We start from the raw sequence: 133,728 nt of genomic DNA, 5'->3' as shown, positions 1-133,728 counted from the left end.
TAAAAGTGCCGGTGGCGGCTCCTCTTACGCTGCTGATCCTCCTGAAGAGCAGCCTGCGATGGTGGCCGGCTTTAGCAAACCTCGCAGGCCGCTCTCCAGCTTCGGTAGCACGTTCCCTCTGACGCACGGGATCGCGTCAGAGGGAACGTGCTACCGAGGCTGGAGAGCGGCCTGCGAGGTTCGCTAAAGGCAGCCACCATCGCAGGCTGCTCTTCAGGAGGATAAGCAGCAGTAGCGGCGGCGGCGAATGAGGGCCGAGGTGTGTTCCTTGCCGAGGACGCGGCAGGAAGAGAGCTTGCCTCGCTTCCAGCGTGAGTGAGGGCGGGAGGAGGGTAGTGGTCAGAGTGATCATTGGCCGGGTTCTAAAATGGAACACGGCCACGGATCACACACCACGGCGGCAGTAATCACGCTTTTTTAAAAGCGCATGCGCCGCTAACCTTTTATTATATAGGATGGTATTACTGCAGTTATCTGAGCATGATAGAAAATTTGAATATTACAGCACAAGAATAAACATAGAAAGCCAAATGGCCCATCCAGTCTGCCCGTCCGCAATTATCTCTTCCTCTCTCTAAGAGATCCCACGTGTCTATCCCACGCTTTTTTGAAATCAGACATAGTCTCTGTCTCCACCACCTCTTCTGGGAGACTGTTCCAGGCATTTACCACCCTTTCCGTAAAAAAGTACTTCCTTAGATTACTCCTGAGCCTATCACCTCTTAACTTCATCCTATGTCTTCTCATCGCAGAGTTTCCTTTCAAATGAAAGAGACTCGACTCGCGTAGGTATTTAAATGTCTCTCAAGAACAATAATAATAACAAAATATAAGTAAAAAAATAGAAAAATGTTATTAGCCAAGTGGAGGAAGGAAAGTATGGACAATGACATGAACAGCCACCTGTGAGACGGTTGGTGTGGTGTATGCAATAGTGTGTCTGTGTGACCTTTGTTTTATAGGTTACACTGCACAGAGTCTGAAAACTCGGTTGTTTGAGCACCACTCTAATATCACTCATAAAAGATGTACTCACTCACCATTGTGCAGAGGAACAACATTCTTTTGAGGAGTTCCGATGTTTTGTATTGGATCACATACCATTGACACCACGGAGGGGAGATGTGAAGACTGTGTTATACCAGAGCGAGCAGAGATCCATTTTCTTTTTGGACACTCTCTGGCCCAAAGGACTCAACCAGAAAATTGAGTGGTGCGCATTTTATTAGTTTTAGTTTTTGTACTTTGAGTATTTTGTTTTTTTGAGCATTTTGGTTCCGGTGGAAGTGACGTCTTGAGATATGGAGCTTGAACCTGGGCGCCATTTTGAAGCCAAGCCGTGGACGGAGTTGGAGAGAACGGGTGTTTGTCTTAGAAGTTTCCCTGACGCAGCCACTTGTTGGCGAAACAAGAGTCTTGTTGGAAATTAGATCTCCTTATCTTCACCCCAATGCTGTGTTTGCTATAGCAGGAATAGCAACGCTTTGGACTGAGCAATATGTTCTGAAATGATGACATCTGTGACGTTAAGTGCAATTTTGTGTCTTGTTCTTTTTCCCTGTGCACAGTGGTGGGATGATTTCCCATTTTGAAAATTACATTTTTTAATATGTGTGGAGTTTTTTTGCCTATGATACAGAATTGGAACGGCTAAAAAAACTCATTGCGTTGCTGTCTGTATATTATATAAGGTTGAGGCTTTTTCTCCACTTTAAGTAAATGGTTTTCAGTGGGTACTTCCACCACTTGGCTATTTTTTGATTTAAATGTCTCTATCATATCTCCCCTCTCCCGCCTTTCCTCCAAAGTATACAGATTGAGGTCTTTAAGTCTGTCCCCATACGCCTTATGATGAAGAAAACACACCATTTTAGTAGCCTTCCTCTGGACCGACTCCATCCTTTTCATATCTTTTTGAAGGTGCGACTTCCAGAATTGTACACAATATTCTAAATGAGGTCTCACCAGAGCCTTATACAGGGACGTCAATATATTTCCCCCTCCGTATTCAGGGTGGTTAGGGGCAGAGCCTTCCTATGAATATTTAAAAAACGTGAATAATATGCTGGCCGGTTCTGCCCCTAGCCCCCGCTTCCCCCGGCTATTTTAAGCTCTGAAAGGCCCCTTTAAGCCTTACCTGGTGGTCTAGCGGGTTTTCAGCCAGGAGCGATCTTCCCACGCTCCTGCCCCGTGCAGATCACTTACAGGAAATGGCTGCCTTGAGCTCCCGTAGTCTCTCGAGCCATTTCCTGTGAGCGATCTGCACGGGGCAGGAGCGTGGGAAGATTGCTTCTGCCCCAAAAACCCGCTAGACCACCAGGTAAGGCTTAAGGGGGGGCTTACAGGGCTTAAAATAGCCCGAAAAAGGAATTCTAGGTTTAAAATAGCGAATAAGTGAATCTGTAGGTATGGAAACCGCGAATACAGAGGGGGAAGTGTACTTCTTTTTTCCTACTGGCCATACCTCTCCCTATGCAAACTAGCATCCTTCTAGCTTTCACCATCACCTTTTCAATCTGTTTGGCCATCTTAAGATGATCACATTCAGATTACATAAGAAATCAACATTCAAGGGTATTTTCCAGGATAGCAGGATGTTTTAAGCAGCAAACTTAAAGACGTTTAGCAACCTGATTTTCAAAACAACCTGTTTTCCTGGACGTCTTTTTGATAATGGACTTTATTTTTGGGATGTCCAGCTCTGGACATCCTGAGTCAGACTTAGACATCCTATCGAAAATGCCCCTCCAAATCTCTGCAACTGAAATTGGTCACTCAGTTTAGGTAGAAACCAAACCTAAAAATGAAACTGCCCCCACTCCAGACCAGGCCCTAGATCCACACCTAGTGCAGCTTCACGTTCCTGAGGCCTCCCTGGTGGCAGCTCCCCCTCCTGAGGCCCCCTCCATGACAGCCCCCTCCCTCAAGACTCCCCATAGCCCCCTCCTGGGCCTTCCTTTTCACTGGTGGAGCAGGAGGGTGTCCACACTTGATCCTGCATACCTTGCTCAGAAAATGGCTTCCAGGACTTCCAGCAGCTGTCTCTTGAGACTGCTGTGTGAGGGCCCAACATTCATCTCGAGATTGGAATCAGCACGGGCAAAAGCGAGGGTATTCCTAAAAGGGCTGCTGGGATTTCCTACTGCTTGCAAGACTGCCGCTGGAAGTCCCGGAAGCCATTGTCGGAGTCGGATGTGCGCAGGAGCAAGAGTGAGTTGTGGATGCTCCTGTGCTTGCTATCCACCAATAAAAATGTAGGTCCAAACAGGGGTAGCTTCTGGGGGTGGGGGCAGGCTCAAGAGGGGGGGAGCTGCCACCGGTGGGAGCCATTTTCGGCTGAAACCGATCCTGAATTTGCGCTGGTTTGGTGCCAAATCTGAAATAGAACCCAAAATTCGGTCAGCCTCTAGTCTCCTTCCAGTGGCTGAACACAAAAACGTCTCATGTCATTACGGTGAGATGCCATGCCCCCTTGCAATTACACGCGAAAGCATAAGCAACATAGAATATTTATTTATTCAGTTTTCTATACTGTTCTCCCAGGGGAGCTTAGAACAGTTTACATGAATTTATTCAGGTACTCAAGTATTTTTCCCTGTCTGTCCAGGTGGGCCCACAACCCATCTAATGTGCCTAGGGCAATGGGGGGAGGGGAGGGATTAAATGACTTGCCCAGGCTCTCAAGGAGCAGTGTGGATTTGAACCCACAACCTCAGGGTGCTGAGGCTGTAGCTATAACCAGTGTGCCACACTCTCAGCTTGTTTGGGCTGAGAACTTTTCAGTGGCTCCTCCTATTGTGATCCTCGAATGCACAACTTATATCCTTTCAGGGAGCTATGATTCACAAACACTTCTCACCTGATAGTGTAACTTTCTATCAGCTTTGTTGCATCCCTTAGTCTATTGATATTTTATGGGATCCTCAGCGCCACCACTCAGAGCTCAAATAGATTTCATAGCTCTAAGCTTTATGTGCCAGCTCCTCATTGGTTCCCTTTATTTAATATCAATCTCATATGATTATATATTTGCTTTTGTAATATTTTGTTTTTTATATATATTTTTATAATAAATTATTTTAAGTACTTAGCTTTAACTTGTGGTCTCTGGCTAGGGGAAACATCATACCGACATGTTTCGCTCCTTGAGCTTTATCAAGGCTTTACCCCTAGAAATAAAACAAAAGCTATCAACTACTATTTGGAAAAATAGAGACAGAACTTAGAGCAGTACATTTCTTTCTAAGCTGTCCTACCTATTTGCTTACCTATAGTTTTCACCGCCAAACCTGCGACCACTCTGTCCTACAGATATGGCGGCGGCGTTTCTGCTAAGATTTTAAAGAGACCGGGACCCTCCTTGAACGTGACTGCGTCATTACGTTGCTAACGCGTCATCCGGGTCTACCGATACTAAACTATTCAAATTTATAAGTTAAAGAAGAAAAGCCTAAGTTTCGGCTACCTCCTCACTTTGATGTTTACTAATTCATAAGAATGTTACAGCAAAGAACCCCACTCTAGTTCGGCATTTAAGCCATGTGGGGTCACTGTATTTAGGGTATGGATCCAACGCTGTTCTTTGTAATTCAAAAATTCTTCAATATTGCCTCCCTCCCGTCCCCATTCTACCTTTTCAATTATACGCCATTGTATTTGCTCTATATTGTGTTGATGTTGTAAAAAATGTTCTACCATTGGAGCTTGTATATTTTTTGTTTTTATACGTGATTTGTGTTCATTCAGTCTTATATGTATGGGTCTAGAAGTACGACCCACATATACAAGACTGCACGGACATACTATGATATATACAACGTGAGTTGACTGACAAGTTGTATTAGTATTTGCTGTAATTACTTTCCCCGTTTGAGGGTCTTTCCATGTGGTGCCCATGATGGTCATGGAACACCATTGGCAGTGCCCACAACTCGTGTGATATCCTGTCTGATTTATTCTATAGTTTCCTAATTTCTGTTGGATTAGAACTTGCCCAATAGTTTTTCCTCTCTTAAAGGCAAACATAGGAATTTCTCTAAATATTTCATGCGTTTGCAGAACATGCCAGTATTTTCTTATATTAGCAATGAGCTCTTTTGCCGCCTCAGAATATGGCAGCACACAGATTAATCTTTCATTTTGTTCTTCAGGCTCCTTTTCAGATATCAAAAGTTCTCTATTTGCATATTTGGCTCTTGTGAACGCTTGTTTGATAGATTTTGCAGGATATCCTCTAGTTTTAAACCGGAGTTTCAACTCTTCCGCCGATTCCATGAAATCATATAAATCTGATGATACTCTTCGGAGCCTTAAAAATTGACTCACCGGTAAATTAAATTTTAAATGGTATGGATGGTGACTGGAGAAGTGCAATAACGTGTTCTTCGCCACTGATTTTCTGAAAAGTTTTGTTTTCAGCCGAGATTCTTCTTTTATTATAAGTAAGTCAAGAAACTCTACCCTATCTAAACTATAAGAAGGGGTAAATTGAAGATGGGAATTTCTAGTGTTGATCCAGTTTAAGAAATCAACCAAGAGACTTTCAGAACCCTCCCACAAGAAAAAAATATCGTCCAGAAACCTCTTCCATAATGTTATATTTTGAAAATAGTTTGAGGTGTAGATGTGAGTATCTTCAAACTGTCCCACATACAGCGTAGCTACTGATGGGGCCAACGTGGCCCCCATCGCCACTCCTTGTATCTGTTTATAAAATACCCCTTCAAACTCAAAATAATTTTCTTCTATCACCCATCGGGCTAGCTGTATCAAAAATTCAGTGGTGATACGTTGAGTACCTTCTCTTTTCTGAAGGGTGTCTTGAATGATAGCTATAGCGCCACTTTGGGGGATGTTAGTATATAAGGACACTACATCCAGTGTCACTAGAAAGGTTCCAGAACTGACAGAAATTTCCTGAGAGAGAATCCGAAGTAGATGAGAGGAATCTTTCAAATATGAAGTTGTTTTTATTGCTTCTTTAGCTAGGAAAACGTCTATAAACTTGGATAGGGGTTCCAGTAAAGACTGTCTTGTATTTGAGTTTGAAGGGGTATTTTATAAACAGATACAAGGAGTGGCGATGGGGGCCACGTTGGCCCCATCAGTAGCTACGCTGTATGTGGGACAGTTTGAAGATACTCACATCTACACCTCAAACTATTTTCAAAATATAACATTATGGAAGAGGTTTCTGGACGATATTTTTTTCTTGTGGGAGGGTTCTGAAAGTCTCTTGGTTGATTTCTTAAACTGGATCAACACTAGAAATCCCCATCTTCAATTTACCCCTTCTTATAGTTTAGATAGGGTAGAGTTTCTTGACTTACTTATAATAAAAGAAGAATCTCGGCTGAAAACAAAACTTTTCAGAAAATCAGTGGCGAAGAACACGTTATTGCACTTCTCCAGTCACCATCCATACCATTTAAAATTTAATTTACCGGTGAGTCAATTTTTAAGGCTCCGAAGAGTATCATCAGATTTATATGATTTCATGGAATCGGCGGAAGAGTTGAAACTCCGGTTTAAAACTAGAGGATATCCTGCAAAATCTATCAAACAAGCGTTCACAAGAGCCAAATATGCAAATAGAGAACTTTTGATATCTGAAAAGGAGCCTGAAGAACAAAATGAAAGATTAATCTGTGTGCTGCCATATTCTGAGGCGGCAAAAGAGCTCATTGCTAATATAAGAAAATACTGGCATGTTCTGCAAACGCATGAAATATTTAGAGAAATTCCTATGTTTGCCTTTAAGAGAGGAAAAACTATTGGGCAAGTTCTAATCCAACAGAAATTAGGAAACTATAGAATAAATCAGACAGGATATCACACGAGTTGTGGGCACTGCCAATGGTGTTCCATGACCATCATGGGCACCACATGGAAAGACCCTCAAACGGGGAAAGTAATTACAGCAAATACTAATACAACTTGTCAGTCAACTCACGTTGTATATATCATAGTATGTCCGTGCAGTCTTGTATATGTGGGTCGTACTTCTAGACCCATACATATAAGACTGAATGAACACAAATCACGTATAAAAACAAAAAATATACAAGCTCCAATGGTAGAACATTTTTTACAACATCAACACAATATAGAGCAAATACAATGGCGTATAATTGAAAAGGTAGAATGGGGACGGGAGGGAGGCAATATTGAAGAATTTTTGAATTACAAAGAACAGCGTTGGATCCATACCCTAAATACAGTGACCCCACATGGCTTAAATGCCGAACTAGAGTGGGGTTCTTTGCTGTAACATTCTTATGAATTAGTAAACATCAAAGTGAGGAGGTAGCCGAAACTTAGGCTTTTCTTCTTTAACTTATAAATTTGAATAGTTTAGTATCGGTAGACCCGGATGACGCGTTAGCAACGTAATGACGCAGTCACGTTCAAGGAGGGTCCCGGTCTCTTTAAAATCTTAGCAGAAATGCCGCCGCCATATCTGTAGGACAGAGTGGTCGCAGGTTTGGCGGTGAAAACTATAGGTAAGCAAATAGGTAGGACAGCTTAGAAAGAAATGTACTGCTCTAAGTTCTGTCTCTATTTTTCCAAATAGTAGTTGATAGCTTTTGTTTTATTTCTAGGGGTAAAGCCTTGATAAAGCTCAAGGAGCGAAACATGTCGGTATGATGTTTCCCCTAGCCAGAGACCACAAGTTAAAGCTAAGTACTTAAAATAATTTATTATAAAAATATATATATAAAAAACAAAATATTACAAAAGCAAATATATAATCATATGAGATTGATATTAAATAAAGGGAACCAATGAGGAGCTGGCACATAAAGCTTAGAGCTATGAAATCTATTTGAGCTCTGAGTGGTGGCGCTGAGGATCCCATAAAATATCAATAGACTAAGGGATGCAACAAAGCTGATAGAAAGTTACACTATCAGGTGAGAAGTGTTTGTCCTCCTATTGTGATGTCATAATGTCTCATTCCACCAATGCCTAAGAGCCAGCCTCATCGCTGATGTCACAATGGCTTGGTACTCAAGCATTTTTCCCTGTCTGTCCTGGTGGGCAATGGGGGGATTAAGTGACTTGCCCAGGGTCACAAGGAGCATCAAGGGTTTGAACCCACAACCCCTGGGTGCTGAGGCTGTAGCTTTAACCACTGCGCCACTGCCTAAGTGTAGTTATGTGTCTAACTACTGTTTCACCCCATTCTGGCCCTTCCCATTTTAGCACCAAAAAGGAAGGGGGGGGGGGTTCCTTTCCCTCTTTTCTCTCTCCCATGCTTCTTTCCTCTCTGTCTCTGCTGTTTTCTCCTGTCACTTCTTGCCCCCCTTTCAGTCTCCACCTCGTCCGCCTTTACAACCTCCCTGCGCTCCACTGAGTCCTGAAAGCATAGGAAGCTTTGGTGACCTTTTCTTGCCCTCCCCAGGCAAGAGGTGGCGCAGAGAAAGGAGAGGAGCGATTGGATAACAAAGCAGAAGGCTGTTTCTCCATCGAGATTCATGACACACCTTTTGTACTCACGAAGTGTCAGGGAAACACAAGGTTTAGGAGCAAAATCTTGGCAAGGAGCCGAAATCTCATCTTGCACAAACAGTTCCTGCCCGCTGAGACCATGTGCAGAGAATAGAAGGGGGAAGGCTGAAGAGAGCTGTAGTATTCCAGCTCCTCTTGGCATGTCATTTCACAAGATTTGATACGGTGAAAAGGGTGTTGGTACTGGCAGTAAGAACGCCTTACTAGGATTTAGTACCCGATCCTGTTTGCCTGGTTTAAACACCGCTCATGATAAGGAAGTAGCAAGCACAGGATGAGGCGGTTCTCTTAGCAACTGCTTTGAATTTCAATGAGAAATTGCACGTTATGTAGTCATCATACTTCTGAATTACAGGCAGTCTCCAGATTACGAAGGGACGACTTACGTCGGACTCGTAGTTATGAATGGGGGGGGGGGGGGTCCCATCTTTTCCCTTCTGTGTCCCAATGCACCTCTCTCCCTCCATTCTGTTTTCCTCCTCCTCTTTCTAGCCGCACTTGTTTCTCTTCACAAAGCCGCTGGCAGCAGCTCCTACATCTGGCCCACGGCTGACCCGGAAGCCTTCCCTCTAACGTCGGAGGAGAAGGGAGCCAGCCAGAACAGGTAAACACCCATGGGAGGGAGGCATGAACTTGGGACACAGAAGGGAGGGAGGGAGGGAGGGAGAGGGACACTATGGGACATGAGGGAGAGGAGGCACTTAGGGACACAAAAGGAATGGAGGGAGCAGAAACTTCGGACAAAGGATGGAAGGAAGGAGGGAGGGAGCATGAACTTGAAACACAGAATGGAGGGAGGGGAGCCTGAATTTGGGACATAGGATGGAAGAATGGAGGGAGTGGGAAAAAGCTGGTGAGGGAGGGTATAGAAAGGAAGAATTATTTGGCATGGGTGTCTGAGCGAAAGGGGAAGAGAGGTGAACATAAGGAAATGAAGAAAGAGGAGAATTGTTGGGCCTAGGGAGGGAGAGAGAATTGTTGGACATGGTGCTGGGAGAAGAGTGCGGTACAGATGCATGGGAAAGAGAGAGACGAGAGGGAGAAATGTTGGAGGTGATGGTGAAGAGGAAACAGTGGAACGGATGGAATGGGATGCAAGTGAGTCCTCAAGAAGGTGGGAAGAATGCTAGGATCAGACTTTAAGAGAGAAAAAGAAAGTTTTCCACTACTCTATGCTCAGAGGGAAGGCTTCTTGGTTAGCCGTGTAGGAAACGCTGCCCACGGCTTTGTGAAGAGAAACAAGATCCAAGTTACCAACAAATTCAACTTAAAAACGGAACTCATTCTTAACCCAGGGACTGCCTGTACTGTTAAAAAAAACATCCCCCTGATATCCAGACTATGGTTCATAGACAACCCCGCGAAAGACAAAGGCGTGCGCCGAAGAAAATTACAGTTTTTAGGGGATCCGACGGGGGGTTTTGTTGGGGAGCCCCCCCCAGTTTACTTAATAGAGATCGCACCGGCGTTAGGGGGGGTTTGGGGGGTTGTAACCGTCCACATTTTACTGTAAACTTAACTTTTTCCCTAAAAACAGGGAAAAAGTGAAGTTTTCAGTAAAATGTGGGGGGTTACAAACCCCCAACGCCCCCACAACGCGGCGCGAATTGCCAGAGGACCCAGAAATTAAATGCCAGTGAATTTCCAGTCTAATTTTGGCCAGCCGAGACGGAGCCCTTTTAAGCGGCTCTATCTGGCTGGTGAACTAAGACCATGATGATAAGCTACTGAATTCTTTCTCTCTTTCTTTCCTTCATTACTTTTCTCACCTACCCTACCCTTATGTATAAACCTTAATTGTTAAAAAAATTTTATTTTATTTTTTAAAATTGTAATTCCATTTTTTCTTTACCCACTTGTTTCAGTTTGTATTAATAATACATAATGATTAGTTTGTATAATTTTGTCTTATTTGTATTTGTATTTGTCACCCTAGTTTTTTTTATTGTACATTTCAATTATGTAATACGCATTGAAATATTTGATATTGCGTAAAATCAAAATTTAATAAACTTGAAACTTGAACTTGAAACTTGAATATTGACGGTGACCAGCCATTTTGCTAAGCGGGAGATAGTCAGCACTGAACATCGGTCTCCTTGTAATTATCTTAAGCTACGTAGATGTCACTGACATTATAGTGTTACTACCTAGTGATTTATGCGGGTTAAAAATATGTGTTAAAAAACCGTGCGTCCTGATTGTCTGGCCAGAGATGGCGGGAGGACGCCTACCGCCGCCTACAATCGGGACTCGCGTTTGTAGAATCAGCCTCATAAGGCCTCACATGGCCATGTTTCACCCACTTCAAGCTAAGACACAGTAAAATAACTTTATTCAAATGATATCAGTACGAATGAGTCAATATTTGGCAGTTGCACGGACACATTTCTTCACAGTGCTCAGCGTCCAGATCTTGAAATGATAACGCAACCACTGTTGCCTTTGCTCAGGAGGCTTGTTCACAGAGGGACTCGTTCTATAAACAGCACCAAATTTGTAGGTGTCACTAGGTGCGGTTTTCAATTAACTGGAGGTAGGTGCCAGTATATTAGTAGCAACATTCCATACAGAATCTCAAAGAATAGCAAGATTCCGGAATCCCTGAGAGTAACAAGATTCTAAAACCCCAAAGAGTAGCAACATTCCATACAGAATCTCAAAAAATAGCAAGATTCCGGAATCTCAGAGAGTAACAAAGTTCTAGAACCCCAAAGAGTAGCAACATTCCATACAGAATCTCAAAGAATAGCAAGATTCCGGAATCCCAGAGAGTAACAAAGTTCTAGAATCCCAAAGAGTAGCAACATTCCATACAGAATCTCAAAGAATAGCAAGATTCCGGAATCCCAGAGAGTAACAAGATTCTAGAACCCCAAAGAGTAGCAACATTCCATACAGAATCTCAAAGAATAGCAAGATTCCGGAATCGCAGAGAGTAACAAAGTTCTAGAATCCCAAAGAGTAGCAACATTCCATACAGAATCTCAAAGAATAGCAAGATTCTGGAATCCCAGAGAGTAACAAGATTCTAGAACCCCAAAGAGTAGCAACATTCCACACAGAATCTCAAAGAATAGCAAGATTCCGGAATCCCAGAGAGTAACAAGATTCTAGAACCCCAAAGAGTAGCAACATTCCATACAGAATCTCAAAGAATAGCAAGATTCCGGAATCCCTGAGAGTAACAAGATTCTAGAACCCCAAAGAGTATCAACATTCCATACAGAATCTCAAAGAATAGCAAGATTCCGGAATCCCAGAGAGTAACAAAGTTCTAGAATCCCAAAGAGTAGCAACATTCCATACAGAATCTCAAAGAATAGCAAGATTCTGGAATCGCAGAGAGTAACAAGATTCTAGAACCCCAAAGAGTAGCAACATTCCATACAGAATCTCAAAGAATAGCAAGATTCCGGAATCGCAGAGAGTAACAAAGTTCTAGAATCCCAAAGAGTAGCAACATTCCATGCTACCGATCCAGGGCAAGCTATGTTAACCGCTCATACAAATTATTGTTTACAAAAGTCTATGTCACTGACATTGTTTAGAGCACTGTTTTTCAACCGCCGGTCCACAGGGCTAGCACGTGCATCAGGCTCAAAATAGCGTTCTTCAACCACCGGTCCACGGTGCGATCGATGCGGCGTTATCTTCGTGCCAGCTCCCTCTTCCTCACTGATTCAGTGCACAAAGCCATGGGCAGTGGCTCCTACGCGCGTCCTGCGCCTGAACCGGAAGCCTTCTCTCTGGTGTTGCAGCATCAGAGGGAAGGCTTCCAGATGAGGTACGGGGCATGCAAGGAGCTGCTGCCCGTGGCTTTGTGCACTGAATCAGTGAGGAAGAGAGAGCCGGCCTGAAGATAACACCGGGGGTGGCATAAAATGGCCAGGCGGGAGCAGGCCAGAAGTTAAGGCATAGCATGGAGGGAGGGAGACAACAAAGGTAGGGGGAATGATTTTATTTTTGAATTTAGTGATTGGATTATGTCAACTTTGAGAATTTACAGCTGCTGTCAGTGTGCTTTGTGTAGTTTAATTTTGTGGTTAACCATTGTGTTATTAATAAGATTGTATTGTGTATCTGTGAAAAATGAATGGAAAAAATAGTGTTACAATTAGTACTATTATGGGGGCGGGGTCTGGGGTGGAGATTGGGTAAAGATGGGTGGGGTCTGGCCCACGACTTAGCCCAGTGTTATTCAACCGCCGGTCCACAAAATAATTCTTTTATTTCTGTTGGTCCATAGGTGTAAAAAGGTTGAAAATCACCGATTTAGAGTAAGCTGGGGTTAAAAAAAAAAAAACCAACAACTTTCAAATAACAGTAGTTTTACAACACAAGCATTTTTGAATAGATATCTTTATCTCTGATGTGATGTAACTTTTATTCCCATCTCTATATGGGCCACTTGTTTCTAAATCGCCTTGAACCTGTTTTGGATAAGAGCGATACAGAAATCCTGTCTGTAACCTCATTGTGTTTAAAGATAATCTCATTCTACTTGGCAAATAAAGTTAGATAGTAACAACAAACAAAGCTGTAACATTTCACCTTGAAATTCCAAGTGGTTGCTGAGAAAACGGCAAAAAAATCGCTAGAAGATTACCTTTTTTTTTTGTATATAAGAACATAAGAACATAAGCAGTGCCTCTGCCGGGTCAGACCACAGGTCCATCCTGCCCAGCAGTCCGCTCCCGCGGCGGCCCAAACAGGTCAAGACCTGTCTGAATCATCAGAAGGGGCTCCCTTGCCACCTTGGTTTCCCATTTAAGTCCTGCCTTCCTATCGAAGTCCTAGCCCTCCGGTCTTGCACATGCACGACCTGGTTGGTTTATACTCATTACCTGGTTAACTTCCTATACTTGTGTTACATCCCAGCTCCTCCCTCAGTATCCCACGATCCCTTTATCCCTCAGGAATCCATCCAATCCCTGTTTGAATCCCTGTACCGTACTCTGCCTGATCACTTCCTCCAGTAGCGCATTCCAAGTGTCCACGACCCTTTGGGTGAAAAACAACTTCCTTGCATTTGTTTTGAACCTATCTCCCTTCAGTTTCTCCGAATGCCCCCTCGTACCTGTTGTCCCCTTCAGCCTGAAGAATCTGTCCCTATCCACCCTCTCTATGCCCCTCATGATCTTGAAGGTCTCTATCATATCTCCCCTGAGCCTCCTTTTCTCCAGAGAGAAGAGCCCCAGCCTATCCAGCCTCTCGGCGTATGAGCAGTGTTCCAGCCCTCTTACCATTTTCGTTGCTCTCCTTTGGACTCTCTCAAGTACCGCCATGTCCTTCTTGAGGTGCGGCGACCAATACTGAACGCAGTATTCTAGATGTGGATGCACCATCGCTCAATACAATGGCATGATGACTTCCCGTGTTCTGGTTGCTATGCCCTTCTTTATGATTCCCAGCATCCTGTAGGCTTTTTTCGAGGCTGCTGCGCACTATGCAGATGGCTTCAGTGATGCATCCACCAGCACACCCAAGTCTCTCTCGAGTCTGCTGTCTCCCAACAATACCCCCCCCCCCAATTTGTAGCTGAACAACGGGTTCTTTTTCCCTATATGCATGACCTTGCATTTGTCCACGTTGAAGCGCATTTGCCATTTGTTTGCCCAGTCTTCCAGCTTGTCCAGGTCCCTTTGCATGTCCTCACACTCCTCCCTGGTCCTAACTCTGCCGCACAGTTTGGTATCGTCTGCAAATTTTATAACCTCACATTTTGCCTCCTTTTCCAGGTCATTGATGAATATGTTAAAGAGTAAAGGCCCCAGCACCGATCCCTGTAGCACACCGCTCGTGACTCCCCGCCATTCAGAATATTGACCCTTTACTCCAACCCTCTACAGTCTACCCGACAACCAGTGCTTGATCCATCTGTGCACATCCCCTCCCACCCCGTGGTTCCACAGCTTCTTAAGTAGCCTTTCATGTGACACCTTGTCGAAAGCCTTTTGAAAGTCGAGGTAAATGATGTCTATGGGTTCCCCATTGTCCACCCGACTGCTTATTCCCTCAAAGAAGTACAGAAGGTTCGTTAGGCACGACCTTCCCTTACAGAATCCGTGCTGGCTTGTTCTCAGTAGGCCATTCCTCTCGATGTGCTCGCAAATGCCGTCCTTGATCATAGCTTCCACCATCTTCCCTATAATTGAAGTCAGGCTCACCGGCCTGTAGTTCCCGGGGTCACCCCTCGATCCCTTCTTGAAGATGGGTGTGACATTCGCCAATTTCCAGTCCTCTGGTACCTCACCAGTTTTCAAGGATAGGTTGCAAACATGTTGGATTGTGCCCGCTATTTCCTGTCTTAGTTCCTTCAGAACCCTTGGGTGGATCCCGTCCGGGCCTGGTGATTTGCCGCATTTTAACCTGTCTATCTGTTTGAGGACATCCTCCCTACTTACCTCTATGTGCTTAGCATGATTATAAAATGAAATAATTCAGTTGTCAGAAATGTTTACAGCTTGGCTTATCGTGAGCTTTCCCCATAGTCACAAAGCATGCGGAAACTTCAGCCAATCTTTATATTTGCCAAGATACAATGAGTGAGTGAATGAGGTCAATGAATCTGGCTTATAAGAACATAAGAATAGCCTTACTGGCTCAGACCAATGGTCCATCAAGCTCTGTAGCCTGTTCTCACAGTGGCCAATCCAGGTCCCTTGTATCTGGCCAAAACCCAAAGAGTAGCAACATTTCATTCAGAATCCTAAAGAGTAATAAAAGATTCCGGAACCCCAAAGAGTAGCAAAATTCCATTCAGAATCCTAAAGAGTTACAAAAGATTCCGGAACCCCAAAGAGTAGCAACATTCCATTCAGAATCCTAAAGAGTAACAAAAGATTCCGGAACACCAAAGAGTAGCAACATTTCATTCAGAATCCTAAAGAGTAATAAAAGATTCCGGAACCCCAAAGAGTAGCAACATTCCATTCAGAATCCTAAAGAGTTACAAAAGATTCCGGAACCCCAAAGAGTAGCAACATTCCATTCAGAATCCTAAAGAGTTACAAAAGATTCCGGAACCCCAAAGAGTAGCAACATTCCATTCAGAATCCTAAAGAGTTACAAAAGATTCCGGAACCCCAAAGAGTAGCAACATTCCATTCAGAATCCTAAAGAGTTACAAAAGATTCCGGAACCCCAAAGAGTAGAAACATTCCATTCAGAATCCTAAAGAGTTACAAAAGATTCCGGAACCCCAAAGAGTAGCAACATCCATTCAGAATCCTAAAGGGTTAGAAAAGATTACGGAACCCCAATAGTAGCAACATTCCATTCAGAATCCTAAAGAGTTACAAAAGATTCTGGAACCCCACAGAGTAGCAACATTCCATTCAGAATCCTAAAGAGTTACAAAAGATTCCGGAACCCCACAGAGTAGCAACATTCCATTCAGATCCTAAAGAGTTACAAAAGATTCCGGAACCCCACAGAGTAGCAACATTCCATTCAGAATCCTAAAGAGTAATAAAAGATTCCGGAACCCCAAAGAGTAGCAACATTCCATTCAGAATCCTAAAGAGTAATAAAAGATTCCAGAACCCCAATAGTAGCAACATTCCATGCTACTGATCCAGGGCAAGCAGTGGCTTCCCCCATGTCTTTCTCAATAACAGACTATGGACTTTTCCTCCAGGAACTTGTCCAAACCTTTCTTAAAACCAGCTATGCTATCCGCTTTTACCACAACCTCTGGCAACGCGTTCCAGAGCTTAACTAGGCTCTGAGTGGAAAACTATTTCCTCCTATTAGTTTTCAAAGTATTTCCCTGCAACTTCATCGAGTGTCCCCTAGTCTTTGTAATTTTTGACAGAGCGAAAAATTGATCCACTTGTACCCGTTCTACTCCACTCAGGATTTTGTAGACTTCCATCATATCTCCCCTCAGCCATCTCTTTTCCAAGCTGAAGAGCCCTAACCTTTTAACAGTGGCGTACCTAGGGTATGTGGCACCCGGGGCCCATCATTTTTTGACACCCCTCCCATCTATATGAAAAATATATCCACATATCGCACAACAAGAGTGTACCTAGGAAAAGGCAGCATCTTAAACACTGCAGTGAGCACTAGAACACCAACACATACATTGTAAAACTAAACAAGCCAGATCCTGCACAGTCAATTGATCCTGTAGTCAATGCCAACTGAAAACTATGTTCTTTTCATACACACAGAACAGAGATACACCCTCACCCAATATGGAATAATCACAAACTAAAAATAGAAATATGTAAACAAAAGTTAAACTGAACCTTCAAGAAACCAGACCCTGGATACAATGCAACACCACAAAAACAGTAACACATGTCCTCTAATACAGTGCAAAATATAAAGACAGTAGATGTAAATTTGAAAAAAACTGATACATAACAATCACCACTTTACAAATTAACAAATAAAAATAAAACAAATAATGAGAAATAAAAAAATACCATTTTATTGGACTAATCCCCGTAAGCTCGGTCCCCATCCCCGCAAACCACCTGATTCCATCCACACAAACCTTGAATTGTTTATATTAAAGTATAAAAAGAAACAATATTCTGTACAATTGTCAATTTATAAATCAGCATCTTCTCCCCACTCTCTCTTCCCCATTTCCCTTCAGCATCCTCAGCCCACTCTCCACTTTCCTTCAGCGCACGCACATAATAACAAGCAAGTAATTTATATCATTTTCATTCTATTCATTCATAGAAATTAAAGTCTAAATAATGCCAGTCACATAACAAAACATGATTTTACAAAAATAATTCCCTGCACAGTCAAGCCTGCAAGGATTACTAGATGTCTTTCAGCAGCTCCCCTCCCTCCCTCCCTTTGTGGCCAAGTCAAAATGATCTACCAACAATAAAAATTTAAAAGCACACTGTACGCAGAGAAAATGTTAATTATCATTTATATTCCGTGGGTTTTCAAAGAGGTCAAGACAGATGACTTTATGCAATGTCACCTCAGTAACAACTATACAAAAATAGACAAATATTCCCCCTCCCTTTTTACTAAAACGCGATAGCGGTTTTTAGCGCAGGGAGCTGCGCTGAATGCCCCACACTGCTCTCAACGCTCATAGGCTCCCTGCGCTAAAAAATGCTATTGCGGCTTAATAAAAGGGGGCCATAGTGCAAAATATAGACAGCATATATAAATTCTCAAAGCAGACACATTTTGATCACTAAATTGAAAATAAAATCATTTTTCCTACCTTTGGTAATTTCATCAGTCTCTGGTTGCACTTTATTCTTTTGACTGTGCATCTAATATTTCTTCCCTTCTTTCAGCCTCCTGTATGCTTCCTCTCCTCCAGACCTCATTCCCTCCCCAAACTTTTTCTTTGTTTCACCCTGCCCCTTCTTTCTTTTTCTCTCTCTCCATACCCTCTTTCGTTCTGTATGTCTGTCTTTCTCTCTCTCTCCGTGCCCCATTTTTCTTTGTTTCACCCTGCCCCCTTTCTTTCTTTCTGGCTCCCTGTCCCCCCCTTTCTTTCTTTCTCCCTGCCCACCCCTATGCCACCACCATTGGGAAAATGCTTCCAGCGCCACTGGGGAATAGGCTGGCGCCGAGTTCGCCCTGCTTCTCTTCCCCACGGGGCCGACAAACTCTCGCCACCTGACGTCAATTCTAACGTCGGAGAGGACGTTCTAGGCCAGCCAAGCAGCGATTGGCTTGCCCAGAACGTCCTCTCCAACGTCAGAATTGACGCGGGTGGCGAGAGTTGGTCGGCCCCACAGGTAAAAACAGGGAGAACTTGGCGCCGGCCTGTTCCCGATGGCGGCGGTGGCACTCAAGTGGCTAAAGAGCCGCAGTTTGCCGGCCTATGGAGAACACTGGAGGGTGGCCAGCTGTGCACCCCCTTGGGATGTAAACCTGGGGCGGATCGCCCCCCCCCTCCCCACCTTGGTATGCCACTATCTGTACCTCATTCCCTCCCTATGACCAAAAATTCTCCTTTCTTCTATTCCCCGTGTACAAAACCATCTCTTTCCCTCCCTTCCTCTCTCCCAAGTCCATGCCTTCTGTGTCCAAAAACCATAAGCCATTATTAAGATATTCTTGGGAAAATCCACTGCTTTTTTCTAGGATAGCTGGATAAGAAGCCTAAAATCTGTTTTGCTCTTTTGGGATCTTGCCAGGGATTGGCCATTGCTGGAAACAGGATGTTTGGCTGCTAGGGTTACCAGATTTTCCAGCTGGAAAATCTAAACCCCCTAGACCTGCCTACCAGTCCCACCCATCTTCACCCCATCGCACTCCGGTTCTGCCCCATCCCGCTCCTAATCAAACCCCAGCCCTGCTTCCAATCTCGCCCTCCACTGCCTGTTCTCGGGCTGCATATGCGCAGATGCCCTCCTGCCCGAAGGAAAGCTTTTCAAAACCCAGACAAAGTCTGGTAACCCTCTGTTTGGCTTGATAGACCATCGGTCTGTTGCAGTATGGCAATGCTTATGATCTTAACTAGTCTAGAACTGGAGCCCATGAGTACTTCAAAATCCACAAGACAGAATGACATGGGAACAGAATTTGTCCCCGTCCCCACTGTTAACTGCGGAAAACTATTCATGTGTTCTTTAAGGAGAGAGGGAAGAATCAGAGTCTGAATGGGCCCAGCCACCGACCCTCAAGCTTTGCATTGAAGAATGCTGGTGTAGAAGGACTGAGGTTGAGACAGATACTAAAGAATGACAGATATTGTGATGTCATAATGCCTCATTCCACCAATAAGAGCCAGCCTTATCAGTGATGTCACAATGGCTTGATTGTCCTAGACTTGGTTCACATAAGAATCAGAGTCTGAATGGGCTCAGCCACTGACCCTCAAGCCATGCATTGAAGAATGCTGGTGTAGAAGGACTGAGGTTGAGACAGGCACTAAAGAATGATGGTCTCTGGTATCCAGAGCAGATACTGTGATGTCATAATGCTCTTTGTTCTATTTGGTTTTCTTCCATTCGTCTGGCTACAGACTGACGGGAAATATTGCTTCCTTTAATTTTCACTTTTGGTTTAACCTTTCCACCACTATATTATAAAAGCAGATTGATAGAAGATACCCATCAACAAGAAACAGCAGGACACAGAAGATTGTCCATCACCAAGAGCATTCATTCACCACATAAATAAAACATTGAGGGCCAGATTCTCTAAATAACGCCAGTCTCATTGGCCACCTAAGAATTGGACACTGATCCCTTATCAGTCACGCATCAGCGCCCCTTAGAGAACTGCATCCTTTTTTCTAACAAATGCCTTAAATGTAGGCCAGTATTTTGCAGGCCTACAATTAAAGCATCAGTCTCGGGCCTATGGCAATGCATAGGGATGCTTATGGATGTCCAAGGCTACTTCTGGTGGAGACCAGGCCCACACCATACCTTGGGCATCCGTAAGCATTTCTACACATCTCTGTAGGTGCACAACATATGCCTACAATATAGGCATCCTGCCCCGCCTGCATCTTAAAAAAAAAAAAAAATGTGCATCCTGATTGGCTGTGAGATGGCGATAGGACACCTACTGCTGCCTACAATCGGGACTCGCATATGTGTTGAATCAGTTTCATATAGCCTGACACGACCATGTTTCACCCACTTCTGGACTGCATCAGGGGCTCTTTAATAACAGTTAATAGGTACATATAAAATTCCCTAATTAAAGCTGAGCCTGCTTCTTAGAAGAGACTCAAAATCTCTTCTGGGAGTGCTGCCCTTTTACTGTTGCCCTGAGATCCAGGTGATTCTTCAGGATCCACCCCAATAAGGCTTTGGATTGCATGGGCAGAAGGCAAACAGAAAAGACCCTTTCTCACAAAACTGAGGCATTCAATAATCTAAGAAACCCACCTAACTCTTCCTTTGGGCACATCACAGCTGGGTACCCAGCTTAGGATGACTATACATCCTCTCTTACGAGATGGGCAGACTGGATGGGCCATTTGGCCTTTATCTGCCATCATGATTCTGTGTTTCAGATATGTCCTCCAGGGTTTTTTTAATTTTTAGGAAAATATCCTCTTTTACGTGACCAACACACCTGCCCACACAATGAAGAGAAACCATCTCTGGCCTATTATTCAGTCTGGACACATGGGGGTGCTAAAGAGAAAGAAAGGAATGACTGATCTCTCTGTGTCCCTAATGGTTGACTGTATCATAAGAACATAAGATTTGCCGCTGCTGGGTCAGACCAGTGGTCCATTGTACCCAGCAGTCCGCTCACGCAGCAGCCCATAGGTCAAAGACCAGTGCCCTAACTGAGACTAGCCTTACCTGTGTTCGTTCTGGTCCAGCAGGAACTTGTCTAACTTAGTCTTGAATCCCTGGAGGGTGTTTTCCCCTATAACAGCCTCCGGAAGAGCATTCCAGTTTTCTACCACTCTCTGGGTGAAGAACTTCCTTACGTTTGTACGGAATCTATCTCCTTTTAACTTTAGAGAGTGCCCTCTCGTTCTCCCTACCTTGGAGAAGGTGAACAATCTCTCTTTCTAATGCAGCACAATTTTAACCAGACGTCTGGGAAAACACAGGATAGCCTCTTTTTAGAAGACATGTTCAGATGCCCGGATGGAGTTTCCAAACCCAGCAGTTTGTCTGGGTTTTGGAAAGCCCTACCGCGTCTAGAGGGCCTCTGAGCATGTGTAGATGATGTCACATGCATCCGCATATGCTCGGAGGCCCTCCAGAGCCAGCAGGAAAGAAGAGATGAGGTTGTGTGGGGGGTGGGTCTGATGTGCGGAGCGGGGCGGGGTTTGAGGCAGGGCTTTGCGTCTGGGATTTTACCATTTCAAATATGGGTGCCTTAAGCATGCAACATGCAAAGACTTTCATGCATCTAAGAAACCAGCCAAAGCTGTTGAGGGGGTGGCCACTCTTCTGATACGTGTGCTTGGGCTCAGACTTTGTCAAACTGAAATTCAGAAGTCAGTCGCTGTTTGATGTGTTCATTAACTAAAGCTATGAGTAAATCTTCCTTTAGCAAAGGTAGGAACCATTTTTACTTTTTATCTTCACAAACATCCTGTGGGTTTATTCCCCTATGCTGCTTCCAGGGCAGTTACTCTCCCGCAAGGCCATGAAAAGTGAATTGTCAACTTTAGCTGTAAAAAAAACAGGCCAAATATGAAAATTCACCCTTTCACATATGCCCCCCCTTTTTATTTCAAATAGTTTGATCCTGTTCTTTTCTTTTATTTTTTTAATCTGTATTCATTTTTAAAACTTCCAATAAGTGTAACATAAGAAACAATAATTTTATACTTTAACATCACTTAATATACCATCAAATTCTAACTCACAACAAATATCCCCCCACCACATCAAATAGTTTGATCCAGTTCTGGTTTCATCATAAATATTTAGTAAATTAATAGAGTCCAGAGAACTCCATATCCCTGTAGAATGTAGGGTAAAAACCAGGACTGGATCAGCTCTCACTACTACACTCTAGACCAGGGGTCTCCAAAGTCCCTCCTTGAGGGCCGAATCCAGTCGGGTTTTCAGGATTTCTCCAATGAATATCCACTGAAAGCAGTGCATGCACATAGATCTCATGCATATTCACTGGGGAAATCCTGAAAACCCGACTGGATTCGGCCCTCAAGGAGGGACCTTGGAGACCCCTGCTCTAGACCTGATATGGACACAGCTTAAAATCGCGTGGAGGACAGGACAGGACATGTATGCACATAGCATATCTTTCCAGAAAGGTTTAAGATATGATGAATTTAGTAAATGGAAGTATAATAAATTTTCGAACACAGACTACAAAACCTTCAAAAAAGAAACAAAAACCCTACTAGGATTTAAAAGCAAACTAGACGCATCTCCTTATGAGAGGCATAGAGGGATATGGGTGACCAAAATTACGCCAGGTGTACACCTGGCTGGTCCTCCGCGTGTGCGGATCGCTGGACTTGATGGACCGAGGGTCTGTTCCGGAGATGGAGGTTCTTATGTTCACATAAAACCTATATAACAAAAACAGATCCTCCCAAACATCACCTACTTCTTAGCAAATAAAAAATGTTCAAAGCACTCCTTATGTATCTCCTAATATCTTGACAATTCTCATGGAATCCACTTCATGTATTCTGTATCATCTTGACAATCGTATGTAATCCGCCTTGAACCGCAAGGTAATGGCGGAATAGAAATCACTAATGTAATGTGATATAACTAGAATTATCAAGGATGAAAGCAAATAGGATGAATGTACTGTAATACACTTTGCTAGAGCTATTTAGGATGCATGGAAATACAGATTACTTAGTTGTAATGGTTAACCTATTTAGGAGGGTGTAAATATAACATACTTAGAATGATTAACTGTAATCTTGTGTAAACACAGCATACATATCTAATAGTGTAATAATGCAAATACAAACATGATACCTTAGCCAAGCAGCTAAGAAGCTGACAATAATCACAGCCTCCGGAATTTGGTTTTAAAATTCATTACAAAAACCGCTCTGAATTGATTCCACAGTCATTAATAGCAGTATAGAAGCTTCCACTAAAGATAAAGTTAAAGATATTATACAGTAGACACCCCCCCTATAATGCAAATTTATTAACATTTAAATGCTGTTTGTGCACATACAAGAAAAGAAATGAAGCCCTTGTACTTAGAGAAAGACATGAAGACAAATTTTTCCCCATCCCTGTGGGAACTCATTTTCCCGTCCCGGTGAGTTTGTTTCCTGTCCCTGCCCCATTCCTGCAAACTCCGTCCTCATCTGCACAAGCCTCAAACCCTTTCAAATCCTAAGTAGCAACATTCTAGAGCTGAGATTGTGATGTCATAATGCCTCATTCCACCAATGCCTAAGCTCCGTTCTCATCCGCACAAGCCTCAAACACTTTGAAATCCTAAGTAGCAACATTCTAGAGCTCAGATTGTGATGTCATAATGCCTCATTCCACCAATGCCTAAGCTCCTTCCTCAGCTGCACAAGCCTCAAACAATTTAAAATCATATGTGTTCGAGGCTTAAATGGTTAAGGCAGAGCTAACAGGAATGGGGCAGGGACAGTGACAAAACTCATGGGGATGAGATGGGGAAATTGTCCCCGTGTCATTCTCTACTTTTACATGCATAAATGGCAGCAAAGCAGCTAAAGAGAATTCTGCAGAGACATGTTAAGCGGCTCAGTGTGAACGTGCATGGGAGCATCCACATGACTGGAGTACAGGCAGTGCTGCCATTTTCAGAGCTTTGTAAGTGATGCTCATCCTACCTTTTGGCATCTAAAGTTATGTCAGAGTCCTGGGATAGGAGACAATGTTCAGTTGTGGATTAGAAATTGGTTATTGGACAGAAAACAGAAGGTAGGGTCAAATGACCATTTTTCTTGATGGAGAAGGGTAAGTAGTGGAGTGCCACAGGGATCTTTCTGTACTGGGATTGGTGCTATGTAACATACAGTAAAACCTTGGATTGCAAGGAACTTGTTATCCAAGTGTTTTGCAAGACAAGCAAAACATTTTATTACATTTTAACTTGATATACAAGCAGTCTTGCAATACGAGTACATATAATATTTTGTATTAAAGTTTTTGCACTGTTCTTATCTGTTCCTGAAGTACTTAGGTAGCTGATTTGTACAATCTTTCCCACAATAACTGATCTCTAGAGCTGTTGGTCACTAGTTTTCAACTTTGTTAGTTCTACTCAATTTGTAGCATTTTAATCATTGTAAACCGCATAGAACTTCACGGTCCTACGGTATATAAACTGTTATTATTATTATTATTGGGAAATTCGCTTTAATATACGAGTGTTTTGGATCGGTGTTCGTCAACCTTTTTACACCTATGGACCGGCGGAAATAAAAGAATTATTTTGTGGACTGGTCCGCGCACTGGGCTAAGTCGTGGGCCGGACCCCGCCCATCTCCACCCCAGACCCCGCCCCCATAATAGTACTAATTGTAATACCATTTTTTCCATTCATTTTTCATATATACACACAATATAATCTTATTAACAATACATAATGGTTAACCACAAAATTAAACTATGCTTCTCAACATTCATTCCTACCAGAACACAGATAACCCCTATGTAAATATGGGACCACAAACTAAAAGTACTAATATATATACAAAAAAAAACCCCTAAGATGCAAGACTCTACATGCAGTACACCCCCAGAGAAAAAGAAACAAATGCATTTCTTCCTGAACAGTGCAAAATATAGACCGCAGATGAAAATTCTCAAAATTGACACAATTCAATCACTAAATTGAAAATAAAATCATTCCCCCTACCTTTGTTGTCTCCCTCCCTCCGTGCTGTGCCTCAATTAGATGCCTCCCTGTGCACTCTGACCTCCTTGTCAACGTGCCATCCCTTCATCACGGCAGTCAGGAGAGACTGGGTGTCCTCTCTTGTTTATAAACAACACCGTGAGAAAGCCAGCTGTCTCCCCCTCTGCAATAAACATACCAGCGCTCTCACCTGGCTGTTTTATGCTGCCCGTAGCCAGCTCCCTCTTCCTCACTGCCTGCAGCCAGCTCCCTCTTCCACACTTCCCCTCTTCCTCACTGCCGCAGTTTGCACAAAGCCACATGCGATGACTCCTTGCGCGTCCCATGCAACATCCGAAAGCCTTCCCTCTGACATTGCGATGTCATAGAGAAAGCTGCCAGTTCAGGCGCAGGACACGCGTAGGAGCTGCCACCCGTGGCTTTGTGCACTGATCTCAAGCCCGAGGCACGTGCTGGCTGCGGACCGACAGGAAATTTCTGCGGACCGGCACCGGTCCACAGACCAGCGGTTGAAGAACACTGTTTTGGATTACAAGCATGTTTTCAGAACAAATTATGCTCACAAACCAAGGTTTTAGTGTATTTATAAATGATGTGGAAATTGGAACGACGAGTGAGATAATTAAACCTAAGGATGGCACTAAACTATTCAAAGTTGTTAAAACGCATGCGAACTGTGAAAAATTGCAGGCGGACCTTAGGAAATTGGAAGACCGGGCGTCAAGTGGCAGATGAAATTTAATGTGGACAAATGCAGGTCTGGACAGGTACCTGGAGGACAAAGGGATTGAGGGGTACAGATAAGAGTAGAGGTAAGGTTATAGGGATAGGATTAGAGGTAATTTATAAAATTAGTCAGAGACCACTGTTCAGGCAGTGGGCCTGATGGGCCGCCGTGGGAGCGGACCGCTGGGCGAGATGGACCTCTGGTCTTCCTCAGCGGAGGCAACTTCTTATGTTCTTATGATGCACATTGGGAAGAATAACCCAAATCATAGTTACCAGATGTTAGGGTCCACCTTGGGGGTCAGTTCCCAAGAAAAAGATCTGGGTGTCATCGTAGACAATACGATGAAACCTTCCGCCCAATGTGTGGTGGTGGTCAAAAAAGCAACAGACGGGAAACAAGGAAAAACCGCAGATAAAACATACAAGATGCAGGCTATGTTTATTCTATCTATTATTAAATGCGGTTAATGTTACCACCTTTTAATTAACCAAGGGACCCGATACAGTCCATGTTTCGGTTAACACGCCTTCTTCAGGGGTCCAAGGTTGATAAGGTTTAACATAAGAACATAAGAACTGCCATCTCCGGATCAGATCTTCGGTCCATCAAGTCCGGCGATCCGCACACGCGGAGGCCCTGCCAGGTGTACACCTGGCGTAATTTATAGTCCACCATATCCTTATATGCCTCTCTTAAGGAGATATGCATCTAGTTTGCTCTTGAAGCCTAGGACGGTCGATTCCGTCATAATCTCCTCTGGGAGGGCATTCCAGGTGTCAACCACTCTCTGAGTGAAGCAGAACTTCCTGACATTAGTCCTGAACCTGTCCCCCCTTAGCTTCATTACATGTCCTCTAGTCCGTGTCAAATTGGACAATGTAAATAATCTTCTCTGCTCTATTTTGTCGATTCCTTTCAGTATTTTGAAGGTCTCGATCATATCCCCACGCAGTCTCCTTTTCTCAAGGGAGAACAATCCTAGTGTTATAAGTCTGTCCTCGTATTCCAGTTTCTCCATACCCTTCACCAGTTTTGTTGCTCGTCTCTGCACCCTCTCCAGCAGTTTTATATCCTTCTTTAGGTAGGGAGACCAATGTTGGACGCAGTATTCCAAGTGTGGTCTGACCATTGCCCTATAAAGCGGCATTATAACTTTCTCCGATCTACTCGAGATTCCTTTCTTTATCATGCCCAACATTCTATTTGCCTTCTTTGCCGCTGCCGCGCATTGTGCCGACGGCTTCAGGCTCCTATCTATCAGTACACCCAGGTCCTTTTCTTGTTCACTCTTCCCCAGAGTTGCACCTGACATTGTGTACTCGTATTCCTTATTCTTATTGCCTAAATGCATTACCTTGCATTTCTCCACATTGAACTTCATCTGCCATTTCTCCGCCCATGTTTCTAACCGACACAAGTCGCTCTGGAGTTCCTCTCTATCCTCCTGCGATCTGATTGCCCGGCATAGTTTTGTATCGTCTGCAAACTTGATGATCTCACTGGATGTTCCTTCCTCCAGGTCATTGATATAAATATTAAAAAGGATCGGCCCAAGTACCGAGCCCTGGGGTACACCACTAGTCACTTTCTCCCAGTCGGAGAACTTCCCATTTATGCCCACTCTCTGCTTTCGGTTTTCCAGCCATTTGCCTATCCATCTTTGTATATCTCCCTCAAATTAAAAAAACACGAGCCTGCGTAAATCAAGGATAAATCGCTGACCGACGGTCTCAGTGTAAACTTGCAATGAAGCAAAAAAAGCAAACAGGATGCTAGGAATTATTAGAAAAGGGATGATAACAAGACTGTTATAATGCCTCTATATCGCTCCATGGTGCGACCTCACCTTGAGTACTGTGTTCAATTTTGGTCACCTTACTTCAAAAAAGATATAGTGGAACTAGAAAAGGTTCAAAGAAGAGCAACCGAGATGATAAAGGGGATGGAACTCCTCTCGTATGAGGGGAGATTAAAAAGGTTAGGGCTCTTCAGCTTGGAAAAGAGATGGCTGACAGGAGATATGACTGAAGTCTACAAAATCCTGAGTGGATGAATTTTTTTACTCCATCAAAAATTACAAAGAAAAAAAAGGGAGGAAAAAGAAAAAGGGAAAAAATATGAAAAAAAAAAATTACAAAGACTAGGGGGACATTGGATGAAGTTACAGGATAAATACTTTTAAAACCAATAGGAGGAAATATTTTTTTCACTCAGAGAATAGTTAAACTCTAGAACACATTACCAAAGGATATGGTAAAATTGGTTAACATAGCTGATTTTAAAAAAAAGTTTGGACAAATTCCTGGAGGAAAAGTCCACAGTCTACTATTGAGACAGACATGGGGGAAGCCACTGCTTGCCCTGGATCGGTAGCATGCAATGTTGCTGCTGTTCTCACACGAGTCACTTTAATCATTCGCTGGGGTGAGTGTTTTATGCTTGCTCCCCTATTCCACTGTCCCCCCCAAGACCATTCAAAAATGAATCTAGGATGCCTGTTGCAGTTCTTTGGACAACTAAAATATTGGTTTCATCTGCACTTAGCAGAGATCTAGTTTCAGTTGCTCTTGCTGGTAACTTTGGAAGTTACAAAAACTGCCACTGAGCTAGGCTGTTAGTCAAATTGTCCAGATAAAAGGCTTTTTAGTTCATGCAGGGAATCCAAAATTGTGACTGTGATGGCCATGGGAATGCTGGCAGTCAGTCAAGAAGGACTGGCGCGTCTGACTGCTTGCTCCTCCTCTGCCCTCTTTTGACAGCAGAACTTGAGAAAGAGTGTATTGTCACCAGAGTCGGAGCTGCGAGACCATGGCGTCGGTGCTAGAGAGGGTTCTAAGCCCCTCCTGGTTCTCTCTGGACGCTTGCCAGATTCTGCAGTGTGCTGTTGGCCTGGGGTTTGCTGCTGCTTTGGGAAAACTGATCACGCTTTACTTCAGAAGACGAGAGTGGAACAAAATTCTTGCCTGTTTCCCTGGGCCCCCTCGCCACTGGCTGTTTGGCAGTGCCCACGAGGTAAGGAAAAGGTTGGCTTTATAGGCATTCATCGATGAAACAAATCGAAAGTCCTTGACAAATCCTGCAGTGTTACTCAATTTGCAGAGACTAAGTGAACCATGGGCAGGATTCACTAAAGTCCAAAAATCTATCCTATTCGTGTCCCATCCGTTTCCGAGTCATTGTAGCCGATCGATTCAGCAAAGCTTGTCCATGCAAATGATCCAATCGTAAACACGCCGCTATCAGCACTGAAACATCGATCGACGCGCGTGACCACGGTATCCTTGTTGGTTTTGAAGCTCATAATGCATGCGCTAGCTCTTTCGGACTTCACCGCGTAGAAAAGGGGCATGGTTTAATCGCGGACGTCATTAGCTATATCTGCCATGAAGCACGAAACAGCAACGAGTGACACACATGCACGCGACAATCTAGCTGGGGGAGGGATAGCTGGTCCTTAAAAGTTATATTTGATTTAGGATTTTTTTTTTTTTTCTTATTTGGCATTGATATTTGAAATGCACAATGCGCAAGGAGAGCACGGGGTTAATCCGCGATTTTCTCGCCATGCGCATTAAAAAGCTGCGATTCACTCCCGCGCGCGCTATGCGCATTTCAAAAAATTACAAAAATATTTCTAACGCTTATCTACATGAAAGTTTACATATATTTAAAAGTTTAGATATATTTTGGATTTTTGGAGGGGTGGATATATATTTTTAATGGTGTTCTTAACACGCACGCGTCATTTGCTGGGCAGAAATAGCCGGCGAGGATGTAAACGACTGGTCCTCAGCAGTCGTAACTTTTGGGAACGGAAAGGCCAGTCGGTTTGGACGAGATGGTTTCATGAATCGACGCGTTAAGAAATTGACATGCCTTTTTACTCATTTGCATGCGCAGATCGGATGGGGTCTGGAGGAAGGTTAGTGAATCGAGCCGGAGTTGGAAAGTGAGCGCAAAACGAGCGGTACGCGATCGGTTTGCTTAGTGAATCGAGCCCCCATGTACTGTGCTCTTTTCAAGCATCAGAGAAGTTTACCTATATTATATTGAAGGCCAGGGTTAATAGTTGTGTGTGTGTGTGGGGGTTCATAGACAACCCCGCGAAAGACAAAGGCGCGCGCCAACAAATGAGCGCAAGACGGAGGCGCGCGCCGAAGAAAATTACAGTTTTTAGGGGCTCCAACGGGGGGTTTTGTTGGGGAGCCCCCCCAGTTTACTTAATAGAGATCGCGCCGGCGTTGTGGGGGGTTTGGGGGGTTGTAACCCTCCAAATTTTACTGTAAACTTAACTTTTTCCCTAAAAACAGGGAAAAAATGAAGTTTTCAGTAAAATGTGGGGGGTTACAACCCCCCAAACCCCCCACAACGCCCTCACAACGCGGCACGATCTCTATTAAGTAAAGTGGGGGGATTCCCCCCCACGCCTCCCCCGTCGGAACCCTAAAAACAGTAATTTTCTGTGGCGCGCACCTCCGCACTGCACTCAATTGTCTGCGCGCGCCTTTGTCCCGGCGCGCTTTTGACTTGACACCGTGTGTGTGGGTTGTTCTGCTTAATCAGTATTTGAAGGCTGTGTGTAAGGAGAATTTGGTATTTGGTTTTTATTCTACTTTTTTTGATACTTTTTTTTTTTTTAGCTTATACAACCAGAACGATTGGGTACAGAGTCCTATCAGATTATAATCCAGTTCAAAAGTCACATATCAAAGTACATGTTAAAATGCATAGAGATCACAAGGCGTTTTAACAACCCATTTATAGAACTGCTCCATTATGCGCAGAGCACGCATTCCCTGCTCCACCCAAAGACAACAGGAGACTTCAGCAAATTTTTAGGACATTGAGCCTCTTTCAAGTTTCTTCTCCCCCTATTCCCATCAATCCATCAACTGTATTTCTTCCATCTCTCTTCCCTGGTGTCAGGTCAAAAGCGCGCCGGGACAAAGGCACAAGCAGACAATTGAGCGCAGCGCGGAGGAAGAAAATTACTGTTTTTTGGGCTCCGACGGGGGGGGCGTGGGGGGGAACACCCCACTTTACTTAATAGAGATCGCGCCGCGTTGGGGGGGCATTGGGGGGGGTTTGGGGGGTTGTACACTCGACACAGTGCTGTGTTTCGGCGTCTGAGGAACATCTGCATCAGGGGTCACTGTGGTGTAGATGTTCACAGATGTCAGGTTTGGGGTAAAACAAAGCTCAGTCCAACTAACATGCCAGAGTAACCGAAATCACTGAAAAGCTATGGAAGCTGGATAGGCCACATGGTCTTTATCTGCCTTCGTTTTCTACCATGTTCCCCCGAAAATAAGACCTACCCCGACAATAAGCCCTAGCATGATTATCAGGGTAGGTCTTCGGTCTTAATTTAAGCCCTACCCCAAAAATAAGCCCCAGTCCCTGGATTTGCCGGCAGCAGCGCTTCCCCTGCCTCCACCCCCGCCACGCAGCCGATCCCCCGCTGACCCTCCTATCTTTCCATCTCTCCCTCCCATCCGAACCCCACCGATCTTCTGACCCCATCTCTCCCTCCCCCCCCCCCCCACATACACAAGCACACACTTTTCGAAAGCTGCGCAACAAAGACCCCGAAGCCCTTTAAATCCCTATAGGCTTCGGGACAGTTACCACAGCAGCTCGCGCTAAACGGTTGCAAAACAGAGGCTCTAAATTTGCAGGTGCTTCCTGGTACTTTGATTAGAGTTCATGTGGAAGTGCCTCATAAAAACATACCGTGTTTCCCCAAAAATAAGACAGTGTCTTATATTAATTTGTGGCCCAAAAAATGCACTAGGTCTTATTTTTGGGGAAAGTCTTATTTTTTTCTTGTACAATGATCAACTCTCCCTTCCTCTCTTGCACCCCAATTCTTCCTCTTTCCTTTCTCTCCCCCACATGTGTAGCATCTTTCCTCCCCTCACACCCATCCCCTTGTGCCTTCCCTCTGCATCATCTTTCTATCCCTCCCTCCCATCCCCCTGGGCAGCAGAACCCTTGCACAGCTTCTATCCCTCCCTTCCATACAGCATCTTTCTATCCATCCATCCCTCCCTCCCACCGATCCCTCATGCAGCAGAACCCTTGCCCAGCTTCTATCCCTCCCTTCCGTGCAGCAGAACACTTGAACAGCCCCCCCCCCCCCCGCCACACAGCCAAACCCCCGCTGACCCTCCCATCCTTCCATTTCTTCCTCCCATCTGAATCCCACCAACTGCGAGACCTACATACCTCCCTCCAAAGAGCAGCGTCGTAAGCACTCTAAACAGGCTGCTTTGCAGCCTTCTCCCACTGGGGCCTTCCATGTGTTGCGTTAGTACCTGCAAATTTTACCATGGTTTAGTATAAAGGGCCCCCAAGTGGAAAAGTGAAGGAACACAGAATATATTTAAATCTATTCCTTCATTCACTGTGAGGGGAGGGAAAGCGGGAATGAGAAAAAGGAAGTATAAAGCCTCCTGTAAAAGAAAGAGAGAAAAAGATTCTACAAAAATGTATATGTTATAATAATAATAATAGTAATAACTTTATTCTTGTATACCGCTATACCCAGGGAGTTCTAGGCGGTTCACAGCAATTTATCAAAGTTATAAACATATCAGAGATTACAAATAGTGCACAAACAATAATGAACAATTGACAAAGAATGATGTCGTTAAGGTTAGCTGGAGGAGGGACATATAGGTTATTGAGGGTAGTGGGAAGGGATATTATTGTGAATGTTGTTCATATTACTTTAAAAAGCACTTGACTTTCTGCCAAATTTTACTTCCCCTCCCCCCAAGCAGGAAAACAAGTGTTCCTGAAACAAAATGAAAACAAAATGGTTTTCCTAGACTGTGTATTTCATGTTTCTTTTAACTTATTGTTAGCTAAAACTTAAACTAATTAACATTCAACCTCTATACAAATTCTTCCCACCTGAATGTGTGCATATATTATCATTTCAATCTCCGCCTCTTCTCCCCAGTCTTTGTCTAGACCAGGGGTAGGCAATTCCGGTCCTCGAGAGCCGGAGCCAGGTCAGGTTTTCAGGATATCCACAATAAATATGCACGAGAGAGATTTGCATCTCAAGGAGGCAGTGCATGCGAATCCATCTCGTACATATTCATGGTGGAGATCCTGAAAACCTGACCTGGCTCCAGCTCTCGAGGACCGGAAATGCCTCCCCCTGGTCTAGGTAGATGAGCCCATTTCATTAAAATTACAATATCAAGAGGTGAGATGGCTGGGAAGAGGGGTCCCTATTTAATGCAGCATCTTGATGTCAACATAGAATTACTTTCCTATCATCCTTGCAGTAAGATTGGTATAACCCCCTCCCACGCAGCCATTCAAATAAATGAGGAAGAGCCACAGTCTCCCACCCCTCAATAAGCATGAGGTGCTAACACCACAGACCATCTGGAGAGCACGTACCACAAAAGCGACCGAGGGGTGTGGCCATGATAAAAGGAGCTAGTTCTTAATAAAGCACCCCCCCAAAAAAAAACCCCAAAAACCCAAAACAACCCTTAACGACAAAAAAATGACTACCAAGATAAAGACCTTGGAATGAATTAACAGAATTGAATAGGCAATTAGCATTGTGAAACAACCAGAGTGCTCTTTGGTAACACACCTGGCAATTAAAATGAACAAAATCTCAGATTGTAAGCCACCCAGAGGTTCCCAGAGATTTTTTTAAATCTTTGGTGAGGGATAGTAAGACATGAATAAACTTGGAGAGACAGATGCCAGACCAGAGAACAGAAGGGAAGGAGGGGAGAGAGATATGCCAGACTGCGGGAAGGAGAGGAAAAAGTTACCAGAGCGCAGGAAGGGGGTAAGAGGAGAGAGTTGTTAGGCCAAGGGAAGAGGGAGAGAAGGCGAGAGAGATGCTAGACTGTGGGAGAGGAAAGAGATGCCAGGCTGTGAGAATGAGAGGAGAAAGATGCTAGACCAGGGGTGCCCAACGCGTCGATCGCGATCGACCAGTAGCTCAGGAAGGCAACGCGAGTCGATCGCGGAGCCTATCCCGGGCTCTGTGATAGACTCGTGTTGCCGTCCTGATCTACGGGCCGATCAGCCTTCCTCTCCAGTTTTCTTTCTCCCTAGGGCCTTTTAGCTGGGCGATCCGCCCAGCTGTCATCTGCCGCTGCTGAACAAAAAACCGGGTCCTGCCTTCGCGGAAACAGAAAGTAGGCAGGACCCGGCAGGAAGAAGAACAAATGCTTGTCTCCCGCATTAGCCCGTAGCGAACGCTTGCTTCAGGGCTCTCAACATGTGCGTGCCGGCTTCTCTTCTCTTCCCTCCGAAACCGGAAGTTATGTCCGGGGGGGGGAGGGGAGAAGGGAAGCCGGCGCGCACATGTTGAGAGCCCTGAAGCAAGCGTTCGCTACGGGCTAATGCGGGAGACAAGCATTTGTTCTTCTTCCTGCCGGGTCCTGCTTACTTTCTGTTTCCGCGAAGGCAGGACCCGGCAGCATTTCCCCTAATAGGTCGATCGCGATCTTGGGCTGATCAGCCTTCCTCTTCCCGATGGCAGAATTGACGTCAGGGAGAGGAATGCTGGTTGGCCGAAGCAGGGAGAGCTTGGGGCCTGTTATTGGTGGCGTTTGGGTCCTGGTCCCCGATGGCAATGGCAGTGGCAGTGGCTTGGGGGAGGGCAGGGAGAAAGAAAGAAAAAGGGCAGGCAGGGAGACAGAAGGAAAGAAGAGAAACAGAAAAAAATGAAAGGGAGGCAGAGAGAAAGAAAGGGCAGGGAAGAGGAAGGAAAAGTTGGGGGGGAAGAAATGAGGTCTGGAGGAGAAGAAGCATACAGGCTAAAAGAAGGGAAGAAAGATTGTATGCACAGTCAGAAGAAGAAAGTGCAACCAGAGACTCATGAAATCACCAGACAAGGTAGGGAAAATGATTTTATTTTAAATTTTGTGATCAAAATGTGTCTGAATTTATATCTGCTGTCTATATTTTACACTATGGTCCCCTTTTACTAAATCACAATAGAGGTTTTTAGCGCAGGGAGCCTAGGAGTGTTGAGAGCAGCGGGCATTCAGCGCAGCTCCCTGCACTAAAAACTGCTAACGTGGTTTAGTAAAAAGGGAGGGGGTGGGTATTTGTCTACTTTTGTATGGTTGTTACTGAGGTGACAGTGCATAGAGTCATCTGCTTTGACCTCTTTGAAAACCCTGGAATAGGAATGATGATTAACATTTTCTATGCGTACAGTGTGCGTTGTGTTTTTTTAAAATTTTATTGTTGGTAGATCATTGTGACTTGGTCATTTAAAAAGTAGCTCGCAAGCCCAAAAAGTGTGGGCACCCCTGTGCTAGACCATAGGGGATATCTGTGTTCTGCATGAGTGACCAAGGCCAGGTGTTCTGGTAGGAATGCATGTTGAGAAGCTTAAAGTGTGCTTTCTGTATTCATTTTGTGGTTAACCATTATGTGTTAAGATTATATTGTGTATATATGAAAAATGAATGGAAAAAATGGTGTTACAATTAGTACTATTATGGGGCGGGGTCTGGAGCAGAGCTTTTGCCTCCCCCCAAACAAAAAAGCGTTCCGCTTCCTATGTAATTATGTAAAACCAGGTCTGGATATTCCTGTTCCCTGCACAGTTGCCTTAAAGCATCTGAACAAACAGATCCCGCCTAGGACAGCAACTTATGATCTTACACTCTCTTCTCCCTTCAATTTTCACTTTAGCTTCGTGCGGATGGGACCGATTTAGACATTTTTGTGTCCTGGGCAAATAAATACCCCTATGGTTTCCCCATCTGGTTTGGAAGTTTTCTTCCCATGTTCTTCGTCACGCACCCTGAATACGCTAAGTCTGTGTTTGGCAGAGCAGGTAAGAACAAAAAGAACTCAAGGTCAAAAAAGACTCAAAATAAAATTGTTGTGTTACCCAAAAAAAAAAATGAAAAAATTTTTGGTTAGTGTTGTGAATCGTCAGTGTGAGGTAAAAAGCAAGGACCTGAAACTGGAAAAAGCTCCAACGCTTAACCCAGCCACGGTTTTATCACGCGGGAACTTCTCTCACGAATTAGGCCGCACGCCATCATAGGATGTCACAAGTGTGCAATCAAAATCATAATATAAAGGGAATAACAGTGAAAAATTCTAAACACATATGGTGCAAAAGTGCTTTCCTAGAGAGAATTCCCCTAGATATCAACCACAAAAAAACAACAATCGTTAATGGTTCCTGAAGAAGGGGCTTGCCCCTGAAACCAAGCTGGGTAGAACCCAAAACACAGCGTTGTGATTTTTCAAAGGAGGTGACAAAGTCTGCCGAATGGCATTCCCCCTCATGGAAGCCTTGACATTTCTCAGGATAAGTTCTACCTTCTCTGTTGATGATCGCTGTATTGGCGGCTGATATCTGCGGGAATTCTCTCTAGGAAAGTAATTTTGCACTATTTGGGTTCAGAATTTTTCACTGTTATTCCCCTTATGTTATGATTTGATTTTGATTGCACATTTGTGACATCCTATGATGGCTTGCGGCCTAATTCATGAGAGAGGTTCCCGCGTGATAAAACCGTGGCTGGGTTAAGCGTGGGAGCTTGTTCCTGTATCAGGTCCTTGCTCTTTAGAGCTTTTTTCCTCACACTGACGATTCACAGCATTAACTAAACTTTTATTTATTTTTTAGGTAACACAGCAATTTTATTTAATGAGAGAAAACCCCCCTAGATATATATCCATGTTTATTGAACTGGATCTGTCAGACCAGGTATGGAACCATCACAGAGAGACTGGATTCCGCTGAGCAGTAATTCTTTGCTGAAATGAATGCTGGGTACATTCTACCAGCAAATAAATTTGAATGCTATGTGAGGTGGAGCCGACTACACGGCATCGGAAGTCTGAATCCTGAAAAGCAAGTCCATGATTTGCCTATACCAGGGGTAGGCAATTCCGGTTCTCGAGAGCCGGAGCCAGGTCAGGTTTTCAGGATATCCACAATGAATATGCATGAGATAGATTTGCGTCTCAAGGAGGCAGTACATGCAAATCCATCTCATACATATTCATTGTGGATATCCTGAAAACCTGGCCTGGCTCCGGCTCTCGAGGACCGGAATTGCCTACTCCTGGCCTATACAAAGCAGTTTATGCATAACAATTTTTATTGAAAGAATCAAATAATCAGTACAATAGGATAATACAAAAATACATTCAATACAATAAGAATTAAAATAAATTTCACACAAATTTAAATCATTCTTTCAAATTTAATTTCCATATGAATTAATTCAATCTTATCTACACCCCCCAGAGGAGAGATTACCTGGGAGCATCCACACTTCCATGCAAAGCATCAGCCTCTGTGACCCAGTGATTCCATAGCTCAGAGCTCCTTTTGTTGACCGCTGGCAGCAGGGCTTAAATTCTGCTGCTAGTTTTATGCAGTAAAGAAATCTTGATCTTTAGGGGTTTGTGATGCTGAACGGTTACTTGTGTTTAGGGCAGGGGTCTCCAAAGTCTCTCCTTGAGGGCCGCAATCCAGTCGGGTTTTCAGGATTTCCCCAATGAATATGCATTGAAAGCAGTGCATGCATATAGATCTCATGCATATTCATTGGGGAAATCCTGAAAACCCAACTGGATTGCGGCCCTCAAGGACTGGAGTTGCCCACCCCCTACGTCTAGTCCAGGGATCTCAAAGTTCCTCCTCGAGGGCCGCAATCCAGTCGGGTTTTCAGGATTTCCCCAATGAATATGCATTGAAAGCAGTGCATGCACATAGATCTCATGTATATTCATTGGGGAAATCCTGAAAACCCAACTGGAATACAGCTCTTGAGGACCGGAGTTCCCTACTCCTGCTCTAGGGTATACATCAGGGGTAGGGAACTCCGGTCCTCGAGAGCCGTATTCCAGTCGGGTTTTCAGGATTTCCCCAATGAATATATATTGAAAGCAGTGCATGCAAATAGATCTCATGCATATTCATTGAGGAATTTCTGAAAACCCGACTGGATTGCGGCCCTCAAGGAGGGACTTTGAGAACCCTGGCATAGAGGAAGTCTGCACCTGCGTGGCCGTCACACGATAGCGTCTTCGCGTGACGGCCACGCAGGCGCGGACTTCCTCCCTGCATGAGACAGCTTTTCAAAACCAAAGCCATCTGGACCCCTGGACACGTCCTCAAAAGGAGGATTTATCCGGGGAAATCTGAACATCTGATAACCCTAAACCAGGGGTCTCCAAAGTCCCTCCTCGAGGGCCAAATCCAGTCGGGTTTTCAGGATATCCCCAATGAATATGCATGAGATCTATTTGCATGCACTGCTTTCAATGCATATTCAAGGAGGGACTTTGAGACCCCTGCTCTATGCCCAACAAGAGCAGGAGTGCGTGGTTAGGGTGGGCTTGGGGGCGGAGATGGGCAGAACTAGGCAGGCCTGGGGGCGGGGCTTGGGGGGGTCCAGATTTTCTAAAAAGAATATCTGACAACCCTATTTGTGTTACAATTCATGGATGTGCTGAACATGGTTACAATGTATTGTGTTGGACCTTGCAGATCCCAAGGCTTGGACCTACAGCTTTTTTGAAGCATGGATTGGTAAGCATGAACTCTGATCTCTCTTCTTGAGCAAGAATGATCATAAAGGGCAGGAAATGCGATATTTATAGCAGCCTGGATATGTAAGGACAGGGCATTATCCAAGCAATATGGCCCATTAAAAACCCATACTTCTGCTCCTTGTGTCTGTAAACCAAGGGGGAAATTCTGTAATTGGGTGCCACCTTTTAAGCACCTAGATCAAGGGTGTCAAAGTCTCTCCTCGAGGGCTGCAATCCAGTTGGGTTTTCAGGATTTCCCCAATCAATATGCATGAGATCTATTAGCATACAATGAAAGAAGTGCATGCAAATAGATCTCATGCATGTTCATTGCGGAAATCCTGAAAACCCGACTGGATTGCGGCCCTCGAGGAAGGACTTTGACACTCCTGACCTAGATTCAGCGTGCTGAACACTAATTCCGTGATGGCATCCGGGTGTCAAAATTCCATTATTACAAATTATCATCAAAGCGCTTAGATTTAGGCATACCCATGCCGATAGAAGACGGCTGAGGGGAGATATGATTGAAGTCTACAAAATCCTGAGTGGAGTAGAACGGGTACGAGTGGATCGATTTTTCGCTCCATCAAAAATTACAAAGACTAGGGACACTCGATGACGTTACAGGGAATAGTTAAGCTCTGGAATGCGTTGCCAGAGGATGTGGTAAGAGCGGATAGCGTCGCTGGTTTTAAGAAAGATTTGGACAAGTTCCTGGAGGAAAAGTCCACAGTCTGTTATTGAGAAAGACATGGGGGAAACCACTGCTTGCCCTGGATCGGTAGCATGGAATATTGCTACAGTCTGGGTTTTGGCCAGGTACTAGTGACCTGGATTAGCCACCGTGAGAAGGGGCTACTGGGCTTGATAGACCATTGGTCTGACCCAGTATGACTATTCTGATGTTTTTAAATGAGGGCCCTCAAAGTGACACTTTAGTGCATATCTACTGTAAGTTACATTTTTCATACAATCACATGTAAATACTTTAAAATACCAATGCTCTCCCCTCCTGTATACATCCTCCTAGCGTTTACAAGCTAACCCCCCCCCCCCCCTTTTATTTAGCTGCGATGGAAGTTTCTACCGCAGCCCCCAGCGCTAAATGCTCCGACGCTGCTCTGATACTCATAGAATTCCTGAGTGTCTGAGCATTTAGCGCCCCGGGCCATGGTAGTAACCTCTGCGGCCGCTTAGTAAAAGAGTGCGGTGCAGTGGTTAAAGCTACAGCCTCGGCACTCTGAAAGTGTGGCTTCAAACCCATGCTGCCCCTTGTGACCTTGTGCCCCAGGACAGACAGGGGAAAACGTCATGTAAACTATTCTGAGCTCCCTTGTGAGAGCAGTACAGAAAATTGGATAAATAAATAGTGTGACAAGTTTCAGCCTCTGGTAACCAGAGCTTGTATTGTGACATCACAATGCCTCATTCCACCAATAATAGCCAACCTCTTCAGTGATGTCACAATGGCTTGATTGTCCTTTACTTGGCTCACTTTTACTTCATTTTGATTTCTAGAGTGGATCAGTGGTTAAAGCTACAGCCTCAGCATCCTGGGGTTGTGGGTTCAATCCCACACTGCTCCTTGTGACCTTGGGCAAGTCACTTAATCCCCCCATTGTTCCAGGTACATTAGATAGATTGGGAGGGAAAAATGCTTGAGTACCTGAATAAATTCATGTAAACCATTCTGGGCTCCCCTGGGAGAACAGTATAGAAAATTGAATGAATAAATAAGTTGCACATGTCCTTTATAGATCCGACTGCGCAATTACCTAGCACTTAAATGCACATGCGAACAGTATTCTCGTAAGTGCTAGTATTTTATAAAATTGAACACACAAATGGTTCCCGATTCTATAAGCGGCTGCCGATCGCACGTCAATCACATGATGGCACCCTATAGTGAATTGAGCCTCCGGGAAAGACAGGCGCCAGAAATGCAGGCCAGGGTTTGGCAGTCCTACATTTCTAGCGCCTATCTTTGTCGTGTATTGAGCCTCCTTAGGCGATTAAGGCCGCCTAATGCCAGCAGGTGCCTTGAAACGCAGTTAAATATGTTGTTGGAATGGCGTTTTTTGGGGGTTTTTTTTTTTACTGAGCTTGGGCCCCTGAAAAATCGGCAACGGTTAAAGAACCCGGGCCTTTGTGGTTTTTATCATTTGCCGATAACAGTGCGCAGTCTTTCAAACGCGCGCGCACGCATTATTTGCTAAAAGCAAGCAGTCTTTCAGAAGAAGTTGGCGCTCTGTGCTTAAGTGAGCCCATTCGAACCTTTGCAAGCGCACAAACTGTCACGCCATCTTTCTGAAAGAGTGCACACACTCGATGATATGCTCCCGTGATGACCAAAAGCTCAAACAAAGATAAATAAAACCAACATTGCTAGAAATGACACAGTAAACGACATACGACACACATTTTTGGCTGCCCATCCTTAGTATCATGATCTAATAATCTACCCATATTAAGAAAAACTGCACTGCTAAGTCACATGAATGGTGGCTCCGTACCTGGATTTGGAGCCCGCCTTAGATTTTTTTTTAATGCCTGACCATCTCCTGTTTGGCCTTCTAGCTTAATCTAATCTAATCTTCCATTAGTGAGTCACACATACCTAGGCAAGGCTCTAGGCGAAGGGAGGGGACAGTAGAGAGCAAGAAAGGAGAGGCCTGAGAAGGGGGAGGGGAAAAGGGGAGATGCTAATAGTATCAGTTGTCAAAAAGAAGAGTTTTCCACCCCTTCCGGAATAAGGTGTAGCCGGTTTCCGTTCTGATTGCTTGATCAGAACTGGACTTTCTTGGGGTTTGCTATCATGAGCCTTCATTCACAGCTATGCTGGCTTTAAGCCAGTTTTTATGCAATTCCCTCTTTTTTTTCATTTATGCCAGTTATTGGGGAGGCATTCCTTGGCTAGAAGCCATAGACCATGGTTTTCCGAAATCCAAGCTGTATTATGTACCCCGAGTCAATTCAAGATTTTACAATAGCTCAGAAGCTGTGAACGTTAACTCTGTAGCATCCTCCGCCCTGTCTAGATCCCCAAATTGAATCCAGGTCTCGATTTCATAAAGCGATGTGACCAGATTGTTACTGGTGTCCCCAACAGGGCAGGGATTGCTGCTCCTCTCTGGCCCAAAGTGGCTCCAGCACCGAAAGCTCCTGACTCCAGCCTTCCACTACGACATCCTGAAACCTTATGTGAAGCTGATGTCCGACTCCACCAAGATCATGCTGGTGAGGAATCTTTTGTCACTTACTATGGATTTTTAAAAACCCTTCCTGGTCTACTCATTGGCATTCTGCATTGACAAGGGTTAGAACAGAACGATAAGAGGGTGATCATTATTGGTTCTTGAACAAGCAAAACCCTCCAAGTGTCATACGCAACAGAGGCCTTCCAGAAGAGGGCAGGTCACCAGTACCTCACATGCTGAGTGACATCAGGTCATGGGTCCAGCACTGATGGATATTTATAGTTCATCATCAAGCATTCACGAATGAGCAAGGTCATGGCTTTCTGACTCTTGAGTTATGTATTAGAGAATGACACAGTGACAAAATTCATCACCGTTCCCGTCCCCGCGGATAACTGCGGGAAACCATCTTCATGTCATTCTTTAAGGTGAGAGGGAAGAATCAGAGTATGAATGGCCACAACCACTGACGTGCAAGCTTTACGTTGAAGAATGCTGAGATTGAGCAGCAACATTCCAGAGCTGAGATTGTGATGTCATAATGCCTCATTCCACCAGTGCCTAAGAGCCAACCTCATCAGTGATGTCACAATGGCTTCATTATCCTATACTTGGCTCAAATAAGAATCAGAGTATGAATGGCCACAACCACTGACCCGCAAGCTTTGCTTTGAAGAATGCTGATGTAGAAGGACCGAGGTTGAAATAGACACTAGAAAATGACATGGGATTATTTCCTGCAGTTATCTGTGGGGACGGGAACGGTGATGAATTTTGTCACCGTGTCATTCTCTATTATGTATCTCCCCTAAAGCTGCAGTGGAGAGAGAGAGAGAGAGAGAGGAGTTTTCAAATCTTTCTCCTGTTCTCTTCAGGACAAATGGGAAAAGTTTGCCAACAAGGACAAGTCGGTGGAACTCTTCCAATACGTCAGCCTGATGACCCTGGACAGCATCTTGAAATGCGCCTTCAGCTGCAACAGCAACTGCCAGAACGAGAGGTCAGTATCCTGAGCTGGGGCAAGGGTGGTGGACACCCTTGGCAAACTTTGACCTTTACGCTTCTTCCAAGTTTCAAGTTTATGTATATTTCGATATACCGCCTATCAGGCCATCTAGGCGGTTTACATATATATTTAAAAGCAAAACCATGGGTGTTCAAGGGGCTCATAAATGCAAACATTAGACAAAGACTTGGTACAAGAGGTGGGGGGGGGAGAGATACTAGTTACATTGGAGGCCTAATAAACCAACACAAACAACAAAATGAATGAATGAACAGCCTGCAAGCTCCTCCCCAATAGAAACATAGAAACATGATGGCAGATAAAGGCCAAATGGCCCATCCAGTCTGTCCATCCGAAGCATCCACTATCTACTCCTCTCCCTATTGGTTAAGGCTCTTAACATTTGCATCTCCTCTTCCTATTGGTTAAGGCTCTTTACACCTGTATTGTGAGGTCATAGAGCTTTATAGTTATAGAAACATAGTAACATGACGGCAGATAAAGGCCAAATGGCCCATCCAGTCTGCCCATCCGCAGCATCCTCTATCTACTCCTCTCCCTATTGGTTAAGGCTCTTAACATTTGCATCTCCTCTTCCTATTGGTTAAGGCTCTTTACACCTGTATTGTGAGGTCATAGAGCTTTATAGTTATAGAAACATAGTAACATGACGGCAGATAAAGGCCAAATGGCCCATCCAGTCTGCCCATCCGCAGCATCCCCTAGCTCCTACTCTGTCTCCAGGTACGGTCTCTAGAATTGCACACAATATTCTAAATGAGGACTCACCAGAGTCTTATACAGTCACATCGATACTTCCTTTCTCCTACTGACCATACCTCTCCCTATGCCCCTAGCATCCTTCTAGCTTGCTATCCCCTTTCAACCTGTTTGGCCACCTTTTATTTATTTATTTATTTGGATTTTTATCCCGTCCTCCCAGTAGCTCAGAACGGTTTACAAATGAACATACACAGTGGGGAGTAACTAGACATATAAGTAGTACAACAGGTTTAGTGATTGGATTTATAGATTTTGGAGAGAATTAAATACAGGGAGAGTATAGCAGAAAGAGAGAAGGGGGAAATACAGTAGTTTAGTTTAAGGAAAGTTATATGCGTTTAGGTACAATTTGTTAGTGGAGAGAGTAAGAGAGGGTTATACTGGAGTTGGGAAGGTGATAGGAGAGTGGAGGGGTGGGGCGTAAGGGGGGGAGGAGACAGAGGAGATCTTTAGTTGAAGAGGAGGGTCTTTACCGATTTACGGAATGTTAATAGTGAGTTCTGTTGTCTAAGTTGGGGGGGGGTAGTTGGTTCCAGAGGTGTGGAATAAAGTGGCTGTAGGATCGTTTGTGGGCAGTTTCTGTGAGCAGGGATCTTCCGGGGGGGGGGGGGGGGTGCTTAGGCGTATCTCTGACTTTGAGCGGAGGGTGCGAGTGGGGTTGTAGATGGGAAGCTTGGATTTTATGTAGGAGGGGGTGGTGGAATAGATCGTTACATACTATCACACTCAAGTCCCGCTCTTCTGTCGGACACAAAAGTTCTTCACCCCCCTGAACTCTTTGCAGCCCAAATGCCTGACCTTGAATTGCTTAGCATTTAATCTTAGCTGAGTTAGTGCAGGAACCCCAGAAGCTAACTGCTTACCAGCCGATACTGGTGGCACGGTTGGCTAGGTGGATAACGTTAGGACAGCGTATTAGCTGCTCACTTAACTGGTTAGTGGACTGAAAGTCACTACTAAGTGATTAAAGGATCGTAGGCTTGACATACTGCCTTTCTGCGGGTACCATCAAATTGGTTGACGTACACTATTGCAGGTATGTTTTTTTAAGTCCCTGGTGGGCTCATGATCTAAAGTAAGTTCTCCACCTGGGATAATGGATGGTTAAGTAACTTGCCCAGGGTCACAAGGAGCTGTAACGGGCATTGAACCTAGCTCCCCAGGTTCTCAGTCCACCGCATTAGCCATTAGGCTACTCCTACACCCCAGTCCACGCCAAACCTAGCTAGTTGGGGAGAGCATGGCCATCAGTGTATTGTTAAGCTGAGGAACTCTGTCAGTGCAAGTGGTAAAAACAGTTAATGTACTATCCACCCCTTTCTGATAGTGGTCAATTCAGGTCACAAGTACCTGGCAGAATCCTCAAAGTAGCAAGATTCCATATTACACAGTGGAGTAGTAAGGGGGGGGTCCAACCCGGGTGCTATCTTGGTAGTGGGCGTGGCACCCTTCCTCTTCTTCACCCCCCTCCTCCCCCCCCCCGTACCTCTGTAATGTTCCTAGCGTAAGCATCAACCCCCATCCTGCTGTCATACCTGCATGGGCTCTCCCTCTGATATCACTTCCTGGGTGCGGGTCCAGGAAGTGATGTCAGAAGAAGAGCTGATATGCAGGCGTGAAGGCAGGTTGCTGCTCACGACAGGAAAGTTACAGAGGTACGGGGAAAGGAACGCAGCGCGTGCATGCAGCAGTGGGGGGGGGAGGGGGCTGGGAATGAGGGAGGGAGAGTGGAGGAAGGGTGCCACGCTCCTACCAAGACAGAGCCCAGGTTGGACCCCCCCCCCCTTACTATGCCACTGGAATCTTGCTACTTTGGGGATTCTGCCAAGTACTTGTGACCTGAATTGACCACTATTAGATGCAGGATACTGGTCAAGATGGACCATCGTTCTGACCCAATAATGGCTATTCTTATGTTCTAAAGCAGGGGTCTCAAAGTCCCTCCTTGAGGGCCGCAATTCCAGTCGGGTTTTCAGGATTTCCCCAATGAATATACATGAGATCTATGTGCATGCGCTGTTTTCAATGCATATTCATTAGGGAAATCCTGAAAACCTGACTGGATTGCGGCCCTCAAGGAGGGACTTTGAGATCCCTGTTCTAAAGCAACCAAGGAGTGGGGCAAGGATGATGGGCTTACGACAGCAGCAAAAGAAGAGCCACCTAATGGTTTATCTAATTTTATTAGACAACTCAGGAAGACACTTTGGGCTAGATTCACTAAGGGCACGGATCGGATCGGATCCGTGAGGGATCCGATCCGATCCGTGTCCGGGGGGGGGCTGTTTCACGAATCACCCTCATGCAAATGAGCGCCCAGATCGCTCTGTAGCAATCACGACGCATCTGTAGATGGTCTGCGCATGTATCGAAGAGCAGTGACTTTAAAAAAAACAACTTTAGTCCAGTGGGTTAAAACCATGGGCTCGCACTGCAGGGGAAGGCCAGATCAGCGCTTGGGGCAGAGAGCAGGAGAGTCGGAGGGCAGTGCAGTCCGGCAGGAGCAAATTGGCAGAGAGTCGGGGCAGAGCAGGCCGGCAGGAGAAAATCGCGGCAGAGAGCTGGAAAGTCGGGGGAGACAGCAGACAGAGAGTAGGCGATGACAGTCGAAAAGCAGTGAACGACTGGGTCCCAGCAGTCGCTTGTTTGTGATCAGCCAGCCCAGTCGGAGTTGCAGGGTTTTTGTTAGTGAATCGCTGCCTGCCTACATTTCAATGCCGTTCCCCCTCATTTGCATGCGCGGATCGAAGGATGATCGGGTCGCAAACCGATCGGTACACAATCGGTTTGTTTAGTGAATCTAGCCCTTTGTTCTCTTAATAAATTTGGACAAACCATTAGGTGGCTCTCCTGTTGCTTCTGTTGTAAGCCCGTTCTCCTTGCCCCACTCCTTGGTTGCTGTGATTTTCGTCGTGCTGGTACCCCACCTGCCTTTTTGTTCTTACAACATTTAGCATTCCTTCTTCTTCTCCTGCAGTGGTAGCTCCTATATAAAAGCCATTTTCGACCTCTGCTCCTTGTTGGACCAAAGATTTCGCTGCTTTGTGTTGCACAGTGACCTCATGTTCTACTTAAGCCCCCAGGGATTCCGCTTCCGGAAGGCCTGCAGACGGGCTCATCAGCACACAGGTATTTTCCTCACTTTGCCTAAACTCTGCTGCTCGCTGCAAAATGTAAATTTATGGCAAGAAGGAAGATGAGGCTTTAAATCATTTCCCCCCTATCTGATAGGTTTTTTTGTGTGTGTGTTTAAGCAGATGGGGCATCTGAAATAAAACCAGATCAAACTACTGAAGTGGGAAGGCTCTGCTAAATCCAGCTGCTCTGGGAGTTTCTCGTTTTTAGATTGGATTTAAGTAGTCTCAAGATAAGTTACAATTGAAGCGGCTCTACTTCAGAAAGAGCTTTCCAACCTAAATTGATGTCTGTGGCAAAAGAGGACAAAATCGATTCCCCGAGGTCACAAGGAGCAACAGGGGGGAAAGTGGCAGTGAACCCTGGTTTTCTTGGATCAGAACCCAGAAACCTCTTGGCCACTTCTTTACAATTACAATTAGTGGCTTGAAATCTGCTAAGTTCTACAAGCAGAGGAGTAAATTTGACCAATGACTATTGTTTCTACAAATCCTCCACAATTCGGGTAAATACATATTTATCTGAGACGCAGGCGGTATATTCTCACGTGTGGGTGATGTCATCCATGGAGCCCCGGTACGGACAGTCAACAAGTGCTAATAGTATCAGTTGTCAAAAAGAAGAGTTTTCCACTGTCACTGTCACTTTAAAAAACATGAAGACCGCCTGCACCACGCATGTGCGAGTGCCTTCCCGCCCAACAGCAGCTTGCGGGACCACCAGTTCTTTGTTTTCTGTGGAGCTGAGAGAACATCTTTCTCTTGGCATGTCAATAGATGGTTTTTCTTTTAAATCTCTTTTTCCAACATCTATTTTGTGTGTACATTTTAGATGTCTCTTTTGTGCCTTCCCCCCCCCCCCTAAAAAAAAAAAGTTCCCTGTTTACCGAAAGTTTTAGCTCAGGCCTCAGCCAGTTTTCAGACAGAGAGTGTTGAGTTCTCAAAATAACTCAACTCCCCCAGACCATTTGGTGCTTTGATTTCACGTCAGTGGTTTTTATTTTGATGACCAAGGCTCTTAGTGGTGTTACGCAGTGCGCCTGGTGTCACAGGGCCATTTCAAGTACTGATCCACATAGTTTGTGCATCCAGAGCCTTGGTCCTGAACACCGTGTCTATTCCAAACTGCAGAAAAGATTGCTTACATTACAATAAACTTTTTGGGTGCTCCTCACTGAAAATGTTGGGGAGTCATCGATCCACATGTTCCAGCATTGCATCCGGTACTGACGACTTCAATAGCTATAACGTTGTCTACATTAACGTCTATGTCATTGGCTCAGCCTACATCATGGGAACCATGTAAAAAAAGCTAAGAAGCATAGGCATACTTCCCCTTCCAATGCTGCTTCAGCATCATCTCAGGCATCTTCACCTAAACGTTAATGCACTGATGATAGATCGCCGTCTTTACAGTTGGTGTCACCTCTGACGTGTGCCTCGATACCGGAGTCACCAGTGCTTTGACACCTGTACAAGTACAGGTTATGGCACCATCTCTGCAAGAACAGATTACCATGCTTTTGCAGAAGTACTACTGCAGAAGTACTTGATGCCACATCCTGCTTCCATTTTGCTAGCTTCAACTCAGCCTGAGCATCAGCCTTCATCTTCATCAGGACATCAAGCTCAGACACATGGATGTCAAACACCTGCATCAGCACATACATCCACGTCAAGAGAACACAATTCATCTCATTCTTGACACACACATCAATGCTCTTCTCGACATCGATCTCCTTGACATTCTGCTCAACGTCAATCTTCTTGATGCTCTCCATGATGTTGATCTCCTCAAAGCTCCTCTGCACGTCGATCTCATCAATGCTCCTCTAGACATTGCCGTCCATCTCCTCAACATCCAACTGAGGAGAGAGAGCATGCCATCGAGGACTATGACTGACCTAATCTAATCCTGAGTTTATATACCGGGTCATCTCCTGAAGGAGCTTGACTCGGTTTACAGTTGATTAAATTAGAGTAACATAAGAGCAAGCCTATAAAGAGGAGGTCTAAGAATAGAGAACATGGAAATTAAACTTGAAATGTAACTCTGCACACTTCTAATGGCTATCCAGAGTTGTCAGCAAAGGAGACTTGTGGTGTTTCTTCAGACCCATCTCCTCCTCTTCATAAGGAATTGCCCCAGTCAGATGGGGCAAGCCCTGTCAATTAAAATGCAGTCAGAATCTTAATCTCAGACAGAGCTCATGGATGCACTGGACTATAAAAACTACCTAAAGAATGTATTAAAGTTCCTCTCCATGCTGCCTCTGACTGGTAACCTTTCCTTCGGTTTTCGGTAAATGGCGGGCTAGGGGCTTTGAGTTCCTTTTTCAGGTGATGTGGGATGATGGGGAGCTCAAGTCCTGTGAGGATTTGCAGCACTGTGGTCTTTCTTCCCTTGGTCTGGCTTACGCTCACTGTCAGTTGTGGCACTATGTAAGCTCTCTCCCTAGGGATTTCCTTTCTTTAACCTTTGGGCTTCAGTTCTGAGCCTTCTTGGAGGGGGGGAGGATCCAGAGCCTCGGATCTCGGTCTCTTATTTTCAGCGGTATATACATTTTTTAATAAATAAATAATCTAATGAATGATATGGAGACCAGGAAATATATGGTACGAATATGTTCTACCTTTGGTGCATTTGATATCATCTCTCATACCTCTACGGTCTTAATAGCAATGCGCAGGCAAACTTGGCTGAGAATCTCAGATCTAGATTCCAATGTTCAAGACCGTCTCTCTAACATACCTCATTTAGGAGATGATTTATTTGGAGATTGTGTAAAGGAGGCCTCACAAGAAATCAAGAGATACGCAGATTGCATGACTACTTTGTCTTCTTCATAATCTCGCCAGTCTCAACCACCAAGATGATCTAACTGCTACTCAAGACAGAAGTATCATCATAACATAACTTTATTCTTCTATACCGCCATAACCAAACGATTTCTAGGTGGTTTACACAGAAGAATGCTGGACAATCAGCGAAATCCAAATGGTTAAAAATACAACAAGTTTCTTAGATATACTCAGTATAGAGTTTTACTAACAATAGTACCCACATTTAGGAAATGAATTTGTCAAACATTGCTGACTTAATTCCTTTTCGAAATGCACCATAAGACAACATAGCTTCACCAATGCATTTACCCAGCCAGGACTGCTGTTTACCTGCTTGAAATGCGAGAGTCTTATCCAAAAAAGTCTTGTATCTGCAACCAATAATTTTCTGCACCTGCTTGATCAGTGACCCAGAAGCACCCTAGACAACAGAGACCTCCTAAATAGCAACAGTCCTTTTAACTTACTTCTAGAGAATATTTCCTCTACCCCAAACTCTACCTATAGGAGGTTGACTTCTCCATTACCATCAATGCTGGACACTGATATGACTGTGTCCCATTAAGCATCAGTTTTGTAGCTTTTGAAGAAATTTTTGCTTATATTGGGGTAACTTTTGTTGGATTCCGATATCAGACCGTTGGGTCCTAGAGGTCATCAAACAGAGATATGTCCAGGGCCCAAGAAGTGTCAATGGGATTTGAACCCAGGCTCCTCTGGTTATGTTATGTTAAGCAATGCTTATACTCCAATAAGCCCACTGCTCTGTTAGGGTGGGGTTTAATTGGGAAAACAACTGTGGCATCAGGAAATGCCAGTCCATAGTTCAGTATCTCTGAAACTGTGTGCCCCAGAGAGATTCCAGAATTTTACTTTATTTTAAAAAATTCCCTTCATAATAATAATAATAATAATAACTTTATTTTTGTATACCGCCATACCCAAGGAGTTCTAGGCGGTTTACATTAGATTAACAAAAAATTACAAGTGGTTTAAAAACAATTGAACAATATTAGAGGCAAGCAATAAATAATAAGTGGTTCGAAAACAATTGAACAATATTTGGAGCAAGGAGGTAGAATGAAGTTAGGAGAAGAGAGGGGGGTAGGTTAGGGGGGGGAGGGGGTGGGTAGGTTGGGAAAGGAGGTGGAAGGGGGGAGGAGGAGATTGTTGTTCATTGGAGAGGGGTGTTAGGTGTCTTGTCCATGGAATAGGTGAGTTTTGAGAGATTTTCATAGGCTTACACTAGAATAGATGACATGGAGAGCGGGGATAGATTGGAACCTAGGCACCTCCGGCTGCAATAGGGAGACCAAGTTCCTGGATGCTGTAGGCAATTGCTTCCTGGAACAACTTGTCAAGGAAAATACGAGAGGAAATGTAATTCTGGACTTAATTCTAAATGGACTATGAGGACCAGCGCAAGGTGCAGAAGTAGAAGGGATGCTGGAAAGCAGTGATCACAATATGATCCACTTCAACCTGGACATGGGGCAAAACATTGATCCAGTACGACAGCCACGGCACTTCCGAAAAGGGAATTAAGAAGGGATGAGAATTATGGTGGGGAAGAAGATTAAGAAGGGGATAAGCACTGTACAAACGCTAGAGCAAGCATGGTCCCTCTTTAAGGACACAGTCACCGAGGCGCAGAATCTATATATACCACATTATCAACAAGGGATCCAAGAGGAAAAAGAACAAGGAACCGGCATGGCTCACTGTAGCGGTGAAAGAAGCAATCAGAGACAAGAAGATTTCTTTTAAAGAATGGAAAAGGTCAAAAATGGACAAAAACTGGAAAAAGCACAAGCAACATCAACACAGGTGCCATAAGGCAGTAAGAGGGGCCAAAAGAGACTACGAGGAAAACTAGCCAAGGAGGCAAAAAACTTCAAGCCGTTCTTTCGATATATTAAGGAGAAACGACCCGCGAAGGAAGCGGTGGAGCCGTTGGATGACCATGGAATAAAGGGAGTACTAAAGGAGGACAAAGCCATTGCCGACAAACTGAACACATTTTTTGCATCTGTATATACCGAAGAGGATATATACAATATACCAGAAGCTGACAGGCTATACGCAGGAAATAAAGACGGGAAACTGACAGGGTTGACGGTCAGTCTAGAAGAGGTATGCAGGCAGATTAATAGGCTTAAAAACGATAAATCCCCGGGACCGGACGGCATCCATCTGAGGGTAATCAAGGAACTGAAAGGGGTTATAGCTGACCTGCTTCAACTAATAGCCAATCTGTCGATCAAATCAGGAAGGATTCCGGAAGACTGGAAAGTGGCGAATGTTACGCCGATGTTCAAGAAAGATTTGAGGCGAGATCCGGGAATCTGTAGACCGGTGATCTGACCTCGGTACCAGGAAAGATGATAGAGGCGCTGATAAAGGACCGCATCATTGATCACCTTGACGCAGTGGCGTACCAAGGGGGGACGGGAGGGGCGGTCTGCCCCGGGTGCCAGCCCTGAGGGGGTGCTCCCGGCCTTGCCGTTCAATCCCCCCCCCCACCCCCGAAGGACCGCTCGCCCCCCCTGGCCTCCCCGCACCACCTATGAAGCAGCCGCAGCAGGATCGCGATGTCAGCGATCCCTGAGCTGCTTGGGCGCTGCTTCCTGCGCCGTGGTTCCGCCCCTCCTCTGACATCAGAGGAGGGGCGGGACCGCGGCGCAGGAAGCAGCGCCTAAGCAGCGCAGGGATCGCTGACGTCGCGATCCTGCTGCGGCTGCTTCATAGGTGGTGCGGGGAGGCCAGGGGGGGCGAGCGGTCCTTCGGGGTGGGTTGGGGCATCAGGCCTTCAGGGTGGGGCGGGCAGGCGGGCAGGCAGGCTTTCAAGGGGGAGGGGGATGACAGGCAGGCAGGCAGACCTTCAAGGGGGGACAGGCCTTCAAGGGGGGGGACAGGCAGACCTTCAAGGGGGGAGGCAGACCTTCAAGGGGGGGACAGGCCTTCGGGGGGTGTGCAGACCTTCAAGGGGTGCAGGCCTTCAAGGGGGAGGGACAGGCCTTTAAGGGGGGGGGCAGGCAGGCCTTCGGGGGGGGCAGGCCTACAAGGGGGTGGGACAGGCCTTCAAGGGGGGGACAGGCCTTCGGCGGGGTGCAGGCCTTCGGGGGGTGCAGACCTTCAAGGGTGTACAGGCCTTCAAAGGGAGGGGACAGGCCTACAAGTGGGTGGGACAGGCCTTCGGGGGGGTGCAGGCCTTTGGGGGGGTGCAGACCTTCAAGGGGGTGCAGGCCTTTAAGGGGGGACAGGCAGGCAGGCCTTCAAGGGGGGGACAGGCCTACAAGGGGGGGTCAGGCCTTCAAAGGGGGTACAGGCCTACAAGGGGGTGGGACAGGCCTTCAAGGGGGGTGCAGGCCTTCAAGGGGGACAGGCAGACCTTTAAGGGGGGACAGGCCTTTGGGGGGGACCCTGGTTTAGAAGTACATGGAGGGAAGGGGGTGTTCAAAGAGACGTGCATATGCCAAACTTTGGGGGGGAAGAAATAATGGGTCTGAAAATAGAGGAGAGGGAGAGAGATGATGGACCATGGGATTTAGGGAGGGAAGGAACAGAAAGGGAGAGAAATTGGACACAAGGGATGGTGTGGAGGAGGGATAGAGATACTGGATAGGAGGGTAATTGGGAAAAGAAAGGGAGATATGGTGGACCCTGGGGTGGTGGGGAAGGAGGGAGAGATGCCGGATGAAAGAGTAGTTAAGAAAAGGTGGATCTGTGGAGGGAGATGAAAAAAAGGAAAGATACCAGACTTCCTGGGGAGGGAAGGGAAATGGAAAGGGAGGACAGAGTTGGCAGATGGATGGTTAGCATGCAGAAAGAAGAAAGAAGGAGACCCTGGCAAGCAAGTTATCAGAAGAAAACCAGAGCCTTGGACCAACAAGATTTGAAATATAACAAGACAACAAAAGGTAGAAAAATTAATTTTATTTTCTGTTTTGTGATTACAATATGTCAGATTTGAAATGTGTATCTTGCCAGAGCTGGTGTTGGACTGCAAACGTGAGCTAGGATTTAACAGAGAGAGGAAAAGTCCTTTTTGTTTCTTTATTTTATTTACACCACAGCGCCAGTGTGATTAGGAGAAGCCAAAGGGGGTGAAAAAGCTATAAAACCCACCAGGAGTTTTGAAAAAAATCACCCAACTGGGCAGGAAAATCGAATTGAAAAACCAATTCAATAGGCTGAATCGAATCGAAATTTTTTTTCCTGAATCTGGCAGCATTAGTTTGCGCTACTGTCTTAGACTTTAGGACCTGGGATTGGGGAGAGATGGCATCCTCAGTACTTTATAATGCAAGTGAAACGAGGATTTGGTCAGACTTTTGAAGGGTCTGCAGAAAAAAAATATTGTATAGGCCGGGGACATGAGACAGCAGGAAATGGGAACTTTTCTTCCTTCTATTTTTGTGAATGGAACGGCTGAGGATGTCAGAGAGTTCAGTTAAAATATGTGCTTTATAAGAAAATATAATAATGTGTTTTATAAAGTTTATAGCATAGCTGGCCTACCCAGTGAGGTGTTCCTAGTGGTGGTGGTGGCAGCGTGTCAATGTGTTGAGAGGAAGAGGTGGTCTGGGAAATTCTGCTGAGCAAACTCCGGGCCCATTTCCACCCCCCAGTTAGTCCACTCCACTCAACTGGTTCACACACTGAGTGGGTCTTTGGGTGTTGTTTTGGAATCTCTTCCAGTGGTTTATCAGTATCTCCTTCTGGTCCAAGGAAGGAAACTTTGTTATCCTTAGCATTGACCTACAGAATATGTTTGTAACAGCGCTGCTTGTGTGGCATTAGGCTATGTAGTGATCGAAAGAAAAAAACAGACCTTTGCACATTTTTGCACTATATGGTGGGTGTATGAGGAGATTCACATTTCCTGCACAGCTAAGTCCATGTGAAGTTACCTTGTGCTGTATTTGACATCTAGCAAGGTCTCTGTTTGAAAGGAAAGATCTAAACTTAAAAATGAAGTGGCCAGAAGTTATGGTAAAAGCAGATAGTGTAGCTGGTTTTAAGAAAGATTTGGACAAATTCCTGGAGGAAAAGTCCATAATCTGTTATTAAGACATGGGGGAAGTATCTGCTTGCCCTGGATCAGTAGCATGGAATGTTGCTACTCTTTGGGTTTTGACCAGGTATTAGTGTCCTGGATTGGCTACCATGAGAATGGGCTACTGGGCATGATGGACCATTGGTCTGACCCAGTTAGGCTATTCTTATGTTATGTTCTCATCTGTAGGGGCCTTTGTTTTCACTTCTTATTTTAATGTATTTTTTTTCTGGGAACTTATCAGTGTTTTTTATAATGGGAACAAAAATGGAAGAGAATTAATGTGTGTGGGATGAGGGGGTAACTAATTTCTTCAGCTAAATAATTCAATCCACTTCAAACAGACATAGGAGAACTTGTGCACCATTCACACACCCTCCAACCAAAAACGTCAAAAGAAAAAAACTATTCGACAACCTCCTAGCCATTCGAGCTGCAACACTCAACCCCCAACTCTACAACCAATTGACATCGACCACAGACTGCAAAACCTTCAAAAATAAATAAAAACCCTTCTATTCAAAAAACACATAAAACCGAACTAACACAATCAGAACTGTCCCAAGCATCACCTGCAACTACTCCATATGTACTTCTGATGTCATGACAATTCAGACATAATTTATGTTATGTTATGTTTGGAATATAAGAAAATTTTCACTGCCTGTTTCTATTCTGACCATTTATTCCGTTTCATGGTCATTACAAAAAATATTTTTTTACATGGGGGGGGGGGGGTATCAAAAAATGATGGGCCCCGGGTGCCACATACCCTAGGTACGCCACTGCCTTGACGGACACAATCTGATGAGGACCAGCCAGCACGGCTTCAGCAAAGGAAGATCTTGCTTGATGAACTTGCTGCACTTCTTCGAGGGAGTAAACAGGAAGATAGACAAGGGTAACCCGGTCGACATTGTATATCTGGATTTTCAGAAGGCGTTCAGCAAGGTCCCGCATGAACAACTACTTCGAAAAATTGTGAGCCATGGAATCGAGGGTGATATACTCACGTGGATTAAAAACTGGTTGGCGGATAGGAAACAGAGAGTGGGGGTAAATGGACAATACTCTGACTGGAGTGCCGCAGAGTTCAGTGCTTGGACCCGTGCTCTTCAACATATTTATAAGCGACCTAGAAATTGGTACGACGAGCGAGGTGATTACATTTGCAGGTGATACAAATTTATTCAGAGTAGTGAAAACACAGAAGGATTGCGAAGACCTGCAACGTGACATAAACATGCTCGAGGAATGGGCCACGACATGGCAAATGAGGTTTAACGTGGATAAATGTAAGGTGATGCATGTTGGCAACAAAAATCTTATACACGAATACATGATGTCCGGGGCGGTACTTGGAGAGACCCCCCAAGGAAAGAGATTTGGGAGTATTGGTAGACAAGTCAATGAAGCCATCCGCGCAATGCGCGGAGGCAGCAAAAAGGGCGAACGGAATGCTAGGAATGATTAAGAAGGGGATCACAAACAGATCGGAGAAGGTTATCATGCCGTTGTACTGGGCCATGGTATGCCCCCACCTGGAATACTGCATCCAGCATTGGTTGCCGTACATGAAGAAGGACATTGTACTACTTGAAAGGGTCCAGAGAAGAGCAACTAAAATGGTTAAGGGGCTGGAGGAGTTGCCGTACAGTGAGAGATTAGAGAAACTGGGCCTCTTCTCCCTTGAAAAGAGGAGACTGAGAGGGGACGTGATCGAAACATTCAAGATAATGAAGGGAATAGACTTAGCAGATAAAGACAGGTTGTTCACCCTCTCCAAGGTAGAGAGAACGAGATGACACTCTCTAAAATTAAAAGGGGATAGATTCCGTACAAACGTAAGGAAGTTCTTCTTCACCCAGAGAGTAGTAGAAAACTGGAACACTCTTCCGGAGGTTATTATAGGGAAAAACACCCTCCAGGGATTCAAGATAAAGTTAGACAAGTTCCTGCTGAACCAGAACGTACGCAGGTAGAGCTAGTCTCAGTTAGGGCATTGGTCTTTGACCTAAGGGCCACCGCAGGAGCGAACTGATGGGCACGATGGACCACTGGTCTGACCCAGCAGCGGCAATTCTTATGTTCTTATGGCATGGGGAGGGGGTGCCCAGTATTGACCACACACATTTTTCCTGTTTCTCATTTTCTTGCACAGATGAAGTGATAAGGCAGAGGAAAGCTGCCCTTGCGAATGAAAATGAACTGGAAAAGATTCAGCAGAAGAGACATTTGGATTTTCTGGACATTCTTCTCTTTGCCAAGGTACTGATCGGAAGCCCTCGGAACTTTACCCTCTGCTCCAGGCCAGATTTGTGGCTTTGCTGTGATTTGTGTTTATTTAAGTACATTGGCTTTGTTAGCACTGGGATTTTATTGCTTAGTTTTATGAGATTATTATTGTGTATTTTGATGCACTGTAATCAATATTTTGTCATTGGAAAAGCAACATATAGATTCTCAATTAAATGCTGGGCTGTTAAGTAGTACATAAGTAGTCGCCTCCGCCGGGGCAGACCAGAGGTCCATCCCGCCCAGCGGTCCGCTCACGCGGCGGCCCATCAGGCATATTGCCTGAGCATTGGTCCCTGACTAATTTTATACCTACCTCTACACTTATCTCTAAACCTTCCACTGCTCTTATCTGTACCCCTCAATCCCTTTGTCCTCCAAGAACCTATCCAGGTCTTCCTTGAAACCCTGTACTGTGTTATTTCCTATCACGGCCTCCGGAAGGGTGTTCCATGTGTCCACCACCCTCTGTGTGAAAAAGAACTTCCTTGCGTTTGTTCTAAACCTGTCCCCCTTCAATTTCATCGAGTGACCCCTTGTTCTTGTGGTTTCTTTCAAATTGAAAAATCTGTCCTTGTCAACCTTTTCGATGCCCCTCAGGATCTTGAAGGTCTCTATCATATCTCCTCTGAGTCTCTGCTTTTCCAGGGAGAACAGCCCCAGCTTCTTCAGTCTGTCAGTGTATGTAAGGTTTTCCATACCCTTAATCAGTTTAGTTGCTCTTCTCTGGACTCCCTCAAGCATTGCCATGTCCTTTTTGACGTACGGTGACCAGTACTGTACACAGTATTCCAGATGCGGGCACACCATAGCCCGGTACAGTGGCAGGATGACTTCCTTTGTTCTGGTCGAGATACCCTTCTTAATGATACCTAACAATCTTGAATGACCTCCTTCTCCTCTCTTAGGATTTTGCCGGTGTGCACTGATTCCCCATTCCACTATACTAAAGACAGCAACTGTGTTAGTTCTGGGTGTTTCCCTTTGAATTCTTGCTCTGGGGCAATTGCCTCTGTGTTGCCAACCTTTGACAGGCATTGCAGAAGGGATCTCCCTGAGGAGGAAGGTTGAGATGGGAGATTTAAGACAATTTAGGATGGCATGGCTTGGGTTTATGTGGTGTGGCGGGGCTACTGCAGGCCCTTCTTCCTGATTCTCATAAGACACACCTTTATAGTCTATGATCCAGAAATATCAAAGAAAAGCCACGTTACTTTAATCATGTATTTTTTTAATGGGTATAATTAATGGGCAGTCTGGATGGACAACAGCAGGCAGCGGTGGGAGGGGGGCTGGGGGTTGCTAGGGTGGGGTTGGGGCATTACAGAGCTGGGATGGTTGGAACTGGGCAGGCCTGGGGGTGGGGGGGGTCTGAATTTTCTGATTGGAAAATCTGGCAACCCTACCTATGCTTCTACTAATGTCCAGAAACCTTTCAACTGCTCTGTAGAGCTCTTCTCCTATCTGGAAGCTTCTGGTGCCATGCTGGTGTCTTCCACAGGAAATACAGTAAGAGACCACAGTGAGAGTGGGCCTCAGGGATAGTGATCCAGCAAAATGCAGGCAGCTTCCACCTATTGGCTGGCTGGCAGTGCAAACACTGACACAGAAATGAATTAGGGAAAGGTACTAAGAATTCGGATAGTCTTAACCTGCTGGATTTCTCAAGATATTACAGATACCTAGCCTGATATAATGTCTTCCCCCTCACAGATCTCCTACTAAATGGAAACTTAGCTGGCAATGATGTATTTAAATTTATTTCATTTTAACAGGGTAAATCAGGTGCTGGCACCGCCTGTAACCTGTATTTTCTCTAAACAAAGGTGCCCTCCCTTGATCCTTTAATTGTGAGAAACGCAAAGAGGTTAGGTTTGCTACTCTTTGGGGTTCTGGAAACTTGTTTCTTTTTGGGATCCTGACAGATACTTGTGACCTGGATGGGCCACTGTTGCAAACAGGATTCTAGGCTAGATTAGAGTTACCAGGTTTTACTATTGCAAAATCTAGACACATAGTCCCGCCCCCAGGCCCTCCCATTTCTATCCAGCTCCGCCCCCCCTCAACCTCAGGACAGGATTAATTCGTCGAGGGCCCCTAGGCACACAAGTACACTGGGCCCCCTGCCCTGCCCCGCTCCACCCCACCATGCGCCCAGGCGGAAACAGGAAGCTGCGTCAGAGGGAAGCTTTGGGCAAGCAGCACCGCTTGCACAATTACAGTTCCCGTTGCCTTTCTTACCCGCGTTGCTTTCTTATCTTACTTTCCATCGATGGGGGGGGGGGCCCGCGTTGCCGATCAATGCTGGAGGGGCTCCTTCATCGGGCCCCCCCTGACCATTTCAGGCCCTAGGCACGTGCCTACTTGGCCTATTGGTTAATCCTGCCCTGCTCAACCTGTTCTGGTGCTCAGAGCCCCATTGGGAGGGTATCTGCGCGTGCACAGGTGTGACGTGATGATGTATGACATCACCGCATTGCATCTGCGTGGTCCCGAAGTGGAAGCTTTTCAAAAACCCAAAGTGCTGGGTTTTGAAAAGCCGTCCAAACACCTGGACATGTCCTATAAAAAGAGTTCAGGTAAATCTGGACGTCTGGTAACCCTAGGCTAGATGGACCATTGGTCTGACCCAGAAAGGCCTTTCTTATGTTCACTACTCAATGCCCTTATAATATCCTACCCTGATGTGCAAAATGTGTACTGACCCCATCAAGCTCTCACACTTTCAGTTGGGTGCATTAAAGTAAAGGATGAACACGGAAAGTCAAACGCTTTCTGTTTTATTTATACACTTGATATACACGGATAGCATAGCTGGTTTTAAGAAAGATATGGACAAGTTCCTGGAGGAAAAGTCCATAGTCTGTTACTGAGAAAGACATGGGGGAAGCCACTGCTTGCCCTGGATCGGTAGCATGGAATGTTGCTTCTCTTTGAGATTCTAGAATTTTGTTACTCTCTGGGATTCCGGAATCTTGCTACTCTTTGGGATTCTAGAATCTTGTTACTCTCTGGGATTCCGGAATCTTGCTATTCTTTGAGATTCTGTATGGAATATTGTTACTCTTTGGGATTCTACAATCTTCTTACTCTCTGGGATTCCAGAATCTTGCTATTTTGTGGGATCTTGTATGGAATGTTGCTACACTTTGAGATTCTAGAATATTGTTACTCTCTGGGATTCCGGAATCTTGCTATTCTTTGAGATTCTGTATGGAATGTTGCTACTCTTTGGGATTCTAGAATCTTGTTACTCTCTGGGATTCCAGAATCTTGCTACTCTTTAGGATTCTGAATGGAATGTTGCTACTCTTTGGGTTTTGGCTAGGTACTAGGGACCTGGATTGGCCACCATGAGAACGGGCTACTGGGCTTGATGGACCATTGGTCAGACAGACCCAGTAAGGCGATTCTTATGTTCTTAAGCTATTGTGATTAATGTGCTATTTTATTGCAGAAATATAAACATCAGTTTGAAGTGTACCTTTTGCTTATTAGGATGAGAACGGAAAAGGTCTCTCGGACAAGGATCTCCGTGCTGAGGTGGACACCTTCATGTTTGAAGGTCACGATACCACAAGCAGTGGCATCTCCTGGATCTTGTACTGCATGGCCAAGTACCCGGAGCATCAAGAGAAATGCAGGGAGGAAATCCAGGAGATTCTGGGAGACCGTGACACGGTGGAATGGTGAGAGCTTTTCGATTCCACAGCTTAGCAGTTGTTTCAGTTTGGCGGTTTAATCCATCTCCAGTGGCAATGATAATAACATTCGTGCATTCCCGAAGAGGCTGCATGGTAGATTCCTATGTGGTGCAAACGTTTAGCGAGGGTGAAGAATTTTGTGTGTGGCGAAGACTGCCGATGGAGAATTAAGGTCGCAGCCCTTGATAAAGCTGGAGGCGAAACAGGGCCGCTGTCGCAAGATAAGTTTCAAGTTTAATATTTATTTGATTAATCGCCTTGTCAATATTCAAGGCGATTTACACATGGATAAAAGTTACAGAATAAAAGAAATTTTAAAACAATTAAAAACTGACTAGACACAGACGATAACTAGACAAACTGGAAACAAAAGGAAGGTAGGGGAAGAAGTTACAATGTAATTGAGCAGAGTGGGAAGCCAAAAATGGAAAACACAAAAGGATGGGATGAAAAATAGTTGAATGTGAAGAGAAAAGACAGTTAGGTCCTAAATTTTGTTGAATATTGATTAAAAGGAACCAATGGTATTAGATTACAAAAGCATCGTTAAATAAGAAAGTTTTCAGTTTATTTTAAAATTTGTCTAGATTGATTTCTTCACGTAAATAGATGGGGAGAGAATTCCAAGTTTGGGGAGCTGTCACTGAGAAAATATACTGACGGCGCGTATTATTTATTAAGATAAACAATATAGCTAGACTTTGCTTTTTTTTCCCCCCAACCGTTAAGGTTGTAAGCTGCGAATGGCATGGGATTGTATCTATGAAAACTGCTTAAAGACACATGTTTCCAATATTTTTGAAGACTGCAATAGACTTAAAGTGGAAGGGGGGGGGGGGTTGAGCAAAGACTGGAGAAGCTCCTATATATAAAATATATCCAGTCTCATGAAGTTGGGGCTTGTTGGAGCAAGACATCCGAGGTCTTTTTTCTTCACTCTTGATATAATTGCTAATGCACTTAGCCTGTTTTCTGGTTATACTCTATGGGCTCCTTTTACTAAGGTGCGCTAGCATTTTTAGCGTGCGCTAAACCCGCGCTATGCTTCTAGAACTAACGCCAGCGCAATGCTGGCGTTAAGGTCTAACGCACGCGGCGATTCAGCGTGCGCTATTCCGCGCGTTAATGCCCTAACGCACCTTTGTAAAAGGAGCTCTATATTCTTTAGGCTTTGCTTGTAAGATGATATAGTTTATTCCTCTTTATAACTTTAGAATACTAAACCTTCGCCTTACGGAAGCAAAAAAGTCCACGTTCCTCTGAAGTTCAGAACCTGTTCTAAGACCTCAGTGAAAAAAGCCTGAGAACCCAGGAATATATCCCAGAATCCTCTATTTCAGGGTTTGCAATTCTGGTGCTTGGTTTAGAGCGCACTTATTTATTTAATCATTTTAAAAACTTATATTTCGCTTAAAACCCAAGTGGATCACAGCAACAACAAACACAATCAATGGAAAGCAAAACCATCACAAAAACATAAAACATAAACACAGCCATATCGTCCAGCCGCTCGTCACAAAGCAAATCAAATTTACAAAAAGGCTTTCACGAACAAAAGTCTTCAACGTTTTCTTAAATAATCCCAAGTTTACGGTTACCATATTTGTTTACGGAAAAAAGAGGACACCTGGCCTTGCCCTACCCACCCCAGCCCTGCCCTCCCCCCCCCCCAAACCTCATCTCTTCTCCTCCCCTGAGCTCGGGACCACATCTGGAGGGCCTCGGAGCACGTGCGGATGCAACACACGTGGACCAGCAACAGAAATCAGAGAAGACTGAGTAGCCATATACAGTAGAATCTCAATTAACCAACATTCTCAACCAACCGGCAAAACAGTTGTTAGCAAAAATAAATTATCTTCCACGTTCCTCAGACAATATCCAAAGTGGTGCTCCTAACCCAACAACCCTCCCCCCACCTCCCTCCCTCCAGCCCCAGAGGCATCAGCAGCATCCACAAATGTCCCTCCCTCCAGTTCCCAAAGCATCGCAGCAGCCACAAATCTCCCCCCCCTCCCTCACCCAAAGATGAGCGGTAACCGATGAGCAGAGGAAGTGCCGGTAAACAGGCTGCATCCGTCCAGCCCTGGTAAGGCCTTTCCTCTGCCGCATCACTTCCGATGCAGCAAAGCAAAGGCCCTGCCTGGGCTGGCCAGAAGCTGCCTGTGTACTGGCACTTCCTCTGCTCATCGGCTACCGCTACATCTTTGGATGAGGGAGGGAGGGGATTGTCAGGATCAGCTCTACAGCTTTGGGAATAGAAGAATGAAGGGAATAGGGGGAGAAGGGGGAAGAGAAAGTGGGAGAAAAGGGGGGGGGGAAGTGCGAGAGAAAGAAGGGAAGATGCTGGACCTACAAGTGGGGGTGGGGGATGATAGAGTGAGGTGGGAAAGGAGACAAGACTATTTTTATAGTAACTCTCAAGCAACCAGAAACTACAATTATCTGGCTTCCACCAATCCCCATGGGTGTTGGATAACTGAGATTCTACTGTATGTCACTTCCCTCTGTATCTCAACAGGCAGATTCAGATCCTAAACATCTATGAGGTGCTCATGTACTACCTTCTAAAGCAGCTCAGTAGAGCCCTCTAGTGACTCTACACGTAATATAGCAAAATTGAAAGGGGATAGATTCTGTACAAATGTAAGGAAGTTCTTCTTCACCCAGAGAGTGGTAGAAAACTGGAACGCTCTTCCGGAGGCTGTTATAGGGAAAAACACCTCGGGCTCTCTCCTGCCCGGATCGAGTCGCGGAGGAGGGCTGATCGCTACAGGAGAGATGGCTCAAATCTCCTGCCGCAATGGTGATCGCTCACCCCCCTCCGAACCGTGGCACTTTGGGGTGAAGATCGCCGGCAGGGGAGATGCCCTGCCGCGATGCTCACCCCGAAGTGCCGCGGTTCGGAGGGGGTGGACAATCACCTTCACGGCAGGAGAAATGAGCTATCTCTCCAGCAGCGATAGTTGAAGTAGGTGATCAGCTCAGCGGCCTCTTTTTCGGCACGTATACCTGTTTTGACTTGGTCTAAGTCAAAACGTATAAGTGCCGACTAGGCCAGTGTTCTTCAACCTTTTTACACCTATGGACCGGCGGAAAAAAAAATATTTTGTGGACCGGCAAACTACTAGGACTGAAATTTAAAAACCCAGTTTCCACCCCGTCTCCACGAGCTCAGTCCTCGCAAACCATCTGATCCCATCCGCACAAGCCTCAGTTATGATTTTAGATTGAATGTATTTTATTAAAATATAAAAAGAAACAATATTCTGTACAATTATCATTTTATAAATACAAATAATACAGATCAAGGATCAACAAAACCCCTGTCTCCCCTCCACATATATCCCCTCTACTATTAAGAAAAATTAATAAGTCAAATTATTACAGAATGCTACACAGAAATATCATGCTAACAGAATACCGCAGTCACACATAGCAGGAATTGGGTTAGGGAAGTGCAACTAGGGCAACTGCCCCCCTGGTCAGAGAGAGCCCTAAGCCACTGCCTGGACTTTGCAGTCCCCAGTTATGTCTAACACCAGCTCTAGCAGGATATATATTTCAAATCTGATATATTCTAATCACAAAATAGAAATAAAATTATTTGTTTCTACCTTTTGTTGTCTCTGGTTTCCTTTTTCATCTTCTTTTCACTCTCTTCCTTCCAGCGTCTGCCCTCTCTGTCTCTTCAATCCAGCATCTGCTCCTTCCATCTACTGTCTGACCTCTCCCCCTTCCATATGGTATTTGACTTCTTTCTATGCCCCTCTCCCCTTTCCATCCAGCCTATGCCCTCTCTCTCCTTTTTACATGATTCATTCCAGCTTCACTGCTCTCTTCATTTTTATCTCTCCTACACCAGATCTAGCATCTTTGTCCCTCTCTATTTCTCTGCTGACCCCCCTTCCCATCTCATTCCTGTCTCTCCCCTTCCCCTCCTCTAATCTCTCTGCCAGCTGTTTCCTTCCTTTTTCCTTCTCCCTTCTCTCCTCCCCTCCCCCCCCCCCCCGTCCAGCAGTAACTCTCTTCCCTTCCCTTTCCCTCCTCCCCTCTCAGCAGCATCTCTCCTTCTCCTTCCCTCCAGGTCCAGTAGCAGCTGTCCCTTTTTTCCCTTGCCCAGCAGCTTCCCAGACTCCTTTTTCTCCTCCCCTCCCAGCAGCATCTCTCCTTATCCTTCCCTCCAATTCCAGTAGGAGCTGTCCCTTTTTTTTTTTTTTTTACCATGCCCAGCAACTTCCCAGCCTCTAACAGTGGCTTTCTCCCCTCCCAGCAGCTCTTCTTACATGACAGCGCAGCAATTCAGGAAGGCAGCCTCAGGTCCTTTGATGGGTCACACTGCCTATATAAGAACATAAGAGTTGCCTCCGCCGGGTCAGACCAAAGGTCCATCGCGCCCAGCAGCCCGCACTCGCGGCGGCCCATCAGGTCCACAACCTGCTAAGTGTCCTTGCCTTTCCCGTACCTATCTCTATGTCTATCTGTACCCCTCAATCCCCTTATCCTTTAGGTATTTATCCAAACCTTCTTTGAACCCCTGTAGCGTGCCCTGCCCTACCACATCCTCTGGGAGCACGTTCCATGTGTCCACCACCCTCTGAGTAAAGAAGAACTTCCTAGCATTTGTTCTAAACCTGTCCCCTTTCAATTTCTCTGAGTGCCCCCTTGTATTTGTGGCTCCCCTCAGTCTAAAGAATCTGTCCCTGTCTACCTTCTCTATGCCTTTCAAGATTTTGAAGGTTTCTATCATGTCTCCTCTAAGCCTCCGCTTTTCCAGGGAGAAAAGCCCCCGCTTATCTAACCTATCAGTGTATGAAAGGTTTTCCATACCTCTTACCAATTTAGTTGCTCTTCTCTGGACTCCCTCAAGTATTGCCATGTCTTTATTGAGGTACGGTGAGCAGTACTGGACAGAGTACTCCAGATGGGGGCGCACCATTGCACGATACAGTGGCATGATGACTTCCTTCGTTCTGGTCGTGATACCCTTTTTGATGATGCCCAACATTCTGTTTGCTTTCTTTGAGGCTGCCACACATTATGCCGATGCCTTCAGTGTTATATCCACCAACACACCCAGGTCTCTTTCAAGGTTACTTACCCCTAGCAATGATCCCCCCATTTTGTAGCTGAACATCGGGTTCTTTTTCCCTACATGCATGACCTTGCATTTCTCTACGTTAAAGCTCATTTGCCACTTTTTTGCCCATTTTTCCAGTTTCGTTAGGTCCCTTTGGAGGTCCTCGCAGTCTTCCGTGGTTCTAACCCTGCTGCAGAGTTTGGTGTCATCTGCAAATTTTATAACCTCACAATTTGTCCCCGTCTCCAGGTCATTTATAAATATATTGAACAGGAGCGGTCCCACTATCGAGCCCTGCGGAACTCCGCTCGTGACCTTTTGCCAGTCGGAGTATTGGCCCTTTACTCCAACCCTCTGTTTCCTGCCCTCCAACCAGTGTTTAATCCATCGGTAGACATCCCCTTCCACCCCGTGGTTCCACAACTTTTTAAGCAGCCGTTCATGGGGTACCTTGTCGAAGGCTTTTTGGAAGTCAAGGTAAATGATGTCAATGGATTCCCCTTTGTCCATCTTGCTGTTTATCCCTTCGAAGAAGTGCAGTAAGTTCATAAGGCACGACCTTCCCTTGCTGAAGCCACGCTGGCTCGCCCTCAGCTGTCCATTGCTTTCCATGTGCTCGCAGATGCTGTCCTTGCCTCTGAGGAAAGAGGAAGTTGCATCATCAGAGGTGGTCGCAACTGAGCAAAAGCCCTAAACCTGCCTTCCTGAATTGCTGTGCTGGTAAGTAAGGAAAGCTGCTGGGAGGGGAGAAAGCCACTGTCGGAGGATCCCCATGATCTCTCCGTCCCTGCGCGGACTTCAGCTCATCGATCTTGCTGGCCCTGCGCAGACCGGCAGGAATTTTCTGCGGACCGGCACTGGTCCGTGGACCGGCGGTTGAAGAACAGTGGACTAGGCAACCTGCCTAAACTTTTGGTTATACCTGCTGTACGCCTAGGTGTAGGTCGGCCCACCTCCCGCCCAACGCCCGCCCTTTCCCCTCCTCTAAAAACGCCTCTTTTTGCTCTATGCGTTTAGAGGCAGGGGAATGGCCTAAGCTGGTTTTAGATACATCTAAAACCAGCTTTGATTATGGGTACTTGGACGATCAGGCTTTTTGGTCGTCCAAGTACCCATTTAGGCCACTTTTTAGATTTTTTTTTTTTTTTTTATTACAAGCCCCTTAGGGTTTTATTATAGAAGATAGATGACATGTACATCGCATACGCAAGAGTCTGTCAATGTTATGAGCACAAGGAAACAACCGCCCAGATAAGCATCATTCTTTGATGTGATTGATCCTTGAAAACTAACGGCAAGTCATTTTAGTTTTTGTTTTTATGCAGTAGTTATCCTAACTTGAGCAAGAAAGCAATCAAGGCTTTGTTACCGTTTGGATCTTCTTATCTTTGTGAACTTGGATTTTCAGTTCTGACAGAAATTAAATCGAAAAAAGAGAACCACTGCAGATGGTGGATGATGAAATGCGCGTTTGCTTGTCGACTGTCGAACTGTGTTTTGAGTTCATTTGGGGAAGGGGTAAAACGCGGACCTGACGGACCTGGCGGATCTAAACCCGTACGGCATTAAAAATCTGAGGTTCGTGTCGGTCCGTGTCCGTGGCGCTTGTAGTTTCTGTCGCTGACAGACCTTGATGAGATTTTAGCGCTGACGGATCCGTCTCAGCATAGGGAGGGAAAAGTGTTAGGATCCGTCAGCGCTAAAAATCTCTTCGAGGTCTGTCAGAGCCAGAGACCAGTGCTGGAGTTTGGAGACTTCTTTTCCCCGCTCTCTTGGCTTCTGTTCTGCCGCTCCAGCACTAGTCTCTGGCTCTGACAGACCTGGAAGAGATTTTAGCGCTGACGGATCCTACCACTTTTTCCTCCCTTTGCTGAGACGGATCCGTCAGCGCTAAAATCTCATCCAGGTCTGTCAGCGACAGAAATTACAAGTGCCACCGACACGGACTGACACGGACCTCAGATTTTTAAGGCCGTACGGGTTTAGATCTGCGAGGTCCGGCAGGTCCGTGTTTTACCCCTTCCCGTTCATTTGCCCTCAAAAACGAGCACATCCATCGCATTGATTAGCAATTTTATTCTATCTACTTTAGTTTCACCATTGTTACAATTACCCATTACAGAGCTTAAAGAACTTTAAATAAATAACTCTCAAATTTGATTTTTTGTTGGTTTTGCAATTTTATAATTTCAATTATAATGTGCTGCGAAAAACATTTGCTCTTTTTAGTGTGCCGGAACTAAAAATGCTTGAGAGACATTGGCCTACACGAATACAAACCAAGTTATCTGTGTCATGAACTCTAATGAAATAAAGTAATCCCTGGACATGGCCAGGCTCTTTTAAATGGTAAATCGCATTGAACTCCTTCTGGGGCATATTAACAATCCATAAATCCTAATGTAATTAAAATAAACAGAACCATTTCTGTAAGTGATCTCATAGCACTTGTTATGCTTATTTGTAGGGATGACCTTGGTAAGATGACTTATACCACAATGTGCATTAAGGAGAGTCTCCGCTTATACCCGTCGGTCAGTGGAGTTTCCCGACAGCTCACCAAACCTATCACTTTCTTTGATGGGCGCTCCCTTCCTGCAGGTGAGTTTTCCTTTGAAATATCTTTATTAGATTTAAAGCAATGCAGCAGTCCTCCTCACAAAATTGACAGCAATAGTTAACGAGATTATATAGCAGGCAATAAACAATAGTCATCCAAAGGAGCCCAAATCTTCTGAAAGTGCTGAACTCAACAACACTTAACAGCATATTTGCATGTAAAGCAGACCCCAGCCCATCATGCATGAAAAGACAGAACAGCACTATCCTTCCACTCTGACAAAATATGCTGTACTAGTTTTAAGCTCGTTACATTAACGGGTGCTAAAATAGATGTGTGTGTCTGTCTTTCTTTCTCTCTCTCTCCTTGGCCGCTTTCTGTCTGTCTGTCTTTTTTTCTGTCTCTCTCTTTCCTTGGCTGTCCACCACCACCCCTTGCCTTTTCCCCTGTCCAGTAGCAGCCCTTCTCCCTTCGTTTTAAGTCTCCCCCTGTCCAGCAGCACCCCTTCACTGCTCCCCCTGTCCAGCAGTAGGCCTTCTCCCTTCTTTTTACCTCCCCCGTGTCCTACAGCACCCCTTCCCTGCTCTCCCTGTGCGGCAGCAGCCCTTCTCCCTTCGTTTTAAGTCTCCCCCCTGTCCAGCAGCACCCCTTCACTGCTCCCCCTGTCCAGCAGTAGGCCTTCTCCCTTCTTTTTACCTCCCCCGTGTCCTACAGCACCCCTTCCCTGCTCTCCCTGTGCGGCAGCAGCCCTTCTCCCTTCGTTTTAAGTCTCCCCCTGTCCAGCAGCACCCCTTCACTGCTCCCCCTGTCCAGCAGTAGGCCTTCTCCCTTCTTTTTACCTCCCCCGTGTCCTACAGCACCCCTTCCCTGCTCTCCCTGTGCAGCAGCAGCCCTTCTCCCTTCGTTTTAAGTCTCCCCCTGTCCAGCAGCACCCCTTCATTCTTTGATCTGTCCTTCATAATGAACTGCTGCTGCTCTCTTCAGTTGGCTCCAAACTGGGTGCTGAGGTCCATAGGGAAGGGAAGAGGGTTCTGGAAAGAAAATTAGTAACTCGGGGCAGTGGATCCAGTTCATCTTACCTACCCTCATGGCAGAGCCCTAGCTACGGGTTATAGTAACTTTTCACCTAATCAGTTTCATTTATGCGTAATTAATATTTAAGCAGCACAGATGATGAAAGTGCAAAGATAACGTTTGCTATCCCCTGAATGAATTCAGGGCATAGTGACATTACATCACAATGACTTAGCAAAGAATTTGAGCTTTAATGTCAGGCACGGGACTGTGACACTCATTTTCGCATTGGAAGAGAATGCGGACAATTTTTGGAACCAGTTTGGGCCTAATTAGAAACACCTGAGCTCCTTATGCCTAGGTACGATTAGAGCTCTGTTTCATAGTTTCATACACACACTGAAGCAAGTGTGGTAAAACCAGATTTACTGACGCCACCAGTGAGTAAATCTGTGAACTTCAAACACCCAAGACCTATTGGTGCTTAACGAATGTCATATGCGTTCACAGAAGACGCCTACCAGGCTATTTGTCTGGAAAATGCTGAAAATGACCTATCATCAGACTTAAGAATAGCAAAAGTACTTAGCTTGTCCCAAGGGGAGCTCAGCCGTTTCACTAATTAAAGCTTCCTCGGGGGTTTAGAGACTTTTGCAGCCTGATTTCACCAGTTCAGCGTTTCATTCGCCTGCACCTAACAACTGAGTGTTAACATCCGACGTCGTGGGCTTAGCAGCTGATTCGTTTTCTGCGCTCCAGGAAAAAAGAGCTCATTTGGGCAGTTGTCCTCCTTGCGCTTGTTGAGTCTTTGCGGCTGTTTTTCTATATCGTTATAAATATATATCACACCCTCAGCGGGAAAGGAAAGAGAATAAAATACCGACTAGTTGCTTTATATAAATTGCTAAGTTGAAGTGAATTCCCTCATTCTGTATGGTTATTTTTTTTAGAACAAGCCATTTTTCAAACATTTATTTATCCGCCTCATGCATATTCATTAGGGATATCTTGAAAACCTGACTGGCTTGGGGGGTGGGGGAGGAATCCACTAGAAATAAATACTCAAGGATTAGGGCCCAAATATATCCCTTATTCACTCAAAAACAAGCCCCACACGGACAAACGATACACACACCCAGCAACACTACAAGGCCTTACTTTCAACCCACAACATTCACACTCCCCAAAGAGAAAGGGAAAAAGGAAAAAGAAAAGAAGTGGAGAAAAGGCCTCAATTCAGCTTCATCTGGCCAAAAAAAACTCCACTCCTACAAAAGCTGTTTGATACCACCTGGCAGGCTACTTTAGTTGCCTTGTTTTCTTGGACTATTTTTCAGCATTTACACATAAACAGCGTTTGTAGGAGTGGAGTTTTTTTGGCCAGATGAAGCTGAACTGAGGCCTCTTCTCCACTTCTTTTCTTTTTCCTTTTTCCCTTTCTCTTTGGGGAGTGTGAATGTTGTGGGTTGTAGTGTTGCTGGGTGTGTGTATCGTTTGTCCGTGTGGGGCTTGTTTTTGAGTGAATAAGGGGGGAGGGGGAATCCCCCAGGACAAGTTTAAGAACCACTGGCTTAATTCCTTTTAACAAGCTCTGTCCTGCCATTTCTTACAGGATCTTTGGTTGGAGTGAGCATTTACGCTATTCACAGAAACCCCAGTGTGTGGAAAAATCCAGAGGTAACATTTTCTTCTAGAATAGATACTTGTGATGCTGCTTCTGAGAAACTTCAGTTGATTCAATAAAATTTACCTGTGCAGGGAATGGGGTAATTTTTCAAGTTATTCATTGTAAGAATTTATTCAGAAAGAAGGTCTGAGGCATGTGTGTTTGGCCATTCCTCAGAATTACAGGGTAGGGAAAGAACAACCTCCATTTTGTGTACTTGGTTCCTGGTAGATGGGGGCTGTACGCTTTCAAGGCCTTACATGCTGACCAATTCAATTACCACTCCCCTCATTCTTTTTCTCAGTCCAGGCAGTGTCTTTTTATTTCTACAAACATCTTTCCTTCTCAACGGCTAGACCAGTCCATACCAGTGAGTTAATTATATTCCCTGACCAGCAGATGGAGACAGAGAAAAAAATGCAAATCAAGTGGCATCACTGGAATATGAGGACATGCAGTCAGTATTTCTCTTTCTCCAGCAGATGGTGCAGGTTGGACTGGTGCAGCTGGTGCTTTTTCCCTAGGATCTGTCTTCTACCTCCACAGGTTAAAGCTTGGTCTGGTGGTTTCCTAGGGATAGGTCCATGAACCCTGTCCTGGTTCAGTAGGAGGGTCATTGCTTTTTTGTGGACCTTCTTCACTCTGAACCCTTGCCTGCAGGTTTGTGATCTGTGAGCAGGCTGGCACAGGCCCCATGGGGCCCCTTTCAATGGGAATGCAGGTCTCTTTTCCTGTCTCCTCCACAGCCTCAATGCAGAAACCAGGGGAAAAGACTGGAACGCTCCCCCCCACCCCCCCCGATTATGCCTTGAGACTGGGTGACTAGAAAATTAGATAGAGGGAGTGCACTAGATGTGGTATATTTAGATTTTTGAAAGCCTTTGACAGTGTTCCACACAGGTGTCTAATAAAAAGCTGAGTGTCCTTGGAAGGGGCCCCAAAGTGATGGAGTGGATCAGGAACTGGTTGAGTGGAAGGCGGCAGAGGGTAGTGGTCAATGGAGATTGCACTGAGGAAAGAGATGTTACCAGTGGGGTGCCTCAAGGTTTGGTTCTTGAGCCTATTCTTTTTAACATTTTTGCAATTGATATTGCTGAAGGGCTGTCAGGTAAGATTTGCCTCTTTGCGGATGATACCAAAATCTGCAGTAGGGTAGATACCCCTGATGGTGTGAATAACATGAGGAAGGACCTAGTGAAACTTGAAGAATGGTCTGAAATTTGGCAGCTAAAATTTAATGCTAAGAAATATAGTGTAGGTGGAACTCTTTATGTCATATTTATAAAATGGAGAAGATAATAGCCACACAGCAGGGGAATTTTAGAAAATTTCAGGAGATTTGGGAGCCATTAACAAAATATTGCAATGATTGAATATTTCTTTTTCTTTTTTCTCTTTTTCCCTTAAAAATACATATCCAGGATGGGGGGAGGGGAGGGAAGGGATTTTTATTGATTTGAACATTAAATAAGGTATATAATAATGGGGTTTATGATAGGTTTTCTGGAATTTTAAGAATGTAATTGATTAGGGGGGAGGGGGTTAAAGTCTGATATATTATTTAACAGAATATTAAGTGTTGTATTTGAATTTTAAATGCTATAAATACTGCTACACTTATTGTAAGTTTTTTTAAAAATGAATAAAGAATTGGAAAAAAAAGAAATGCGAGGTCATGCATTTGAGCTGCAAAAACCCAAAGGGACGATACAGTTTAGGGGATGAAGAACATATGTGCATCAGGGATTTAAACAGCTAATACTCCCACAGCAAATCTGTGCACTACCGACACAAGACGCACCAGTGGAACAAAATGGTGTGAATCAATCTGTTTCTGGGAAGTAAAACGCACACCATTCCAGCCTCTGATTACGTTCTTTTGGCCCCAATGTATCTGAGAAGAAAATCCATCTTTCCTCATGTTGGTACAAAATTCACTTGATGTCCCCTCTCCGTTGAGTGAAGGATTTATGTGTTCTAAAACAAAACATTTGAATTCCCAGAAACTTGCAACAAGTACAATGCCAGCTGCAGAAACCCTGAGAGAACATCTAACCCAGCTTCACGGGGAGAACATATTTAAACCTACCAGAGACTTTTTCCATTCTATGGATTTTCACAACAAAGTTCAAATTTCTGACCAACTGACTTTCCCGCCAAAATTCAAATTGGTGGACTTCCCTGTTCCCAATCAGTTCAGTGAACTCACTATTTCCAAAGTCACTCTGCAGACTTCAGAGTATACCCTGAAGAAAGCCACAGCAAGGTGGCTGAAATGTTGGTTTCTACCTGACAAAGACGCAGCGAGACATAACTTTATTCTTCTATACCGCCCATAATCAAACAACTTCTAGGCAGTTTACACAGAAGAGAAACTGGACAACCAGTGAAGTGCAAAGTATTGGGAATAAAAGTACATGTTATCTAAAGTATAGACAGTATAAAATTGTTGTTAAAAATAAAACTTCAATGTCAAAACATCAATCTCTGATTGTCTCGGACGCCCCATAGAAGGGGCCTTAGGTGTCTGGGCCAATCAGAACCTCAGGCCCCTCCCTGGAAGGCCTGGATGCCCTAGTCCAGCCTTGGCCACAGAGCGAGCTTTTCTGTGTGTTTCCTCCATGGCCCATGATAGGGCGAATACTACACAGAATAGCAAACCATATATTGCCCATGGTAAGCAATTGCCGGTCTCCTTGGGAGAACATTCGACAAGAAGCGTGGCTTTTTTGTGGGTGGAAGCTTGGATGATTTTGCCCGAGATTTGTAGGGCAGTAACCTGGTCCACACTGCATACATTTTCCAAGTTCTAAAGGATGGACATGGCAGCACGGGAGGACACCGTATTTGGGTCATCAGTGTTGTGAATAGGCACAGAGGTCTCGCCCTGGATTTCTAAAACTGCTTTTGTACATCCCTACTGTCCAGAATGATACACCTATCTACTAGAAATGATATTAACAAGGTAAGAACCTAATCACTTTTTCTAGTGCAATAGGTATGTCATTCTGGAGCCCTACTCTGTCAGTTATTTCTCTGCCTGTGTACTCTCTCAATCAGATGGTTTGCGTCAAAGCTGAGATTTTGATGTTAGTCAGCCATCAAGGGTATGAAGAATAATGTATTGCTATAGCACACTGGGGAATGTTTGAACTCCAGAAATGTTTCTGATTTGTATGGTTATTCTGAAGTTTGGATTGTTCCATGTTTGTTATACTTTCAGAACAGAACAACACTATATTTCAGGAAGTCTCCCTGTACCTCTCCTCCTTATGTGTATCTATATAGGGCTATCACTTGCTTTGGTACAAACTGAAGGGGGCACCAGAGTTGAAAACCTTGAATGGATTCCTTCTGCATGGCTCATGAGCATGAGGAGAATACCCTACTGTCAAGAATGACACACCTATCTACTAGAAAAGATATTAGCAAGTTCTGTCTCTTGTCAATCACACTTTGGTGCCTATTAAAGAATCGAATCATGCCTAAATTAAAACTTAGGCACCTGTAATGTAAGCCGGGGTTTTAAAGGCCTACATTATAGGCACCTAAGTCCTTTAGAGAATCATGCCTAGTGGCGTCTATGTCCTTTTCCGCCTCTAAACATGCCTACTTTGGAGTTAAATGCCGCTAGGTGTCATACAATAGGTGCCTATCTTTTGTAGAATCATGCCTAAGAAGATAGGCACCTATCGCCCAGTTGATTTTTATTTTTTTTCAATTATGAACTTGCCATATAAGCACTGGTAGACATCTTGATGTAGACACCTACTGAGTTAGGCGCCTACCGGCAAATTCATTTTTTAAAATTGGTTTTTAATGGTGCTTTCAATTATTAGCGCTGATTAAGCCAATTCACAAAATTAAGTTAGGCGCCTAGCCCACCGATCTAGGCTCCTAACTGGAGGCATCTTTTATAGAATCGGGACCTTGCAGTCCAACGGCTAGATGAAAGAAAGTTGCCGTTTCTCTGAGATTCACAAGAGGGTTGGATTTTTCCATTGCAGGTATTTGACCCGATGAGGTTTACACCAGAGAATTCATCCGATCGACACTCCCATGCTTTCGTGCCATTTGCTGCTGGTGGAAGGTACAGTGCACTCCTACCCTCTGCTGGAAAGATAGGGAAGTCTAATTGACTCTCAGACCCTGTTTTATCTTTCATGGTAGTCCAGACCCACCTTATATTCACCGTAATGCTGTTTTGTGTGCAAGACCTATAGATTCAACAGTAAACTAGTGTTAGAAATAGGAATGTGCATTCATTTGAAATGACATGAAAACATACAAAATTTCGGGATTTTTGATGTGGCATTAATGGTACGCATTCTTCCAAAAGTACATGCATGTGCAAAGCATTGTGCATCTGTGAATCACCAGGCATGCGTGAATAATGTCAGCTTGTGCACACAGTGAGGAGAGGGTGCACACTTTATCCCATAATGAAAAAATGCTAATATCTTCTCCTCCTCCCCCCCCCCCCTCCCAATTTCTGTAAAGGAAGTGGTCCAGACAAGAATGGCACGAGGACAGAATTTGTCCCCGTCATTAACCATGGGAAAACATCCCTTTGCCATTCTTTAAGGAGAGAGGGTAGAATCAGAGTCTGAATGGGCCCAGCCACTGACCCTCAAGCCTTGCATTGAAGAATGCTGGTATAGAAGGACTAAGGTTGAGACAGATACTAAAGAATGACAGATATTGTGATGTCATAATGCCTCATTCCACCAATAAGAGCCAGCCTTATCAGTGATGTCACAATGGCTTGATTGTCCTAGACTTGGCTCACATAAGAATCAGAGTCTGAATGGGCCCAGCCACTGACCCTCAAGCCTTGCATTGAAGAATGCTGGTGTAGAAGGACTGAGGTTGAGACAGATACTAAAGAATGATGGTCTCTGGTATCCAGAGCAGATATTGTGATATCACAATGCCTCATTCCACCAATAAGGGCCAGCCTCATCAGTGATGTCACAATGGCTTGATTGCCCTAGACTTGGTTCACATAAGAATCAAAGTCTGAATGGGCCCAGCCACTGACCCTCAAGCCTTGCATTGAAGAATGCTGGTGTAGAAGGACTGAGGTTGAGACAGATACTAAAGAATGACAGATATTGTATGTCACAATGCCTCATTCCACCAATAAGAGCCAGCCTCATCAGTGATGGCTGATGAGGCTGGCTCTTATTGGTGACTTGATTGTCCTAGACTTGGCTCTCATAAAAATCAGAGTATGAATGGGCCCAGCCAGTGACCCTAAAGCTTTGCATTGAAAACTGCTGGTGTAGAAGGACTGAGGTTGAGATAGACACTAAAGAATGACACAGGATGGTTTCTCATGGTTAACCATGGGGACAAATTCTGTCCAGAGTACTTGAAGAACAGAATCTCCCTCTACACACCTTCAAGGTCACCAAGATCCTCCCAGGGAGTATCCCTAACCACACCCTCTCAAAGCCATCACAGGATGTGAGAGCCGCCAGTGAGCCTTCTCTGGAGTAGCCCCCGCAGTCCCTGACAGGCTTCGCTTAACACGAGACTATCTCGACTTCAGGAAGTGGGTGAAAGCTTGGATCTTCACCCAGGCCTTTAATGGAAGAAGTAACTAACTTGTACTGGCTGCACACGCTTTAGCAGGCAGTGGCGTAACGAGGGGGAGTGGCACCCGGGGAGATGGTGCCCTTCCCCCTGCCCTCTTCTACATCTCCATGCGTGAGCAACATTACGAACTTGCTGCTCGCGTCATGTCAGCTATCCCTCTGGCGTCTCTTCCTAGGCGTGGGGCCCGGAAGTGTCCTAGAGGACAGTTTAGGCGACGGACAGCTTTTCAAAACCAGGCACTTTATCCGGGCTTTGGAAAGCGTCGAGATCGGGGCTGCGCCTGGAGGGCATCTGCACCCTTGTGGGCGTGACGCAGCGATGTCGCATGTATACACGCAATGTCATCGTGTCGTACCCGCACATACGCAGATGCACTCCAGGCTCATTACGAACAGAAGAGGTTCGTGTGGGGCTAGGGCTGGGGGGGGCAGGTGAGGCTGGGGAGCGGAATGGGGTGAGGCTGGAGACGGAAGGGGCGGGGCCAGGGGTGGAACTGGGTGGGACCACGCATCCTCTAAATTCTGGTAGCCCTAAATGTTCATCTTGTTTTGTTCTAAGTCGTACAATTTTATATATGTGTGTGGGAGGAAAGGGGGGGGGGGCAGAGCTCCATATTTTCATCTGGCTCTTGTTGCTGGATCAGTGCTCTGGTGGTGAGACAGAGAGGCCAAGGCCTGGAATCTGTAAACAGCGCCGAAATAGGCCGGTACCTAGAAAAATGGCGCCGGCTGCATCGCACTCAGGCGCCATTAATAGAATTGTGGCTACCGGCGCCTAAAGAAACCCCCTAAGACAGGGATCTCAAAGTCTCTCCTTGAGGGCCGCAATCCAGTCGGGTTTTCAGGATTTCCCCAATGAATATGCATGAGATCTATTAGCATACAATGAAAGCAGTACACGCAAATAGATCTCATGCATATTCATTGGGGAAATCCTGAAAACCCAACTGGATTGCGGCCCTCAAGGAGGGACTTTGAGATCCCTGCCCTAAGATACAGTAATGTAGGCCAGGGTTTTAAAGTCTTACATTTCTGGCGCCTACGTTTTTTGAAGAATCATGCCTAGTGGCACCTAGCGACATCTAAGGTCATCTCTGCCCCTTAACGCCCTACTTTGACCCTGGGCACCGCTAGGCGTCCTGCTGTAGGCACGATTTCAGCACCTGCTTTTTATTTCATGTGGTTTTTTAAAAATTGGTTTTAAATGGGTGCATTCAATTACCGTGCTAATTAAAGCTGATCAAAGCATTACGTTAGGCGCCATTTAAAGAATATGGCCCCATCCACCAGTCGCCTTCCTGAGACATTTTAAATGCCCATTTTCACAGGTTCAGAGATTCAGGCCCATCTTTTCAAAGGCTTTTTTCCCTTTTTGTGTGTAAGATGAAAAAGCACTTGGAGTGATTTGGGGGGGTGGAGAGACAGAGGGAGCTGTTTTTGTTTTAAACCTTTTCTCTTCTGGTGTCTCAGGAACTGCATCGGACAAAATTTTGCCATGAACGAGATGAAAGTGGCCGTCGCTCTGACCCTGCAGCGCTTCCAGCTCTCCCCTGATGAAAGCCGTCCCCCTATCAAAATGCCTCAGATAGTTCTGAAATCTTTGACCGGTATCCACCTGTATTTAAAGAAGACTAAGCAGACCCGCCAGTAACTACTTGCAAACTGCACGCGCGAGTCCAGATGTCAAATAAATGGAGAGAGAAATGTTTGCTTTCATTTCATGGACATCGGTAATTTTAAACAGAGAAAAATGATGCAAAGTAAACCCTCCGTCTCTCTACCACAAAGACAGAGAATGAAAGCGGTTGAAGACTGCAGGGCCCAGTGGGGTAGGGAGGGTGAGTGGGGCTCTCTTCTTCGCCCCTTCCCATCCCCCCTCTGTCGCGCAGGTGCCCCCATTCTCTTCCCCATGAATTTTCTGCCTGCATCATGTCGGCTATCCCTCTGATGTCATTTCCTAGGCGCGGAGCTCTGAAGTGATGTCAGAGAGAGGCAACACCGACGCGGGCTGCAAGTTTGTAATGCTGCTTGCGCAGGGAAAATTAAAGAGGTACAAGCGAAGGGAAGGGGTGCATGTGGGCGGCAGAGAGGAGGATGGGTGCTGGCACCCCTATCATGACCGCACCAGGACAGACCACTCCCCCCCCCACACACACATCACCTTTACTACGCCACAGAGTCTGCCCATGTCCGATGCGATGCAGAAGAGCCTGCCTGATCTGGGGATTTACCCTGACCTCCTAAGTCATATAGCAGGGGTGGGCAACTCCAGTCCTCGAAGGCTGGAATCCAGTCGGGTTTTCAGGATTTCCCCAATGAATATGTATGTGATCTATTTGCATGCACTGCTTTCAATGCATTTTCATTGGAGAAATCCTGAAAACCCGACTGGATTCCTGCCCTCGAGGACCGGAGTTACCCACCCCTGTCCTAGAGGCATTTTTGTGCTTACCTTAAGCCAGGGGTGTCAAAGTCCCTCCTTGAGGGCTGCAATCCAGTTGGGTTTTCAGGATTTCTCCAATGAATATGCATGAGATCTCTTTGCATGCACTGCTTTCATTGTATGCTAATAGATCTCATGTATATTCATTGGGGAAATCCTAAAAACCCGACTGGATTGCGGCCCTCGAGGAGGGACTTTGACATCCCTGCTTTAAGCCTTGACGAATTACTGTTGTTATTACTGCTTTGACCACTAGAGGCAGACTAGACAATCACCTAGGGTGGCGTAGTGCTGGCATGGCAGGAGAGCTGCACTTTAAACCTATTGTCAGTGCAGCTGAGACCTTCCTGCACAGGCCCACCAACAGGAATCTAGTATACAGCGGTGAATTTCTGTCTATTACACCTTTGACCAGGGTAGGGTTACCAGACCTCCGAATCTCCCTGGATATTTTTGAGAGGGGTCCGGACAGCTTTTCAAAACCCGACACTTTGTCTGGATTTTGAAAAGCTTCCTCTAAATCGGTGGGGGTGGGACTGGGCGGGGCTAGGGGGGGGTCCAGATTTTACTAGCGTAAAATCTGGTAACCCTAGGCCAGGGTATTAACAGTGGTTAAGCCCCGCTGAATATTAGCATACAGTACTTCCCCAATATTCACGGGGGTTCCGTTCCAGGAACCCCCGCGAATCTTGAAAAACCGCAAATACGGTTTTTCATGGGGGAGACTGAAGAGGGTCGCGGGAGAGCAGCCGGAGTGCTGCGAGAGCAGGAAATCACTCGCGGTACGCTCCGACCGCCTCTTCCTGCACTAAGTCGGGCCTTATCCAATCAGGAGCAGCGTGTTGAAGCAGCTCCTGATTGGATAAGGCCCGACTTAGTGCAGGAAGAGGCGGTCAGAGCATACCGCGAGTGATTTCCTGCACTTGTGGCGCTCCAGCTGCTCTCTCCTGCCTCTCCCACTGCCCTCTCCTTGTCGGTGGTTCACGGTCGGAAAATACCGCGAATGACCGGGACCACGAACCGCCGACCACGAACGACTGTATAGCCTTGAACAAGTGATTTAACCAGTCACTTTGAATATTGGTTTTCTCCACAACTTAGCACTGCAGTTCTAGCTGTGCTCTCTGCTGACTCTGTAGCTTGAAAAATGATAACTGAGTTAGGCTGTTGGCCAAAATTGTCCAGATATGGATCTTTCCAGTGAATGGAGGTGGATCCTATTTGGGTTTTTGCCAGGTACATGTGACTTATACTCTGAGGAAGTTCAGGAGGGAGCTGGAGAACTAGAAATTCTGAATGTGTAAACGCTGGCAGTCAAAGACTGGCATTCCAGACTATTTGCCAGGCTGGCTGTTGTACATGGTCAGACTCCTCCTCTGGCCTATTTTAACAGCAGAGCTTGAAAGAAGTCATCCGAGTGTATTTTTACCAGGTTCGGAGCTGCAAGACTATGGCGTCCGTTTTAAAGAGGGTTCTAAGCCCCTCCTGGGTCTCTCTGGACGCTTGCCAGATTCTGCAGTGTGCTGTTGGCCTGGGGTTTGTCGTCGTGTTGGGGAAACTGATCACGCTTTACTTCAGAAGACGAGAGTGGAACAAATGTTTTGCCTGTTTCCCTGGGCCCCCCCGCCACTGGCTGTTTGGCAGTGCCCACGAGGTAAGGAAAAGGGCTTTATATGTGTTCATCGATGAAATAAATCCAGAGCCCTTGGGGCAAAAAGCACTGGGATGAATCCAAGTTTCCAACTTTATTTAACTCTTGATATCCTGCCTATGACAAAATGTCTAGGTGGCTTACAAAATGTAGGGGAGCGGGGGAGGGGTTGTGTTTGGACAATACAGTGGTGCCTCGCATAAAGAACGCCTCGCACAGCGAACGCTGCACACAACGAACTTCATGTCATGATTCATACAACGAACTTCGTTTCACACAACGAAGTCGCCCGAGCTTCCACGATCGCTGCCGATGTATTGCATCCTTCCGCGCAGGCACTGCAGGCAGTCGTTAGTCACTGCGCTTAACGCGTTTCACATAACGAACTTTTCGCATAACAAACTTGCTCCTGGAACGAATTAAGTTCGTTGTGTGAGGCACCACTGTACATGAATATGAGGGAAAAAGGGGGAGAACTACAATATTAAATAGAAAAATGCAAAAAAGTATAATCTTTATGTGCAACTAGTCACGCCGGACCGGTAGCCTAAAAGCCTAAAATTAAGTATAGGTGTCAGAAAAAAGGAATTCCCATGAGGTACGAAAAGTTATATACATTCAGCTCCAAAATAAATCCAGAGTCCTCATGGGGGCAGGGGGCACGGGAATGAATGACAGTCACTGTACAGAGTGCAAAAGCATCCCTGCAGTCAGCACCGTAGCGAGGGAGGTTGGCGCCCGGCATTGATGGGCCATGCGCACCCCCACTCTTCCCTGCCACTTGGGCCCCACTCTTCCCCACCACTTGAGTGCCTCCCCACGCCACGGGTACCTCTTAAAATGTTTGCTGGTGTGAGCATCTTCCACCTGCTGCTCGCACCGACCTCACATCCTGGTCCTGCGATGAGGATGTGATGTCAGAAGGGAGCCCAGGCCAACTTCATCTGAGGCAAGCATTTAAACAGGTACGCGGTGGGGGGGGAGGGGGGAGAGGAGGTGTCGTTGCCCCCTGTGAACACGACACAGGGGGCAGTCTGCTATTGCCTGCAGTTTTATTGACAAGTTCTGTATTATTCAGTTTGCAGGGAGCAAATGGTCCACTAAGTGTGTGTGGGGGGGGAGGGGGAGCAGTTTTATTCTTCACTGTTTCCATACATTTTAGGTTAACATAAGAATAGCCTTACTGGGTCAGACCAGTGGTCCATCTAGCCCAGTATCCCATTGTCACGGATCCAATCCAAGTCACAAGTACCTGGCAAAAATCCAAATAGTAGCAGCATTCCAGAACCCCAAAGAGTATCAAGATTCCATGCAGAATCTAAAAGAGTAGCAAGATTCTGGAACCCCAGATAGTTGCAGCATTCAGGAACCCCAAAGAGTATCAAGATTCCATGCAGAATCTAAAAGAGCAGCAAGATTCCGGAACCCCAGATAGTTGCAGCATTCCAGAACCCCAAAGAGTATCAAGATTCCATACAGAATCTCAAAGAGCAGCAAGATTCTGGAACCCCAAATAGTAGCAGCATTCCAGAACCCCCAAAGAGTATCAAGATTCCATGCAGAATCTAAAAGAGTAGCAAGATTCCGGAACACCAGATAGTTGCAGCATTCCAGAACCCCAAAGAGTATCAAGATTCCATGCAGAATCTAAAAGGGCAGCAAGATTCTAGAACCCCAAATAGTAGCAGCATTCCAGAACCCCCAAAGAGTATCAAGATTCCATGCAGAATCTCAAAGAGCAGCAAGATTCCGGAACACCAGATAGTTGCAGCATTCCAGAACCCCAAAGAGTATCAAGATTCCATGCAGAATCTAAAAGGGCAGCAAGATTCTGGAACCCCAGATAGTTGCAGCATTCCAGAACCCCAAAGAGTTTCAAGATTCCATGCAGAATCTCAAAGAGCAGCAAGATTCCGGAACCCTAGATAGTTGCAGCATTCCAGAACCCCAAAGAGTTTCAAGATTCCATGCAGAATCTCAAAGAGCAGCAAGATTCCGGAACCCCAGATAGTTGCAGCATTCTGGAACCCCAAAGAGTATCAATATTCCATACAGAATCTCAAAGAGCAGCAAGATTCCGGAACCCCAGATAGTTGCAGCATTCCAGAACCCCAAAGAGTTTCAAGATTCCATGCAGAATCTCAAAGAACAGCAAGATTCAGGAACCCCAGATAGTTGCAGCATTCCAGAACCCCAAAGAGTTTCAAGATTCCATGCAGAATCTCAAAGAGCAGCAAGATTCCGGAACCCCAGATAGTTGCAGCATTCCAGAACCCCAAAGAGTTTCAAGATTCCATGCAGAATCTCAAAGAGCAGCAAGATTCCGGAACCCCAGATAGTTGCAGCATTCCAGAACCCCAAAGAGTATCAAGATTCCATGCAGAATCTCAAAGAGCAGCAAGATTCCGGAACCCCAGATAGTTGCAACATTCCAGAACCCCAAAGAGTATCAAGATTCCATGCAGAATCTCAAAGAGCAGCAAGATTCCGGAACCCCAGATAGTTGCAACATTCCAGAACCCCAAAGAGTATCAAGATTCCAAGAAGAATCTAAAAGAGCAGCAAGATTCCGGAACCCCAGATAGTTGCAGCATTCCGGAACCCCAAAAAGTATCAAGATTTCATGCAGAATCTCAAAGAGCAGCAAGATTCCGGAACCCCAGATAGTTGCAGCATTCCATGCCACTGACCCAGTGGCATGGGAGAAGCAGTGGCTTCTCCCATGTCTGTCTCAACAGCAATTTAAGGACTTTTCCTCCAGGAACTGGGCAGGTTAAATACATCATCATGAATGACAGGGTTTACAGTTGGGTTTTTTTCAGCTTATTTTGTGAAAACCAGCAAACTCGGTATTTGAAGGCTGTGTATTGGGGGGGGAGGAGGAGGGAGAGGTTTGATGGTTGGTTCTTTGAGAACCATGGGAATCAGGTTCAATTCCTACTGCAGCTTCATGAGACTCAGGGGGAATCACTTACCCTCTATTCTAGATATGGTAATACAAATTGCTCGCACAGATTTGGGTGCGCACCCAATTTATGTGTGTAATTTGCATGCAACACTTAACACCAATCACTGGACATGAGCAATCAATTATCAGCGCTAACTGATGATAATTAAAATCCACTGTACATTTTTTGGTCGCAATTCTATAGATTTTTACACATGGCTCCCATAAGGGGGTGTGGCCAGGGAGGGGAAGGAGGGAGTCAGGGGCATTCCTGGAATTTGTGAGAAATTTGTGAGAAATGTCACAGAGTTAGGCAGATTCACTCCTCACTGAGGTGTGAGGGATTTACACCAGGCTTCAGTGGGTGCAAATCCTCGTGCCGTAATTGGACGCAGCTTCCTGCGCCAAATACTACTCATTGCCCAATCTTTTCAGTGCCAATTTTTTGGGCATCATGCACAGAATTCAGTCCTTAACTCTTTATTGCCCCAGATGCAAAATAAGTACCTGCTTATAATACATAAAGGGCCAGATTCTACAAAGGGCATCCCAATTGTAGGCGGCAGTAGACATCCTAACACTGTCTAACAGACCAATTGGGATGCACGTTAAAAAAAAATATATATCGATGGGGCGAAGGAGGCCTACAGTATAGGCATTGTGCATACAGAGACATCCATGCACGCCTACGAACGCCTGTAGCCGGCATAAGCGTGGCTTTCACCAGAAGTAGCATTACGGCTGTAAAATGCTGGCCTACATTTAAAGCATTTGTAGAAGAAAATAGATGCAATTCTGGACTCGCGGTAGGCGGCATTTCCAGACTGTTTTGTTTGTAACCACAGAGAGGTAGTATATTAGGTCCTGTCCCTTTTTTCTGTTTTCTATTTTTACTGCACCTTTTATTTAGGTTATACAGCCAGGAAGATTGGTACAGAGTCTGATCAGATTATAATCCAGTTCAAAAGTCACGAAACAAATTACATGTTAAATTATACAGAGTAGAAAAGATAAATAACCGTTTTTCATGCAATGCATCATCAGGAATCAAGTATTTTCATGGGGAATTTTTAAAAATTACCTCAGATACTTGCAAACCACTTGGGTGCTTTTAATGCATGTACTTTAGTGGAACATTTTTAATGGGAATCTACCATTGTGTCCTTTTGAAAATCAGCTATTGCAATGTGCACACGCTGAAAATAACCCTGTGCTATTTGTGAGTGGCAGAGAAAACATAGTTAAGATGAATACATTTCTCAGCAAATGTTGGCAAAATCAGTATATATAAGGGAAACATGAAAGCATTTCAGTGGTAGTTGGAGTCAGAGGTGACAAAGCAGTTTAAATTTCTTTGTAGTGGGAAAGAAAGCCAAGGTCTTTGTTAAGTAGGAGGCAGGCCAGTGGTGTACCAAGGGGAAGGGCGGGGGGGGGGGTGTGATCTGCCCCGGGTGCAGCCTTAGGGGGGATGCACAGCCGGCCTGGTCCCTATCGCGCTCCCTCCCTCCTTACTTAAGGTGACCAGCGAGATGATTGAGCAGCAAACCTCCCTCCAGTAGCGTCGGCAGCCGCAGCGCTAAACAGGCTGCTTCGCAGCTTTCTCCTGCCGGTGAAGCGTCACTGATGATGTCAGTGACGCTTCACCGGCAGGAGAAAGCCGCGAAGCAGCCTATTTAGCGCTGCGTTTGCCGACGCTACTGGAGGGAGGTTTGCTGCTCGGTCATCTCGCTGAGAGGGTCGGAAGGGTTCACTTGGGGGGAAGAGATAGGAGGGTCAGCGGGGGTTCGGCTGGGAGGGAGGAGAAGTGGTCTGCCTTGGTGCTCCAAGGCCTGGCGCCATTACCTTCTTCGGGCAGCAGCAGCATTTACAATTCGCTGCTATTGCCGGCTTCAGGCCTTCCCCTATGCCGGGTCCTGCCTACTTCCTGTTTTCATGAAGACAGGACCCGACAGAGAGGAAGGCCTGAAGCCGGCAACAGCAGTGAATTGTGAATGCTGCTGCTGCCCAATGAAGTTCAGGACACCAGGTCTTGGGTGACAGAAGGAGGAAAGGGAGCAGAGGGGGAGAGAATTGGGGAGAGCGTTGCTGTACCCAACTGGAGGGGATGAAAGGAGATGCCAGGGCTTGGAGGGAAGAAGAGATGCCAGGGCATGGAGGGAAGGAGGAAGGTATGCCAGACCAAGTTTTAATGCATGAGAGGAAAAATACCTCAGAGACATTAATTCAGGCAGCATGGGCTCAATCATAGGTCAAAACTCTGAATGCATAGTGTGAAAACTTTTTTGTGATATCTCAAAATAATTTAATTTACACACAAGATAGCGCCAATACTTACCTAAATGGTGAACGCCACAAAGATATCAACAGCACTACATTCCTATTCCCGACGGGGCCTCCGTTTCACCCGGATAGGCTTCGTCAGGGGAGGTGCCGCAGTACCTTAAAAAGAAGAAAAATGTGACGGTTCAATAGATTTAATTATATCATTTTCTTAAAAGTGTGCTTACTTAAAAGGTAGCAACATATGGAACACGGCTTGATAGAGAGAAACATTCAAAAAGATGGCGCCGAAAACATCGGATGCCATCAAAGCTTATAACTAATAATGACGTGCTACGTCATTATTTGCTGCCCAATGAAAAACCATTTATTGGGGGGAAAAAAAACCTTTTAATGAGAAAAAGATTCTTCAGTGTCAAACAAAAATTTGTGAACGAAATCCCAGCTGAAACAAACTCAATAAAAGGCTGCCCAATCAATTCTGCCATACAATCCTTTGGGGGCCAGTGCTTGTGATGTAAACATCCAAAATGATTCACGGGTTTTTTTGTGTTTTTTTTAACCACATCAATAACAAAACATTGTAAGTTGTTAAAAGTATGATGTGTGGTGAGACAATGTTTTCTCTTTTGATGTTGGATTTATATTCTGCAAGACGCGTTCTAAAAAGTCTTGTGGTCACGCTGACGTAGATTTTATCACACGGACATATTATGATATAAACCACTTGATCCGTCTTCCATGTACTGGAATTTTTAATTATGCATTTCTTATCAGTGATGGGATTAGTGAATTCTTTAATTTGTAGTGTGACACTGCAATAAGAACACGAGCCACAATTAAAATGCCCGGACGGAAGCACATGAGTGGAAATTTTTGGACGTAATAATGATGGGGCTCAAAAATTCTTTCAGATTTTTACCTCTGGAAAATGGAAATCTAAGCTGATAGTCATGAAAAGGAGGGAGAGATTGCACAATGTCCCAACGGCGTCTGATAATTATTATTAAAAACATTATCAACGGCGTCTGATAATCATTATTAAAAACATTTAAAAACAAACAGAAACAGAAAAGGGAAGAAGGGTAGAACTACAGTTTATCAAGTAAAAAGAGAGAACATATAGGGAAAAAACCAAAAGGGAGGGTGTCTAAAAGCAGAATAAAACTATGTAGCCCTATAAAGGGCATTTAGGTCTCGAAAGCATCAAGAAAAAGAAATGTTTTTAAATTTCGTCTTAAAATTGTGAAGAGTTGATTCTTCCCGTAAGTGGACCGGAATATTATTCCAAAGAGATGGAGCGCTGATAGAGAAAATGGTAGACCTCATTGTGTTGATAAACTTCAGAGACGGAACAGATAAAAGATTTTTAGAAAATCTTAAAGTCTTAGAAGAACTATAAGAAATAAGAAGGTTATTGATAAATTCTGGTTGACTATTTTGTCTAGTTTTAAAGGTTGGTAAAATAATTTTGCATGTGATTCTAAGTTCTACCAGCAACCAATGAGCTTTGATCAAAATTAGTATCTGAACAAAGAGATCCCGCCTGGGACAGCAACTTCTGCTCTTACACTCTCTTCTCCCTCCAATCTTCACCTTAGCTTCATGCGGATGGGACCTATTTAGACACTGTCCTTTCCTGGGCAAAGAAATATCCCTATGGCTTCCCCATCTGGTTTGGCAATTTTCTTCCCATTCTCTTCATTACGCATCCTGACTACGCTAAAACTGTGTTTGGCCGAGCAGGTAAGGAATCATCACAGACAGATTGGATTCTGCTGAGCAGTAACTCTTTGATGACATGAATGCCGTGTACATTCAAAGGTACATTCTACCAGCAAAATGAATTTGAATGCTTTGTGATGTGGAGCCGACTATATAATAATAATAATAACTTTATTTTTCTTCTATACCGTCATAGTCATGAGACTTCACGGCGGTTTACATTGAAGAGAGCTAGACAGTCAGCGAGTTACAATATGCAGAGATAAGAGAAATACAGCATGCAGAAACTTAAAAAGGCAGCAAAATACAATATACAGAGATAGTTAACATCTGAAGTCTGAATCCTTAAAAGCAAGTCCATGATTTGTCTATACCAGCGGTCAACAAAAGGAGCTCTGAGACTATAATGAAAACACTGGGTCACAGATGCTGATGCTTTGCATGGAAGAGTGGATGCTCCCAGGTAATCTCTCCTTTGATTTAAACTGCTTTGTAAAGGACAGGGGTAGGCAATTCCGGTCCTTGAGAGCTGGAGCCAGGTCAGGTTTTCAGGATATCCATAATAAATATGCATGAGATAAATTTGCATCTCAAGGAGGCAGTGTGTGCAAATCTATCTCATACATATTCATTGTGGAGATCCTGAAAACCTGACCTGGCTCTCGAGGACCGGAATTACCTACCCCTGGCCTATACAAAGCAGTTTAAATCAGAGGAGAGATGACCAGGCAGCATCCACACTTCCATGCAAAGCATCAGCCTCTGTGACCCAGTGATTCCATAGCTCAGAGCTTCTTTTGTTGACCGCTGGCAGCAGGGCTTAAATTCTGCTGCTAGTTTTATGCAGTAAAGAAATCTTGACCTTTAGGGGTTTGTGATGGTGAATAGTTACTCGTGTTACAATTCATGTATGTGCTGAATATGCTTACAGTATATTTTTTTGGACCTTGCAGATCCCAAGGCTTGGGTCTACAAATTTTTAGAACCATGGATTGGTAAGCATAATTTCTGTTTTGAATACAAATGATAATAAAGATTATTTTAAGGACCTGCTAAGGACAGTGTAGATTCTCACCACTTACCTGAGAGAATAGGCCAAGTCTCCACTGCCAACCAAGAGCGTAAGCTATGGTTCACAGTCATTCTGGTCTCTGCCACCTACCCAGTGGCTTACCAAGGAGGGGAGGGGGGGCGGGGGGTGTGGTCCGCCCCGGGTTGAGGAGTAGTGGCTCGTGGCCAGTAGGGGGTGATATTTATGGGACAGTAATGGAATGGATATCAGAACATGATAGTGCAGTATTAAGGTGCCTGTTTTTCGTATGATTCTGGGTAACTCTAGTTAGATACAAGCATATGTGTCAGTTAAGGCCACGCCCAATAGAAGCGTACGACAAACTGGTGAATAAAAATCTGAATATGAATGAAGCTAAAGCCAGAAAAACACACTACAGATTAATATAAGGGAAAGTATAATAATATTCTTTTTATGTACTTTGCTATTAGGCTAGATCATGAAGGAAATTAAGAGATACATGGACTCCATTTTGATTGCTGTTTTTTCTATATCTTCTCTGTCTTTGGAATCCATTTTGTGGTCAGTTGTGTCCAAGTCTTTGTTCTTAGCATCGTGGTGTTAATTGATACCAGATGGCTAGCTAGGAAAAAATATCCCAAACTAAGATATAACAGGTATTAATTATGAATGAGTTATGAATGAATGAAGGGCCCGAAAGTATGTGATTGTGTGACGGTATTGAACAAAAGAATGGGTTTTGAAAAAACATATTATATATATATTTGCAACCTAAAGAAATCCTAAAACAACATCTGGAAATAATCTCTAGCATAGAGAGGGGGAAACCAGCCCCTCCTCCTCCAGGCTAAGGCTTCTGTGTAAAGATCAATGAAATTTGAAACTGTCAGCTCATGGAGAGAGCTGAGAACTTTTCAGCACCTTTGAAACTTTTTTCTTTGTATAATTTTAAACACATCCTTTGTTGATTTTTATTGGTTGTCAAACTGATGATGTCACACTGAGCCAAAAGTATATAATAGAGTATCTTGAGATCTTAAGCTGAGCTCGTTATCAGAAAGCCAGCATTTTGGTAATTATAACGATCTCCCGCTAATGCAACTGTAATTATGCTTTATTCTTTTGGTGTCATGATTGAAAAAATAAAAACAATAATTATATTTGGGAAAAAACCTTCGTATTAGCGTCACTTTGCATTTTATTTGTTTTTCACACCTTGAGCTTCATGAGGGTGTCAAATTCCTATGCTCAGGGTGCACGCCCCAAGGGGGTGCACAGCCGGCCACCCTCCCTATTCTGCCACTGCTCCGTCTCACTACCGCATTCCGGCACTGGCTCCCCCACAGAGTCACTCCTTAACCCGGCCCACCGGCAACTACATGGTAGGTGGAGATAAAAGGTGAGGCGGGCTGGTGGGCGGAGAAAAGTGCAGGGCCCACAAGACTTCACCTCCGGCGTCAATTCTAACGTCGGAGGGTAAGTTCTGGGCCAGCCAATCGCTGTCTGGCTGGCCGGCAACTTCCTCCCCGTTAGAACTGACGCTGGAAGTGAAGACTTTTGTGGACCCGACGCTTGTAGGCGCCGGGCCTGGCTCGGGGAAGGAGCAGGGAGAAATTGGCTGCTGGCTTGGGAGTGAGGGTAGGGAAAGAATCGTGGAAGTGGAGAAATCGGCACAATGGCTTTGTGGGGGCTAGGGCTAGAGAGAAAGAAAGGCCCTGGCTAGGCTCGCAAATCGAATCCAGATCTCACAGTTTTTCCATGAATTACAGGATGTGACCAGATTATTACTGGTGTCCCCAACAGGGCAGGGATTGCTGCTTCTCTCTGGCCAAAAGTGGTTCCAGCACCGCAGGATGCTGACTTCGGCTTTTCACTACGACGTCCTGAAACCTTACGTGAAACTGATGTCCGACTCCACCAAGATCATGCTGGTGAGAACTGTTCTGTCAATTATTCTGGATTTCTAAAAACATTTTCCAGTCCTCTTGTGTCTATCCTTTATTGATGAGAGCGAGAACAGAATGATAGAGCTATTGTACTTGCTCCTTGATTGAGCTAAAACCACCATCTTTGCTCACCATATAGCAAAGGAAATCAAGAAGTGTCATATGCAACAGAGGCCTTCCAGAAGAGGGCAGGTCACCAGTACCTCAGATGTTGAGTGAGATCAGGTCATGGGTCCAGCACTGATGGATATTTTATAGTTCATCATCAAGCATTCGCCAAAGAGCAAGGTCATGGCTTTCTGACTCTTGAGTTTTGTATCTCCATTGAAGCTGCAGTGGAGAGAGAGACAGAGGAGTTTTCATATCTTTCTCCTGTTCTCTTCAGGACAAATGGGAAAAGTTTGCCAACGAGGACAAGTCGGTGGAACTCTTCCAATACGTCAGCCTGATGACCCTGGACAGCATCATGAAATGCGCCTTCAGCTGCAACAGCAACTGCCAAAATGAGAGGTCAGTATCCTGAGCTGGGGCAAGGGTGGTGGACACCCTTGGCTAGGGTTACCAGATTTTCCGTTTGAAAAATTCAGACCCCCTAGATCCATCCCCAGTCCCACTCAGTCCCACCCATCCCCGCCCTGGTTCCATCCCATCACGCCCCCCAAGTCCGCCTCCAATCCCTCCTCCCGCTGCCTGCTCTCGGGCAGGACATCCGCGCATGCAGAGATATGACGCAATGACATCATGTGCGGGTTTGAAAAGCCGATTGGACCCCCAGACATATCCTCAAAAGGAGATCATGTCGGGGGTAACCCTACCCTTGGCAAACCCTTCAGCTTGAGTTGAAACCCCCCTCAATTAACTTTCAGTTCTTTGCTCTGCAGCCCCACCCCATGATTCTGACAACTGCACTCAAGGTTCGAGTGTATTTAATAATGCGATTTACAAATAATAGTAAAACCAGGGTTTAATATGAAAACGCACATACTTTGAAACTGCGACACTGCTTGAAACAAGAGGAGGAAGGGTTTAAGTACAACGCATAGAAAAATACAGAGAGCATAGAGGTTAAGCCAATAGGACGGGGAATTGTTAGCCACTCAATTTATAGAATTCAAGCAGCTCTGTTGAAAGCGTCCTTAAAAAGGCAGCTTTTTAAAAGACCTTTGAAGTTACCAAGCGATTTTTCTTCCCTGATATAGATTGGAAGCGAGTTCCAAATTTGAGGTGCCGTCACAGAGAAGGTCATGTCCCTCCGCGCGTAAATGAATCGTAATGGTTTTTTTGTTTCTTTGTTTTTTTCCAAAAACACTTTATTGAAAACTTCAATCTTATACACTCAAGGTTTTAACAATGCATTAATTCATTTTATATCTTACTTCTTAATACATAGTAAAAGATATCAGTTTAGTTGAAAGACTTCTACATACCTCCCTCCCTTCCTCTCCTACCCTGGTGAGAGGATGTGTGCAGGAGATTCATAATCTATAAAGGTGTGGTAAGTCATAATTTAAAGATCAGTGAGACTCCTTTGGGAGCTGATCCAAATTTCATATGTACCTCATATAGTATTATATCAATGTATCTGGTTTCGCTGGAGAGCAATTAATTTGGACATTTGTTGTATAAATTGAACTTTAGACAGGAATACTTGAAATACCGGAAAATCTAATTGTTTCCAAGCCGATGCCAAGACCAATTGCCCTGCTGTCATTATCAAATGTACCCACCTCTGCTGATTAGTTGGCAAAGTAGCTGGTCCTATATTCAACAAGCAGCACTCCATAGTCTTGGGGATCGAAATCCCTAGCACTGCTTCAATAAAGGATATCACTCTGCCCCAGTATGTTTGTGCCTTTATACAATGCCACCTACTTTCTCGCATCCTCTCCAGCATTTATCCGATCCCTTCCCATACATAACTCGCAACCGCACTGGAGTATAATACCAGCAATATAGCACCTTATAACTTTTTTCTATCATATTGTTAGCTATAGTGCCATAGAGAAGGGAGTGCATTATTTTAGATCAGTGTTCTTCCACTGCCGGTCCGTGGACTGGTGCCGGTCCACAAAAATCTCCCGCCGGTCCGCGAAGGATCAGCGTCTCCCGCGAGCACCGAGTTAAAAAGGTGGCTCACTGCAAACGCCTTGTGGACCACCCAGGGAAAAAACACCAGTGCAGCCGTCCTCCAACACCTCCAGGCAGTGCCGGGGCCGCCAACGGGGTGCTCACATGAACCTGGTGCAGTGGCCGATGGGCAACTCTGGGTCAAAGACCGCTGGAGAGCTGGAGGCGCACGAAGCGGGCGCTGTGCAGCGAGTCTGCCGACCATACTGCCCGAAGGTATCCACTGTGCATGCACAGAAAGACACAGATTCCCTGGCCTGTGCTCTCTTCTCAGTCCTCCCCGGAAGGAGTGAAAGGTTTTCCCCGCTCCCAGACCCGGCCAAAAGGAATGAAGGTCCCCCTGCTGCAACACGCGGCACAGAACCGGAGCAGCAAGACAGAGCGCCCAGGTAGGCTGAGGAGAAGCCTTCTAATAGGAAAAGTCACTCCCCCCCCCCCCCACCGGGTCTCCCTTGGCAGTCCAGTAGCGGCACCAAAGTCCACACCAGCACTCCTCAACCGCAGGTCCACAAAACAACTCCTCCATTTCTGCCGGTCCATAGGTACAAAAAGGTTGAAAAACACTGTTTTAGACCATTCTTTATCAGTATAACATTTGCCAATGATTTTTTCGCAGCAGTGCCTATACTTCAAAGGTGAATGAAGATGCTCCAATTGTGCATTATATAATCTAGTAATACTGCCTCTCCCACTTTCCTTTAAATAAATAAATGAATCTTAATGAAGGGACTGAGAAGAGAGATTTCTCCCCAGATCTTGTAGAAGGATATGGGATTAGGAGTCTTTCTAAGAATGCTGGAGCTTTGTTCATTAACATTTTATGTGTCAGTAGTGCTTTTTTACAGATGATTCTGTAGTTTATAGGTAACCAATGTGCTTCTTTTAAGAGGGGAGTGACATGACCAAATTTTTTCTTTTTGGTAATTATTTTTATTGCAGTGTTTTGTATTATTTGCAATCTGCGTATTTCTTTTATTGTTATTCCCTTGTACAAGGCATTACAGTAGTCTATTTTTGATATGACTAGCGAGTGTATTAGAATATTCAAAGATGATTTGTCGAGGAATGGGGATAGCAATCTAATCATCTGTAGCCTGTAAAAGCAGCTTCTAATCGATGAACTTATTTGCTTGTGATAATTTAATTTTTTTTTTTTCTCTCTCTCTCTCTTTTCTGTTCCTCTCTTACTCAACCAACCGCTTTTAAAAAAAGCAACCCCACCCAATATGTTCTACCCCACTCCCACTTTCCCCTTCTCTTCTCAAAATATGTAACTTTTCCCCTCCTTTACCTTTTTACCCTCACTTTCAAGTCTGTCCAGTCAATGTCTTTGATGTTCACTTTCATCATTTTAAAATATCTATTATTTTTCCTTCTTTTTAAATATTTTATTATTAACCGGCCAGATACCTGTTGATGGTCGGTATATTAAAAGTTAATAAACTTGAAACTTGAAACTTCTGGTCCAGAATAACCCCTAGTATTTTAACCTTTGGAATTTCCTTTATTATGATTTTATTGATGTTTATGTGTGATCCTAATTTTTACCCTTCCCTCCATGGGAAAAGCATGACTTCTGTTTTGGATATATTAAGAGCTATAAAAATGCAGATTAAGATATGCGCTGATGATTCTTTGAGTTTGTCTGGCTGTCAGGGTCTATTATTTTGCTCTGACTGCATCTGCTCCTATGAAGCTACTACTTCCCTGGCTTACTTAATGATCCCATTCTGCTGAATCTCAGTGAAATCCCAATGAAATGTTCTTTAAGAGGTATCTTCCAATGCTGAATGTATACTGTAGTCAAGGAAAATATCCTTCTATTAAGACCTAGAAGGACTTGATTCACTAACAGAGGCATTTTCAAACCACAAAAAACGTCCACAATACCATCTAAATTGGAGGTTGGACATTTTTATAGGCAAAATGTCCAAGTGACAATTTCTGAAACATACATTTTAGACATTTTGCAGGACCCTCACCCTCCAGGACATCTAACTCATAAAGGGTCATTAGAGGCATGTTTCGCATGGGGTTTGGGCTGGTTTAGACTTAGACATCTTGTGGCTATAATCAAACCTTTTGTATGATGTCCTGGATGGAACTTAAGATGTTCTGAGCTAGACCAGTTTTAGAAGCACATTGGGGCCAACAAAGTACCCAACCTTACCAGATGACCTCTGGATACATTAAGGATTGACCCCCCCACACATTCCTCCAGTGGTCACTGATCCCATCGCACCCCTCAAATATCTGAATGAATAGCAGCACCTGATATGGGAAAGCCTAGTAGAACGCCATAGAGAGGAGCAGCCAGGCCCAAAAGCCACTCTAACCACAACATTTATGGTGGAAAGATTGAGCCCACCAAAACCCTACTATTGGGGTGCTAGACAGGTTTGGGGAGAGTTTTAAAGGGCTCACCATAAATTATAAAGAGCTTATGGTGAGATGTACATCTGGCACTCTTTGTGTGAAGTTCACAGCAGTACCCTCTAAGGTGCCCCACTGTTCTGTTGGCATTGTCAGCGCTTTATTCGAGATCCAGAAACAATGTGAAGAAGACATGCTTATCCCCAAGGACAGAAAGAGAAGGTGAAACGGAAGGTACCAAAGATTATTTATCTTCTGAATACAACTTAGCTTTCCCGTTTTCTTTTCCTTCAGTGACAGCGCCTACATAAAAGCTATTTTTGACCTCTGCTTCTTGGTGGACCTTAGATTTCGTTGGTATCCATTCCACAGTAACCTCATATTCCACTTAAGTCCCCAAGGATTTCGATTTCGGAAGGCCTGCCGACTGGCTCATCAGCACACAGGTATTTTCCAAAGCTCATCATTTCTAGAATTTGCTTTGCCAAACTCTTTATCACAAGTTGCTGTACTTTTGCTCACTGATGTTTTTTTTTTTTGTTAAGATAGAAAATCCGAGATAAAATAAAGCTTAAACTAGGCTCAGCTAGTGTAAATTCTCCTCCTCCACACACTACTTAAACCTAGAGTCAATAGCAGGGATCTCCAAAGTCCCTCCTTGAGGGCCGAATCCAGTCGGGTTTTCAGGATTTCCCCAATGAATATGCATGAGATCCATGTGCATGCACTGCTTTCAATGCATATTCATTGGGGAAATCCTGAAAACCCGACTGGATTCGGTCCTCAGGGAGGGACTTTGGGGACCCCTGATCAATAGCATGGAATCTTGCTATTCTTTGCGATTCTGTCAGGTACTTGTGACCTAGGGTTTCCAGATTTTCCAATTGGAAAATCTGGACCCCTAGACCCGCTCCCAGGCCCGCACAATTCGACCCATCCCTGCCCTGATATGCCCCAATCCTGCCCCCAATCTCACCCTAGCCCTGCCCCAGCCCTGCCACCCGCTGCCTGTTCTTGTAGGGCAGGAGGTCATCCATGCATGCGCGTGATGTCATCATGTGGCATCCCCGCATGAGTGGATGCCCTCTTGCCCAACACTGATTTCTTCAAACCTTTTTCAAAACCCGGACAAAGTGCTGGGTTTTGAAAAGCCCCTGGACATGTCCTCAAAAGAAGAACATGTCTGGGGAAATCCGGATATCTGATCATCCTATTGGCCATTGTTAGAAAGAGGATACTGCACTAGATGGACCAATACTCTGACCTACTGTGACTGTTCTTATGGGAGTATTTTATTTTGGGGTTATTATTTATCATTTTTTATTTTGAATTTGCTAACTCACCTTATCTGGAGAAAAGATGGAAATGACTTTAAAGTCTAAAACATAAAGAAAATTGAAACAGGAACTCCAGGTAGGTAAGACTAGTCTCAGTTAGGGCGCTGGGCTTTGACCAGAGGGCCGCCGCGTGAGCGGACTGCTGGGCACGATGGACCACTGGTCTGACCCAACGGTGCCAATTCTTATGTTCCAGTGGTAATGATAGGAAGTAAACAGGAGTCATATAGACAGTCATACTAGAGAATGACATGGGGACAAGTTTTTCCCCGTCCTCGCAGGAACTCAATTTCACTGTCCCGTTCCCATGAGTTTTGTCACTGTCCCCATTCCTGTAAGCTCTGCCTTAACCGCACAAGCCTTAGACACTTATGATTTTAAAGCGCTTGAGGTTTGCGTGGATGAGGACGGAGCTCAGGCATTGGTGGAATGAACCATTATGACATCACAATCTGAGCTCTAGAATGTTGCTACTTAGGATTTTAAAGGGTTTGACGTTCGAGGCTTATGCAGATGAGGATGGAGTTTAGGCATTGGTGGAATGAGGCATTATGATGTCACAATCTGAGCTCTAGAGTCTAGAATGTTGCTACTTAGGATTTTAAAGCGTTTGAGGCTTGTGCGGATGAGGATGGAGCTTGCAGGAATTGGACAGGGACAGGAAAAGAACTCACTATGACAGAACAGGAAAATGAGTTCCTGCGGGGACGGGAAAAAATTTGTCCCTGTGTCATTCTCTAAGTCATACCTCTAAATTTGCAGTGTTGGCACTTTCGCAGGTAAGTGAACACTTATGTCAATGATCTCACAGCACCTATTCACTGCTAATCATTTTGTTAAACCAGGTACTAATCTGCTTTGAAGACTATCCCGCCAATATTCAGTGCCGGGTCATGTCTGGGACATGGTACTAAATACTGGGGCATAATTCTGGGTGGCCTGGCTGCCTGAAGCCAGTAGCGTAGTAAAAGAGGGGGGGGGGGGGGCGGGTGGGGGAGGACCGCCCCAGACGCCACCCTCCCCTGCGTACCTCTTGAAACGTTCACTGGCACGAGCAGCAGTGGCCTAGTGTGGGTGAGTGGCGCCCCTCTCCCTCCCTCTTCCCCGCCCCCTTCCCTTTTAAAATTTGTCAGTGTGAGCAGCGTGCTGCCCACTTCGGTGTCTGCTCACCTTTGATGTCGCTTCCTAGACACGGGTCCCGGAAGTGATGTCAGAGAGAGCGCCAAAAGGTACGGGGGAAGGCAAGGGGCACGGGTAGGCAGGGGAACGAGTGGCCGGGCGGGAAGTGAGTGAGCGAGCAGGGGGGTGGCAGAGAGGAGGAGGGGGTGCTACTGCGCCTTTAGGAAGACCGCGCCCCTCTCACTATGCCACCGATGAGCATCTTCCACCTGCTGCTCGCGCCAGCCTCGGATCCCTTCTGACGTCAGGTCCTGGCATTGGGACTAGGACGTGACATCAGAAGGGAGCTGAGGCTGGCTCAAGCAGCAGGTAGAAGGCGCTGCTCGCACCGACAAACGTATCAAGAGATACAGGTGTGGGGGGTGCAATCAAGTAACAGGGAAGAGCAGGGGAGGGGGTCCATGACAATGAGATGCAGGGCATTACCGCCCCAGGCGCCAACCTCCCTGACTATACCACTGCCCGGAGCTTATATTAGCCCGGACGATATTCAGCCAGGCCTGCATAATAGTTCTATGGGCCCCAGCAGACTTTCGAGCTGGGGTGTGCACAAGTGTTTTTGTAAAAAAATAATCCGCCCTCACCACTGCCTTCCTACTTCCTTAGAGCACTATTTTCCCTCTACACGAAGAGCACAGAGTCAATTCTGCGAGGAGAGCACAGATTCCTCTCGGTATGTGGAGTGCAGCTTCAGCCCAGTGTGTTGAGCATGGCTCCATCCTGGGGGATCGGCTTGGCTGTGGGAACAGGAGCTTCATCCTTACGGGGGACCTCAGTTCTTTCTATGATACTTAAGCGCAGCTCCATCTTTACTGCTGGGGTCTTGAGACTTCTCCCAGGTTGTGATACAGGGGCATGTCTTCTGTCCTGGGGTGAGATCCTGCTCCAGTTCAGAATACAAGCTCAGGTTCGGCCTGCAGAGTACAAACCAGCTCTGCACGGGAGTTTCATTGCTGAAAGTAGGCCAAGCCTTCACTACGGGTACTAGTCGCTCCTTTAAATCTTAGCACAGGACTTTTATATATCCATAAAAATTCTAGTGGTAACCCCCCCCCCCCCACACACACACACACACTTAAGGAGTGAGTATGCAGTACTGACCACATAAGTTCATTTGAAAATTGGATCCTTATGAAGAAGAACCTGTTTCTCATTTTCTTGCACAGATGAAGTGATAAAGCAGAGGAAAGCTGCCCTTGCGAATGAAAATGAACCGGAAAAGATTCAGCAGAAGAGACATTTAGATTTTCTGGACATTCTTCTCTGTGCCAAGGTACTGATCGGAAGCCCTCGGAACGTTGCTTCCTGCTCTAGGCCAGATTTGTGGCTTTGCTGTGATTTGTGTTTATTTAAGTGTGTATGCTTTGTTCGGACTGGGATTTTATTGTTTCGTATTATGAGATATACATTGTTTCTGCGATTTTATTGTATAATTCGATGCACTATTTAGATTTTAGCAAAGCCTTGGACAGTGCTCCACGAAGACGTCTAATAAATAAACTGAGTGCCCTCGGGATGGGCCTCAAAGTGACGGGCTGGGTTAGAAACGGGTTGAATGGAAGACAACAGAGGGTAGTGGTCAATGGAGATCGCTTTGAGGAAAGGGAGGTTACCAGTGGTGTGCCTCAAGGTTCTGCTCTTGGGCCTGTTTTTTAAAAACATTTTTATAAGCGATATTGCTGAAGGGCTGTCGGATAAGATTTGCCTCTTTGCAGATAATACCAAAACCTGCAACACAGTAGACACCCCTGATGGTGTGAATAACATAAGGAAAGACCTAGCAAAGCTTGAGGAGTGGTCTGAAATTTGGCAACTAAGATTTAATGCTAATAAATGCAAGGTCATACATTTGGGCTGCAAACACCTGAGGGAATGGTACAGTTTACAGTGTGAAGAATTTTTGTGCATGAAAGAGGAGCTGGACGTGGGTGTGATAGTATGTGATGATCTTAAGATTGCCAAACTGGTTGGAAAGGCAACGGTGAAAGCTAGAACGATCTTGGATGCATAGGGAGAGGAACAGATAGGAGGAAAAAAGAGGTATTGATGCCCCTGTACAAGACTCTGGTGAGTCCTCATTTAGAATGGTGAGTATAATTATGGAGATCACACCTTCAAAAAGATATAAACAGGATGGAGTCAGTCCAAAGGAAGGCCACGAAAATGGTCGGTGGTCTACATCGTAACGCATACAAGGACAAACAAAGATCTCACTATGTATACTCTGGAAGAAAGATGGGAGAGGAGAGATATGATAGAGATATTTAAATACTTACGTGGCATAAATACACATGAGGTGAGTCTCTTTCAATTGAAAAGAAACTCCATACAATCAAAGGCTAAATGGCCCATCCACTATCTCCTCCTCACCCTAAGAGATCCCACGTGCCTATCCCAGGCTTTCTTGAATTCAGACACATTCTCTGTCTTTACCACCTCTTCTGGGAGACTGTTCTACGCATCTACCACCCATTCTGTAAAAAAATTTTTTCCTTAGATTACTCCTGAACCTAGCACCTTTTAAATTCATCCTATGCCCTCTCATTCAAGAGCTTCCTTTCAAATGAAAGAGACTTGACTCATACGTATTTATGCCATGTAGGTAAACATCTCTATCATATCTCCTCTCTTCCACCTTTCCTCTAGTCTAAAGTATACATATTGAGATCTTTAAGTCTGTCCCCATATGCTTTATGACAAAGACCATGCACCATTTTAGTAGCCTTCCTCTGGACCGACTCCATCTTTTTGAAGGTGCGGCCTCCAGAATTGGATCTACTATGATTAAAAGGTACTGTTTTATTGGAGAAATATAAAAATCAGTTTGAAGTATACCTTTTGCTTATTCTGAGGTTTCCTATTTAGGATGAGAACGGAAAAGGTCTCTCGGACAAGGATCTCCATGCTGAGGTGGACACCTTCATGTTTGAAGGTCACGATACCACAAGCAGTGGCATCTCCTGGATCTTGTACTGCATGGCCAAGTACCCGGAGCATCAAGAGAAATGCAGGGAGGAAATCCAGGAGATTCTAGGAGACCGTGACACGGTGGAATGGTGAGAGCTTCTCTATTCAACAGCTCAGCTGTTGTTTCAATTTGGGTTTCCTTTTGTGGGGGTTCACTTTAACTAGGAGGTTTAAGTCTTCTGCACTAGCAATGATCATAACATCTTTGCATTCCCAATGAGGTTGCATGGTAGATTATTAATCCGCAGTTTCTCAGTCTTAGCCTTATGGAAGAAGAAAAGTCCATGTTCCTCTGAAGGATCAGATCCTGCTCTATGATCTCAGTGAAAAAGTGCCTGAGAACCCAATGATTTATCCCAGGATCTTCTATTTCAGGCATGTGCAATTCTGGTTCTTGGTGTAGAGAGCATTCTGGTTCTGCTTGATAGAACAGCTCAGCAGAGACCTCTAGTAATATTACCTGATGAACTTTGAACTGGAAAGTTCTTAAAGCTTTCAGATCAGAGAGCTGTCTGTCTCTCTTTCCAGATGAACAGTGGGAGGAGGAGATGCAATTTGGAGGGAAACTGTTGATATAAATACAAGTCTAGTAGGAATAGTCTTGTTTTTGCATCAGGCTCCCTGAAAACTGTATCATTGCTGTAAAAGGAGAGGATTGGATCTTGCCACCCATGTGGAAATACATTTATTAACAGGGAGGAGCGTCTGGCTAGCACAACCAATGCACCTACAGCAACAAGGAATGGGGTGCACCTAACAGACCCTAGAAAAATCAGCTGAGTTGCATCAGGAGGATCCTGGTACGAGTAACCAGCCATGCATCACCATCCTGACACTGGAGAGGGGAAAAGAGTAACCAGATCATGCTTGGAGAAGAAAACGTGCATCAGAGGAGGGTCCCAGGAGAAACAACATGACAGAGTACCTCAATGGGGGTGAGTCCAGTGGGGGAAGGGACTACCTATAAAAACTTTGTATCTGATAAGGAGGACATTACAGAGGAGCTCTCTTCTGAAGAAAGGGTCCAAAGAGAGTACAGATATAAGGGACGTTTACCCAGGCCAGAATCTCTATCAAGGCAGAGAGTTCGAAGGGAACCTACTACAGATTGTAAGTGTTTGAAATGACTTTATTTGACTACTGCTTGAATATCTTAGTGCTGAGGAGTTGTCCCATGTTTGATTGCATCATCTGAGATTAAGTAAACTCTTTGGCTCAGAATCAAAACATCTGACCTGGAACAACTTATCGGACGAAAAGACAGTGTTGAGTGTGTGGGTTAATGTGCTAAGCAGCCTCCCACTCCTGCTGGTCCTGGCCCTGACAAACAAACTCAAAATTGACTAAAATTAACCCACCCTGATGCTTGGTAAATAAAGGGTACCTTAATGGCATGAGAGAGAGAGAAGAGGGAGAGAAAAAGCAGAGAGCAGAGAGAGAACTAGGGGCAGCGGTGAGAGTTAGCTCCACCCACCCCCGACATCACCCACTGGAGCTCCCCCTTAAAAGGGAAGGAGCCAATGGTGAACTAAAGGCTCAGGCAGATGAGCAGGAGGAAGAAGGAGTTTAGAGGGGAAGAAAGCAGGCAAACGAGAAAGAGAGGAGGGGGAGAAAAACCAGAAGGAAGCAGAGAGCAGAGAGAGAACTAGGGGCAGCAGCGAGAATTAGCTCCGCCCACCCACCCCCGATGTCACCCACCAGAGCTCTCCCTTAAAAGGGAAGACCCGACGGCGCTCAGCTGTTTGGCGCACGTCAAAGGTGAGCGTTAAAGGTGTTCGCCTTAACGAGAGCTCCTTCATGAAGGGCCTTAAGAAGGGACTAGTCACTGAAGAAGAACAAGAGGACAGCCACAGCAGACACAGAGGATAGCCACAACAAACAACAGACCGGCAAGCGGACAACAATGGAAGCAGCAGACAGAAGCCGGAAGTTGAACTACTCAGTTTTCTGCACTGTCTGCCATATGTATGACTACCTCCCCTCTGGGAGGTGTTCTTATGTATGTACTCAATGCGAGGAGCTGGAGAGCTTGAAGAAACAAATCAGACTCCATTGTCTTGTCTTTGTGGCTATTCCATTACAATGCAGGTCCCTCCCATGTTTAAATGGTATTCATTTGGATGTTTTTAACTTGGATATTTTTGTGGTTAAAAATGGCGAATAAAGTTAGACATTCTGGCGGCTTACATGTTCTGCAGCCATGACGTCCAAATAGTTGACTTTTGAAAAAAAAAAAAAAAAATTATGGATGTCTAGCGGTTCCTCCGCTCCCAACTTTGGATGTTTTGCGGGAAATGTGCAAAGTTGGACTTTGACATTCTATCAAAAATGCTCCTTCACATATATTATTCACAGTATATCAGTCAAAGTTGAAATGTAAAAGAACAATCTGGAAGGCAGAATACTGGAACTGGAAGCACTTCAAGGAGTGGAGGAGGAGGACAGAGAGGCAGAGAATGTCAAGACAGAGGAACCTATTGAGGAAGAAGTCCGGGAGTTAGAGAAGTTCATTGAGGAGGAATACAGGGAGTCCGTAGAAAATCACCAGCGATAGTGGAATTGTCAAGTTACATCTACAGAGAGTGAGTATCACCTGGAGGCAACCACAAGGAAGAAATGGGTGACACAGCGAGATCTGGAAACAGCGGGGGAACCCACACAAAGACGAGTCCAGTACAAGCCAACGCCAGGGTGAGGGAAGATGGAAGTGCACAGAGGACACAGACCTACGGCTGGAGAGATGGTCATACAACAGGGACATGGACCTGCAGCTACAAAGGCAAGAGAAGATAGAGAGGACAGCAATAATCATGGGGAACGCCATCATCAGACAAGTCGACAGCCACATAGCAGGAGGAAGATAGGATCGTCTGGTGACCTACCTACCGGGATCCAAGGTAGAAGATATAGTGAGCCGCATCGACAAGATCATTGACAGCATGGAAGAGGAAGATGGTGATCCATGTGGGGGCAAACAACGTGAGCAACAGGAACTATAGCAGGGAAGGACTGAAGGACCAGTTCTAGATCCTAGAAGGGAAGCTAAAGACCAGAACGCAGAGGGTAGCGTTCTCGGAGATCCCATGGCCGATGAGAAGAGGCAGATGGAGCTGCAAGCAATCAACGCATGGATGAGGCACTGGTGTGAGGAAGAAGGATTCCACTTTAGGACAACATTCTGTGGGAAGAGCAAGCTATTCAGGAAGGATGGACTCCACCTCAGCGGAGTTGGACGAGGCTAATTGCAAGCAACATCAAGAGAGAAATTGAGAAGTTTTTAAACTAAGAAGAAGGGGAAAGTCAACAGTTGACCAGGAGTCGATGGTTTGAGAACCGGTATACCCAGAGGATACCATGCAGGAAAACAGTGGGGAAGACTCACCAGATCATAGGCAAAATAGAAATACTGACGGACCAAAAAGGACACAAGAGGGAAGAATTTGCAAGAAAGTAACAGGCGGCAAACTCAAGTGTATGTACACAAATGCAAGAAGCCTAAGAAACAAGATGGGGGAATTGGAAGCTATTGCACAAAAAGATAACATTATCATCGTCACGGAAACATGGTGGAACGAGGAAAATGCCTTGGACACTGTGCTACCAGGATACAAGCTATACCACAGACAGAATAGGTCAAAAAGGTGGAGGTATTGACTTATACATCAAAGAAGGAATTGAGTCTTCTGGAGAGAACATGCCGGAAATGAAAAATAAGGTAGAGTCACAGAAGGATTGCGAAGACCTGCAATGTGACATAAACACGCTTGAGAAATGGGCCACGACATGGAAAATGAAGTTTAACATGGATAAGTGTAAGGTGATGCATGTCGGTAACAAAAATTTTATACACGAATACAGGATGTCTGGTGCGGTACTCGGAGAGACCCCCCCCCCAGGAAAGAGACCTGGGTGTACTGGTCGACAAGTTGATGAAGCCGTCCACGCAATATACGGCAGCTGCGAAAAGGCAAACAGAATGTTAGGAATGATTAAAAAGGGGATCACGAGCAGATCAGAGAAGGTTATCATGCCACTATACCGGGCCATGGTACGCCCCCACCTGGAATATTGCATCTAGCACTGGTCGCCGTACATTAAGAAGGACATGGTACTACTCGACAGGGTCCAGAGAAGAGCGACTAAAATGGTTAAGGGGCTGGAGGAGTTGCCGTACAGTGAGAGATTAGAGAAACTGGGTCTCTTCTCCCTTGAAAAGAGGAGGCTGAGAAGGGACATGATCGAAACATTCAAGATAATGAAGGGAATAGACTTATTAGATAAAGACAGGTTGTTCACCCTCTCCAAGGTAGAGAGAACGAGAGGGCACTCTCTAAAGTTAAAAGGGGATAGATTCCGTACAAACGTAAGGAAGTTCTTCTTCACCCAGAGAGTGGTAGAAATCTGGAACGCTTTTCCGGAGTCTGTTATAGGGGAAAACACCCTCCAGGGATTCAAGACAAGTCTAGACAAGTTTCTGCTAAACAAGGACATATACTGGTAGGGCTAGTCTCAGTTAGGGCGCTGGTCTTAGATTAGAGAAACTGGGCCTCTTCTCCCTCGAACAGAGGAGATTGAGAGGGGCCATGATCGAAACATTCAAGATAATGAAGGGAATAGACTTAGTAGATAAGGACAGGTTTTTCACCCTCTCCAAGATAGGGAGAATGAGAGGGAACTCTCTAAAGTTGGAAGGGGATAGATTCCGTACCAACGTAAGGAAGTTCTTCTTCACCCAGAGAGTGGTGGAAAACTGGAACGCTCTTCCAGAGTCTGTTATAGGGGGAAACACCCTCCAGGGATTCAAGACAAAAGTTAGACAAGTTCCTGCTGAACCAGAACATAGACAGGTAAGGCTAGTCTCAGATAGGGCACTGGTCTTTGACCTAAGGGCCACTGTGGTATCGGACTGCTGGGCACAAAGGACCACTGGTCTGACCTAGCAGCGGCATTTCTTATGTTCTTATGTAAATGACAGGCAGGAGTTAGCACATTCAAAACATACCATTTTGATATTGGGACAAAAGTCTGAACTGTTGTGGAAGAAAAGAGGGAAAAAGGAGAACAGCAGAAACATTCAAACTGTTTTATTTATTTATGTACCAGTTATAGCCTAAGCGGTTCCTGGTGGGCTCAGTGGGAGATTAAGTGACTTGCCCAGGGTCACAAGGCACAACGTAGGATTTGAACCCACAACCTCAGGGTGCTGAGGCTGTAGCTTTAACCACTCCCTCTTGGACTATAATGTTCTGTCAAGCAGTAGATGAAAAAAGCAGCAAAGATGCAACTTCGGACGGTAAAAGTTCTGGCAGAGAACAAGCTAGTCAAGCAGCCAAAGGATATGCATTTCCCAACCACAAAAGTGAAGCCCAGAGAAGAATCAGAATATTGCTGGAGTGGGTTGCATATTTTTGAGAATTCTGTTGCTTTTTTTTTTTTTTTTTTTCTTCTAAATTTCAAATGGGGAGCCATTTCCCACTGGCAAGCAGAATTAGCATCACCGATCATAGTGGTGTTATGTCAGCAACATGTGCTCCTGTCCACCCAATCAGAGGGCATCAGAGCACATAAACATGGCTATGCATTTATGCTGCGCCCTGGAAGAAAACCATCATTGCAAGGAGGACCCCCAACCTAACAGCCGTGAAGACTCTAAGGTGTACAGTAACAACAGGCTTCAATTCACTTCAAGGCCTGTCACCCTATAAACAATCCTGGATACAGATTCAAACCATTCAGAATACCACAGTGGGTCTCTGCTTGAAACCTAAGGTGACCCTTTCCTTGGGAGGGTTGGACTTCGGCTAGATAAGGCACCACTGGTGCTGTCGGGATCCTGACAATGTGAGGAGGAGGACTTCTTTTGGGTCTGAGGAGTCCTCTAACTTGCAAGGGCCTGAGTAGTGTCCAGAAGCAAACAGGTCAATATTCAGCTGCTGGCAGTTAGTGTATTTCATGCACTGGCTAAATTAGACTCCGATATTCAATGCCAAGCCAGGCACTATGCTTGAATTTAAAGAAAAATTACAAATTAATAACAGTAGCTCTACAAGTTTATTTTTCAATTCTATCAGCACTCTGGGATGTGTACCATTACATCATCCAGTGTTACAGAGATTTGTTTGAGTTTCTCTGATTCATCAGAATTGAATACTTTTTCTGGCACTGGTATCTCCCCCATAACTTCCTCAGGCATAGAATTCATATAATCTCTCCACTATGGCCTTGTCTTTCCTGAGAGCCCCTTTTATCCCTCAGTCGTCTAGCGGTCCATCTGATTCTCTTCCCGGCTTCTTGCTTTTAATATTCCTAAAAAAGTTTTTATTGTATGTTTTTGCTTCCAGTGCAATCTTCCTTTCAAGGTCTCTCTTCACCTCCTTATTAGTGCCTAGTATTTGACTTGACATTCCTTGTGCTGTTTACAGTTGTTTTCATTTGGATCCTTATTCCACTTTCTGAAGCATTCTCCTTTAGCTCTAATAGCTTCCTTCACCTCACTCGTTAACCATGCTGGCTGCCGTTTGGTATTCCTTCCTCCTTTTTTAATACATGGAATATATCTAGTCTGGGCTTCCAGGATAGAAGTTTTGAATAACATTCACGCCTGATGTATATTTTTGACCTTTGCAGCTGCACCTCTAAGTTTCTTTTTTGCCATTCAACTCATGTTATAATCATAGTCTCCTTCTTAAAGTTAAATGATGTTGTATTGGATTTCCAATATGAGGGAAAATAAGGGGTACACGCGTGCGGCAGGGAGGAGGGGGTTGGGGTTGGGAAGGAGCAGGGGATAGTCAGACATTTCCACAAATAACTTTGTTTGCATTTCCAAAAGCAGCAAAAGTTCAATGCTGCACTTCCCAAATTGTAGTGCCACGAAAATGCTCTGTTAGTGACGATAACTTTGAGAATTCTGAGACTTTAAACATAAAGCCGAGTAATCATAAAGCGATTAGCATTAAGAACATATAAGAACATAAGAAGCGCCATCTCCGGATCAGACCTTCGGTCCATCAAGTCCGGCGATCCGCACACGCGGAGGCCCTGCTAGGTATTCACCTGGCTTATTTTATAGCCAACCATATCTTTATATGCCTATCTCAAGGAGATATGCATCTAGTTTGCTTTTGAAACCTAGGACTGTCGATTCCGCAATAATCTCCCCTGGGAGAGTATTCCAGATGTCAACCACTCTCTGTGTGAAGCAGAACTTCCTGACATTAGTCCTGAACTTGCCCCCCCTTAGCTTCATTTCATGTCCTCTTGTCCGTGTCAAATTGGACATTGTAAATAATCTTCTCTGCTCTATTTTGTCAATTCCTTTCAGTATTTTGAAGGTCTCGATCATATCCCCACGCAGTCTCCTTTTCTCAAGGGAGAACAATCCCAGTGTTTTAAGTCGATCCTCATATTCCAGTTTCTCCATACCCTTCACTAGTTTAGTTGCTCGTCTCTGCACCCTCTCCAGCAGTTTTATATCCTTCTTTAGGTAGGGAGACCAATGTTGGACGCAGTATTCCAAGTGGGGTCTGACCATTGCCCTATAAAGCGGCATTATAACTTTCTCCGATCTACTCGAGATTCCTTTCTTTATCATGCCCAACATTCTATTTGCCTTATTTGCCGCTGCCACGCATTGTGCCGACGGCTTCAGGGTCCTATCTATCAGTACACCCAGATCTCTTTCTTGTTCACTTTTCCCCAGAGTTGCACCTGACATTCTGTACTCGTATTCCTTATTTTTACTGCCTAAATGCATTACCTTGCATTTCTCCACGTTGAACTTCATCTGCCATTTCTCCGCCCATTTTTGTAACCGACACAAATCGCTCTGGAGTTCCTCACTGTCCTCCTGCGATCTGATTGCCCGGCAGAGTTTTGTGTCGTCTGCAAACTTGATGATCTCACTGGATGTTCCGTTTTCCAGGTCATTGATATAAATATTAAAAAGGATCGGCCCAAGTACCGAGCCCTGGGGCACACCACTAGTCACTCTCTCCCAGTCGGAGAACTTCCCATTTATGCCCACTCTCTGCTTTCGGTTTTCCAGCCATTTGCCTATCCATCTTTGTATATCTCCCTCTATGCCATGGCTTTGTAGCATCCTGAGAAGTCTTTCGTGTGGAACTTTGTCAAATGCTTTCTGGAAGTCCAAGTATATTATGTCCACCGGCTTTCCACTATCAATTTGCTCGTTCACGGTCTCAAAGAATTGGAGTAAATTCGTCAGACACGATTTCCCTTTCCTGAATCCATGTTGACTGGGTTTCATCAAGTCGTGTGTGTCCAAGTGCTGAACTATGCTATCCTTGATCAGTGATTCAATCATCTTGCCGGGGACAGACGTAAGACTCACAGGTCTATAGTTGCCCGGTTCTCCTCTCGATCCTTTTTTGAAAATTGGCGTGACGTTCGCTTTCCTCCAGTCGTCTGGTATCTGACCAGTTCTGATTGACAGGTTTGCAAGTTTTTGCAATAACTCTCCAATTTCAATCTTCAATTCCTTCAAGACTCTCGGGTGAATTTCATCCGGTCCAGGTGATTTGTCACTTTTAAGTTTGTCGATCTGATAGTATATCTGGGCTAAGTCCACTTCAACTGTGGTGAGGCTGTCTTCTATTTCTCCTGCAAACACTTTCTCCGCTTCAGGTATTGTTGAGGTGTCCTCCTTCGTAAAAACGGACGCAAAGAAGGAATTTAGTTTGTCTGCGATTTGTTTATCTTCCTTGATGTACCCTTTTCTTCCCTTGTCGTCCAGGGGTCCCACTGCCTCTTTTGCAGGTTTTTTCCCTTTCACGTATCTAAAGAAGGGCTTGAAGTTTTTGGCCTCCCGGGCTATTTTTTCCTCATAGTCCTGTTTTGCTTCCCTCACCGCCTTGTGACATTTCTTCTGTTCATCTTTATGTTTGTTCCAGGCTTCGGTTGTCTTCGTGCATTTCCATTTTTTGAAAGAGTCCTTCTTTACCTTTATGGCTTCCTTCACCTGTATGGTAAGCCATGCCGGTTCTCTTTTGCCTTTAGTTCTCCGATCTTTGGAAATCCTCGGAATGTAGAGATCTTGTGCTTCTGCAATAGTATTTTTCAATAGGCACCATGCCTGATCTACTGTTTCAAGTTTGTCCACCATCTTCTCGAGTTAACTCGTGATTTGTTGAGAATTTATCAACTCTGTTTTTAAACATTAAACACATTTCTTCCTAAGTGCAACGGTTGTGTAATTGATTTTAAGGCAAATTAAAATCCAATTAAAGCAGTTAACTACTACTTAACTATCTTTGCAGTAGTTGTCTCATGTAGTTAAATTAGTGCAAGAAAATATAGTTAATCTGGAAGTTAAAACTAGTTTATTTTAATAAAGTGACTATAAAAGTTATTATAGCTGGCACTGAGAGAAAGACTGAAGGGAGGGAAGAGGGAACAAATTCTGGACTGGGGGGAGCAGAGGGGAGAGGACAGAAGGAAGAGTGGAAAAGGAGAAAGAGGAAAAAAGAGATACTGGACCCAAAATAACCTCCCTTTTTACAAAACCGCGATAGCATTTTTTAGCGCAGGCCAGCACGCTGAATGCTCTGCGCTGCTCCTGCTATGGTAATCGTGGTTTTGTAAAGGGGGGGGTAGGTAAATTACTTATATATGCAGACTTTTTCATATTAATTTTTCAGAAAATTAATGGAGGAGGTCTTGCTCTGTAGATGTATGTGGGATGGGGGAGTGGTCAAGGCTGAATAGATATACACTTCTCCCTCCGTATTCATGGTTTCAGCATTTGCGGTTTTGATTATTCACGGTTTTTAGCTTGCTGGCTCCTCCCCCCCAAATTACATCAGCTTGGTGTCAGGTCAAAAGCGCGCCGGGACAAAGGCCGCGCACAGACAATTGAGCGCAGCGCGGAGGCGCGCACCGCAGAAAATTACTGTTTTTAGGGCTCCGACGGGGGGAACCCCCCCACTTTACTTAATAGAGATCGCGCCGCGTTGTGGGGGCGTTGTGGGGGGTTTGGGGGGTTGTAACCCCCCACATTTTATTGAAAACTTCACTTTTTCCCTGTTTTTAGGGAAAAAGTTAAGTTTACAGTAAAATGTGGAGGGTTACAACCCCCCAAACCCCCCACAACACCGGCGTGATCTCTATTAAGTAAACTGGGGGGGCTCCCCAACAAAATCCCCCGTCGGAGCCCCTAAAAACTGTAATTTTCTTCGGCGCATGCCTCCGTCTTGAGATCAGTTGTCGGCGCGCGTCTTTGTCTTTCGCGGGGTTGTCTATGAACCCATCAGCTTGCATAGACAAATTGCTGATTCCAAGCGTTTACAGAGAAAATCGCCAATTCCCAGCACTTTCTTCACCGTGTTTTGCCTCTCCTTCAGGAACAGGCCAGGTCTCCCACCATGTTATTCGTGGTTTCACCATATTCACGACGATTTCTAATAGAAAACAGTGAATAACATATGAAAAAGTTATTTGCAGTTTTTTGTATTTGCGGTTCTGTTAATCCCCTATCACAGAGAATACGGAGGGAAAAGTGTAGTACATTCAGACGTGATACCAGGGGAAGAATCCACAGGAATCATTCTAACATACAAATAATCTAATGTTATAGCCGATAATGCCTTCTAGCTCCAGCCCTGAAGTCTTTACTTCTCTTTGGATGTGGATATTTATGCCATAATGTGCCTTACAATGGAAAAGGGTACAGCAATTAAAATAAAGAGAGAACCATTTCTGTAAGTGATCTCATAGCACTTGTTATACTTGTTTTTAGGGAAGACCTTGGTAAGATGACTTATACCACAATGTGCATTAAGGAGAGTCTCCGCATGTATCCGCCAGTCCCTGATGTGTTACGGCAGCTCAAGAAACCTATCACTTTCTTTGACGGGCGCTCTCTCCCTGCAGGTCAGTTTTCTATGGCAGATATCACTATGAGCCAGGGTTGGCCCAACCAATAGGCAAGTTGAGGCAGTCACCTATGGCAGCAGCTTCTGCTAACAACACCCCTCTCCTCCAGTCACTCCCTATCCATTTCCGCCTACAGTTCAAACGGATTGACTTACAAGTGCATTCACTCTGCAGCTCCTCAATAATCTGTCCTTTCTTATCTCTCCCTATATTCCTCCCTATTTCAACCAGGTATGTTGTGGCTTTCTGCTGACAGTCAACTTCCAGAATGGAAAAAATCCTTCCCCATCCACCCTGGACCTGTATTTGTTAAAGCAGGGACCAGTCAAAAACTCAGTTATAGCAGTGGCTGCAACAATTTGGGGTTTTACAGATGAATTGGGTAGGGAACACTCTACCCCTAGGCTTTACCTTTTGTATAGAAGTAGGAGGGCCAGAGCCACTCCAAAGCCTTGGAGTGATGTGTGTTAAAGCGGCTGCTCGGGCCACTGAACCTTTATAGTGCAATGTTGTTGGAGCCAGCATAGTGCTCAGCTTTTGCACTGGCTCCTGCTTTACAAAGAACAGGTTTGCAAGCAGGGAAGACTAGCGTTGGGGGTTGTTGGCTATAGAAGGAATGCTGAAGCTGGGGAAAGGGAGATAAATTGTTGTTGATTTTCCGTTTAGCAAAACTGGCAACCCTCAGAGAACCTGAACACAAAGCCATTTGTGCCAGGGGGGCGTAAGAAGTTGAAGGGATAAGTTTCTAACAGTCCTATTTCTAAGCGTCCTATGGCAAGTAGCATATGCTGACACTGTTAGAAACGACTCCTTGAATAAATATGAGAGTCATGGATTCCCTTTTAATAAGCTCTATCCCCCCCATTTCTCGCAGACTCCTTGGTTATGCTGAGCATTTATATTATACATAGACTTCCCGATGTGTGGCAAGATCCGGAGGTATGTTTCTATTTTTCTTCTTGGACCATTCAGTTGGTTTAGTATGATTTACCCGTGCAGGGGGTGGGGTAGTTTTTCAAGTCATTGATTGTGATGAAGAATTTATCTAGAATGAGGGTCTGGAGGTTGTGTGTTGGGCATTCTTCCATTTTCCATCCTAGGTTCCTAGGAGATGGAGGAGGCACATCATCAAAGTCTTACAAGCTCACTAGATTCAACCACCACTCCCTTTACTCTTCACTACCAAAAATAGTCCAGGCAGTGTTGTCTTTTTCTGCAGACACCTTTACTGATGGTTCCCCCCAGAAGAATGTGGAGCAGTGGTTAAAGCTACAGCTTCAGCACCTGTGGTTGCGGGTTCATCATTTAATCTTATCTATTGTTTTGCCTTTTGTCTTTGTTTTGTTCTATTTCTATCATTTAAATTTCTCCAGAATTCTACTGTTCAACGGCTCCCCCTTCTGCTTCTATTCCTTTCTCTCCTCTCTTCCAAAGTATTTAGATCAATGCTGTCTTGTTAAAATGTTTATTTTATTTTTATTTTTCCTCTAACTCTACTTTTCACTTCTCTATTACCCTCCAGGTACATTAGATAGATTGTGAGCCCACCATGCTTGAGTACCTGAATAAATTCATGTACACTGTTCTGAGCTCCCCTGGTTGAATATCAACCCCTAATACATAATTGGAAAGCAAATAGGAGGAATAAGATTAGAGCATTAATCCTTTAATAACTGTTTATTAAACATCACCGGTGTTAAAATTCCTCACTCTTTATTTTCCCCTTATCTTCTTTCTTTAGTACTTTAGTTAGATTGTGAGCCTTCGGGACAGTAAGGGAATTTTTCAAGTACCTTTCTTATTTCTAATCTTAATGTATATTTTCTGTAAACCGCTTAGAACCTAACGGATGTAGCGGTATATAAGAAATAAATTACATTACATTTACATTACATTTCTTTTTGACCTACAAGTGTATTCACTCTGCACCTCCTCAGTGTCTCTCCTCTCTGATCTCTCCCTATACTCTGCCCCAGAAACTCCTTTCATAGGTAAGACTCTCTTATCATTACCCTCCTCCTCTACTACCAACTCCCGACTCCGTCCCTTCTAGTTTGCTGCATTGTATGCTGGGAACAAACTGCCTGACTCGGTATGTCAGGCCACATCTCTGGCAATATTCAAAACGGTGTCAGGTCAAAAGCGCGCCGCAGAAAATTACAGTTTTTACGGCTATGATGGGGGGAGGCGTGGGGGGGGAACCCCCCACTTTACTTAATAGAGATCGCGCCTCGTTGCGGGGGCGTTGTGGGGGGCGTGGGGGGTTGTAACCCCCCACATTTTACTGAAGACTTCACTTTTTCCCTGTTTTTAGGGAAAAAGTTAAGTTTACAGTTTAGATTGTAAGCTCTTTCGAGCAGGGACTGTCTCTCGCGTGTTTAAGTTTCAAGTTTTATTACCATTTGATGAATCGCTTATACAAATTTTCTAAGCGATGAACAACTTAAAAAGTCACTAGTTAGTGGTCCAACAGATAATCGGGTATAAAAGACAACGTACATAATAAATAAACCGACTAGCAATTTTTGCAGTCAGATTAAAGACAGACATGATCAAAGAGGGAAAGGGGGGAAAAGTTACAATTCATTTTTATATTGAAAATTACGTAAAAAGGAAAAAACGAGAGGGAAGGAAAAGGGTTAATATCTATAACAAAAGTATGCAGAGTCCAAAATAAAACATATTAAATATTAAAAGCGTCTTGAAACAAAAAAGTTTTCAAAAGTTTTTTAAAAGAGGTGAGATCTTTTTCATTTCTGATATAGTGTGGCAATGAATTCCACAGTTTAGGAGCCATAACAGAGAACATGTCACTTCTTCTTGTGCCCACGTTTTTCAAAGAGGGGACCGTTTATTGTACAGTGCTACCTGCATCTGGTAGTGCTGTAGAAATGATAAGTAGTAGGAGAAATAAAATCTTCATAACCTCATCATACACAAGATCCAAATTCCTTGATGTCCTCGAGGGCTTATATTCTTTTGATTTTCCAAAGTTCTGACAAACTCTATCACTTACGAAATGTAGAACTGCAAACTCTTAGAACCAGAATTGTTGCTGGAGAAGAATAATAATAATAATAACAGCTTATATACCGCAATACCGTGAAGTTCTATGCGGTTTACAGAAGATTAAGCAAAGGTAACAAATTGATTGACTTTAAGAGGGGAGGAAGAAAGAGAATTAATAGGACAGGAAAGTCATTGTTGAGGAGAGAGTGAACAAGAGAAGTTGGCTGCCACACGCTCTAGCCGTAGTCTTAGCCTTCCACCTAAGGGCTTCTTTTGGTAAAGTCAGAATAGTAGGTGACAGAGTTGGATACCTAAATCAGAAAGTAAGAAAAAGACGTTGGCCCCATTGCCAAGAGAGAAGAAGAAATGAAGTGACTAACACAAGCACAAGCATAGAACTACAGACAGAAAGACAAAAAGGAAATAGAGAGAATATATAGTATTATTTTTTGCATCTCCAAATATCACTGGTTGTAGATACAGGTCTTTTTTGGATAGGATGCTTGCATTTCAAGCACGTAAACAGTCCTGGTTGGGTAATTATATTAGTGGAGCCATGTTGTCCTATGGCGTATTTCGGAAAAAAATTAAGACTGTACTATTTGATAAATTCATTTCCTAATTGAAGTTTTATTCATAACAAAAACCCTACACTATTTATACTTTAGCAAACATGTTGTACTTTTATTATTACTGTTTTGTATTTCGCTGATTGTCCAGCTCTCTTCTGTGGAAACCGCCTAGAAATCGTTTGATTGTGGTGGTATAGAAGAATAAAGTTATGTTATTTAAAATTCATCTTACTGAATGGTGATAATTCTAGACACTCATAGAGTTCCTATGAGCGTTGGGAGCAGCACAGCGCATTCAGTGCGATGGTCTACACTAAAAACCGCTATTGCGGTTTTGTAAAAGGGGGGTTAGTTTGAAAAGTAATTAGTTATAAAGAAGTACAAGTTCTTGTACTTATCTTTCCTGAGAAGTTGAAATTCAGAGTAGAGAGTTGCACGGGGACAGAAATCCCACCCATCCCCGCCAGGATCCTCTCTGTCCCCACCCGATCCCACCAGGATCCTCTCCGTCCCTGCCAGGATCTTCTCTGTCCCCACCCGTCCCCGCCAGGATCCTCTCCTTCCCCACCCATCCCCACATGGAATTACCTCCAACCCCGCCCATCCCCATAAAAATCAGCAATTACTTCTGACAGGATCATCAATTCCACAGTTTCTTTTGTGTTTCCGCTGCTGTTTTCCTTGTGGAATCTCTTTGGTGGAACCCTTTTTTTGTTTTCTGTTCAGGTAATTAACTTATAAACCCTCTCTTTTACTAAGGCTGACGTGTCCATTATATTATATGGACGAACCCTGCTTCCAAAGCCTTCCATCCCCTTGGGAGTCCCGTGGGCCAAAGGGAGATCCCCGTGGGAGTCCCGCGGGTTAGGGGGGGGATTCCCACGGGACTCCCGTGGTATTCCCGCAATCTCCGTTCCCGTGCAGACCTCTAATTCAGAGTAGTAGTCTTAAAAATAAAGAACATAAGAATAGCCTAACTGGGTCAGACCATTGGTCCATCTAGCTCAGTAGCCAATACATACAGTGGACATTTCAGGTCACTAGTACCTGGCAAAAGCCCAAAGAGATTGAAGGACGTTAGATACTGTGAAAGTTCACTTGGGTTCTGTTTTAACTAACTTTATGATTTTTATGCTTTCAATAATATTTATTCTGATACCAGTATTTTAATTATCTTTGCAATAATATCATGTACATTTTTATATTTTATACTTTATTGTGACGGTGACAGTTACCCTTATTTAACATCTAAATCTTGGGCAAAATAAAAAGAAGTGTAAATAAATTGAATGAGCTTAGTTTGCTTGTATATTTTTATGTGAAAGTAGCAGCTGGTTTGAGGTAAAAGGAAAGGTTAGCGACTACATTTTTGGGTAAGCTGACTTTCAAAAAAAATGGATATATCAGTTACACCACTGACACGGGCCCTCTGCAGCTGAGAGCAGATTCATGCAAAAAAGCCAGCTCTTTCCCCCTGGACACAGAGTGGGGAAAGGGCCTTCTCTCTGAGATTCACAGGGACTGGATTCTTCCTTTGCAGGTGTTTGACCCACTGAGGTTTTCACCGGAGAATTCATCTGATCGACATCCTCACGCTTTTGTGCCGTTTGCTGCTGGTATAAGGTACAGTGCACTCCTCCCCCCCCTGCTGGGAAGATAGGGAAGTCCCAGCTCTCCCCTCATGGACTCTCAGACCCTAATTTGGGACCCTTTTTTCTAAGTGGCAGTAAGCAGTAACACATCCTTACTATCAAATAAACACGGCGCTAGTGGCAAACGCTCATGGCACCCACATGCTAAAAAATATTGAGGACTTGAGTTTATAGTTAATTATCCAATTCCTAATATTTTGCTAGATCATTACTATTTGTATCTCTTCCTTTTCTATACAAGTGTATACTTGATATGTTAATGAAAATATGATAAATTAATAAATGAAAAGTACAGGGATAATGTCTACTAAATAGGGGGAATTGAGGGCACACATGGTAACAGCCATGCAATTGTGTGGCATCTTAAAGCCCTGCTAAAAAGAGGCCTCAGCACGTGGTAAACCCATATGATAAAACCAGTGCTAGCCACTTTATAGCACGGCTTAGTAAAAGCAACCCTTTAAGTTTCATGGAAGTCCATGCCCACTACATATTTGCCCCAAAGCTCCCCCTGAGGGGGGTGCGTCGAGGGCAGGAGGGCCTGGGATCCCTCCTGCCCATATCTTAGTGGGGATGGGGGGTACGGGGTTCGCCTGGGCAGGAGGGCTTGGGCTCCCTCCTGCCCAATCATAATTGGCGGGGGAGGGGGGGAGGTGCCGCGGGGCAAGAGGGTTTGGGCTCCCTTTTGCCCCGATCTTCGTCCTCCTGAAACACCTCACCCTACAGGACAAACTCCGCCTCTCTCACAGAACATCACTGTTCGCATTTCCTTCTCCCAAAGGATGCAAATTCAAAAAATTCCTCAAGAGGACCCTCTCCTTTCAAGCAGGGATCTTAGTCTTTTCCGGGTTTAGCTTTAGTTTGGAGTTTGTTGACCATTGTTCTACGTGGTTAATGATTGATAAGATGAAGTGTCTGGTTTCAGTTGACAATGTAGAGATGGGGACGATGATCGTGATGTCATCCACGTAGATGTATGATTGGAGGTTCAGGTTGGAAAGTTCCTGGCCTAAGGAGGACATGTATAGGTTAAATAGGGTGGGGGAATAAAGGGGAATCTTGGGGGGGCACCACAAGGGTTGGTCCAGATCTGGGAGTAGATTTGCTCACTGGTGACTTGGTAGGATCGGTTTCTAAGGTAGCCTCTGAACCAGTTGAGTGCATGGTCGGAGATACCTATGGCATCTAGCCGGTTGAGTAGGATGTCATGGTCCACCAGGTCGAAGGCGCTGCTGAGGTCAAATTGGAGCATTAGTGCGTGTTTCCCTGAGCTGAGTAGTTTTGCGATGTGATCAATGATGGAGGCTAAGGCTGTTTCGGTGCTGTGGTGTGAGTGGAATCCCGATTGGTATTCGTGAAGTAATGAGAATTTATCTAGGTAGTTCGTTGATTAGGCCTTCCATCGCTATGGTGAAGAGGGGGATGTTGGCTACTGGTCTATAGTTGGATGTTGTTGATATGGGGTCTATTCTTAAATAAATAAATATTAACAAAATTGACCAGACTTTGGCATAACTACTGTCCGAGACTCACCATTTTGGATTTTATGATTTACTGTGTTATTTTGCTATAAGCTTCATGCATGTGTGTATGGGGGGGGGGGGGGGAGGAGGCTCCATATTATGATCTGGCTTGTGTTACAGATTAAGTGCACTGGTAATAAAATACAGAGGCCAAAAGTGCATTTGTCCACCAGATACACATCCACTGTACATTTTAAATGCCCATTTCACCTCTAATAGCAGGTGCATAATTAGTTAACCCCCCCCCCAAGTGCTAAATGCTGTAATGCGTGCACGCGCCCTCTTCCCTTCCTTCGTACCTCTTTTATTCCCTAGGCGCCAGCAGCATCACGAACGTGCTGCCCTCATCGTGTCGGCTCTCCCTCCGATGTCATTTCCTAGGCGCGGGACCTGCAAGTGACATCAGAGATAGCCAACACCAATTCAGGCAGCACGTTCATGATATTGCTCCCGCAGAGAAAATTAAGCCTAAGAATTGCCACTGGTCCATCACGCCCAGCAGTCTGCTCACGCAGCGGTCCCCAGGTCAAAGACCAGTGCCCTAACCGAGACCAGCCCTACCTGCGTTCGTTCTGGTTCAGCAGGAACTTGTCCAACCTTATCTTGAATCCCTGGAGGGTGTTTTCCCCTATGACAGACTCCGGAAGAGCATTCCAGTTTTTTACCACTCTCTGGGTGAAGAAGTGGTAGAAAACGTTTGTACCTTTTAACTATAGAGCAGGGGTGTCCAACCTTTTGGCTTCCCTGAAAATTTTTTTTCTGGGGCTGCACAAACGTGCAAACGCTGCAGCAAGACAGAGGAGGGAGCCGGCAAGACGGTAAACACCCGGGGGCAGCAGAGGAAAACACTGCATCGCCCTCGACCGGGGCCGCACAAAATACTTCACGGGGCCGCAGGTTAGACACCCTCTCGTTCTCTCTACCTTGGAGAGGTACAAGAGAGCATTTAGCACTCGGGGAAGGGAATGGGTGCATGGCAGGGAGGATCGGGGGGGAGGCGGAGAGGAAGATGGGTGCTGGCACCCCCAACTAGACGGCGCCTGGGGTGGTCTGTCCCCCCGCCCCCTCCCTTACTGCACCACTGATTAGGGCAGTGGTTACTCTGGTTGCATTAAATCTTTTCTCTTCTGGTGTCTCAGGAACTGCATCGGACAAAATTTCGCCATGAACGAGATGAAAGTGGCCGTCGCTCTGACCCTGCAGCGCTTCCAGCTCTCCCCTGACGAAAGCCGCCCCCCTATCAAAATGCCTCAGATAGTTCTGAAATCCTTGACCGGTATCCACCTGTATTTAAAGAAGACTAAGCAGACCCGCCAGTAACTACTTGCAAACTGCACGCGCAAGTCCAGATGTCAAATAAATGGAGAGAGAAATGTTTGCTTTCATTTCATGGACATTGGCGATTTTAAACAGAGTAAAATGATGCAAAGTAAACCCTCCATCTCTCTACCACAAAGACAGAGAATGAAAGCAGATGAAAACTGCAGGGCCCATCTAGTCTGCCCATCCATGATACAATACAGCAGAGCCTGCCTGATCTACTGCTATTATTAATTATTTCTGTAGCGCTACGCAGCGCTATACAGAGTCACAAAGAAGACAGTCCCTGCTCGAAAGAGCTTACACTCTAAACAGACAAACAAGATATCATGGATGCAGTTAAGGGGAAGGTTAATCAGCTGCCTGGGTTGGAGGGCAGAGGGGAGTACAGGACAATGAAGCCATTGTGACATCACTGAGGAGGTTGGCTCTTATTGGTGGAATGAGGCATTATGACATCACCATCTCTGCTCTGCTTCCCAAAGACTGAAACTCTTCACACTACTACTACTGCTATGAATTATTTCCATAGCGCTACCAGATGTACGCAGCACCCCCCCCCCCCCACCCCCCGAAGTCTCCCACTGCGGCTTTCAGTTGACTGAAATGTTCTTCAAATGCTATCAGTCTGGGGGGAGATATGGATATGTGCATAAAAATTGTATCCGCACCCAATGTGCATGCGCTGGAAAGCAATTTTCTGTATTAATTTTGGTATCTCAAAAATTCTCTTTGCAGGGTAGAATTCCAGCACATGCACAGATGCGAGTACATGTAACTTCAGGTGCTAATTAGAATGCACAACACAGCTTTCGCCATTACGTACCCATGTGCGCATGAATCTAGTGTGCTCTCCCATGCAGTGAACATTTCTTCCATAGGGCTGAAGTGCACTTCTTAACCCAGTCCTCAGGGTTCACCTAGCCAGTCAGGTTTTCAGTAGGGCTACTATTTTTAGTGACTTAAAATCCCGAATGCATGGCCCCACCCCATTCTGCCCCCAGCACCGTTCTATTCCGCCTCCAGCCCCTCCCCCTCAAAGCTTCATTTCTTTTTTCCTAACCTCCGGGCCGCTTCTGGAGGGTCATCCACGCATTCTCAGAGGCCCTCCAGATGCAGCCAGATCTTGGGGCTTTCGAAAACCCAGACAAAGTGCTGGGTTTTGGAAAGTCCATCCATGCACCTGGACAGTCCTCTAAAGATAGAACATGTCTGGGTGTTCCCAGAGATCTGGTAACCTTAGTTTTCAAGATACCCAATATGAATATGCATAAGAGAGATTTGCATGCTCTACTTCCATTGTATGCAAATTCATCTCATGCACATTCATTGCGGGTATCCTGAAAACTTGGCTGGGTTAATGTATTGAGGCTAAAACTTAGACATTACTCTTCCTTTAGACCAGTGGTTCCCAAACCTGTCCTGGGGGACCCCCAGCCAGTCAGGTTTTCACGATATCCCTAATGAATATGCATGAGAGAGATTTGCATATAATGGAAGTGACAGGTATGCAAATCTCTCTCATGCATATTCATTAGGGATATCTTGAAAACCTGACTGGCTGGGGGTCCCCCAGGACAGGTTTGGGAACCACTGCTTTAGACCAATGGTGCCCAAGCCTGAACTGGGCACCAGTTGAGACCCCTGTATTAGAGGCAGGAGCAAAGATACCCAATGCAGTGATTTCCAAACCTTTCCTGGGGATTCCCCAGCCAGTCAGATTTTCACAATATCCAGAATGAATATTCTTGAGAGAGATTTGCATGCAGTGAAGGAGGCAGTGCAAGCAAATCTCTCTCAGGACTATTATTGTGGATATCCTAAAAACCTGACTGGCTGGGGAATTCCCAGGAAAGGTTTGGAAATCACTGCATTGGGTATCTTTGCTCCTGCCTCTAACACAGGGGTCTCAAAGTCCCTCCTCTAACACAGGGCTCTCAAAGTCCCTCCTCGAGGGCCGCAATCCAGTCGGGTTTTCAGGATTCCACAATGAATATGCATGAGATCTATTTGCATGCACTGCTTTCATTGTATGCTAATGGATCTCATGCATATTCATGGAGGAAATCCTGAAAACCCGACGGGATTGCGGCCCTCGAGGAGGGACTTTGATACCCCAGCTCTAACACAATGGCAGGTTAAGTGATCCAGGGGTCACCAGGAGCTACAGTGGGATTTGAACCCTCCCTTCCCCAACTGTTCTATTAGGCTACTCCTAATGAGTAGCACAGGGGTAGGCAATTCCGGTCCTCAAGAGCCGGAGCCAGGCCAGGTTTTCAGGATATCCACAATAAATATGCATGAGATAGATTTGCATCTCAAGGAGGCAGTGCATGCAAATCCATCTCATACATATTCATTGTAGAGATCCTGAAAACCTGACCTGGCTCCGGCTCTCGCGGACCGGAATTGCCTACCCTTGGGTTAGCACAATTGGTCAAAACAGAGGTTAAGAAATAGAAATAAAGATGACATATTTGCTTTTATGGGAGTCTAATAATACATTTTTGATTAGCTTTTGAAGACCAAAAACTCCTTCCTCGAGATGGTGTCAAAGTCGGTCCTCGAGGGCCACAATCCAGTTGGTTTTCAGGATTCCCCCAATGAATATGCATGAGATCTATTTGCACGCACTGCTTTCAATACATATTCATTGGGGAAATCCTGAAAACCCGACTGGATTGCGGCCCTCGAGGAGGGACTTTGACACACCTAGATCAAAGGAAAGCGTATCGGCAGTCCAACAAACAGGTATCATTTTTTTCTTTCTTTTATTTATATTTGTTAATCTTTACTGTAAGTCCTCCAGGGACAGCAAAATATTCACTGCTTCTGAACGTTACTCACTTTGAGCCACTATTAATTATCTGAGCAAAAGCCAAAATTTTTATTCAAATATTAATTTATACCACTTTGGTCTTTGGATTTGGTCTTGGAGGATGAGATGTCCAGCGTCTTTTTGTTGCATAGAGTTTTTTGGACCCCAGTTAGATTACAAAAGTTAGATAGTTCAAAGTCTAATAGATGCTGGTATTGAAGTAGGGACACTGGATCATCTAATACAGTGGTTCCCAAGCCTGTCCTGGAGGACCACCAGGCTAGTCGGGCTTTTGGGATAGCCCTAATGAATATGCAGGAGAGAGATTTGCATACCTGTCACTTCCATTATATGCAAATCTCTCTCATGCATATTCATTAGGGATATCTTGAAAACCTGACTGGCTGGGGATCCCCCAGGACAGGTTTGGGAACCACTGGTCTAATAGATGCTGGTATTGAGGTAGGGGCACTGGATCATCTAATACAGTGGTTCCCAACCCTGTCCTGGAGGACCACTAGGCCAGTCGGGCTTTTGGGATAGCCCTAATAAATATGCAGGAGAGAGATTTGCATATAATTGAGTTGACAGGCATGCAAATCTGCTCCATGCATATTCATTAGGGCAATCCCAAACACCTGACTGGCCTAGTGGTCCTCCAGGACAGGGTTGGGAACCACTGATCTAATATACTATTGTCCCTTAATTCTCAGCTTCTGGAAGACAATATGGGTTACAATTAATTAAGATATTGGAATCTTCTATGCTGATGTCACATGATATTGTTTTATTCGGAACTATGTTAAAATCTAAGTCTCCAATTTCTGCAGCTAAGAATAGATTACTTCTAGTCATGACAGGGATAGCTATATAAATGATCACAACAAACTGGAAGAATTGGGATAGATTGAATCATGTTTTGGGGTGGGAATCCCTAGGCTTATTATATCGTTATGAATGCATGAATTTGGGAATAATTGGTCATAATAAAAACTTTAATGTGATTTGGGGTCCATTAGCAAATTTTGTAACCAATCAATAGTATAAGTCATACATCCTTAATAGAATTTCATGCACATCCGGGATGGGAGGGAGGGGGGAAGATATTTTTAATATTTCTTGTCAGTAATTAGTGCTGTTTAACTGTATCATTTGTTATATTTTGTGATGCACTGTATGTATGTTTAAAAATGAATAAAGAATTACCAAAAAAAAAAGCCAAAATTTTTAAACAAAAACAGTACATGGAAGGCTCTGGAAGTCGGGGATCCTGTCACACTTTGAATAACTTCTGCGCACTCATCTTTTGCCTGGAAGCGACGGGATCCTTCTACCAGCATGGCCACTTGTCTTCTGCTAGGAACTTGTGGTGGGTGAAGGTGACTCATCTTTTTAATAGCACTAGAAAAAAGTTGGGACTGTGTGGAGTGGTCGTAAAATTGCCATCTTGTCTGGTATTTGCTTAGTCTGCCAGGTTTTCTTCAAAGGAAGACAGAAAACACAATATAAGTACAAGGTTTTCCACTAACAACCAGCCACGCCTCCCTCTCCCAAGGCCCTGTGGATTTTTTCTCTCCTTTTAATTGAGTATAGTTATGAATCTTTTATTGTACCCCACCCAGATCTGCAGAAAAGCAGTGATAAAGTAAGTCTGCTCAGGCCCAATCATAGTGGTGACGGCCAGGGTTGGCCGTGCCATTGAGTGGCTGCTTTTCACACATGGCTCTACATTTTGGCCCCACATTTCAGGGGGAAAAATGTAACTTTAATTTTAATCTACCAGGTGCATGTGCAAGTTGCAAAGGTATCAAAGCATTGTTCATTCAGGTATTCTTCTGTCCCTGGAGGACTCGCTCTTGAGTTTGTGCCGAAGGCAATAGAGGGTTAAGTGACTTGTTCCAAGATCATAAACGTTCTCGGCCCATCCCAAACGGCGCTCCAGTGAGTCTCTGCACTTGACTCCACATCCCTCAGACTCCCCTGCTGATGGGTAACATCTCGTTCTTCCAGTGTGGAGACAAAAGTGGGCCAGCACACTCTCTACTCTTTGAGCTGTTCTAGTTTCCAGCTGGGAAGTAGGAATGGGGGATATACTGTACCAGCTCAAGTCTTCACTCTGCCCTCCTTCACAATGAGCTGCTGTTGCTGTCGCCACCTTGTGGTGGCTTCAGAATTGGTTGCCGAGGTCTAGGAGGAAAGAATGGGGGAATAACGGCAAAACCTCGAAAATGATGGCCGGCAAAGACCGTGTGACCGATTAAGTCTGCTGACGTGATGGATTTTATTTTTGGAGGTGGGGGCAACATTGTTAATTGTCCCAATTCATCTTCCCTCCCCAAATGGAAGAACCCTGACTGGTTAAAGCAGCTTTTCACCTAATCACCTTTTTATATATAATTTAATATTTAACTAGCATGGCTGTGATTAGTGCATGGTCTTATCTCAGGTTGAGATAATGTTTTCCTACCTCCCTGGATGAACTTAAAACATACTGGTATTGGATGCACCGTGACCTTTGATGGCAGCAGTGTCATTGAATCCAAAATAGGCACAAGATCGGGTCATTTTTGTATTAAAATAGGATATTGCCAATTTTAGTAACTATTTCAGTTTCTTGTTGGTCCTTATGGAAGCTCCTAAGTGTGATTTATTCTAATAATGATTGTTGGGATTCTACCTTTCATGAGAGAAACAAGTCATTCACTAACAGTATGCACTAGTGCTGTTAATACAGAATGAAATGGGCCCTGTGGCAGAATACATGCAATAACAATGTTATCAAATACAAACTGTTAGTAAATGACACTAAGGAAACGGGTATATCCAAGAGTGTTCACTGCTTTATTATGCATGGTGGCCATGGAATATTCACTAGATTCCTGCACTTGATCCTAAATATTTATATACAGAGCTGTACGCCACATAACCAGCGTGGTGATGCTCAAAAGGGTGTCATTTTTAGACATGCAGGCCAGGAGACCACCCGAAATGTGGAAACATTTCTACATGTGAATGCCAAGTGAATAATTAGGGTTGTAGGAAAGGGGCAGACAAGCCGGGCAACCGCCCAGTACCAAGTTTGTTGAGGATTTGTCTCACCTATTATGAAATATGTCCAAGCGGCTTACAAGTTCCTCTAGGACAGGGGTGTCAAAGTCCCTCCTCGAGGGCCGCAATCCAGTCGGGTTTTCAGGATTTCCCCAATGAATATGCATTGAAAGCAGTGCATGCAAATAGATCTCATGCATATTCAGTGGGGAAATCCCGAAAACCCAAATGGATTGCGGCCCTCGAGGACTGACATTTGACACCCCTGCTCTAGGAAGAGGGAAGGTGTGTTAGTCTGGATATAAACATAAGGGGAAGAGGAAGAACTACAATATTCAATGGGATAGATGGGGGGGGAGGGGTTTGTTTTTTTTACAGAGGGAAAATTGTAGTGCTCCTTCTCACCTCTGGCCTATTTCATGGGTTGTATATCAGTTATGTTATCTCCCTCTAGATAGGGCGCACAATGCGATTTTCATAGGTTCAGACAACTGATCAGGGAACCGCATGGTCCACAGAAGAAAGCACAGCGATTAGAGCACGGGTGGGCAACTCCGGTCCTCGAGGGCCGGAATCCAGTCGGGTTTTCAGGATTTCCCCAATGAATATGCATTGAAAGCAGTGCATGCAAATAGATCTGATGCATATTCATTGGGGAAATCCTGAAAACCCAACTGGATTCCGGCCCTCGAGGACTGGAGTTGCCCACTCCTGGACCAGAGATTGAGAGGAGATGACGGAGCTCTCCGTTCTGTGACTCTTCTTGGATGCAGCTGGACATGGGTAAAGTTTTCTAAGCAACTCAATAGCTTAATGTTTGTAGTCACTTAAGGCTCTTCCTATTTTGTGTCTCCTGAGCATAAGGAGGGCACAGAATAAGATGACCCCAAATGGGCATGTGAAGACCATTCTTTTAGCGGGCACCTGCATTTTTGGCAAGGTACGAGTGCCTTTGCTGCATTTGGGTTCCTGCAGTTACAGCAGGTCTATGGCTGGTGTAATTGTGGGTGCCTAGTTTTTTAGATGCACTGATGCCAGGTTCTGCTAGTTGCTATCATGGAATCTAGGTGCCCAGATGCCACAGAATAGGTTCTCGCCATATAGCATTAAAGCATATAAAAGGTGTATACTTACAGAATGCCCCTCTAATGCAAGACTTATTTTACATTAAATATTTTGGGTGAATGGAACTGAGTGGTTTGGAGATGTAATGCCTGGAGCATCTGTGACTCAATGGATTTTATCTTTGGGAAAATTCTTACGTTGGCCCAATGAAATATATCGGAACCTGCTTAGAACCCAGCAGCATATTCCAGACTTTGAAGCTTTTACAATGATTGCTGGATGAACTAAGTTTTTTTTGCTCAAAGCCACATGATTTTTCTGCTCGGAGGCCAAATGTACAAAGCAGTAGGTACAGTTACTGATGACTGCTTAGGTTTCCACAGGTTACCAACCAGCCAGTATTTGGCTAGTTTTCATTAAGGCAGTTCAGCAGCCAGCAGGACCATTAAACCAGTCAATGTTTGTGCTGGCTTTCAGCTGCCTGCCTCTAGACTTGAAAAAAGATTAAGAACAAAACAATTGGCATACTGGGACAGACTGAAGGTCCATCAATCCCAGTATCCTGTTTCCAACAGTGGCCAACCCAGGTTCCAAGTACCTGGCAGAAACCCAAAGAGTAGCAACATTCCAGAGCTGAGATTGTGATGTCATAATGCCTCATCCCACCAATGCCTAAGAGCCAACCTCATCAGTGATGTCACAATGGCTTGTTTGTCCTATACTTGATTCTCAAAGAACATAAGAATTGCCGTACTAGGACAAACTGAAGGTCCATCTATCCCAGTATCCTGTTTCCAACGGTGGCCAGCCCAGGTCCCAAGTACCTAGCTGCTACTAATACTATTACTGCCAGACATAGACAGCGCTGTACAAAGTCACAAAGACAGTATAAAGAGAGATATTGAGGGATAACAGAGTGAACATACTTGTAGATCCCAAGTAATAAAACAGATTCTCCCACCTGCTCTGTGCACATAGTCTTGGTAACACAGGGGACAATACAAAGCCCAGTAGTAAAGATGCAGTAGGCCAGTGGTTCTCAACCCAATCCTTGGGACATGTCCAGACAGTTGGGTTTTCAGGATATTCACAAGGAATATACATGACGGGGATTTGCATGCACTGCCTTCATAGTATGCAGCTGGTGGAATAGTCTCACGGAGACAAAGCCCGTGTCTGAGTTAAAGAAAGCATAGGACAGGCACGTGGAATCTCATAGGGAGAGGAGGAGAGAGTAGATGGGTGGACCTGGCTTTAATTGGCACAAATACTGTACATGCTACACCACGTTATCTGTGCCATTAAAAGAAAAAAAGCACACACACACGGCCGATGACGGCCCTCCCCAGCATCCTGACTTTTTTGTTTCGAGCGCATCGGTTTCATGCAGAGACCTTTCGTTTTAATCCACAAGTTCACTTTTAGGACCAATAGGGACCCCTGAAGAAGATAATTGTGTCAAAACACGGACCGTGTAGGGTCTTTATGTTTCTAGAGATTCCAGCCCTAGATGTATTTATGTGGCTTATTTGTTCGTTGTAATAAAGCCATCAGCTCGGACATTGATCCTCCACAATTTTTTGTTATCTTTTCCCATGGATATCATCACCAGTCTCACCGTAGCAGATATACACTCTACTGCTGCATATCCATTCCCATCTCCTACACACATCAACACTTTGATTTTTCCACAATCTCTCGAGGAATGGGCATCAACATGGCAGATGAGGTTCAACATGAATAAGTGTAAAGTGATGCATGTAGGTAACAAAAAAATCAAGCATGAATACCGGATGTCCAGGGCGGTACTTGGAGAGACCTCCCAGGAAAGAAACTTTGGGAGTTATGATCGACAAGTCAAGGAAGTCATCCACGCAATGTACGGCAGCAGCGAAAAGGGCGAACAGAATGCTAGGAATGATAAAGAAGGGGATCACGAACAAATTGGAGAAGTGTACCGGGCCATGGTGCACCCTCACTTGGAGTACTGCATCCAGCACTGGTCGCCGTACATGAAGAAGGACACGGTACTACTCGAAAGGGTCCAGAGAAGAGCGACTAAGATGGTTAAGGGGCTGGAGGAGTTTCCGTACAGTGAAAGATTAGAGAAACTGGGTCTCTTCTCCCTCAAATAGAGGAGATTGAGAGAGGACATGATCGAAACATTCAAGGTACTGAAGGGAATAGACTTAGCAGATAAAGACAGATTGTCACCCTCTCCAAGGTAGGAAGAACGAGAGGGCACTCTCTGAAGTTGAAAGAGGATGGAGTCCGTACAAACGTAAGGAAGTTCTTCTTTACCCAGAGAGTGGTAGAAAACTGGAACGCTCTTCCGGAGTCTGTCGTAGGGGAAAACACCCTCCAGGGATTCAAGACAAAGTTAGACAAGTTCCTGCTGAACAAGAATGTGCGCTGGTAGGGCTGGTCTCAGTTAGGGCGCTGGTCTTTGACCAAGGGCCGCCACGTGAGCGGACTGCTAGGCACGATGGACCACTGGTCTGACCCAGCAGCGGCAAGTCTCATGTTCTTATGTTCGTTTCCATACTCCTCCTCCTCCTCCTTATGGGTCTACTTCTGAAATCCTTGTGGCAAGGCACTCCAGGGTCTAAGTTCCCTGTTGGCAACACACCACCCTACTTTACTTGTTAGCCATACCAATGTGACAAAGAAAAGGGACTGTGGCTCCCCTTTGTATGAAGACATTGGTCTCGCTTCATTTGTGAACATTCACATCAATGTGTTGGCAGCGAGTTTTCCTTCCACTCCCAACAGCACTTTGATTAATCAGGTAGTTTCCACATCCATCTTTTTTTTTTTTTTTCCTTATCACATTAATAGTCGCATTTCTCCCATTGTTTATAACTTCAGCTTGTTATAACACATATCATAACATATTTATCTCAGGTGTTCCAACTGAAATGTTTGACTTTTATTTCACACTCATTATTTCTTTTATCTCTGGTACATATTACTCATATCTACACCATATTTCACAGGTTATTCATCAAGTCCATTTTTACTCTTAACCGTAGCACAAGGGGTCAGGCTTCTTCACTACTGCCCCACCCAGAAGGCTGCAGTTTACTCGGTGCTGTCCTTCCATTACTTCTACAAAGTGTTTTCGGATACTCTTCCCAATCTGCTATTTCCCGCTAGGATTGCACCTCTCCTTTTGTAGCTGGCATCAAGACTAGGGCTCCTACAAGTGAAATCAGGTCTAATGCGATTGAAAATCTCCTTCTTCACCCAGGTCTCCTGCTGCACCTCAACAACCACCATCGCAGGTAAAGACCCATATGGGTACCACAACTGCCATAGATCCCAACCCAGGCACTGGATGCAGTGCTCTGCTCTGCTTAGCCTGGGCGGTTTCTCCTTTCCTGCCTTCCCAGGCTCTGCCCAGGGTCTTGGAGCATCCATCCATGGAACAACCCCCTCCTCTAATAGTTATGGGTATGTCATATATCTAACCTCCAGTGAAGCCACACCTAAAGCATCTCTTATGAGCCAATCAATCTCTGTGTTCTGGACAGTCTACTCCATCATTGACGTAGTTGGTACAGCAGGGGTCCACTTCCCCCCAAAGCCAAAGGAAGTCTTTGGCTAAGGCAGACCAGTATTCAAGTCCTTGGGCACATTTCTGGGTGTTCCCTGGTTTGTCCCCTGCACTATCTGGCTCGCAAAGGGGGATCGGTTCATTGTACTCATTAGATAATAATAATAATAATAACTTTATTTTTCTATACCGCCATAGTCAGGCGACTTCTAGGCGGTTTACATTGTAAGAAGGCTGGACATTCAGCGAATAACAAGAGGTCTTAATACAATACAATAAGTCTACTTACAATACCGTACAATGAGTCTAAATAACAATACAATACAATACATTACAATGAGTCTAAATACAATACAATACAATAAGTCTAAGTACAATACCATACAATGAGTCTGAATACTAAACAATAATCTAAGAGGGAAACTTACGTATTAATTGGAGTTCTATGGGTAGAGAATACCTGAATACATGAAAGGAGCTTCTTGAGAGAAAGAAAAGAGGCGTTTACAGGGGGGGAAGTCCTAGTGAGGGAGGGGACAGTTTTAGTCAATGAATTTGGCGAAAAGGGCGGTTTTGATTGATGTTCGGAATGCGCTGTATGTCAGATTGGGTTCGTTTATGTAGTTTTTCAGCCAAACTTGCTGTCTGTTCGCTTGGAACTTAAAGGTTTTGTCCAGGAATGATTTATATCTGCAGCTTGTAATCTTTGGGTATGCAAAGATGTTTTTGTTTCTGGTTGTTCGGGTGGGGTTGTGTAGGATGAAGTGAGTTTGTAGGTAAGAAGGTGCTAGTCCCCAGGCTTGCCTAATTTGAATAATATTCGCGCTGTTTGTCTCTCTCACTCAGGTAGGTGTTGACTTCTCCTCTCCCCACAGTTCTTGTAGTTCTGTGACCTCCCCGCCAGGACAAGTTCTGTTCCTCAAACTCTCCATCCACACTTCAGGCAGCCGGCCGCTCCCTCTGAGCTGGCACCACTCTACCTCGGCCCCGCCCCAAGGGCGTTTTAGGTTTTAAACTGCCCACCAATGTGGATGCTGATCTTGAAGGGTTCAACCTCAGGGTTTCGAACCCCCAAACCAGGCCATCTAAGGTAGGAACAGGGGGCCCGGTCTAGGTTAACTACCTCCTAGGCTAGGCACTTCTCTGGACGTATACCCTAAGGTAACCTCTTTGCGGTTCACCGAGCATGCAGTCTTTCCTGATGTCTTTCACTGGAAAAGTATCATCACATATGCAACAGCACAGTTGTATAGGCATCTCAACTTCTCTGGCCCCAACAATGGTCACACACAATGTGACCCACAAGGACTCCATTCTCGACTGATATATCAATAGCAGCAGTCAGTTGGTGGGACATCGTTGCTCTCTCAGTCGTCCCTGCAGTGCGAACACAGCTCTCTGCTTGTGCTCTCCAAGTACAGAGTTTTGGACAGGGTGTGGTTCTGGTCCACACTCAGGGTGTCTATGCTCCTCCCGTTCTCCCCGGAACTCTCCCCTTGTGTTCCACTGATTTCATGACACACTTCCCCCAATTACCAGAATATGGTGGGGGCATCTCCACTTTCTCCATTCCTTATGCTTCCTGCCAGTGGGAACGGGTGCCATTTTGTTTTTGATTTCTTCTAACCAAATTTTATCCTGCTGGTCCTCGGTTCTTGGTGGGGATTCTTTCCATGGCCTCTCCATGTTGGCCACTGAGGTCTTCTCCCAAAAGTCACCATAATTTATAAGTCCCATATTGGGTGCCATTTTTATGTAGCTCTGGCTTCCTGCTCACCTGCACCATGCGCCTGGGCTCATAAAAAGAAACAAATAAGTCAATCAATTCCTGCTCAGTCATTCACAGTTCTTGCGTGAGCGTGGGCACAGGCCAGGGCCAGATAAATCCAGTAGGCTGGAGAATGGGCAACTCCAGGTTTCACTCACCCCACTCAAAACTCCTCACTCTCCAGTTTTTCCAAGTTTCTTTCTAGCATTAATTCACTTCCTCCTTGTTTCTGTCCCTGACCGTAAGTGAAATCAGATTTAAAGATAGACAGGAAATAGCACTAGGGCGTGAATACACTATGCAACAAAATTTTATTTTTTTGTTCCTTAGTAGAATTACCAAATGGCTCCAGAAAAAAAGAGGATGGATTAAGACATCTGGATTTTACTTCCATTGCTTTCAATAGAAGTAAAACTTAGATGTCTCAATCCATCCTCCTTAATTGCTTATGCCAGAAAAGTATAGAAAATGGCTGTCATTCCCCTCAAACTTTGCTTTTTATGACCAGGGCATTGGTATTTTGAAATCCTACCCTTGTTTTTGTAGAACATTCCAGAATGATTCCAAGCTGAGTAAACTTAGGAGCCCTTTTGACATCTAGGCTCAAGCAGTAGAACTTGTTGGATAAAGTGTGCAAGTCACAGATCAGAGGAAGCATCACTAAACTTATTCCACCTTCTTCACCCATCAAAATGGGCTCTGCTTCTGCACAATGCGACCAGTTGAGTAAACTGGAATCGCCTGTAACCTGAAAGAGTGGCGTCTCTTCAAGACAGCTCATCCGGGAGCATCAAAGCCGTACTGCTCCATAAAAGTCTCTTCCACTGACTCACTCAGTTCATCTCAAAAGAGGATTACAACACCATCAAGACCTTACTAGGTGCCTTGGAGTATGATGAGTACAGCTGAGTGGTCATCGGAGACTTCCTAATGGGTCTCCAAGGTGGTTTTACTAAGTTTTCCTGCAATCTCTGCCTTTGGGAAAGCAGGGACACAAAGGCATAATGCCAAATGTGGGACTGGCCACAGTGGACCGAGTTCTCTGTGGATAGAAACAATGTCAAATGGGAACCACTGGTAGACCCCTAGGAGGTGCTGAACATCAAATTGGGCCTAACGAAACAATTTGTCAGAACTCTAGATAAGGAGACGGCAGCTTTCAAGTACATTACATTACATTACATTAGTGACTTCTATTCTGCCAGTACCTTGCAGTTCTAGGCGGATTACCAAAAGAAGATAACTGGACATTTCCAGGAAAATTACAATTTAGGGAGCTGTTTACATGATTGAGACTTTGAAGAGAAAATTACAAGAGTGGGAGAGACTTTGAGGGGAGATTTACAAGAGAGGGGATGGACAAGGGGATGAGTTTTGATAGCTAGATACATTTTTTGAATAGCAGGGTTTTGATTTCTTTTCGAAATGATTTGAAGTCGCTCGTTGTTGTCAGCATGTTGGAGATGGGGTGGTCAAGTTTCGCAGCTTGCGTTGCTAGTAGGTTGTCATACATCTTCTTGCGCTGAGTACCTTTGAATGGGGGGTAGGTAAATGGGGTCTGAGTTCTCCTTTGTCTAGTTATATGATTCCAATTTTGGCAATTGTTTAGGTAAGTGGGGGCCATGCCATTTATTACTTTGAATAATAGACAGTATAATTTGAATTGAATTCGTGCTTGTATAGGTAGCCAGTGTGAGTCTAGGTAGGCAGCGGTGATGTGGTCAAATTTGCTTAATGAACAGATCAGTCTGAGGGCTGTGTTTTGTACAGTCTGTAATTGTTTTATCATGTTTAAGGGGCATGGTAGATAGAGGATGTTGCAATAGTCCACTAGACCCAAGACAAGGGATTGGGCTATGAGCCTATATTGCTCTTTGTCGAAGAATTTTCTTATTTTTCGTAAATTGCGCATGATTAAAAAGGCTTTCTGGATAGTCTTGTTGATTTGGACCTGCATTGTGCAGCTTCTATCTATCATCACTCCTAGGAGTTTAAGAGCGGATTGCATAGGGTATTTGGTGGCATTTATTTCTAATTCTGTAATGGATGGGGTTTTGGCCTTTTCAAGCAGTAGAAAACCTTCAAGATGTCTTCCCTAATCTGTCTGAGGCAAAGGTCAAAGCTGCTGTTTTCGTCATATCCCTCTCTCTATAGTTCACTACATCTCCCACCAGGCTACTCAAGACACCTGCTTGCTGCTCTACAAGGATGTCCCATAATATCTGCAGCTGTCATAGAGGTTGGTATGTATTGTTTCTTTCATATCTTAGGGAAGTTGGGGGGTGGGAGGGAGTCAGTGACCACTGGGAGAGTTTGAGAGGCCAAGCTTCCATTCCTCTAGTGGTCATCTGATCGGTTTGGGTACCATTTTGGCACTTAGATGCTTTGAAAATAGGTGTAACTCCAAATGTCCAAATGACACCCTGGACATTTTGGAAAAAGCATGGGATGAACACAGAAGATCTAGAATCAGAAAA

At 44.9% G+C, this 133,728-nt stretch overlaps 2 protein-coding genes across 4 annotated transcripts; both read left to right on the top strand.

Moving 5' to 3' along the window:
• The first annotated feature begins 28,265 nt into the window (after window positions 1-28,265).
• Window positions 28,266-77,744, top strand: LOC117346552 (cytochrome P450 4B1-like). The gene is made up of 12 exons (XM_033916314.1): window positions 28,266-28,522; window positions 35,204-35,348; window positions 38,031-38,072; window positions 41,187-41,314; window positions 42,150-42,274; window positions 46,041-46,192; window positions 56,262-56,368; window positions 59,894-60,084; window positions 67,647-67,780; window positions 70,366-70,430; window positions 74,427-74,509; window positions 77,490-77,744. Exons 1-12 carry the CDS (start codon window positions 28,319-28,321, stop codon window positions 77,668-77,670), a joined length of 1,557 nt encoding a protein of 518 aa, XP_033772205.1. The 5' UTR covers window positions 28,266-28,318; the 3' UTR covers window positions 77,671-77,744.
• LOC117346553 (cytochrome P450 4B1-like) lies at window positions 77,614-119,336 on the top strand. 3 transcript variants are annotated; one of them, XM_033916316.1, is made up of 12 exons: window positions 77,614-77,749; window positions 86,942-87,086; window positions 88,019-88,060; window positions 89,902-90,029; window positions 90,430-90,554; window positions 94,839-94,990; window positions 98,227-98,333; window positions 99,926-100,116; window positions 110,784-110,917; window positions 111,795-111,859; window positions 116,042-116,124; window positions 118,816-119,336. In XM_033916316.1, the coding sequence occupies exons 1-12, from the start codon at window positions 77,711-77,713 to the stop codon at window positions 118,994-118,996; spliced, it is 1,392 nt and encodes a 463-aa protein (XP_033772207.1). In that variant the 5' UTR covers window positions 77,614-77,710; the 3' UTR covers window positions 118,997-119,336. The 3 variants fall into 3 exon arrangements, with proteins under 3 accessions (XP_033772207.1, XP_033772206.1, XP_033772208.1); XM_033916315.1 differs by lacking the exon at window positions 77,614-77,749 and adding an exon at window positions 79,448-80,116; XM_033916317.1 differs by lacking the exons at window positions 77,614-77,749; window positions 111,795-111,859; window positions 118,816-119,336 and adding an exon at window positions 79,448-80,116.
• The last annotated feature ends 14,392 nt before the right edge of the window (window positions 119,337-133,728 follow it).

Source organism: Geotrypetes seraphini, chromosome 12 (assembly GCF_902459505.1).
Source record: "Geotrypetes seraphini chromosome 12, aGeoSer1.1, whole genome shotgun sequence".
NCBI classification, from domain to species: domain Eukaryota; kingdom Metazoa; phylum Chordata; class Amphibia; order Gymnophiona; family Dermophiidae; genus Geotrypetes; species Geotrypetes seraphini.
Note: the sequence above shows the minus strand (reverse complement) of the source record. Positions and strands in the feature narration are given on the sequence as shown.

Bases quoted from the DNA above. Each gene is read 5' to 3' on its own strand.
- LOC117346552 (XM_033916314.1), top strand. From the start codon at position 28,319: ATGGCGTCGGTGCTAGAGAGGGTTCTAAGCCCCTCCTGGTTCTCTCTG. The intron at 38,073-41,186 runs GTAAGCATGAAC...TGTCCCCAACAG, and splicing joins CTTTTTTGAAGCATGGATTG to GGCAGGGATTGCTGCTCCTC. The intron at 60,085-67,646 runs GTGAGAGCTTTT...GCTTATTTGTAG, and splicing joins GACCGTGACACGGTGGAATG to GGATGACCTTGGTAAGATGA.
- LOC117346553 (XM_033916315.1), top strand. From the start codon at position 79,913: ATGGCGTCCGTTTTAAAGAGGGTTCTAAGCCCCTCCTGGGTCTCTCTG. The intron at 90,555-94,838 runs GTCAGTATCCTG...CTTTTCCTTCAG, and splicing joins AGCAACTGCCAAAATGAGAG to TGACAGCGCCTACATAAAAG. The intron at 94,991-98,226 runs GTATTTTCCAAA...TTTCTTGCACAG, and splicing joins ACTGGCTCATCAGCACACAG to ATGAAGTGATAAAGCAGAGG.